The 139,288-nt window shown below is 45.6% G+C and overlaps 6 protein-coding genes across 10 annotated transcripts in view; 3 read left to right on the forward strand and 3 right to left on the reverse strand.

The window, feature by feature from the left end:
• Positions 1 to 8,057: 8,057 nt before the first annotated feature.
• Positions 8,058 to 17,130, reverse strand: HAUS1 (HAUS augmin like complex subunit 1). Its single transcript, XM_084225324.1, has 9 exons — positions 17,004 to 17,130; positions 15,745 to 15,919; positions 14,604 to 14,739; positions 13,443 to 13,577; positions 12,368 to 12,491; positions 11,793 to 11,858; positions 10,504 to 10,575; positions 9,356 to 9,403; positions 8,058 to 8,405 (listed from the first exon to the last, which is right to left on the reverse strand). The coding sequence occupies exons 1-9, from the start codon at positions 17,055 to 17,057 to the stop codon at positions 8,346 to 8,348; spliced, it is 870 nt and encodes a 289-aa protein (XP_084081450.1). The 5' UTR covers positions 17,058 to 17,130; the 3' UTR covers positions 8,058 to 8,345.
• A 3,110-nt stretch (positions 17,131 to 20,240) lies between these two features.
• Positions 20,241 to 27,824, forward strand: ATP5F1A (ATP synthase F1 subunit alpha). The gene is made up of 12 exons (XM_084224832.1): positions 20,241 to 20,398; positions 21,531 to 21,609; positions 22,619 to 22,788; positions 23,563 to 23,736; positions 23,814 to 23,980; positions 24,110 to 24,258; positions 25,169 to 25,320; positions 25,451 to 25,675; positions 25,780 to 25,887; positions 26,409 to 26,553; positions 26,768 to 26,918; positions 27,597 to 27,824. Exons 1-12 carry the CDS (start codon positions 20,339 to 20,341, stop codon positions 27,676 to 27,678), a joined length of 1,662 nt encoding a protein of 553 aa, XP_084080958.1. The 5' UTR covers positions 20,241 to 20,338; the 3' UTR covers positions 27,679 to 27,824.
• Positions 27,825 to 30,839: 3,015 nt separating this feature from the next.
• On the forward strand, positions 30,840 to 70,355 carry PSTPIP2 (proline-serine-threonine phosphatase interacting protein 2). Of its 3 annotated transcripts, none has more exons than XR_014616902.1 (15): positions 30,840 to 30,895; positions 38,579 to 38,679; positions 40,313 to 40,390; positions 41,249 to 41,283; positions 42,723 to 42,829; positions 43,517 to 43,579; positions 44,430 to 44,528; positions 45,400 to 45,445; positions 45,841 to 45,920; positions 47,650 to 47,748; positions 48,252 to 48,348; positions 48,652 to 48,733; positions 49,453 to 49,487; positions 49,775 to 51,489; positions 70,268 to 70,355. XR_014616902.1 is itself a non-coding variant. In XM_084224888.1 (15 exons), exons 1-14 carry the CDS (start codon positions 30,863 to 30,865, stop codon positions 49,822 to 49,824), a joined length of 1,005 nt encoding a protein of 334 aa, XP_084081014.1. In that variant the 5' UTR covers positions 30,840 to 30,862; the 3' UTR covers positions 49,825 to 49,832; positions 50,348 to 52,203. The 3 variants fall into 3 exon arrangements, 2 of the variants coding, with proteins under 2 accessions (XP_084081014.1, XP_084081013.1); XM_084224888.1 differs by lacking the exon at positions 70,268 to 70,355 and having other exon boundaries at positions 49,775 to 49,832; positions 50,348 to 52,203; XM_084224887.1 differs by lacking the exon at positions 70,268 to 70,355 and having other exon boundaries at positions 49,775 to 52,203.
• EPG5 (ectopic P-granules 5 autophagy tethering factor) lies at positions 53,743 to 109,079 on the forward strand. Of its 3 annotated transcripts, none has more exons than XM_084224875.1 (44): positions 53,743 to 53,847; positions 57,419 to 58,432; positions 60,481 to 60,724; positions 61,578 to 61,714; positions 62,274 to 62,381; positions 63,357 to 63,430; positions 65,548 to 65,656; positions 65,970 to 66,084; positions 66,569 to 66,719; positions 67,619 to 67,774; positions 68,127 to 68,284; positions 71,803 to 71,957; positions 72,511 to 72,651; positions 72,839 to 73,003; positions 74,248 to 74,370; positions 76,149 to 76,408; positions 78,261 to 78,401; positions 78,793 to 78,937; positions 79,757 to 79,954; positions 80,677 to 80,787; positions 81,546 to 81,665; positions 83,113 to 83,279; positions 83,471 to 83,695; positions 85,560 to 85,683; positions 86,585 to 86,726; positions 87,784 to 87,955; positions 89,147 to 89,309; positions 89,905 to 90,047; positions 91,331 to 91,487; positions 92,490 to 92,684; positions 93,617 to 93,830; positions 94,572 to 94,732; positions 94,849 to 95,056; positions 95,809 to 95,884; positions 96,722 to 96,825; positions 97,022 to 97,197; positions 97,685 to 97,870; positions 99,350 to 99,559; positions 99,721 to 99,865; positions 100,881 to 101,123; positions 102,856 to 103,075; positions 104,654 to 104,869; positions 105,961 to 106,075; positions 107,153 to 109,079. In XM_084224875.1, exons 1-44 carry the CDS (start codon positions 53,800 to 53,802, stop codon positions 107,333 to 107,335), a joined length of 7,818 nt encoding a protein of 2,605 aa, XP_084081001.1. In that variant the 5' UTR covers positions 53,743 to 53,799; the 3' UTR covers positions 107,336 to 109,079. The 3 variants fall into 3 exon arrangements, with proteins under 3 accessions (XP_084081001.1, XP_084081003.1, XP_084081002.1); XM_084224877.1 differs by having other exon boundaries at positions 96,725 to 96,825; XM_084224876.1 differs by having other exon boundaries at positions 74,251 to 74,370.
• A 5,044-nt stretch (positions 109,080 to 114,123) lies between these two features.
• On the reverse strand, positions 114,124 to 120,723 carry SIGLEC15 (sialic acid binding Ig like lectin 15; the record flags this gene model as incomplete). Its single annotated transcript, XM_084225644.1, has 4 exons — positions 114,124 to 114,524; positions 117,461 to 117,844; positions 119,720 to 119,789; positions 120,628 to 120,723. 4 exons carry the CDS (start codon positions 120,721 to 120,723, stop codon positions 114,124 to 114,126), a joined length of 951 nt encoding a protein of 316 aa, XP_084081770.1.
• A 15,201-nt stretch (positions 120,724 to 135,924) lies between these two features.
• Positions 135,925 to 139,288, reverse strand: part of SLC14A1 (solute carrier family 14 member 1 (Kidd blood group)) — a gene marked incomplete at its 5' end in the record, with an annotated part of 7,730 nt that continues 4,366 nt past the window's right edge. The window contains 4 exons of the mRNA XM_084224852.1: positions 135,925 to 136,304; positions 137,275 to 137,324; positions 138,271 to 138,405; positions 138,990 to 139,137. Of these exons, the coding sequence (XP_084080978.1) occupies positions 136,128 to 136,304; positions 137,275 to 137,324; positions 138,271 to 138,405; positions 138,990 to 139,137 (510 nt within the window). The 3' untranslated portion in view covers positions 135,925 to 136,127. The remainder of the gene's footprint in view (positions 136,305 to 137,274; positions 137,325 to 138,270; positions 138,406 to 138,989; positions 139,138 to 139,288) is intronic.

The raw sequence follows: 139,288 nt of genomic DNA on the forward strand, positions 1-139,288 counted from the left end.
TCCGTGTGTCTATGTGCTTGTGTGCCCGTGTGCCTGTGGGCCCGTGTGCCTGTGTGTCTGTATGCCTGCGTGCCTGTGTGCCTGTGTGTCTGTGTGCCTGTGTGTCTGTGTGTCTATGTGTCCGTGTGTCCGTGTGTCTATGTGTCCGTGTGTCCGTATGCCTGTGTGTTCGTATGTCCGTGTGTCTGTCTGCCTGTGTGCCTGTGTGTCCCTGTGTCCGTGTGTCCATGTGCCCGTGTGTCCGTGTGCGTGTGTGCGTGTGTCTGTGTGCCTGTGTGCCTGTGTGTCTGTGTGTCTATGTGTCCGTATGTCTGTGTGTCCGTGTGCCTGTGTGTTCGTGTGTCCATGTGTCTATGTGCCTGTGTGCCCGTGTGTCTGTGTGCCTGTGTATCTGTGTGTCTATGTGTCCGTATGTCTGTGTGTCCGTGTGCCTGTGTGTCCCTGTGTCCGTGTGTCTATGTGCCTGTGTGTCCCTGTGTCCGTGTGTCCGTGTCCCTGTGTCCGTGTGCATCTGTGCCCCTGTGCCTATGTGTCTGTGTGCGTCTGTGTCCGTGTGTCTCTGTGTCCATGTGTCCGTGTGCCTGTGTGTCCATGTGTCTGTGTGTCTGTGTGCGTCTGTGTCCATGTGTCCGTGTGTCCATGTGCCTGTGTGTCCGTGTGTCTGTGTGTGTGTCTGTGTGTCTATGTATCCGTGTCTCTGTGTCCATGTGTCCGTGTGTCTGTGTGCGTCTGTGTCCATGTTTCTGTGTGTCCATGTGTCCGTGTGTCCGTGTCTGTGTGTCCATGTGTCTGTGTGTCCGTGTGTGTGTGTCCATGTCTGTGTGTCCATGTGTCTGTGTGTTCGTGTGTCCATGTCCCTGTGTCTGTGTGTCCATGTGTCCGTGTGTCTGTGTCCGTGTGTCCATGTGCCTGTGTCTCTGTGTCCCTGTATCCCTGTCCCGTGTCCCTATCCCCATGTCCCCATGTCGCTGTCCCTATCCCCATGCCCCTGCTCCCATATCCATGTCCCTGTCCCACTGTATCTCTCTGTCCCTGTGTCCCGGTACCCTTGTCCCTGGGTTCCTGTCCCCATGTGCCTGTATTCCTGTGTCTCTGTGTCCAAGTATCCCTATGTCCCTGTGTCCCCATGTGCCCGTTTCCCCATTTCCCTGTGTCCCTGTGCCCCTGCCCCCAGGTGTCCCTGTCCCTGTGTGCCTGTGTCCCTGTCCCTGTGTCCCTCTGTCCCTGTGTGTCTCTGTCCCTGTATCTATGTCCTGTGTCCCTGTCCCCATGTGCCTGTGTCTCTGTCCCTGTCTATGTCCCTGTATCCATGTCCCGTGTCCCTGTCCCCGTGTGCCTGTGTCCCTGTATCCCCATGTCACTGTATCCCTGTCCCCGTGTGTATCCCTGCCCCCATATCCATGTCCCTGTGTGCCAGTGTCCCTGTGTCTCCATGTCCCTGGGTCCCTGTCCCCGTGTCCCTGTTCCCATGTCCCTGTGTCCCTCTGTCCCTGTGTTCCCAGATCCCCATTTCTCTGTTTCCCTGTGTCCCTGCCCCCATGACTGTGTCCCTGTCCCTCTGTCCTTGTCTCCCTGTCCCTTGTCCCCATGTCCCTGGGTCCCTGTCCCCATGTGCCTGTATCTCCGTGTCCTTGTGTCTCTATGTTCCTGTGTTCCTGTGTCCCTATCCCCTTGTCCCCATGTATCTGTATCCCTGTATCCCTGTGTCCCTCTGTCTCTATGTCCCTGTATCCCTGTTCCCATGTCCCCATCCCCATGTGCCTGTATCCCTGTGTCCCTGTGTCTCTATATCCCTATGTCTCCATGTCCCTGAATGCCCCCGTATGCCTGTATCCCTGCATCCCTGTGTCCATGTCCCTGTGTCCCTGAGTCCCCGTGTACCTGTATCCCTGTGTCCCTGTGTCTCTATATCCCTACGTCTCCATGTCCCTGTTCCTATGTCCCTGTCCCTGTGTGACTGTCTCTGCATCCCTGTGTCCTTGTGTCCCTATGTCCCCTTCCCTGTGTACCTGTGTTTCTGTGTTTCTGCATTTCCATGTCCCTGCGTCCCTATGCCATGTCCCTGTGTCCCATGTCCCTGTGTGCCTGTATCCCCTTGCTACAGTGTCTCCATGTCCCTGTCTATATCTGTGTCACTGTGTCCCTCTTTGCCTGTGTCCCTGTGTTCCTGAGTCACTGTCACTGCGTGTCTGTGTCCTGCCCCTGTGTCAGTGTCCCTGTGTCCCTGTCCACCTGTGTCCTGCATCCCTAGTCACTGTCCCTGTGTCACCAGCCTTGTGTCACCGTGTCACTCTCAGTGTCCCTGTCACTCTGTCACTGTCGCTGTGTCCCTGTCCCTATCACTGTCCCTTGTCACTGACTCTGTCCCTGTCACACACATCCCCCAGCATCCTTCACACACTCCGAGCACGTTCTCCCTTCGACACCGCTCCTGGCGATCCAGCGCTCCCTGCGACCGCAGAATCCCGGGATCTTTGGGTTTGGGAAGCGCCTCCGGAGACTCGAGCCCCGGGGGCTGCGTGGGGGGAAGCGTTCGGTGCAATCAGAGCGACATTGTAATGCCCTCTTTAAACACTGTAATGCACATTTCAATCATTATAATGCACACTTTAATCGCTGTAATGCGCACTTTAAACCTTGTAATGCCCTCGTTAAACACCGTCCGGGTGTTTCTGCACCCCGCGGGTTGTCCTGCACAGCTGCAGGTGTTTCCTGAGACTCGAAAACGTGGAAGGAAATAATTTCAGCACAGTCCGTAAGTCCTGATCAGGGCTAGGAGCACCGGGGAAATTCAAGAGTTAAGCATTCACCGTAGAGCTGCTTGTGGCACGGACTCAGTGCCAGGGCTGGTAGCACGGAAATGTGTGGGAAATCTATCCGCACCACCACCCAAATCGTGGGCATGGACTCGGGAAAAACAGACATCATGCCACCCCCGAAGCATTTATCGTATTAGGAGAGATGGAGAGATTCAGCTAGAAGCAGAACCACGCATTCAGGCTTCCACAATTATTTTCTAAACCGGTACTTTGCGAGGTACTTCTCACCAAAAGTGTAAAAAAATTGTCTCGTCAAGGAAGGTGAATGCATCATCTGTGGTGTCAGCACGAAGGAAAGCATTAACAAAACCTGTACTTGAGCAAAGACAAAACTTTCCCGGTGCTGGGCTGCAGGCAGAACTCGGAGCCCGCTCCGATTTCCTGCGCGGCTCAAACCATCAACCTTGACCACCCAGCTGGCTGCTTCTGGAGGGGAAAAACATCCAGAACCTGCATTTCCAGAGGGGAAATAACATCCAGACCCTGCATTTCCAAGGGGGCAATAAGATGCGTTGGGACACGGCAGTCGGGAAGGGGCAGAGCAGTTTTGGATGGAGTACAGGAAAGCATACGGACGCGGGCGGGGGTGGATAGCATCTGCCTTGGATTTGCAGGAAGAGTGATACACGGGAAGGAGCTCCAAGACTCCGCGGCTGAAGGAATCGGCAGGCTTTACAAAAAGAGAGGAAAAGGAATTCCGACTGCCTTAAGTACCGCGGAATTAGTAAACTGAGCAGGGAGACACCAGCCGTGTGTAAATGTCTGGATGAAGCAAGTGGCATCAAGGGAGGAGGCTGGGGATACATTAATTATTTTAATGGAGTGAAATTACAGAAGGGCATGTCTAAGCTGAGAATCCGTGTGGAAAGCTTTTGAATGGAGAAGCACAGGCTGGAAAAATCGTCTCCCTAAGGGAAGTGGTGAAAGCTTTATTGCCTGAGATTTTAAATGACAGATTAGGGGAAATACCAAGGGACTCATTCTGAAACATCAGGGAGATTGCACTGAAAGATTAGGAAGGGAAGAGGAAAGGCTGGAGGTGGTGCTGGCTTCAGGAATTTTGGGAGTACAGCCCAGCACATCTTCTAGGCTCCTCTGGCTCCATGTTATCATTCTTTGACTGTGTCTGCCAAGAGTGCAATGAATTCAGCGTTAGTTACCCCGCAAGGACGTGATAAGAACTCCCCCGCCAGGAAGAAACATGGCTGAGCAAAGGGAATCTCTGCGTTTCCCCAAGGACAATGGGAGGAAATCATCTCAGTGCTGGAGCACAACCTTAAGCCACATTCTCTCTTCAAAGTAAAAGTTGGCTGTGAGAGCATTTTGGCGCATTAGGGCTCCCAGGCTGGCTTCTCTCAGCCAGTTCCTGGCAGGGCGACACTCCTCTGTCCCTGCTCCCTTCTCTTTCCCAGTCCCAGGCCAAAAGTTTCCCTCCAGCTCCAGCCTGAAGAATGATTTTTTAAGAGCTCATCTCGGAGGCATCCATAGGCACATTACTAAGCATCCTCTGCAAAGGATGCTTCACCTTCCGAGCCATATTTAAACAACACCCATTTTTCAAGTCTGTGAAATCACAAATGTGCTGCTGCGACCCAGTCAAGCCATCCCCCTGCTGCTCTTGAGGTCACCCAAACTCTCCTGCAACCACAGCAGTGGCCAAACAGGGACCATGGAAAAGGGTATCCAGAACACCGCAGTGTTCATCCACCCCCGAGGTACAGCCAGACTCTCCCTGGGAAGGAAAGAAATAAAACATTCCCTTGCTGCTAGGTTTTATCAGCCAAAATAATCTAATTAACCAGCAAGCTGCTTCGTTAGCATTAGAGGCATATTTATCAAAGGGCTAGAGGAAGCATTTATTAGATTAGCTTGTAATTTTGGAGTTGCTGGATGTTTTTTTTGCCAGAGTTTACACGGGTCAGGACGGCGCAATGCTAAAAGACTTCAAGGCAGAGGGAGGCAGCTCCGTGTCCTCCTCCCATGTAGGAGGGACCTGGCAAAGACAGAAGGAATCACAAGTCTTACTTTAAACACACTCCCATTGATAAAACCCTCTGCTTACTTACATGTGGTGTTGTTCTGTAGGAAAAATATTTGTGATTTGGAGAAGCAGAAATACAGCCCAGTGCTGAAATTCTTTAGGGAAGTGAGCATTTAACAGAATAAGAAATGTTTCTAAAGTTGCTTGAAGTTACTAACAGTGACCGCCTGCTTGCAGGCAAAGTGAAGGATTTCCTGCAAGGTCACAGAGACCAGGATCACTATTGTTTCACTGCTGACCCTGTACTTTAAAAATCCAAAGAACAGCTTGGAAATACAAAACATTTCCCAGACCTCTACAACCCATTCAGTTCTAAATGTAATTTGAAAGATCTTTTACACGTTACCATTTGACACATAAAATTTTGCTTATAAGTACCCAAAGCAGCATCAAGTATAAAGATATTTGGAGTGTTTTACTGGAGGTGGTACCAAATGCAACCAACTTACTTTTAAAATAAATCTTGAAACTTTTAATATTTTTAGTTATTTTTAATTAAAGTTCCATCTTAATATCCTACATCTACCTGAGGATTTACATAAATGAAAGGACATTTTTGAATAGTTTCAGTCAAAGGAAGACTGGAAAGGAACCACAATGAAATTTTTGCAACAGATGGACTATTTCGATAGTACTAGCCAAAAGATACAGCCAAAAGAGATTCCAGCCCCACCTTCTGATTCAAAGCACTTTAAGTAAAAAGATACATATGTCATCTTAGCAGCCTTAAGTTTGCCTGATGAATTCTGCATTTCTCTAGCATTTTACTTTATTTATTCTGGGCATAGTATCTGAATGTTTTCTTTTAAATAGATTCACAATACTATGCTAGTCTGCAGATGTTTTTTTTTTTTCTAATGGAGTTATTATTTTGCATATTGGCCTGATAAGAACAGTATGTCAATTTGTGATAAAATGTGAATGAGTTTTTACTTGAGGCTGATCCCCATTTTTCACATCTAGTTCATCATTTTAATGACTCCTTTTTTGTGTGTGTGTTTTTGTTGGTGTTGTTTGTTTTCTGGTGGAATTCCTCATGTTTTCCCGGAGGAGAAACTGAGCACACAGCAATAAAACACAAACACCTCTTGCACATTGTTGGGAAAATGGAATGTCTGCAGCTCAGCCTGGCCCTGCACCTGCCCTCATCTTGCAGGTGTTAACACAGGCGTCTCCAAAACTCAGTCTGGGAGCTCAGAGTAGAGCAGCTGATGTGCCCTGCAGGGACAGTGGAGCAGTGGAGGCCTCCCCAGCCTCATGTCCCTCTCAGTTGGGTGATTGTTCCATACCATCCAGCTGGGTCCAGCTGGCAGCCACCCGCTGTGACTCCTGTGGAAACACTCAACAGCTGCCAGGGCAGAGGGGGAAGCCCAGAATCAGAGGTTTTCTCAGCCAGCCCGGTGTGCTTCTGTCTCAGCACAACTTTAGCGAGCTGTTCCTCCTCCAGCATCCCACCCCCACGCAGGAAAAGCTGGTCTGTCCCAAAACACCAAAGGAAAGGGTTCCCTCAAGGCACTCTGCCCATGCAAAACCAAAGAGCTGAGACACCTTCCCAAAGGGCTCCACAAATCTCGTTTATTTGACTTTTCCTGATTTCCAACCAAGAGCTGAGCAGTCAGACCTGACAGCTGCCTGCTGACTTAGGCTTGCAAGCGCTGGGGACGGCTCAGCAGTGACACACGGCTTGGATGCAGCTGCTGGGGATTTTTTCTTTTCCTCCTTGAGTTTCCAGTGCTAGGAAGCAACACGTGGCAGTGTTTGGGCAGCTCTCCAGACAGTCTGGCCCTGCTGCTCTCTAGATTCAGGCTCTTCACGTGCTGTGAAACAGCAGCAGCTGGGGAGAGGTGCAGCTGCTCCGTGGGCGTGGGGTGTGGAGAACAGCCCCAGGCTTCACAACCAGTGCAGCACCTCATGATGAGGTGGAGCTATGGAAGTGCCACAGTCCCCAGGAAATCCTCCCAAGCCTGGAGTCATGGTTACACGTGTGAGATAAAAAATCTTCTCCTTATCTTAGCCAGCTAAGTCTGGAGGCTCTCATTAAAAAGCGGGGCTGGCAGCACCCTCAAGCCCTTATCTATCCCATCTTTGCATCCCAAAGAGTGATTAAAACACTGGAGCAAATAATTTCTAATTTGCTTTTAAGAGCTTCCAGTGATTAAGATTCCTTAACTGCCAGGCTATGACCTCCACTGCCTTACACTGGCTTTCTTGTTAGATCATTCTTTGATGTCTACCCAGCCATGTTCTGATGTCTTCCAAGACTACAACCTCTTTCCCCTACCACAACAGGAAAATCAGATTATATTCTTGTTCTTTCCAGGTTTAAACACCGTTCCCAGGGCTTTTGTGTGGATTTTGTTCGTAAGCAGTAGCTGTACCTGTAATCATCCCTGCACTATGCTGCCTGCTCCAAATTTCATGTCAGTTACCCCTGAGGTAATTTCTCTTCAGCCAGTTTAGCCCTTGAATTTTCCACTTGCTTTTGCCCTCATTTCCTACCCCAGAGGAGTGAAGATAAATAGCCCCAAAACTAAGGCAACTCACCCTTTCTTCACAGCTTGATTTAAACACCTAGAACTAAACAGCAACTCCTCCTCCTGTATTAAAGAGGCTGGAGATTGCCATGGGCAGTGGCTCTCGGGACACCCCTCCGTTCCTCCCCATCACAGCAAAAAAAAGGAGAGGACAGAGGTCACACCTGTGTTTTACTGACACCAGTCACCAGTGTAATTTTGCATCTCTCTTCCTGCAGAGCAGTGGAAAATTGACTTTTGCAGTGAAGCAACAGCTCTCATGGCCATAATCTCTTGCAACTCCAACTGCAAACAGGTTGTCACTGAGACCACCACTATTTGCCTGGATGCTTCCCACTATAAAAAGGCCCATGCTCAATGTCCTCAGGTGCTACCACTCTTTCTAGGTGTTGCTTTTTCCCCATCCACAGGAGATTTTCTGATTCTTGGCTTTGGAATCAAATGGTTTCTAAAAGCTGGCACATGCAAAACACTTCTGAAAGTGTGGAAGGCTGGTGTGGTGATGGCATGGAAATAACAGGGCTCATGGAACCCTTGTGGAAGATGACATTTGAGGTAGAATTGTTAAGGGCAATCTGACTTCAAAATCATCATGTCCCACAGGGGTTCTGCAAAAATACTGTTTTCAGACCTAGAAAGGTCTTACTGTGTGGTTTGTTTTTTTTTTTTTTGTGCTGTTTGAAAACTATGCCTGCCTGCACTATCCATAGAGCTGCTTGACAGGTGTGTATCAGAGGGAAAAATAACTCATAAAGACAACAGCAAGTTTGGATGCTATTTAATGAAAAATAGGTGAAGTTTATAAACACAAGGACAGAGAGAAGAACACAGCAGGAAGCTGCCAAGGTACAGGTAAGAGTTCTGAAGTGCATTGCTAGTGCAAGTAGGTAGGCAACAGAAAGAAAATTATCTTCCACATAGGCTCCTTCAGGTGAGCTGGGGTTTGCTGGGCTATGTCAGCTCGAAAGGCACAGCCTCAAGCTCCTTTGTAAGCTCTTCATCCAAGGCTTTCTGCCAGGAGAGAAAACCAAGAGGAATCAGGGACCACGAGACAGCTTCCACACACTGCTAGCAAACAAACGCATCTGCAGCGATCAAACCCTGGGAGGCTGTCAGCAGTGATGGATTAACCCTGGTGTTGAGCTGAATGGACTTGTCACTGCAAAGGGCAGACAGCCACAGAGAGCCCTCCAAACGGAGGGCTGGACAAGCTCAGCTGCCCTTACTCTGAGCCCCAATGTGATTTTGGACACGTCCCAGCTCACTGGTCCTCCCCAAAGGTGAGCATTCTGACCTCAGAACAGCCTCAGGCTAGTAAGGGGAGCTTGTACTCTTGAATCAAAAACAAGTGGTGTACCAACACAGGCAGTCTCACCTGAAAATGTGCAAAATGCTCTTACCTAGATGTGATTTTTGATCACAGGTTTAAGGCTTACTACTTGTGCTTTACAAGCAAGCAGGCAGCAGCCCAAAGGAACAAAAACATGTTTTATGGGGCTCAAACGTGGCTCAGCTCACTCAGGAAAGCTACATATGAACTTCCCAAACAGCTTTATAGTGTTTGGCTCAACAGCCACACCTGCAGATTACACAAGCATGGAGGAAATGGGCACTGTGTCTTACAGGGCAAGGTCCCCATTGCAGTCTACAAGGCAGGTGTTGACAAAAATAAGTCTGGAGCCCCCTGAGAGTTCAGGAGGAGCAAGGAAGCTTCTGAGACCTACAGTGGGTGGATAAACATTCCAAAAGGCAAAATTCATGGGGATACAGCTACCACTGATATCACTGTGCCCAACTGCCTTTGCAGCTCAGACATCACTCCACCAGTTCCCCTGATCAGTATCTACAACTTCTGCATCACCAAATTTCCCCATGAGAACCTGAAGATTACAGTCTAAGGTGGGTAAATCTCTAATCAATTAATACATGTAGCTCCTGGAAAGATAAAAAAAAACCCTTACAAGTTCGTTTTTCGCTTCTTCAACCTTCACTTGCGCCAGGGGAATGCTCTAATGAGAGAAAATGGCATAACAATCAGCATTTCATCAAGAAACAAGAGTCCCTGCACCTTTACAAGAGTCTAATGATGAGCCTCAGGTGAATTAATAGACAATTAATGAAGTTTTGTGTACACACTTCACATGCAGAGGCTATTGCCATTAAAAGTCTAGTATTAGTTTGGTTTGGGCAATCATGTATTTTTCAAAAGTCTGGTACGGCCTAAAGTCTAAAAAAACCCTTCATTTTAAGCAATTTTCCAAACCTACCAATCAAGGGACTTGATTTCAACAATACTTGTGCAAGAATTTTCCAAAGCACAATTAAGTTTGCAGGATAAACCTCCCTTCCCTCCTCCTGCCTGCACCAGGGGCTCTTCCCTGTCTCCACTGGCAGCAAGGCTGGAGGAGCGAATTGGAGAACTTAATCCCATTTGGATGTCCTGTTCCACTTGAGGGAAGGAGGGAGCTGCCTCTTAGAGGAAGATGATTAAACAGAGCAGCAGTCCCACCTTTCTAGCCACAGCCTTTCTTTTTTTTTTTTTTTTCCCTAGGAGCAAAACATCAGTGTTTGTATGAAGGAGAAGAGAAACTGCATTTTCACAGAGTACACAGCACCCTCAAGAGAAATCAAAGGAAATGATGGAGCAGCCAGTTTAGAGGACAAAAACTATATTTGGCTATTTCTTCAGGATCCTTAAAATCCTGTTCAGAGCTCCAAACTCTGCAACACATGCTGTGTCCACCACTATGGCCTGACGAGCATTACAGCTAAAATACTGGTAAATCTCAAGAGCTTGGTTATGTTAGGGGATTCCTTTTCTTCCATATTTCTTTGCCCAATTTCTACCTAATTCACCTGAATACTAATTTACCCAGCAAATTAGTATTCTGTCTACTTTGTTAGAACAAAGTTTGCCTGACAAGGAAACTTAATTTCTTGGTTTTGATTAATAAATACAGATCAAGTCTTTGTTTTGCATCATTAACAGACCTGTAGGACATCTACCTGTCCACCAAAGGCATCACAAAGATATATCCCTTACATTCTGAAGTCCACTAAATACAAATACTGATGGCAAATACAACATAACAGTGGAATAAATAGTTACAGGAGGTAAATCAAGATAGGATGACAGTTCTGTCTTCAATGGCTGTATTTCTTTATGCAGTGCAACCAGCTCCTGCAGAGAGAGAAACGCAGATCATATTCCAAGGAATTATTTGTAGAATTGATGGAAATGAGTGAGATAGATCCACAGTTACCTACAACATTTCAGAATTTGAGAGATTTCATCCTCTATAAAACACAAGGAAAACCAAAGTTTTGCACAGCAAAAAGACTCTCCCTTATACTTATCAAGTGGAAGTAACTTCTTTTTGGGGCTGCAAACTGAGTACCTTCCACAGTCCTGAACTCTTTTCAAACAATCAAAGTTAAATAAAAGTTAAATAAAAAAGATAAAGTAATTTGTGCTGCCCATTTCACTGATGTCTTGGCAAAGCAGCTCTATAAATGTCAAGGAGTCAAACCATACCTTATGCTTGGGCTCTAGAAGATGACAAGCCTAGAAAATTTGCCTGTGGCCTTTTGGATGCAAAATTCCAACAAAAATTAGTTCCGGTCAGTACCCTTGTGCAACACTGGGCAATGTGAGCACTGCCACCCAGTGCTGGTTGGAGAGAAGCACAACAGAGAAATCAGGAAACCTATTTTCACTGCTCCACTTGAAAACATAAAGGAAAAGATAACAAAGTAATAAGGAGAAAGACTTGAGTTCCCATTACAATAACAGCAAAAGATATGAAGCTGTGTTGAGTGCACAGGACAAAGATGTAAAATCTGTAGTTACTAACTCAAGAAATGTGCTTATTCTTTAAGATGTGCCACTAGGCTTACAATAAAACTGAAAAATGTTATGTTTAAAGACACAGCAAAAAAAAAAAAAGCACACATAGTGATTCTGAATTTGGGTTTCATTTGACCTTATACCCTTTTTTCTCAAGTGTTTGGAAGATATTTACTTCACACAAAATAGCAAGAACGCATGGGTCATGCAATCAAGAAACTGCAATACACAGGTAGCCATGTAATGGGATATAGTCCACAGAATATCCACTCTGTTTACAACACGGATCAGAAATAAAGGAGGCAGATCTGTTTTCAGTGGCAGGGAATTTATTCTGTGGAAATTCTCCAGTAGATGCCTCTAGGAGAGACAAACCCACCCAAAAGAGCCCAGTTAATGGGAATCCACCTACAGGATATTTATTTATGTTTCCTTTGGCCATTAAGATTTGTTCAGGCAACCAAAGAGCAAACTACAATTCCTGAAAGCACCCAACAAGCAAGCTGGCCTGTCCCACTGTAGCAACATCCCTCTTGTATCCAAAAACCTACCTCAGATGATTTCACAAGTGCCTCATGTGTTAGGGATTTGTCCAATCCCCTGGCAATAAGCTCGTCCTGCAAACGGGAGAGAGCACAAAATGCAACAAGGAGAAAGATTTCACCATTTCCTTCTGTTTAAATCTGAACAGGCAGAGAAGAACACAGGTTGTCCACAGCAGAAATGTGTGCTATTGGAGCCACAGCTATAGCTGGTGTACAAAATGAGGAGAAGGGCACGCAGAAAGGCTGAAGAAAGGCTTCTCAGGAAAATGTCAATTGTAATCAACACTCTCCATCTCGTGTTTGTCAAGGTATCAGGTATGGCTTTACTTTAGCCATAAAGTAACCTGCCAGAGTTTCTCAGGGAATGAGGAGACAGCCCTGTACTGATCACAGGATGGACTGAGGAGACATCAGCAGGGACAACTGAACTATATTCACATGTTGTCCTGTTAGCTCAAGAGTCCCCAGTACTGGAGTTTAGGAAGCTTATGGAATGTCTCTGTAACTACAAATTTGGGCTCAACCAACCATGGCTGTGTCATCCCGTCACAGTGTCATGTAAGAAAACTCCTTCCATCTACCTCAGCATTATGTATCCTTATGTTCATATCCTTAGATTTAGCTGTCAGGAACTCCGTGTTCTTGGCTCGAGTCTCAGCTTTGGCCACTAGTGGTTCCTGAGATTTCTTCAGATTTTCAATATCCCTTAAAAAATAACACAGAAAGAAAAAGCTGTTACATTCAAAGATGTATCAGTATACAAACACTGTTACTTACCTATGCTCGAGCTAAACTCTGCAATACAACAAACACAGGAAGGATGAAAACTGTATTTTCCCTGTGAGATTTTCCAATGGAAACATATACAGCTGTTACCTCCAGAACACCACAGACCAGGGAAAATAGAGGCAAAGAAGAAAGCCACATGCCTAAAAGCAAAGCGTAATAGTCTTATGCATACTTCCCTAACTTACTTAGAGACCTGTTACACGAGCTAAACCTCAGATCAAGAGGAGGCAAACCTGCAGAAAGCACATGGGAATCTCTTTTACAAGCCCAATTACCACTTTAAAAGACAAAAAAAAAAAAACCCACTAGAAATAATTAGACTGGAAGGGAGCTCTGGAGAGCATCTGGGCCAGCCCCCACTCAAGGCTGGGGTTGATCGTGCTGTGCTTGGCAAAGCCCTTCAGACTACATCCTCCAGGGAATGGACTTGACACTGATTTTTTTTGGTTTTTTGAGTTATCACTGTTATTATGTCTTCTACACACTGGTTAAGGGAACTTGTTACCTGAGAATGGCTTTTGTTTTGCCTCCCTTAGTCTGACTACAGAGGCCATGCTAAGAAAATCAGATTTGTCTTCAGCCTCAGACAAAAGTAACTGGTGGAAGATGGAAATTTGTATCTGAAAACAGCTTGTAGATCACTTTTGCTTTAAAATAATTGGTTTGATGTTTTCCCAGATCTCTTTTGACTACTGAAAGTATCCATAACACATGGGTTTCGATAGTTACTTCCAAATACTTTGAATTGGAGATGTGTCAAACCCCCAAAAATTCAGTTTTCCTTGTTAGTTACCATAACCAACATTGCCCAAGACAGAAATCACCAGTATTACTTTAACCTTTCCCTCTTCCTCATCCATTACTCACTTCTCTAACTGCTTTTCCACCATCAGTGCTGAAGTTAGTTTTTTCGTGAGGGTCCTCAATTTCTGTTCCATTTCTTCGTTTTTTGATTTTGTTTTATACATTTCCAAGGTCATGTCATTGATGGCACTGTAGAAGCTGGTGAAGAGAGAATCAGTGGGAATGCTTAGGAGCCAGATCTTCTGAAAGTCAGAGTTGTTATTCTTTTCTCCACACTTTAAACTAATTACTTAGTTTCCTCTTGATGTTATGGCAGGAGTAAATTTAAATAAGACACTAAGGGAATTTGCTTTCCATAACTAACACATATTTCCATGTGGAAGGGAAAACAGCCCAGCAACCTGAGTAAGAGTGAGTGAACAACACAACTGGCACTCTGGTGAATAAAACCACCATGAGCTCCACTCCTGGCTTGCCTCACTGCCTTTGAGAGAAACTGTATTCAGACCCTGAAAAAGGTCACAAGATGTGCCCAGCAGCATCTGAGTATCTTCCTCTTCCCAAGTGGCCCAAAGCTCTTCCTCCTCCAGCCCAGCATCTGAGTATCTTCCTCTTCCCAAGTGGCCCAAAGCTCTTCCTCCTCCAGCTCAGGAAGAGAGATGTAAGTGCCAAGATCCTAAACATCACATAAAAATTGGATTCCAAGGCAGACTTTGCCCCTTCTTTGCTGCAATGCTGCAGTGCCATGGGCCAAAGCCATGCTAGGAAGAGAGGCCCAAGGAGAACAGATGCCATTTCTCCATGGCAGAGGGAATCAATCTCCTCTCATGAACTGAGGCCAGATGAGACAGACAAGGATGAGGAGCTGAGGCTGGAAGACCAGTCACAATTCCCCAGTCTTTGCCTAAACAGTGTGAGCACTGCTGTAGCCTGGGATACCTGGCACAACAGTCACCAGCCTGCAGGCACTGGCCACAAAAGCATGAGGAAAAGGAGGGATTTAACTCCACCCCGGGCCCTTCTCAGGCTTGAGAGCCTTCCTGTGCTAGGATAACCTAGTGCTAGCATTTTGCGCTCACTTCCCATGCACTCCAAAGCTGCCCAAGGGGTGAAAAATAAGCCTGACAAATAAGATCCCTAGTGCCAAGTTTGGAGCTGCTGATACGGAAAAACAGAGGAAAACAGCACAGACCCTCACCACGAATGCAGAGTGTGAAGAATTACCTGGTAAGAGACGTGTCCTCCACTTCGAGCTCTATTGCACTTTGTACCAGATCAGTGAGGTCTTCGTTGGCCTCTTCGGACATTTCTCCTTCCAAAATACCCAGGGTTTCTCCAAGAATATCACGCCAGAAATCAGCTGGAAAATATATGCAACCCAATTTTTTTTTCATATTATTGTTCTTTTATGGAACTCTGCAAAGCTAGAACCCAATGCCACACTGGAAACTTGGCCACCTCCCTGCTGTTGGGGGAAAAAGACACTTTTAATAAAAGGCTTAAACATGCCAAAGTGCTGCCATATCTTTGTTTGTCAAAAAAATTCAGTGTATAAAGGGAGAAAGCACTGCTACACTCCCTCCCTGACCAGTTTGTCTCCCATCAGACAAACAAGAGCTCACCCTTGTGCTACAGCAACAATCACATACAGGTCACCTCCCACAAAGCTCAGCCTGAGCCTTGTTCCTGGCAGACCCAGGAAGTCTGTCTCCATCTTTTTTTTTTGGTGGCAAGGCACTTGAAGAAACAAAAACCAAACACGTTTTCTTACGAAAACATCTTCCTGCGTACCATGCTGGCCTTTGCACAGAAAAGTAAAATTCCTTCCTGAGAAAAGCCTGTGAAGTGACAGTCCTTTATTATGTGTGTTAAAAATATACTGTGGTCCCCTGAACCCCACACGTGCTCAAAAAAACCCAAACAAATGAAAAAATAGTCACTCTAGGCAGCTTCAGCCCAACTTAATCATCTCAATGTTGTTTCAGGCTCCTCCAGGGCTTTCCTTAACAGTGGCTTAGCACCAGCTCAGAGTCTTGAATGAGCTGCAGGGACACTTCCCTCTCTATCCTGGCAATATTTCCATGCTGTGCTATCCAGCCCAGCAGACTAGGAGGTTTTCGGAATTAACCTGCTTGTCTACATACATGGCCCACTCAAGATGGCTTAAAAAATTGTCCTTGAGCAATCTTATGTCACTGTAAATTGCAGTAAAAACTGCATTTAAAAAAAAAAAAAGCTGAGTCTGTTTCAATATATTTGGAACATATATTTACATATGTTCCAAAGTTTTCAACAAATACAATCTTCAAGATCACTCAGAACAGCCTGACTCACGCCGAACTGAGAAATGGAGCTTCAAACTCACCTTCTGCTTCATACTTGCTTGCCCTGTCCTTCATGTCCTCTATCAGCAACTTAACATCCTTGTCTCTCTCTTCATTGCACTCCATAATTTCATGCAAAATATCCACTGTCCTTTCATTCACCTCATATTGTGGAATAGGCACATCCCCATATAATTTCTTTAGCCATATAGTAACCTGCCAGAGTAGGGAGGTAAAAGAGCAAGCCATCATGTGATATTACAGAAAATAGCTGATAGACGAGAAGAATGTAAACCACTGCAAACTCTGCATTCCTGAAGAGCAACTCCTACATCAGTCCAGGAGGCATGGGAGTCCTACATCAGAGCAACTCCTACATCAGTCCAGGAGGAAAAGGGGAGAAAAATTCCTTTGTCTCTTCTTTAAACACCCTCTGTGGTCTAGAAGACTATATTATATCCTTTTTAATCTCCCTCATTTCTTGAAATACCTGCTTCTCTCCATGTGATAAATTTTTTTTCTTTTTATTCACGCTTGTTGGCTACAGACACAGTAACGATCCAAGAGATGTTAAATAGGCGTTTGGGAAAATGGTGAACACTGTGTTAAAGCGTGTGGGATAAAAGTTCCCAAGCCATCACTGGAAACAGTCTCTCTGCAGTAAAGGAGGAGAGCCACAAGCCCTGCAAAGCAGTTGTACGATCAGAAACAAGGCCAGAAATAAGAGATCAACACAGCACTCTCAGGTAGGCCTGTGATCGTGGAACCATGGAATTGTTTGGGCTGGAAAAGCCCTGCAGGATCATCAAGTCCAAGCATTCCCCCAGCACTGCCCAGACCAACACTGACCCACGTCCCCAGGTGCCACATCCACACGGCTTTGGAGACTCCACCACTGCCCTGGGCAGCTGTGCCAGGCCTGGACAACCCTTTGAGCGAAGAAATTTTCCCTAAGAGCCAACCTAATTAAATTAGAAAGGTTAGATTATGACCAGTAATAACTGAAGAACACGTAAGTTCTACAGCATGTAACGAACATAAACTCTTGCATAAGCCTGCCTAATTAACCTGACGGAGAATGGACGCAGCCGTATAACTTTTAAGACTTAAGCCGTATAACTTTTTTCTCCCTAGCACCTCCTCCCTCATCCTGCTGCCGTACGCGCACACAGAGCAGCAGCGGAGAAAACCACCGCACCATAAGGCGCAAACAGCACGAACGATGTGCCTGTCTGTGTGTGTGTGCGCGTACGGAAAGCTGTGAAGAAGAGAGAAAGCGAGCCCCGCCGGCCCCCGTTACCCGTGTGAGCTTCTCCTGGAAGGAATCGCCGCCCGGTGTTCCCGCCGCCGCCATCCTGCCCGGAGCCTGTCGGGAGTGGGCGGCTGAGGGGCGGCTGAGGGGCGGCGCCGCCGCGGCACGGCGCAGGCACCGGCTTACCCCGGGGCCGGGGAAGTAGGGATGGAAACGTGTTTAACAGTTAATCGGAGCGTTAAACGCTCTGAATCGAGCCGTCTGTCGGTTAAGGGAAGATGTTAAAGAACGCGAAACGAACCCCAGCAACAGAAAAACGAAACAGAAGAGATGCAAGGGGGGAGGGCATCAATAAGTATCGCAGAAAGATGTCTGGGGGTGCGGCTGGACATGAACCCAGGGTGCCCAGGTGGGTAATGGACCCTGTGACACAGCCTCAGTGTAAAAAAAATAGGTTCAAAACTGTTGTAAAATAGTTGATAGATCGTTAAGCATGAACTGTTGGTTTGGTTATTGTAGAAGGGGTTAAAAGGGTAGTTATAGGAAATACGGTACTCAACGTACCATATTACACCTAAATAAAGTGCAGCATCCCCCAAGCGAAACGAGCCAGCCTGGACAGACCTGTAATGGGCCAATCGAGCGCCTTAAACCCTCATGCAAACGAAGGATCCAAAAAGAAACCGATCCAAAGGGACCAAAAACAGGATAAAAAGGGGCTTCTGACCCACTGAATTTGTGCCGCTTCCTTTGGGACATCGCTGCGTCGCTGCCGAGCAGCCCCAGCGCCGGCGCTGCAGCACCCCCGACGGCAACGCTCCCGCTCGGCCCGCGGGCCCCCTGCTTTAGGCCTTTCTTTTATTATAATAAATGCTGAAATCACTCTAGTACCGGGAGTCTGCTCTCAGTTTTAACACCAGGGCAGTGCCCGTCCCTGTGCCGGCACTGCTGAGGCACCTCCAGCGCTGGGGACAGCTCTGGGCCCTCAGGACAAGAGAGACCCTGAGGGGCTGGAGCGTGTCCAGGGCAGGGAACGGAGCTGGGAAGGGGCTGGAGCCCCAGGAGAGGCTGAGGGAGCTGGGAAGGGGCTGAGCCTGGAGCAAAGGAGGCTCAGGGGGGCCCTTGTGGCTCTGCACAGCTCCTGACAGGAGGGGACAGCCGGGGGGTCGGGCTGTGCTCCAGGGAACAGGGACAGGAGCAGAGGGAACGGCCTCAGGATGGGACAGGGTAGGTTTAGATCAGATATTCAAAAAATTATCTTCACAAAAAGGGGTGTGAAGCCCTGGATGGGGGGAGTGGTGGTGTTAGTTCTTAACATCCATATGGGTTTTTTTCAGGCACTTTTACAGAAATTTGAGTGATTTCCAAAATAATCAGCATGGAAAGAATTGGTGAAGAATCACCTTTGGTACAACACATGCCAAGGTAGCTGAGGGTTTTTCACTTAACCTTTTCAATTTCCTGAAGGGGAATCCACCGGAATCTGTGGCTTTACCAACCTCTCTGGATTACCAGAGGGACTGATCACACTGCCTGAGTTTCAGCACTTTCTCACTGCAGACCAAAACCTGTCTCACATGTGAGACATAAAATCATCCTCAGCTGCAGACTGAGGGGTGGTGGGGGTGGGGGGCAACAAGATTTAATTCATGAAACAGATAGCAGCTAACAAGCAAGCTCTGAGTATAATGTCCATGTGTTAGAGAAAACAAATTACTTGTTGGTGGAATTGCCTTCTCAAGCTTGATATGCTTCAATGATCTCAGACCTAGGGGGAGGGTTAATAAAGCTTGGGAAGGAAGGATGTACCACCGATAGCGGGCACAGAGAATGCAGAGTTTACAGGCCACAAGGACATCTGCTTGAACTTCCAAGATGAGAAAGAAACTATTAGTGAACCCAGCATCTGTGCTGAAATCAGCTCTGACTGGGTAAACAGTAATTCTGGCAGGGGGAATCTGTGACAACTGACCCAAGAGAAGAGAAAGACTGGGCATGAGAAACAGTAGAATCATTAGCCAATAGAATACTAATTAATAAAAGAACCACGTAACACATAGCCAGTGAACACTAGTTCCTTTGTATGCTAAAATGTATAAATTGTGAAGCATTTTGATTGTTCTAGAATACCACTAAGCACCCAGTCTTGCACAACCCTGCAATAAATAATCAATGTCTCTCTTGTGCGTCTAATTATTGGCTTATTGCACAACAGGTAAGGAATCAAATTTTTGCAGACAGCATTGCACTGCCCCCACCCTTTTCCTACCTGTGACACTGAGCCCCACCAGCTTTGCACCCCTCAAGATTTAATCAGCAGCTGTAGCAGGACAGCTATGATTAAGCAGCTGCATATTGTGAGCATTGTGTGCTTGGCTTTTTTAAGGAAATCAACATGATTCCAAGAGGAATGGCTGTTTGGATGAGAGCCAAGAGGATTGAAGTCAGCAGGACTTAACAGTCAGTACCTGGGAGAAGAGTAATAATTCTGGCAGTGGGAGATTGTGGCCAGCATCTAATTGACCACCAACTCAAAACAAACTAACTAAAATGAAAAGTGAGAGATTTAACTAGCAAAGAAGGGTCTGAGTGGTAATTAATTGAAGTGGTAGTTAATGGAATGGTACTAACAGAGAAGTTATGTAACTTGAAAGCAATGAATGCTGACGCCTGCTGGTTGCTAGAATGTATAAACAGAGTAACGTTTTGATGATGGATAGCCTAGACACCTTCTTTGTGCTAACTAGACAAAGAGATAGAAATACCTCGCCTCGGTGTGTGAAATGGTGCTGCACACAGGGAAACAAGCCCGCGGGGTAACACTTCTGTCCCCGATTCTGTCCGTGTCCCTGCCCCTGTCCTTATCCTCGTTCTCTTCCGTGCCCTGTCCCTACCCTTGTCTCTGTCCCTTTCCGTGCTCCTGCCCTTGTCACTACCCGTGTACCCGGCCCCTGTCCCTGTCCCTGCCTCCTTCCTGTCCCTATTCCTTCCCGTGTCCCTGCCCTTGTCCCATCTCCGGTCGTCCCTCACTCCCCGCCCCTTCCGCCCGCTCAGGGCCACTTCAAGGACACATCCCGCAGCGGGCTTTTTTCCAAAACCGTCATTTAGGGATTTTTTTTGTTGTTGTTATTGTTTGGTTTTTTGTTTTGTTTTTAAAAATTATTTCTATTATTTTCATTGCCTATTCTACCTCGTGTGTAGACGGACAGACACGCATCCACATCAGGTGCACGGGAAGCAGTTCCCTTGCGCTCCCCGCCCCGTGGGCGCGGCCTCGGCGCCAAAAGGGGCGTGAGGCGCCGTCGCCATTTTGTGTGCAGAGCGCGCGGCCGGCAGCCCTCAGCGTTCTCCCGCCTCAGCCTCCCCCGGGACCCGCCGCCGCGATGCTCTCCGCCCGCGTGGCTGCCGCCCTCGCCCGCTCCCTGCCGCGGCAGGCCGGCCTGGTGAGCGCCATTCCCGCCCGGGAGTCGGCGGGGCCGGGGGGACGCGGCGCCGCCGCCATCTTGGGGGCCGCGGTGACATTGAGGGTGTGAGGGGGTGACTTCGGAGTGTGGGGAGGGAAGCTCGGGGTATGCTGTCAGCGCTGTGGGACAGACCCCGCTGAGGAACGGGGTGTCCTTGCGCGGGCTCCGGGTAGTGGTTTAAAGCTGTCAGGGCAAGGTCAAGGTTATGGGGGTGTGAGCGGGGTGAGAGGTTTATCCCGTGTTTGTGAGGAAACGGAGGTTGGGAAAAGCCGTGGGAAAAGCCTAACACCACTCTTGCCAGTGTTTCCAATGCATATGAACGGGGGAGAGGCCTGCTCGGGGTGCAGGATATTTTATGGCATCACCGTTGCTGCATGGTGCTGCACTGGGAGCCTTGCTTGAAGTGCAAAAGCATGATCTTATAATGCATTTATTATCACAGTTTTTTTCCTTCTTTAGTGTTCAGAGTTGGCCATGAGAAGAGTTTTTTCCTCAGCAAGGGTGATTAGGCATTGCGGGGGGCTGCCCAGGGAGGTGGTGGAGTTACCAGGCTCAGAGATGTTGAAGGGTGTAATGCACTTAGTGCCATGTTCTAGTTGGCAAGGTGGTGTTTGGTCATAGGTTGACCTCAGAGCTCTTTTCCAAACTAATTGTGATTCTGAGGTATTTTTGTTACAGTGGTTTGTGTTTTTTTTTTTTTTCCTATGTGTTTTAACAATACCAAAATCACTGCAGTTAGATTAGTGTTAGAAGACACAACCTTTTCTCTGCAGAGCCCTGAGTGGTGCAGTGATTTCTTTGTGCCCCAAGGTTCTCATGTTCAGCACAAAAATGACAAACGCAAGGAGGTTTCTCTTTGAGAGCTGCTGCAGCGATTGATGGTGACATCAGCGCACTGCAGAAAAATGCAGCGAGGGATTTGGAGCAATCTCCTTCATTATTTGTCCTTTCTTAGTGGTGCCGGACTTGGTTCCATAGCTGTGAATGGGGTGCTGTGGAGCTTAGCTCAAAGCTGAGACGCACATAAGCAACTCAAGATCAAAGATGTGTTAATCTCTCAGCAATTTTTGCATGATTAAAGCAATCTTACTGAAACTATGGCTTATTTTAGGTTTCCAGAAACACCCTCGGTGCAGCATTTGTTGCTACAAGAAACCTCCATGCCTCCAAAGCATGCTTTCAGAAAACTGGTGAGTCTGAGGAAGGTTTTGAACGTGGTTTAAGAATTTGGTCTGTCAGACAAAAAAGGAATTTGAATATGGTACATGTTAGTTGACAGACCTTCAGGACATTTATGTTCTGAGCATATTTAGGTGAACTGTTACTTGGTCACATCCAGCAAACCGCATTTTAATACCTTGACAATGCCCCCAGAGCAGGGAGTGGCCATGTGTCAACTGGCTTACATAGAGTACCTGCTTCACTAGCATTCCAGTCACCTGCAGCATTATTTGAAAATTATTTGAAAAAAAATGGCCCCAGATTGGAGTTGCCTGCAGCAGAATGAAGGACTGGCTGACTTCCCCAGGCCTTCCTGCGTTTGACCTTGTGTCCTTGAGCACAGCTTTATTATGCTGCCAGCAGTCTGGTGTTTAGAGAAGACAGCTGCACTGTGTAGCAGTGTGTTTGGCAGTGCCTCGCACAAAATTTTTTAAGTGGTTTAAGGTGATTAAGGACAATACTAATAAGTTTTACAGTGTTACTTACTGTTTCTTAGCTGAGGAGTTAACAAGCTGTTGGAAGTCAAATTGAAGTATGGAGAATATGTTTTTATATCTTACATCAAACTACTTGCTCCTGAAACATAATGAAATTTATTTATATCTGTTTGGGTTTTGGATCACAAATCATTTGGCAGGGTGTTCTGATGTATCCAAGGCTAAGTGACTGCTCTGCAAGCAGGCCTGTTCTGCCTGGGCTTGGACTGATTAACTAATCTAATTAGTTTCTGGGGATAGAAAGCATAGGACAGTGGATAGCTACCAGGCCTGTTTTGGTTGAAGCTAGCTGGTGATGATGAATTGAAGCTGTTTTTATTAGCTGGGAATACAGAGGTTGGTATTTATCTTACCTGAGTAGTGGTGTTGCTAGCTAAACTTTGGAGCACAGCTGAGAAAGGGCACCTTGTGAATTCGAGGCAAGCTTACTGAGTGCTTATTGTACCTTAAGATGCTAATCTGATTTCAAACATCTCCCCAGGTACTGCCGAGGTATCCTCCATTCTGGAGGAGCGCATCCTGGGAGCCGACACCTCGGCCGAGCTGGAGGAGACGGGCCGTGTGCTCTCGATCGGTGACGGTATTGCCCGCGTGTACGGCCTGAGGAATGTCCAGGCAGAAGAGATGGTTGAGTTCTCTTCTGGGCTGAAGGTAAGCTCCACTTAGCACAGGGTCTCTCTTTAGCACAGAGATACTAAAAACATAGATTTTTAAGGAGAACCGGAGACTATGCTTGGATCTACCGCTGTGGACATTGCATTAGCTTCATTGCGGCTTTACTATGTAGTAACTGGTGATTTTTTTTTTTTTTTTTAATTTATAACATTGCTTTTAGCGTCAGCATCTGATTCTTAGCCAGCATTTGAACATTTGAGCTTTGTCTTCATTTAGAAAATAAAAGGACTAACCTGGCACTGGATTTTTTTCCGTTTTCAGGGTGTCTTTTCTGTTTGCTGTTTAATAATGACCTCTCTGCTTCAATACATTATGCAGCTTGCTGGATTCTTGTAGTCCTATCAGTGGTTAGAGTTAAAACCTGTCTCAAGAGTACTGTAACAGCTCTTTGAGCATTTTAATGACCTATTTCACCTTGGGCAGAGAAGAAGCCAGTCCTTTTCTCTTGTCCAGCTTCTAAGCAAGGGAGTAATGTTGTACTTGAAGCATGCTTAGCCTTTCTGTTCTTTTTAGAGAAACAATTGACTTGAGTGCTAGGCTGCTGGGGTATAACTGCCTGGTACATTGAAAACTTAGGCAGGTTCTCTAGCCAGTGAGGAAGGAAATAGATACTTTAACCTTGACTAGTGTCACAAGCTTGAGGTAGATCATGTAGGATTTTCTACATAGTGAAGTAATCATGTCAATATGAAAGTTTTTATGTGTGTCAGTATGGATTTTCTCAGAGTAATGTGATCTCTGTCCTCCCAGGGTATGTCCTTGAATTTGGAGCCTGACAACGTTGGTGTTGTCGTGTTTGGTAATGACAGACTGATCAAGGAGGGGGATATTGTGAAGCGGACTGGGGCCATTGTGGATGTTCCCGTGGGGGAGGAGCTGCTGGGCCGTGTTGTGGATGCTCTGGGCAATCCAATTGATGGGAAGGTAAGAGTAGCTGGGTGCTGAGCATCTCTGCTGTTATCTGTGTGATACAGACCTCAGGAGTTTTTTCTCTCTTTTAGGGTGCTATTGCATCTAAGACACGTAGGAGAGTTGGCTTGAAGGCCCCTGGGATCATTCCCAGGATCTCTGTGCGTGAGCCCATGCAGACTGGGATTAAGGCTGTGGACAGCTTGGTGCCCATTGGTCGTGGCCAGCGTGAGCTGATCATTGGTGACAGGCAGACCGGGTAAGTTAAGTGCTCAAGCCTAAAATGTTCCTTAAACAGAGACTCAGGTACAGCAGAGCTGGACACAGGGTTGAGTAAGGGCTGGGAGAACCTTGGGCAGCTTAATTTACCAGCCTCTCTGTTCCACAGGAAAACTTCAATTGCTATTGACACCATAATCAACCAGAAGCGATTCAACGATGGCACGGATGAGAAGAAGAAGCTGTACTGTATCTATGTTGCAATTGGCCAGAAGAGATCTACTGTTGCTCAGCTGGTAAAGAGGCTCACTGATGCAGGTATGGATTTTGCGAGATGGTTGAGCCTGGCACCTAATGGCATCCTGTTCTCATTGTAATGATGAGTTCTTCTGTCACCTCTCCTGGCTGCAAGTGTAGACAAAATTCATACTACATGAGTGAATAACTCAGTTTTGTGAACCCCTGTCTGGGGGAAAGAATCTCATTTTTACTGTATCACAATTAGGAAGACTATTTTGAGGCCCCCAAACTGTTGAATTGCTTCTGGGAAAGTTGCCCTGTGGTTTTAGGTTTTTTTTCAGCAGAGTTGAAAGCTTCATCTTGGCAGTCAGGCAGCTTGGTGACAAGCTGTGGCCTTCAAATTGTCATTGACTTGGCATTTGTCCCGTGTGTTCCATGTGCCAGTCAGTGTGAATGGCAGTTGGAAATGCAGTGAAGAGTTTTCACTGCCCAAACATAAGGCATTAAATAATAGCATATCTTCAGAATCAATGATTTCCATGACCAAGGCTCCACATTTAACTGAGCTTGCAGGTGATCAGGCACTTGACCTCATGCCTGGTAGTCCTGGCAGCTGTTACATAAAACCCTACATTTTAGGGACAGTAATTTGTTACAGACTGTCACAGAGGAGTCTGCTGTCTTACAGCAGTTGGGAAACTGTGGGCTTTCAGTGTGACTTTTTTTTAGAAGACATACTTGCCTTAGTTTTCAGCTTTGTTTTAAAGGGGAAAGAAGTTACTAAGTGTTAGATGTTAGCTGCCGCAAAGTTGCTCTTGAGACTTCTGAGTCAGTTTTGCTAGCAGGTGTGTTCAGCTGGGCTTTCCTGTAGCAGCACAGGGACACTGTCTGGATGTGCTTCAGTACTGGTCCTTCACATGTTTGTTGTGTTTGCTGATTTTGGGCCTGGTGACACAAGGCACTCAGTGGTTTCTCCAATCCTTTCCAGATGCCATGAAGTACACTATTGTGGTGTCTGCCACAGCATCTGATGCAGCACCCCTGCAGTATCTGGCTCCCTATTCAGGCTGCTCCATGGGGGAGTACTTCAGAGACAATGGGAAGCACGCCCTCATCATCTATGATGACTTGTCCAAACAGGTCAGGAAACTTTGGTTTTAGGCCTTGTGGTGTGGCATTGGTGTTTGTAGCTGTAAGAACACCTCAGGTTTAGAAATGTAAAATGTTAAGTGGGGTGCAGAGCTCTGAAGGCTGTCTCTGCTCCACACAGGCCGTTGCCTACCGTCAGATGTCTCTGCTGCTGCGCCGCCCCCCTGGCCGCGAGGCCTACCCGGGTGATGTGTTCTACCTGCACTCTCGGCTGCTGGAGAGGGCAGCCAAAATGAACGACTCCTTCGGGGGTGGCTCTCTGACTGCCTTGCCTGTCATCGAGACTCAGGCTGGGGATGTGTCTGCTTACATTCCAACCAATGTCATCTCCATCACTGATGGACAGGTAGGGCTTCCTCACAGCACAGCATCTCCGTGGAGCTTAGCGGCTGGTCTCTGAGGAGACCTCCAGGCTTCTAAACAAGATAATGATACAATTCTATCCTGCAGATCTTCTTGGAAACTGAGTTGTTCTACAAAGGTATCCGTCCAGCCATCAATGTTGGTCTGTCTGTGTCCCGTGTGGGTTCTGCTGCTCAGACCAGGGCTATGAAGCAGGTAATTGGGAAATTGCTGTTCCTCCTCACGCTAGAGATGAGTGTGAATAGAGAAGGATTAAAGCTTTGGATCTCTTAGTGTTAGGAAATTATAAAAGAACAAACTTCAAATATCTCTTCAGTGCTTCTGTTGCCTGCTGAGAAAGGCATGTGAGAAAGGGAAATGGTGTCTGCATGAAGATGTGGGATTAAATTTTGATGTGTTGAGCTGGGTACTCATCACTTAGAAATAGAGAATGCTCTCTTAACTGCAGGTTTTTAGTCCAGACTAAATTATCTAGAATTAGACTAAACCTAGAATTAAAGAGATTTAATATCAACAGTTGCTGTTTCAGCGGAGAAATGGTGTGGTTATGTTAAAGTATGGGATTTTTGTAATGTTTATAATCATCTGTCAGTTTTTAGATTGATTTGTCTGGAGTGCAAGGCAGAGCTGACTTGTAACACCTGTCAGCTGCCAGCTAACCTTCACTCCTGGACACACTTAGAGGTAATGTCTGTGGCTGTGACTGTGCCCTGCAGGTGGCCGGTACCATGAAGCTGGAGCTGGCTCAGTACCGGGAGGTCGCTGCCTTCGCCCAGTTTGGCTCTGACCTGGACGCTGCCACGCAGCAGCTGCTGAACCGCGGCGTGCGCCTGACAGAGCTGCTCAAGCAGGGCCAGTACGGTGAGTGTCCTGGGCTTGGCAGGTCGGGGTGCTACTGGTGCGTTGTGCTAACAGGGTTGGGCTTGGTTAGCATTTGTGTCTGTTCTGTGCACATGGTACATGCTGATTTGCTTGAGCTGAGCTGTCCGTGTGCGCTTGGTGTTCCAAGGACTCTGTAGTCTGTTGTGTCCTGATGGAAGAGTTCCAGAGGTGTGAGTGCTGTCTTTTCCTGCAGTTCCCATGGCTATTGAGGAGCAGGTGGCAGTCATCTATGCTGGTGTAAGAGGTCACTTGGACAAGCTGGAGCCCAGCAAGATCACAAAATTTGAGAGTGCTTTCCTGGCTCATGTACTGAGCCAGCACCAGGACCTCCTCTCCACAATCAGGTATGATGGTTTACATTGTTTTATCCCAAGGGTGTTGATGTCTGGAGTGCAGGTAATGGTCACTGAGCTGTTGGTTTAGTGTATCCTAGAATATCAGGCGTTCAGTTGGCTGTATCAAAACTGGGGGTTAAATTAGCCTTCCTATCCCATCTGCCGTCCTCAGCTTCAGCTCTTAGGAAAAGCAGCTGATGCTTAAAGTGAACCTTCTTGCAATGTGTCTCCTCTAACCTGTTCCTGACATCTCTTGGTTGAGTCAGTTCCCATATTGTGGACAGCTTTGAGCTGTTGGAGTGCTGTGGGTTAAGTGCTGCCGAGTTAATTGTTGGGGACTGAGTATTTCCGTAGTCCTGTCTTGGAAACTGGTCCTGGCTTTTTTTGTGATAAAGACAATCGTATGCCTTCTGTCTCTGGGGACGCCTTTGTAGGTTGGGCCTTGTTGGAATTCATATAGCTGTTCTAAAAGAATTTGTGAACAAACTTGAGTTCTTAAACAGGACTGGCTCTTTTAGGAGAAGGGACATTCTATCAGTGGGATGGCTTCATGCATCAAACAAATGTGTTCATTTATCTACTGAGTTTGTTAGAAATGGGGAGGTTTGTTGTTAAGCTTCTGTGTTTGTCTCAGGGATGACCCTGTTTTGATTGCTATGTCAGAATTTAACTGAGCTCTTCCCACAGGACCGAAGGGAAGATCTCAGACCAGACAGAAGCAAAGTTGAAGGAAATAGTCACAAAATTCCTGTCGACTTTTGAGGCATAAACTCATAAAACTGTTCTAACAGACCAGGCTGTTATGATCAGTGTTCCAGCTCCGTCAAAGACGACAAAAGCATGTGCGACTTGAATGTACAGATCTCGGTGAGAATAAAGGTTCCCATGTAAAAAGGCTTTGTTCTGAATGTAAAAGTACCGTGTTCTGTGTGATTGCTTTTTGTCTGTACTTCTGGCTTGCTCTTGAGCCTGTAGAACCACACATCTGAACCCCCCTGGACCCAGCCCTGCTAGTGGAACTCTGGAAATCAGGGGTATCCTTAATGCTTGAGTGGGCAAGCTCCCCTTACACGAACCACAAGAGTGACAGAGGTGTGGGACCTTCTCAGTGTTCATCATTTGTGCCAGGCAGCTTATCCTGCAGAGGGGCAGGCAGTGCAGCTGGGGGTCACAGGGATAACCCACTGGACTTCATAGGAATCTCTTAACTGCCTGACACTGACAGATCATTTCTTGGAATTGTTGTCTGACCCACCCTGCGGCCTGGCCTTTGGAATACTGGTCTTTGTGTCTTGGGACTACTGCAGGTGTAGCTATCACAGCAGCAATAGCTAGAGATTTAAATCTGAGGATCCTAGAATGGTTTTGGAGAAGATTGTGTCGCTCCACCCTTCTGCCATGGGCAGGGACACCTTCCACTATCCCAGGTCACTTCAAGCCCTGTCCAGCCTGGCTGTGGACACTTAAGGGATGGGGCCGCCACAGCTGATCTGAGCAACCTGTGCCAGGGCTTCATCAAGCTCACAGCCAAGAATTTCTTTCCAATATCCCATCTAATCTTGGCCTCTGCCACTACTAAGCCATTACTCTTTGTCACTCCAGGCTCATGTAAATAATCTCTTCATCTTTCTTGTCAGCTCCTTCAGGGACTGGAAGGCTGCAATTAGGTCACCCCAAAGCTGCCTTTTCTGCAGGCTGAGCAGTCCTAATTCTCTCAGCAGAGCTGCTCCATCCCTCTGTTGCATTGTTGCCTCCTCTGCACTGGTTCCAGCAGCTCCAGGTCCTTGTGCTGTTGGAGCCAGGGCTTGGGCAGCTCTGCAGGTGGGGTCTCAGCTGAGCCCAGGGGCACAGGGGGCCAGAATCCCCCCTGCCCTGCTGCCCACGCTGGGGGATCAGCCCAGGGCAGGGGGGTCCAGGCTGGGGCAGGACTGATCTTGATGCGTGCGCTGTCCCCAGTTAACTTCCTGTACAGGAGTGTCCTGCCTCCCACTTCAGCTGTGGAGTTACAGGCAGCTGGAAACATTCTCAGGCAGTTCAGACTAACAGGCTTCTGTTGTTAATGGCCTGAGTGCTTTGAAAGAGTGGGCTCTGCAGTACTGAGCAAAAATAAACACACACTTGAAATCCAGAGATGGCAGATACCTTTCTGGGAATAGTTAGTGCTGTGCTCCAGGAGGAGGATCCTGTGGTCCTGTACTCCTTCATCATCTTGTTTCTTTTACTGCACAGTCCCAGAAGAGGTGGTTGGGGGGCCTCACAGGTGGGAGGGAATACTGATGTGGAACATTTCCACCCTGATCTGCCCAACATCCCATTCCTTCCAGGACAGCTTTTACAGCTTGTGACTCCGCCCAGTGACTAAACCCTGGTTGCTACTTGTTGCTGGTGTACCATGTTTCATGTGCTGCTCTAGTATGAAAATCCTGAGCTCAAAAGTATCTTAGTCCAAAACAGACCTATTTTTTTCTAGTAATGTAACTGTTCCTGAGTGGTGCTGTGGGCTGCCCTGGCCAAGGGCTGGGGCTGGCAAGCTGGGAAATGGCAGTGGATCACAGAATCACAGTGGTTTGGTGTGAAAGGGATCTTAAAGGTCATCTGTGTCCACCTGCTGCTGTGGGCAGGGCATCTCATCCCAGGCTGCTCCATCCAGCCTGGCCTTGGACACTGCCAGGGGTGGGGAGCCACAGCTGGTCTGGGAAACCTGTGCCCTGGCCTCACCATCCTCACAGGGAAGATATTCTTCCCAACATCCCATTTATCCTTGCCCTCTCTCAGTGGGAATACAATTCTCCCTTACTCTGTTGCTTTGTGCCCATGTCCGGAGTCCCTCTCCAGCTCTCTTAGAGCACATTTAGGTGCTTGGTGGTGTGGATTCGTGGTGAGTTTGTGCTCTCGTGTCTAGAGACTACACACAGGGTTAGTCTGCCTAAATCAGCCTCAGGTTACAATTGAGCAGACATTTCAGTAAGTTGAAAATGCTTTTTTTTTTACACAGCTGGAGATTTTAGCTGTCCCGTGTTCAAGCAAAAGCAGCAATTGAGCGCGGTGGGTGTGATTGAGGCATTTCAGTACATAGTGTCCGATCTTTGCTTTCATATTTTCCAAGCCTTGTTCAGAGGTCCCTCATGGAATGCCTTGCGTCAGGCAATGGCCCCTAATAAACTGTGTGAGGCACGGGATGTGTGTGGTGAAGGAGGGTTGTGTGTGTTCAGGAGCGGCTGGGAAGGGGCTGAGCCTGGAGAAAAGGTGGCTGGGGGGGGGGACGGGACGCTGTGGCTCTGCACAACTCCTGACAGGAGGGGACAGCCGGGAGGAGAGTCGGGCTGTGCTCCCAGGGAGCAGGGTCAGGACAGGCAACAGCCTGCAGCTGTGCCAGGATAGGTTTGGATTGGATATTAGGAAAGTTTCCTGACCTGGGGAGTTTTCCTGCCTAGCACAGGCTTCCCAGGGCAGTAGTGAACTCCTCATCCTTGGATTAATAAGTCCTGTGCATGTGGATGTGTGGGACATGGGTGGGCTTGGTAGTGCTGGGCGAATGGTTGGACTCGATGACCTTAGAGGGCTTTTGCAACCTAAGCAATTCTATGATTCCATGAAACCTTCCGAAAGTATTCCCGAAGCTCCGAGCCGGGCGGGCAGGGTGCTGCAGGCGGCGTGGGCACGACTGTGCAGCCGCCGCCCGAGCTGCTCCGGCTCCGCTCCCTCTGTCCTTGGGGCACCGCGCGGCTCAGCGGCATCGCCCGGCACGGGCGCGTTTGTCCCACGGCGCGCTGGTGCCGAGCCTGCCTTCCCCGCCAGTCCCGCCCGCCTGCCGCAGCACGTCCCGCTCCTCGGCCCGCGGGCATCCCGGGGCGGGAGCACTCGTGCGTGGGAGGAGACTCCGCGGGGCGGGCCGGGCCGGGCCGGGCCGCGCCGGGCAGGGAGCGGCCGAGCGCGGCGGCGGCGGCAGCAGGATGCGGGAGGCGCGGTTCAGGGACAACTTCTGGGTGAGTGGGAGCACGGCGGGACCGGGATAGCGGGGACAGAGCCAGCCGGAGCTGGGGGAAGCAGCTGGAGGTGGAAGGATCACTGCTCTCTGGTTAGAGTTGGCTCCAAAGCCAACGGTCGTGGTCGTGGGGTGACTTTGCTGAATGCTCTCGGTCGATAGAGCACTGGCACAGGTTGTCCAGAGAAGCTGTGGCTGCCCCTGGATCCCTGGAAGTGGCTAAGGCCAGGTTGGACGGGGTTTTAGGCACCCACGGATAGTGGAAGGTGTCCCTGCCCATGGCAGGGGATGGAATGAAATGTGCTTTAAGGTCCCTTTCCAACCCAAACCATTCTGAGATTCTGTGATCCCCAGCAGGCACTGCCCACCATGCATGTCTTGAGAGTTGTGGCTTTACAGTCTGCTCCATGTAGCCAAAAGAATCCCAGCAAGTGGCTGCTGCCTTGCTGGAGGAAGTCCGTGCCAGGCTGAAGGGTTTGATACCATTAATTTGCCATTGGTGAACTACTTGAAGACACCTTGGGAAAAAAATGTTCAACTCTTGTGGAGCTAATCCTGGACTGGGAGCAAGTCACTTGGTGTGGTGCTGCTGTCAGCTGTTGAGCCATGGAGGAAAACCTACAGTTCGGGGAAAACCACAATTTATTATTTTCAGTCTGAATTATGCTTTTATAAAAGGAGAAGTGCAGAAAACCCACATATCTGCTGCAAAGCTAAAACTCTGTGGCTACTTGGTTCCTCTTGTGGTGGACCTTCATTCTAGGTATTAGTGACCAGGAAGGAAACTACCAAATTTGGTCTTTTGGGGCTGAAAATCTTCATCTGTGAATGGTGCTGCTTGGGGTTTTCCAGATGTTCCCTGGAAACATTTCCCATCTTGTAGGATGTGGGAGAGAAGCACAGGCCCCAGGAAGAGCTGGCACCAGGATTGGGGTGTTAAGGAATCAGTGCAGAGCCTCGCCCAGCGTCACTGACGAGTTAACTGGTGTAGCGTTGTCAAACACATAAATCCCACACAGGTGTCAAACCTGTTGTGGAGAATAAAGCCAACTTTGCATCTGGCAGCTGCTTCCCAGCTATTTGTTACACAGAAGTTTTCCTCAGTGCCCCCCCTCTGCTTTGCAGACGTGCAGAGGGGAGGTTTTGAGGGTGCTGGAGGAACCACTGTGATGGCAGAAAGGCTGAGCAGGCAGGGTTTGTTGTGCCTCAGTGGCACATGGGATTGAAGAAGAGCTCCTCACCGCAGGGCTGACTTCGGCTGGTTCTGCCTGCTTTGTTCCTCTCCAGCAGTGCTGTGGTGCTTTTTGAAGAAGGATCTTGGAGGAGGGGGCTGAGAGGGAGAAAACACCAGGACAGGAGCAGCCTCCAGCTCCCAAGACAAGGAGGATCTGGGGTGTTGTGTGGGGCACTCACCCTTGCTTGACCACTTCTTCTCTGAACACGGCTATTTTCTGAATATTCCCTGGCTCTTGCTGAGCCCCAAACCACTGGTGCTGCCAGGGATTTTTCCTGGGTTTTGCCCTTTCTGAAGCCTGTGTGCTCCAAGCCCCCTGACTGAGGTTGGATGGGAGCGTGATGGATGTGACTCAGTGGAGAGACTGAGGCCCTTCTGCGGTTGTTGGGCCCATGGAAAAGGCAGGTACCACCCCAGGCAGCTGCCACACCACGTACTGGTGACTGTGCATCAGCCGTGAGGGCTGGGGAGGAGGGGTGAATAAGGATAGGAAGGGAAAAAAACCAAATGAAGATGAAGTGTGGAGGGCTGCACATCCAGCTTCCACCTGCTGCTGAGTGCTGTGAGTGGGCAAGCACTTCCTCCTGCAATTTTCCTCTTAGATTGCTTTGCGTAAGGCAAAAAATAGAAGAAGTCTTTGCTGAAGCAAGTGATTTCTTAGAATCATAGAAGCATTGAGCAGTTTGGGTTGGGAAAGATCTTACAAACCATCTAGTCCCCCACCCTGCTCTGGTCAGGGACACCTTCCATGAGACCAGGTTGCTCTATGCCCTCTCCATCCTGGTCTGGAATGCTTCCAGGGTGTGTAGGTAACCTCTGCCAGTGTTTTAATACTCTCAGTCATAAACAATCCAAACAATTCCTTCCCTGTATTTAATGTGAATCTCCCATCTTTTTGTTTAAAACCATATTTCCTTGTCCTATCATTACAAAGAGCTTGGTGAGGCACAACTTTTGTCTTCTGTAGGTTCTTCACTTGTCAGACAGGGTGAGACCAAGAGGGCCATTGCTGCACAATCCTGGGCAGGTGGCAGATGCTGCCACACACTGTTCTAGAGTGGTGATGATGGCTCAGCAGAATCCCTAAATATGGGAAAAATGTATGTTATTCTAGTGGGAGCAAGAATCTTGGTGATTAGGACAGCCTGATGAGAAGGAGGAGACTTTGGGAGTGCTCCAGGGAAAGTATGCTCCAACTGATGGGACAAGTCTAAAAAATGCACAAACTATTAAAACCTAGGCCAGTTTCGGTATTGGATCTTCCAGCTTTGAAATGTGACTGGTTGTGATTGATGACTCCAAATTTCTTTGTGGGGATAGGATGGTAAGGGTGAGGGTAGTGAGGCCCTGGCAAAGGTTGCCCAGAGCAGCTGTGGCTGCCCCTGGATCCCTGGCAGTGTCCCAGGCCAGGTTGGACAGGGCTTGGAGCAGCCTGGGACAGTGGAAGGTGTCCCTGCCCATGGCAGGGGGTGGAATGGAATGAGGTTTACAGTCCCTGCCAGCCTGAACCATTCCTGGATTCTGTGATTAGAGGCTAAGCTGCAGCCCACCCTTTGCTCTCTTGGAATAGCAGGGCTGTGCTTCCAGCCTCACCTGGGGACTGATTTAGTTTTAAACTTCAGCAGTTCTGGTTCCTTTGGTAGGGGCTATGTCTGCTTCTGCACTGGCTCCTGTTCCCTGCTGGAGCTGATGGTATGATATTCCTTTTGTGCTCTGTTGGGGAAACACAGGCCCACTTGGCTCTCTGCACTGAAGTTTGCTCAGGCTCCCGGGTCTCAATACAAGATGTTGAATTTCTTTGAATAAAGGTGTTTGCTCCCTGGCACCCCACTGCAGCTCCTGCTTGCTCAGGGACTGAAGTCCAGACATGCCTGAAGTTGAACAGTTTTTGCCCTGAATGCTCTGACTCCCATGTCACTCACTCCCACAGGCCTGTGAGTGAGCTGTGCAAAAACAAAAATACCCCAAAGCTCGTGTTTGTTTGCCCTTGTCCTGCCTGTAGTGATTGCCACGAGTTGGGCAAGCCTGACATTTTGTTTTCATTTGTTTTTGCAATCTCCTCTTCTTCTTTCACTATGTGAGGTCTTTTCTTTCACTTTTTTTTCACTTTCTTAGTACATGCCTTGTTTTCCACAAGTCTGTTCTTGCACATATTTTGGGTAACCCAACAGCTTTGGGTCTCCCCAGTGTGCTTTGGTGTTGTAAAGCCGTACGGTAAGAATAAAAATGACAATAATGCTAAGAACCACTCTAATTCTGATCTGTGGGCTAAACAGGTTAGAGCTTGGAGAATGAAATTTTGGTCACTTTGCCTTCAATGAGGCAGTGCTCTGCTCCCTGTTATCAGCAATGCTGCTAAAACAACCCATGGCTGGGGGGCTGCAGCCCTGGGCTCCTGGGTTTATTCCCTGGCTGCTGACTGATGGTGGCTGTTTCACTTCCCCTTCCCTTGTCCTTCTCTAAATGGGTACTGCCTTGGTGGAACTTAGCAGCAGCATTGTGAAACCCCCAGGTCATTGTTTCAAAGGAACAAGGTGGGATTTGTGGGAAGAAGACATTGCTTCAAGGTGAAACAGTCCATTGCTTTTGGTGTCTCTGGGACGAGCAGGGAAGGTGCTGGTGAAGGAAACTTCAAATGGGAAATTAATAATCAAAATACTGCTTTTTGCAAGTTGCTTGTCCCAGGCGGGTGGATTTGCAGCGAGGTCTTTTCCTCCCTGCAGTGAGCTTTGTCTGTCCTGTAGTACCCTGCTGGCTGTGGGGTGGGGAGGAGCTGCAGCCTTGTGCAGCCTCTCCTTGCCCTGCTCCCTGCAGGCACCAGCATGAAGCACTTCTCTTTGTCTCAGTAACTTCTGCAGGATGATGAGCGATTTTGAGGCTGCACTGACTGAGCAAGGACAGCACAGCCTTGTACAGTTGCACAGTGTTTCCAACTGCTAAAATAGTCACCAGCTTCTGGTGCGTTTCTCTAAACGCACAAGGCTGAGGAAACATACTGAGAGCTTGGAATAAATATAGATCTTTCAGGAGATGGCCCATGAACATGTGCAGTGCCCAAAGCCTTTCGGTTCGGGGAGGTTGGGACAGACAGATGGAGGGCAGGAAGGCTCTGCAGAGGGGTCTGGACAGGCTGGATCCAGGGACTGAGGCCAGTGGAGTGAGGGGCAACAAGAACAGGGGTGTGAGGGGCAGCAAGGGCCAGATCTTGCACTTGGGTCACCCAACCCCTGCAGGTTGGGCAGAGGGGCTGGAAAGGGCCCCTTGGGAAAGGCCCTGGGGTGCTGGTGCCAGGGAATGGACACGAGCCCAGGGTGCCCAGGTGGCCAATGGCCCTGGGCTGTCCCAGCCAGGCTGTGCCACAGCCCCAGGGCAGTGCCCGTCCCTGTGCCGGCACTGCTGAGGCACCTCCAGTGCTGGGGACAGCTCTGGGCCCTCAGGACAAGAGAGACCCTGAGGGGCTGGAGCGTGTCCAGGGCAGGGAGCGGAGCTGGGAAGGGGCTGGAGCCCCAGGAGAGGCTGAGGGAGCTGGGAAGGGGCTGAGCCTGGAGCAAAGGAGGCTCAGGGGGGCCCTTTTGGCTCTGCACAGCTCCTGACAGGAGGGGACAGCCGGGGGGTCGGGCTGTGCTCCAGGGAACAGGGACAGGAGCAGAGGGAGCAGCCTCAGATTGTGTAAAGTGATGTTTGGATTGGATATTAGGGAAAATTTCTTAATGGAAAGGGTTATTAATCATACAAACAGGCTGCCCAGTGCAGTGGGGAAGTCCCTATCCCCAGAGGGATTTAAAAGCTGTGTGGATGTGGCACCTGGGGAGATGGGTCAGTGGTGGGATGGGCAATGTTGGGGTTGGACTTAATGGTCTTAGAGAACTTTTCTAATTGAAACATTTCTCCACTGTCATTTACTTCACAGGGTGTGTGTCTGCAGGGGTTTTCCGTGTTAATTGGGGTAGGAGATGGAAGGTCAGGCTCAGCAGCTTGCTGTGACTCAGACAGGATCATGACATGCTTTCCCATCCCCAGCAGAGCACTTTAGCCCTGTTTTTGGCTGAAAGTGTACCCAAACCCCAAAACATCACAAGCAGCACACAAATTCTTTCTCCTTATTGAGTCCATTGGGTGCAAATCCAGGCAGCAGATCAGGAAGGTGGGGGGAGGGGGTTGCATGTCCTGTGAGCTTGGGAAACATCAGGTGCTGCTTTGTCACCTTGAAATAATTTGTATGCAGTTTCCATGGGCTGTCCTCTAAATAGCAGGTGGGCTCAGAGCTCTGCCCAGCAGGGAGGACCAGGAAGGATGTATGCAGGAGAATGGCAGCAGAGATCCTCATGCTCTGTTTGGGCAGGGCTTGGTGCAGCTCCCCATCTTTTGTACTTGCCTTTGGGATAGTTTATTATGGTTTTGAATCTGCTCTGTGCTTGCCATGCTGCACTTCCTCTTCCATTGCTGTTGCCAGCCCTGCCTTTGCAGTCACAGAATCCCAGAATGGTTTGGGTTGAAAAAGGCCCTCAAGACCGTCTAATTCCACCCCCTGCCATGGCAGGGACATCTTCCTCTGTCCCAGGCTGCTCCAAGCCCTGTCCAGCCTGGCCTTGGACACTGCCAGGGATCCAGGGGCAGCCACAGCTGCTCTGGGCACCCTGTGCCAGGACCTCACCATCTTCACATCCAGCAATTCCTTCCCAATATCCCATCTGTCCCTGCCCTCTGGCTATGGAAGCCATTCCCTGTGTCCCCCCATGCCTTGTGCCCAGTCCCTGTGCAGCTCTCCTGGAGCCTCTGGGGGCACTGGACAGGGCTCTGAGGTGTCCCTGGAGCCTTCTCCATGCTGAGCACCCCCAGTCATGCTGGTCCTTTTGAGTCTTTCTGTGCCAAACCTTATCAGGAGGTTTCTGCAAAGCCTGATTTGACCATTCAACCCTGCCCAGCTCCATCTGGGCTGGGAGTTCCTCCCATGGAAACCTCACCTGGAGGAATTTAAAAGCCACATAAATGTGGCACTCAGGGACACGGGTAGGTGAATGGTTTGGCAGTGCTGGGGAACGTTTAGACTCAGTGATCTCAGAGGGTTTTTCCAACTTAAACAATTGTGTGATTCTTTGTTTCATGTAACACCTTGCACCCTGAGGTCCGGTCCTGCCTTGCGTGCTTAGGAAACACACGTGTGCTGGAATTAAATCCTTCTACTGTAGGAGAAGATTGATAAAACAAGGAGCTTAGTGCAATTACTGATGCTACTCCCAGTTTTCCCCTTGACCCTTCTGCCTGGCACAGAAAACCCAAGAGTGCCAGGCAGCAGAGCAGGATGCAGGAGCCTCTGGGTGCCCCTGGAGTGCGGTGATGGGGCTCTGACCCTCCCTCCTGCCTGGGCTTGCAGTGGCCAGCAGCTGTGCTTTGCATCCCTTTTGTTTCCTTTGAAAGTGGGGACAGGAATTCACCATCTCCCCTTCACTTCTTGCTTTCTCGGTCACTGGCAGTCAAGTACTTGAACAGGGAATTCCACTTAATTAAACTGTTCCTTTATCACAGATACCAGCCCTGTTGCTTCTCCTTTATTGCACCAGGAATAAATTCTTGAGAAATTCCCTCTTCTGCTGCCCACCCCGTTTTGCCAGATCTCTGCATACTCTCGTTCTGGCTTTGAACCGTTTCCTGAATCTCTGCATCCTGCCACAATCCTCCTCAGGTTTCTTGATAACCTTTTGTGGCTTTTGTTTCCTGTTGCTGAATTTCATACCTGCTCCTACTATTGCACCCTTTTCTGCAGCCATGCGTAGTAGTGGGGAAAGAATGGGGTAGAGTAAGTCAGCCTACATCATTGCTGCATCTCCTTTTTCTTTTTCTTTTTCTTTTTCTTTTTCTTTTTCTTTTTCTTTTTCTTTTTCTTTTTCTTTTTCTTTTTCTTTTTCTTTTTCTTTTTCTTTTTCTTTTTCTTTTTCTTTTTCTTTTTCTTTTTCTTTTTCTTTTTCTTTTTTTTTCCTCTTTCTTTTTCTCTTTCCTTTTCCTTTTCCTTTTCCTTTTCCTTTTCCTTTTCCTTTTCCTTTTCCTTTTCCTTTTCCTTTTCCTTTTCCTTTTCCTTTTCCTTTTCCTTTTCCTTTTCCTTTTCCTTTTCCTTTTCCTTTTCCTTTTCCTTTTTTTCCTTTTCCTTTTCCTTCTTCTTCCTTTTTTTCTACATGCATCCATGCAATATATGTTTTTAAGGAATAATTTGGAAGACAATGACCCTTCAGAATGTATGGCAAATGTGGGTGGCATAGATGTACCTTGTCTCAAATTGCCACCATTGTTCTCATTCTGGAGTTTCTCCCACCCCTAAAATAAAATATTTTATTTCATAAAGAGGCACTTGCACGCTTGCTCCCACTGAGCCATGGCCTGTGCAAATGCCTCAGGAGGTGGCAGTGTCCATGGGTTGCAGTGGCAGGGACGTGACTCCTGTTCCTGTGTTTTCAGAGCACGGACCTGACCAGCACAGTTGGCTACGACAGCATCATTCAGCATCTGAATGATGGCAGGAAGAACTGCAAAGAGTTTGAAGACTTTCTGAAGGAAAGGTAGGGGGCTGCCTCTGACAGAGGGCTGGGTTGAGCCTGGCAGTGGTGCTGTGTCACCTGGTATTCCCAGTTTGATTTCTGCTTCTTCTCCTGGTATTCCCAGCTGGATTTCTGCCATGTTTGGCCGATGTTAAAAGGCTGTCCCATGAAGTTGGCCTTGCTGTTTGCCTTGCAGAAGATCAGGTTAGAAGATCTGAGCCCAGGAGAGCCATGGCTTTGTCCTGTCTTTGTCTCTGTGCATTAGGAACACCCCACAGATTCAGTGTTAAGAAGTGGTAGGGTTAGGCACTGCCATTATTAATCAGAGGAGATGACATAAGCAGAGGTTCTGTGGCTGGTGATGATCTGGCCATGTATTTTACCTTTATGGTCACCTGGTTAGCAGGGGCTAAATACGAAGAGCATTGTAGAACACTCTACATTGAATGAATGTCATTTTGGTAATGACAGCTGGGGAAAACCAACCTCTGACTGCACAACTTGGTTCAGAGCATCCTGGAACAAACAAAATGGGGATGAACAGGAGGAGAGCTGCACTTAAAAGTGTCTAATGCACCTACATCTGTTCAGGCTGTAATCCCATGTTCCAGGAAAATTTGGACCTTCCACATGGGGAAGTGGACCCTGAGAACCAAGTCTCACTCATCAGTGACAATGCAGAGTGCCAGAAGCCTCCTCTACACCCTGTGCCCTCTTTGGCCTTGAAGGAGGTGCAGGTTGCCACTGAAGTGTCTGGAGGAGATCAGAGGCTGGGCCTGGATTTGCCACTCTCTGGACTTGGCCCAGTTGTCCAGCATGGCTGTTACACAGTTCCAGATATGAAAATGTGCCTGCTGGATGTTTGCCTCAAACAAAGTTCATGGAATGTTGCTAGGTATATTAAAAAATCAATTTATAATACGTTTGGTTTTTTTTTTTTTCAATTTCCCTATTAGCTTCTGGAGTTTTTAGAGTTAAGGTAGGTGAATTTCATTGCCTAACTCCAGAAATCAACCACATAGGGGTCTCTATCTGTGTTAGTAGTTAAGGCATTTTAGAAAGTTATTTGTTTTATCCAGAAGATGTTCAAATGGCAGCCTCTAGCAGTTCTTGTTCCTTTCTGCTGGCCACATGGAGAGAACTACATTTGACCAAGCAATTCTACCCCTGATTGTCTGTAGGGATTTCAAAGCAGCTGCAAAGAGCTGGTTATTCTTACACTGCAACACAGGAGCTTTTTTCCTCCTTCCTTTCTTCCAAGGCGGGGAGATAATATGGTCTCTCAAAGATTTTATTTATGTCGCCTCATGAGATTTGGTCTCTTTTTCAGATGCTCTCCCTAAGGATAAGTGCCAGGTACAGACAGTACTTATTGCCACGCATTGAGGGCAGGACTGGATGAGATATTGGGAAGGAATTGCTGGCTGTGAGGGTGGTGGAACCCTCTCTGGCACAGGGTGCCCAGAGCAGCTGTGGCTGCCCCTGGATCTCTGGAAATGCTCAAGGCCAGGCTGGACAGGGCTTGGAGCAACCTGGGGTAGTGGAAAGTGTCCTTCCTTGTGGCAGAGAGTAGAGCTGGATGAGCTTTCAGTTTTCCTTTCCATCCTAAACCAATCGATGAGTTCTCTCTTTGATGTCTCTCTTTCCTCAACAGAGCAATTATAGAAGAAAAATATGGCAAGGAGCTCATTAACTTGTCGAAGAAGAAGCCCTGTGGGCAGACAGAGCTGAAGTAAGTTCACAGTTGTTTTTATGGGTGTCCCTGAAACAGTGAAGGACGAAGAGAAGGAAGGAAGCTGTGAGACAAAACAGAATTGAAACTTGATTGAAACATTCAGAAATGAGCTGAAATCATTCTCATGAATGAGCAGTGCTCAGCTGAGCTCTAATTGGCTTTGAGCTGGAGCCCACCAAGTTCCCCTTAGCCACAGATTAACCAAAGCACTGTTAGGTGCTCAGGGGGATGTGGGCTGGTGGGTCAGCAGAAGGCTGGGGATCACGAGACCTTGGGTTACCTCTGGACAGGTTTTGTAGCCAGAGGGAAGTACAGGTACTTCCTTGACTCAAACCATGCACATCTTTAGAGCCCAGCATGCTGTGGCCACCACGGCTTGCTCCATTTCCCAAGTGATCCTCAGTGCCTTCTGATTCCTCCTTTATTTCTGCACTTTATACATACCCTGGTCATTTACTTACAGTTTCATACTGAGGTGTCACTTAAAAGATGTTTCTGCCATCTTTACTGTGCAATATTAATAGGGAGAGAAGCTCCTTATTTTTCCAGCCAATGGCAAATGCACCATGTTGAAATTGTCCCAAATAATGGTTTTAGGAGGTTGCCAGAAGCATTTGTTGTGAAACTTTGAATTTTTAACAGCATCCAATGTTCAAAAAGATGTAAAGTAGGTGTCAAACCAAGTGAACTGTGTTGTACCTGCTGAGAGGGAAAAAGCTGGAGGTACTAAGAGGGTAAATAGATGTGCCTTGAGTTCTTTGGCCATTGTTGAGTGAGCTCTGTTTTGGAAGAGGTGATCTGCTGTGTCTGACTGTGATTCTCCACCCTTTTTAATGCCCTGCCTGTGTTTTTCAGCACGCTGAAGAGATCCCTTGATGTTTTCAAGCAACGTAAGTAATTATTTGTGTTTGCCAGGACACTAAAGCCTGAAGGCAACTGCTTGGGAAGAAATCTCTAAAGCTGTGCAGTGCTGAGGCCAGGCAAAGGCTGTACTGCTGGCCTGGTTCATCCCAGTGTGTGGGGCTTGGGACAAAGTGAGATAGGACATGTGTGCGACAGGAGACCCACAAGGCATCTTTTTGGGATCTCTTGAGCTTTCAGGTTTGGCTGCAGCTCAGAGGTCATGTTTGTGTTGTGCATAGGAAGCTGTGCATGGGAAGCTCAATCTGGAGTTTGTTGGACAGGTTTGTCCTCTTCACAAACACACTGTAACTCATACCCTGAACCTGGGGACAGCTCTGGGCCCTCAGGACAAGAGAGACCCTGAGGGGCTGGAGCGTGTCCAGGGCAGGGAATGGAGCTGGGGAGGGGCTGGAGCCCCAGGAGAGGCTGAGGGAGCTGGGAAGGGGCTGAGCCTGGAGCAAAGGAGGCTCAGGGGGGCCCTTGTGGCTCTGCACAGCTCCTGACAGGAGGGGACAGCCGGGGGGTCGGGCTGTGCTCCAGGGAACAGGGACAGGAGGAGAGGGAGCGGCCTCAGATTGTGTAAAGTGATGTTTGGATTGGATATTAGGGAAATCTTCTCATGGAAAAAGTTGTCCAGGCCTGGCACAGCCGCCCAGGGCAGTGGGGGAGTCCTCATCACTGGAGGGATTTAAAAACCATATGGATGTGGCACTTGGGTCAGTGGTGGCCTTGGCAGCGCTGGGGGAATGGTTGAACTTAGGGATCTTAAGAGGGCTTTTCCAACCTAAGTGATTGTGTTATTCTAACTGGAGCATCTGAAAGAGGGTGCTTTGGCCACCATACATTGTCATGTGTCACATCCTGCCATGGTACCATCAGACAGCACCTGGAGGGTGAGCACTCTGCTGTCCTGTGCCCAGTCCATCCTTTGCCTGATCCAGGTTTCTTTGCTGCCCATGTGGGCCTCCCTAACAGGGCTCTGTCCTCACCACTGCTACAATTCACAGCTGTGGGTTTGGAGCAGCTTTGGGGGTTGAATCAGGAGCTGCCATTTGGCTCTGCTCCCTTGGTGGATTCTGAGGGTGTTTCACAGTGTGGCCACTCACCTTCAGCTAGAGGAGCCTGAGATTGTTTTAGCCTTCATTTTTCTGTGCTCCAAATTTCTGCCTGCTGGCCTAGGGCAGTGCAGTGTGTTGAAACATGCCCAGATTTACCTCTGTGAGGGGGAGAGTTTTCTCAAACTGGGGAGCAGGTCCCAGCAGGACTGATCCTTACGTTGGTGAGCACTTCTTGGAGGCTGCTTCAAACAAGCTGGAGCTTTTTCACATTTCTGAAAGGGGACATGTGGTGTGCTCTAAGTTGACTTGAGAAACAGTCTCTTCAGGAATATATATATAGAAGTATTGAATTTGTTTTCTGTTTTCAGAGATAGACAATGTGGGACAAGGTCACATCCAGCTGGCGCAAACCCTTCGGGAGGAAGCAAAGAAGATGGAGGATTTCAGGGAAAAGCAAAAGCTGCATCGGAAGAAGGTCAGGCACGGCGGGAAGATGTGCCCTCCTGCAGGGTGTTGATCCTGCCCCAGCAAGGGGCTGATCCTGGTGCTGTCTCATGCTATGTCCCAGCCCCTGGCACGCCCCCACTGCCTGTGCTGCTGGGAAGTACTGAGCTCCTTCCTATGTGTTGTAACTGTGTTGAACAGTGTAGTAACCTCCAACTTCCTTCTTCTCACTTCCACATCTTCTTTGTGTGTGTTTTGGGGCCAGCCACAGCATTGGAATGTTCTTAAAACATTTGTTTATAGTGCTGTATGATCTCCATAGGGGCTGCTAAAATGGCCAAGCCATTTAACTTCTTCTGGCTTGAGATTGCTTCGTCTGGAAAACCAGGCAAAGCTTCTAGAACCAGGGACTGGTTTGGACCTATCAGAGGCGAGTGGGCTTCCCAGTTTTGCCAGAGTCTGTGGAGATGATACAGTACTATATATTGCTAGGATTTCGTATGTAGAGCTCCTTTGCATACACAAAGGCTACAATTGCCTACAATTCAAAGCTTGGGCAGAAGCACAAAGATGAGTCTTGTGAAGATGATTTGGGTGGATGAAGGTCTTTAAACACATCTCAGTGTGGTCTGTGGCTCTTCCTCTTGTAAGCCACACAGTGTGTCCTGGAGCTTTGATGGTTAGTGATCTGCTGACGCCAGGTCTGTTGTCTTCACAGATAGAGCTGATAATGGAGGCCATTCACAAAAACAGGAATCTTCAGTACAAGAAGACCATGGAGGTAAAGCAAATGTGCTGCTGTTCCTTGCCATGTGGGTTAATGCTGCTCCACACATACACACACACACACACACACACAGAGAGAGCATTGGGACAGGCTTAAATGAGGCATTTCCTCCTCTGCTCTGACTCTTACGCTGTGTCTGTGTGATTGGTGTGCAGGGTGCGTTCAGAAACAGTGAAGAGCATGCCAAAGACATGGCCAGTGGTAGCCTTGCAGGGTTGGATACAAATGGTTTAGAGTCAGGGAATTATTCAGGTTGGAAAAGCCTCTAATATGCTTGAATCCAACCATTTGCCCAGCACTGCCAAGCCCACCACTAACTCATCTCCCCAAGTGCCACATCCACACCTTTTTTGAGCACTTCCATGGATGGTGACTGCACCACTGCCCTGAGCAGCCTGTTCCAGGGCATGAAAACCCTTTCTGTGAAGAAGTTTCTCTGAATTTCTACTCTAAACCCCCTCTGATGCAACTTGAGGCTACTTCCTCTCCTCTTGTCTCTTGTTCCATGGGAGCAGAGCCCAACCCCCATCTGGCTGTCCTCTCCTGTCAGGAGATGTGCAGAGCCACAAGGTCCCCCCAGAGCCTCCTTTTTTCCAGGCTGAGCCCCCTTCCCAGCTCCCTCTCATCAAGCTTATGCTCCTGCCTGTTGCCCAGCCCTTCCCTGGACATGCCTTTGATTGCCAGAAGCTTTTCACCCCAATCCTTGCCTTGCAAGGCTTTTCCCAAGCTGCAGGGCACCTTTTGTGCCATTCCCTGCCCTGCAGGCAGCCTGTTCCCTCACAGGCTGAGCTTCTCCCCGAGGTGTGTCTGCATCAAGCACCTGTCTGTGTGCTGTCTGTCCTAGGCCAAGCGTCTGTATGAGCAGCGCTGCCGGGACAAGGATGAGGCGGAGCAGGCTGTGCACCGCAACGCCAACCTGGTCACGCAGAAGCAGCAGGAGAAGGTATGGGCAGGTATTCACCCAGGTATGGCCCCTGTAAGAGCCGAAATGAGGGATGTGGGACTCCAGGCAGCTCTCCAAAATGCAGTTTATTCCATCCACGAGGTTACAGCAGTCCAGGGTGGTGGGTGACAGAGCCTGTGCCCACAGCTGTCAGCTCCAGCTGCAGGCAGGCCTGGAGACCCTTTGGTTTTGGTTATAATGCATTAGAGACTTTTCTTTGCTTAGCATCTTAATACAGTAGAACCAATCTATGCCTTAACTATTGTCTATAGCCTATCATAACTACTGTAATTACCATATTCCTGTTACTGTTCTCCAATCACGAAAAGTTAGTACATTACAGTTTAAGCTGGAAGTTGTTTTTCAGTTTTCTTACAGTGAAAAATTCTGAGGCTTTTTTTCTACTTGTGACATTTGCTGACTTGTTGGCCTATGCTATCTTTCTGCTTGGCAAAAGCATTTTGTTTGAGGTGGGTTTATCCTTTGCTCTAAGTCAAAAAATCCCCTTCTAACTAACATACCCTTTGCCTCCTTGGTTATCCAGTAAGACTGGCTCATCAATTCTTTACTTCTCTATCAAAACTTGCTTCCATCTCTATTCCTCCTTCAGATTCTATTTTTAAAGGTCTTTCTGCTAAACATACATATCTGTGAGACTTTCTTGTCAAACTTTCATCCTTCCCAACAGGCCGTGGCGTAGTGGGGGAAAGGGATGTCTTTTCTTGCAGCTCTCATGCCCCACAGCTCTTGTTCCAGCTCTGGGTGTGGGGTGAGATGGGGAGGCTGGTGGTGTTCCCCAGTGGGGATGCAGTGCCATTGGTGATGCACACAGCCTCTTCCTCACCTTCCTTGTCTATCCTGTTTTTGGAAGCTGTTCCTGAAGCTGGCTCAGACAAAATCAGCACTGGAGGACACTGGTGAGTGTGGAAATGCCATGTTGGGAGGGTGAGGGGAGTGTTTCTAGCAGGATGCTGTGAAGCCGTGGTGTGGCTCATGAGTGAGCTCCAGCTCTTGGGTCAGGCATGACTCCTCAGAAACACATTCCCAAGATAGCAGCAGTGGGCAATGTCCCTGGAGAAACCTGCATGACCCCACCAAAGCTATATCCTTCTGCTTTATCTCTCATCTCCCACACTTTTCAGCCTTTTCCCCAGCCCTAGAATTACTTTCTAGAATTATTTTAATGAATGTTAATCATGGAATCACAGAACAATAAAATGATTTGGGTTGGAAGGGACCTTAAAGGTCATCTCATTCCAACCCCACTGCCATGGGCGAGGCGCCTTCAGACAAAATATGATTTGTCTCACAGACAGGAGTTACCAGCAGAGTGTGACCACAATGGAGAAGATCCGGGATGAGTGGCAGAACGAGCACATCAAAGCTTGTGAGGTAAATGCCCTAAACACCTCCACATGGCAGCGTGGTCCTCTGGGTCCGCAGTCCTGGCTGCCAGGCTCAGGGACAGTACAGATTTCCTGGTTTTGTATTCCCCTGGCAGTGAAGCAGCAGGATGTATTGCAGCTAACCCTGTGTGTGTGTCTCAAGCATGGCTTCTGGATTCAAGGCCCCACTGCTTCAAAGTTTCTGTTCTCATTTTATTATTTTTTCCACCAGCTTCTAAAATTAACAGAGTCAAGGTAGTGACATTTTTTCCCACTACCTGCTTGCAAGTGTGGCATGGCAGTCATCTTGAACAGCTGTGGTCACCTCTATATGCTCAGTAACCCCAGGCCAGTATGTCCTGGAGCCCCAACAACACCTTTGTTGCTCAGAAGACTGTCTGAAACTCTGGAAGACTTTGCATGACTTTTCAGCAGAGGCTGGTGGTGGCTGGGGATGCAGGTGAAGCCATCTCTACATGCAGACTGTGCCAAGAGCACTTCACCTGGTGTCTCACAGACCGTGCAGTAGTGTGGGAACCCCTCTGAGAGGGTGTATCAGCCTGAAGCAGACTGCCTCACAGGGAAGTGGTCCAGCAGGGATTTCCAGCACACGCTGGGGAATTCCAGACTGGTAGCAAGAGGGCTGAGCAGCTGCTCTGCTGCTGGCCTGTGATCTGTGACCGAGGGAGGAACAGGGATTACAAAGACAGATTGTATCCCAGATCTGCTTCAGGCTTGCATCCAGCTTTCCCATTCCCACCAGTGCTGATCCCTTCCAAGTCACCTCTCTTCAGGCTGCTATTCCAGTTTTCCCATTTGAACTGAATTTTCTGTCTGTTTTGTGTGGTGTGCATGGGTGTCTCTGTGCTGGTGTGCTTTTGGTGACTTCTCTGGAAGCCTCGAGGATGGGGACACAATTTAGTGGTGGCTTGGCAGTGCTGGCTTAGTGGTTGGACTCAATGCTCTTAGACAGCTTTTCCAACCCTGATGATTCTGTGGTGGGGAGTGGAAAGCAGCAGTTTCACTTTTGCAGATGGATGATGTGGAAGTTTTCCTCTCCATGTGTTGCAAAGGTCATAAGTGGTAGCAAGTGTGGGTGTTCATGGGAATGTGTAAAAACATGTGAAAATGAGGTGTACCAGACAGCAGATTTCAAAATGGTTTAAACCTGCTTGGAAAAGGGGCTGGGCAGGAAAGAAACAGAAACACCTCCTTTCTTTTATTGCTCCATATCTAGAACATGGAAATGTTAAAAAAACCCATGTACCTCTGGCACCTGGAGGAATGTATTAGTGGTGGCCTTGGCAGGGCAGGAGTGATGGTGGGATTTGATGATCTTAGAGGGCTTTTCCAATCTAAATTATTCTGGGATTTAAGGGTACCTCAGTAAGGGAAGTGGGCTGGGACCACAGGAGCACAGGATACTTTGGGAACCCGTACTGCCTTTAGGAAGCTGGCTTGGTGTCCCCAGAGGTAGAAATGTGCTGGGTGGTCCCCTCCACATTAGTCTTGCAGATTTTCCAAGCCTAGTACATCACCTGGATGCATAGAGGGATTATTTCTGCTCTGGACAAGCCAGAGGACTCACGGCTTCCTTGCCTCCTGCAGAAGACCAACATCAAAGGCTCCTGGCAGTTAGCTTTGTTGTGGCACGTGGGGGTGAGAAGCAACCAGGACAAAAGAGATTTGCTCTCATTTTGAAGGTGTTATGGACAGTTTTGTCTGTGTTGTTTCAGTTCTTTGAGACTCAGGAGTGCGAGCGGATCAACTATTTCCGTAATGCTCTCTGGCTCCACGTCAACCAGCTCTCCCTGGGCTGTGTCCAGAATGATGAGGTACCTCAACTCAAAACCTTCATTTTTCTGTGTAGAGAGCAAAGCCCAGTTTGTTTACCTGTGCACTAAGCTGTGTTAAATCCGAGTTGGCCCTTGATTGACCACAGACACCAGCGTGAGGGGGCGAGCAGAAGGATTGGCCAAAACTCCTGCAAATGAGGTTTTCTCTGGGATTTCCACATTTTTTGAGGGTGGTGAGGCCCTGGCACAGGTTGGCCAGAGAAACTGTGGTTGTCACTGGATCCCTGGAAATGTCCAAAGCCAGGCTGGACAGGGCTTGGAGCAATCTGATCTAGTGGAAGGTGTCCCTGCTGATGGCAGGGGGTGGAGTGGGATGGGCTTCAAATTTCCTTTCCAGTCCAAACTGTTCTGGGATTCTGTGATTCTCCTGACGCTGGAGCTTGTTGAGTGCTGGGCTTTTGCCCTGTGTGTGGTAAGCAAAGGGGAAAAACCTTGTTTTTTTGACCTGATGTATACAAATGCACTTTATTTCCCTTTTGCAGAAATACGAGGAAATCCGCAAGAGTTTAGAAATGTGCAGCATTGAGAAGGATGTTGATTTTTTCGTAAATTTACGTAAAACTGGAAGTTTGGCTCCAGGTAAGAGCTTAGTAGAATCTCAGAAAGTAGTGCTGACTGCTCTGTACTCCTCATGGAGCTGGCTGCTCTGGTCAGCATCATTTTGTGTGCAGAAAACACTCATTTTGCATTTCATTCACTGCCTTGAAACACTAGTCTCTGCCACTTTTGACAGCCTCTGGAGATCACAGTCTCAAATTTTTTTAGTTTCCTATCAGGCATTTTCTCAGAAAGGGAAAGACTTAGCAGCTGAATGCAAGTGTATATAGCAAGTATTTTATGTCTGTAAGAGGTTTGTATTTTACTACTGTCAACTTTTCCTAGCTCCTGTTGTTTATGAAAACTACTATAATGCCCAGAGAAATGTGACTCCTGCGAGAAGTCCAGCTCCTGTACCTATATCAAGGTAAGGTGTGTAACATGTACAACTGCAATTGTTATTGCAGGTGATGCTCACTCCCCCAAAACAGGCATATTTTGTTCCTATCAGTCCATTGGAAACTGGACTTAAGGGTATTAGAGTAAAATACTTGCTTGCATGGCTCATGATATGTCAGCAAGACAGATCACAGGAGGAGATCTGAGGAGAGTTAAAAGCATCTGTGGGTGAAGGGAGGAACAGCAGAGTTAGATTCACTCCTGTGGGACAGGAGCTGGGCAGGGAGGACACGGTGAAGGGTTTTTCTGTCAGGGGCAGGATGATGACTGGGGCCAAGACTCATGCTAAGGATGAATTGCCACTTTGGCTGCCACACTGAGAGAGGAGTCATGTCCAATTATGGCTTCCTTATGTCTTACTCTGGGCAAAGGCACGTACAAAGACATGCCCTGAGGCTCACTTGTCAATTTTTCCCTGAGTCAGTGCTTTCTGGTTATTTTTTCCTCTTCCCCACTGTGTCAGGTTCAATTCCCGTGTTTGCCCAGTGGGCTGTGGGTGGTGAGCCCACCATGACTTGCCTTGTCAGGTCTCCATAAAGCCCAGGCTGGTCAAACTCCTTCCCTCTCACCAGCTGGGTGAGCTGGGTGAGCTCACCTCTGGGGGGGAGCTGGGGGTGCAGAACCAGGGGAAAGGGAGTCCTTTAGCCATGCAGATCCTCAGCTTTGTGTTTGTTTCCTTGTGTGCAGGAGGGGACCTCTGCCCACCCCGACTAGTGCACCAGGTGAGTTACTGCTTCGTGGGCTTTCTGGCCATGGGAGCTATCACTTCAGCCCTTGCCCAAGGTCCTTTTCCAGCTCCCTTAAACCCCCCTTAGGCACTGGAAGGAACTCTAAGGTCTCCTTGGAGCCTTGTCTTCTCCAAGTGAACACTCCCAGCTCTCCCTGCCTAGCTTGAGCCGCATTCACTCTTGCATTCCATTAGCATGGATGGCCAGTGTGTGGTGCTTCTGCTCTGTTTAAACACTTCTCATGGGAAACCTGAGGGGATTTTTTGTGCTCTGTGTTTCAGGGGAGCCTGATTATGCCACAGTTGATGGCTACAGCTTGGTACATTTCTAACAGTCACAGTGAGTACCCACTTTTGATGAAGTGAGGCTTAAAAGAAAAAGGGGGAGGAATTTTTTACCTGGGCAGATAGTAATATGACAAGGGGGAATAGTTTATACTAAAAGAGGGTAGATTTAGATCAGCTAGAAGGGAGAAATTCTTCCCTGTGAGGGTAGTGACGCCCTGGCATAGACTACCCAGACAAGCAGACTGTCCTGTCCCTGGAAGTATTCCAGGCCAGGTTGGATGAGGCTTGGAGCAATCTGGGATAGTGGAAGGTGTCCCTGCCCATGGCAGGGGATTGGAATTAGCTGATCCTGATAGTCCATTCCGACCCAAACCATCCTGGCATTCTGTAAGAAAGGACTGAGATGAATATGAGAAGGTACACAGAGGAGGGACAGTGGAGAAAGAAGGCCATTGGTTAAGGAATGACATTTTGAGGTGACTCATTGGAAGTGATGCTCCTGTCAGCCCTCCCTTCATTTGTCTGAGCTGTAACTGTGGTTTAGACACTGCTGATCATGTTCTCTAGGTTTTTCAGAAGGCAGAAGACACTGTTGATCTCACCAGCATGGCAGAGATGGTGTTTTCAGTTATTCCCAGACACACGGAGCTGAAGTGCTTCTGCTTTTCAAGAGAATATTTGAGGACTCTGATAATTATTTGTACATTCAGAAAGCGCTTACTAAAAACCTATGCCTTTGATCAGCAAACTCCTTGGATGGATCTTCACACTCAGAGGAGGAAAAGGACCAGGCCCTGTGTTGGAAGAAGGTTTTGATTTGAAATTCTTCTAAAGTGTAGCCATCTAGAAAGTCTGGGGCCTCCCACTCTCTGTATAACTAAGAAGTTGTATGTGCTGAGAGGAGTGCTGCACAATGTTTTGGGCATGCTGGCTTGTGTCCAGGGTATGTGCATCCCCCTCGGATCTCAGGTTTTTCCTGTTCCTAAAGGCTCTTGCCTGTACCTAAAGTCTTTTCATTAGTGGGGATTAAACTTGTCATTTAGGTAAATTTTTACTCATTTCTCTCAGAAACCTTACTTAGAGGGGCACCAGCAGTTGCACCACGTATCTGGTGTAGCTGTAGCTGTGCTCCAGGCTTAAGTGGAAACTGCTTTGGATCTACCCAGGGAGGGGCAGTGTCACATCCAACCTGCTGGGAGGTCACAGGAAGGTTCTAAGGAATTTATTCAACTCTTCCAGCCACCTGTCTGATGAGGGTCTTGTGGGCTTTTAGGTTTATCTGGTTGCTCCTGGTAAGCTCTGGAGACCAGGCTGGATGGGGCTTGGAGCAACCTGGTCTAGTGGAAGGTGTCCCTGCCCATAGCAGGGAGTTGGAACTGATGCCTTTTTGGGACTACCTAAAAACAGAGACCAGACAAAATTAAGGGAATAAAAAGTTATATTTATTGAAGGGCCTTCAGGTACATTTTGGCCAGACAAAGCCCCCAAAAAATGGACAACGGGTCATGGTTTTTCACATTTTTGTAATTTGGGTTTGTTTGTATATTGGAGGTTACTCTTCCAATTACAGCTTCAGGTAATGAAGGCATTTACCCCAAATTTTCTGCCCTCAGCTCACTTTTGTTTATGTTTCTCAGGGTCTCAGACAGTAAGGGGTCCTTTATTCCCAGGCTTAGAGAGGAATTTTGTCTGACCAAAAGGGGAAAGCTGTAGCTAACACTGTATGTGGAGTTTAGGCTTATACACTAAAGAATTGCAGGATACATAAAAAATATAAAAGCTAAAATACTAAGGCATCAGAACTAGGTGGTCTTTAAGGTCCCTTCCAACCCAAACCATCCTGGGATTCTCTGAATTCTATGATTTAATTAACTTCTGTGATTCTCTAAACTCTGGACTTGTTCTGACTATGCACCACTGGAAACAAACCTATCTACTACTGGAGCCTGTTTTTCTGACCACTTCTCCTGAACGTTCCTGCCCTTGTTGTTACCACATATATAGATATGATTATGGCTTTCATTCAGAAGCTTACGTGCCTCGGGGCTGCTGGTCTCTCTGATGTCCCTGTGTGCAGTGCTGCTTCACTGCTCCTCGCTGCCTTATTTCACTGGATACAGGGACACAGGACATGGGGATAAACACACAGTTTACCTGTCTAAACCTGGTGCCAGGTCACTAACCTGGAGCAACAGGATTTGCTGTTTTTATGATGTTTTTCAAGTTGAATCTGCATGGCTTCAGCATGTGCCTCAGCCCACCAGTCCTTGGGGTTTTTACTGGATTTATTTGTGCGGGGAAGATGACAATGAGCTCCAACATCTGCCCTGCTGCCTCACAGTGAGCTGTGCAGAGTGCACATGGCAAGGAATCAGCTATCCTATTTATTTCTGAAAAACCAAGGATACAAATACTCTTCTCAAGGAGCCTGCTGTAATCTTAGTTCTATAAATATATATTTTAAAAAATACGTTTTGAGTCTCATGTTCTGGATATGCATTCTTTTTTAAAGTTGTCATGTTCACTTTATGCTGGGGGGGGTTTGGGATCCATGCAAATCATCTTAGTCTCTCCTGGATGGAAACCCACAAGATCACATCCTTGTTCAGCCTGTATTTCAGTCCTTGCTCAATACCAGCACAGCAGTGGGAGAAAAAACCCCAAAAGAGAATGGCATGAGAAGTGCTTATCATTAGCCATGAGCTGCAGACCATGCAGGGCTGTTTGCCCTGGAGGAGTGTTTGCTCTGCAAAAACTTGCATGGTTTTTTTTCTGGGATTTTTCCACTGATTGAGCACAATAGACGCTGTTTGGCTTTTCTGGATGTAGAGGTGCCCAGTAAGGCTAAAACTTGGCTTGCACATTTACAAAAAAGCACAGAAGTAATCCCAAAATCGGGGTGCTGGGGCAGGTTTCCCCTTACACCCACATCCAGTTTACCTTTCCCATAGATACTACCAATTCCAGGTTGCACTAGTAACATAAAGACTTCTCAAACCCTAGCTACAAGGTCCGCGGGAGGGAACAGTGCCTGTTCAAGGCCATTAACTGACTGTGATGTGTTCTGCACAGTGCCACTGAGCTCTGGGGGGGCTCGTCCTCCTGGGCATTGGGAGAAGTCACTCCAGCTTTTGCCTGTGGCTCCCTGGGGATGGCTGGGTGCCAGGACGGGGCTCTGGGGGACAGCAGTTCCTGGTCTGGGGCTGAGCCAGCATTCCTGCTGTGCTGGAGGTGTCTCACACCCTGGGGCAGACAGAAGTGACCTCACACTCCCCATCCGTGCTAGTGGGGGCTTGGCTTCTCATCCCACATTCCCTGTGGCAGAAGCTTGGGCTGGCCCTGTGGACAGTCTTGGAGTCCATATAGCAGTCTCTGGTTCACTGTGGACTCTGGGAGTCCCTCTGGGCAGTCTGTCCCTGTGGAAGGTCTGTTTGTCCCTATGTCAGTCCCTATGGATGGCCTGTATGTCCCTGTGGATGATCTCTGGGTCCCTGTAGTGGGCCGTGGTCTTCCATGGAGCATCTGTCAGTCCCTATGGATAATCTGTGTGTCCCTAGGGCTGGTTTCTGCATCCCTACAGCAGACCCCACTCCCCTAGGGCTGGTCTGTGGGGTCCTTGTGCCCATGGACAATTTGTGTGTCCCTGTGGATGGCCTGTGTGTCCCCATGAATGATCTAAGTGTCTCCATGGCGTGTCTGTCTGTCCCCATGAAGTGTCTGTCCGTCCCCATGGAGTGTCCGTCAGTCCCCATGGAGTGTCTGTGTGTCCCCATGACTGTCCGGCCCCACCGACGCTCTCCGGGCCCTCCGCCCCCCCCGCTCCCTCAGACTCCTCACCCCGCCCATCCCGCCCTCACGGCCGCAGCCCCGCCCCATCCCAGCCGCGCCCTGTGATTGGCCGGCGCTGCGGGGGCGTGTCCCACCGCCCATCGCGCTGTATGATTGGCTGGCGCGGAGGGGCGTGTCCCGCGGCCCGTCCCTGCGCGGCCCGGCGCCGCCTCACGCGGGGCAGCGGGGCCATGGCTGAGGCCGTGCGACCCCCGCGCCGCGCCCGCTCCCGCCCCAAGGTAACGGCACCGAGGGAGGCTCGGGGCGTCCTCCGCCGCCGCTGGGGCGACGGAGCGACCTGCGTGTGGGGGTGGCCGCTCCAGGCCGTGTTTACATCCTTGTTTGTGCGGCCTCTAATGGTGAAGGGTGGAGAGAGGGGGAGAGTGTGTGGGTGATGTTGTTGTGGGGTTTTTATTCTGTTCCGTAAAAAGATTCCTGCTGTCCTGCACTTTGTTTCATGGGTTTGTGGTGTTTGCGGGGCGTGTGAGGGTGGTGACAGGCCTTGTGCTGGAGCAGGATGTAAACAAGGCTTTTATTATGTTGTCCTGCGGCCTCCTCAGGGGTCCTGTGGGAGAGCCGGGGGAATGTGCAACGCTGGAGCTTACCCGCATTTACAGTGTTTTACTGTAGTGTGGGGAGACAGTCCTACAGACAGAGCTGGGGCTGCTCACCTGCACAAGAGAAGGCTCCAGGGACACCTCAGAGCCCCTGCCAGGGCCTCAAGGGGCTCCAGGAGAGCTGCACAGGGACTGGGCACAAGGCAGGGAGGGACAGCAGCCAGGGAATGGCTTCCCAGGGCCAGAGGGCAGGGACAGATGGGATATTGGGAATGAGGAATTGCTGGCTGGGAGGGTGGGCAGGCCCTGGCCCAGGGTGCCCAGAGCAGCTGTGGCTGCCCCTGGATCCCTGGCAGTGTCCAAGGCCAGGCTGGACAGGGCTTGGAGCAGCCTGGGACAGTGGAAGTTGTCCCTGCCCATGGCAGGGGGTGGGATGAGATGGTCTTTAAGTTCCCTTCTAACCCAAATTGTTCAGTGATTCTGTGGTACTCCATCTTGTCTACATTTGGCTTTGAAATGCTGAGAACATGATGCTGTGTGTTACACATGATAGTGCTGCTTCTCCATAAGTTGGTGCTGCAGTTTTTTAAGTATTACTCCTCCTTGGTTTTTATTCTGTTTTGAGTATGTTCTTTGTTCTTGTTATTAGTACTGACAGCTTTCTGAAGGGTTTATTTTCTTTGCACAGAGTGTTTGTGGGAATGATTTGAACTACCTGACAAACTGGAAATGTTTTCCTTGGTTTTTTGACCTCTTTCTTGTTGTCCCTGTGGACAACCATATAGAGGAAGGACATTGAAGTCACGGCTGTCAAAGCTCTTTGAAAACACAGAATTAATTGACCAGTGTTCTGTAAAACTAGGGTTAAATCTAAGTGTCAAGTGTGGGTATGCTTCCTGAATGGAAGGCAAGTAAAGATTGCAGGGAAAAGCAATCCCAGAAGAATTACTGCGTCGTTGTTTTGGTTTTGATTCAGCTCCCTGGCGTGTGCAAGGCAGTCAGACCTTGAAACTGCTGCCTAAGAGAATTAGTTCCCTGCAGGAAGGTGGTGAGTCATGGATGACACTGCTGTTTCATTAAGGACATGTGTGTGGTGACTCCAGTCTTCAGCCATCCCTTCCAGGTGAAATTCAGTGTGAAACAATTCACTGGAGGTGTCACATGTGAGAACCCTGAATTCTCCAGTGCTACACATGACCTATTTCTGGTATTTCTGTTGCTATTACTGTGCTTGCCTCTGTTAATACCCAGGCGTGCCTGAGGATGCAGTTTGCAGGTCAGTCACATTAAGGACTTTTCCATTCCCATGCCACAGGAAAAGCTGTAATGTAATCCTTTGAAAAGCTGGAATTCTTGTGAGCTGAGAGAAAGGCTGGCTCAGCTGCTGAGCTGCCAAGTGGTGGAATGGAGCCCAGGACTTTCTGACAATAGTAGCCCCAAAGTTAAACTTGTGCAGCACCAGCAGTATCAGGAATGGGGCAAGACTAATGAGCAGGTGCCATTTTCCCATCCCTGGGAGTGTTCCAGGCCAGGCTGGACGGGGCTTGGAGTGACCTGGTCTAGTGGAAGTGTCCCTGCCTATGGAAAGGGTTGGAATGAGATGGTCTTTAAGGTCCCTTAAAGCCAAACCATTCTGGGGTTCTTTCATATGTGGCTGAAGCAGAATTTTCCTCCATGTTAGTTCAGAACTTGATTTCTCTTATTCATTCTCAGATGAAATCTCCTTTAATGATTATGCCATTTTTTTGCCTAGGAAAGTGAGAACTGAAAGGCATATCATAAATTTTAAAAACAGCTGTGTCTGGGAGGGATGCAGGCTGACACTGAGAGATAAAGGGAGTTTATGAGGAGTGCAAGAGGAAGCTTTGAGATTGTAGAGGGGAGAGGACCAGCATGTGTTTGTGAAGTATGTGGATCAATACTCTGTATAAATATGATTTAGTGATACAGTATCCTGTGGACATTTTTGACTTTGAGGTAATTGTCAGGAGATGCTTATTATGACAAGTCCCAGCTTAAAGAATTGCACTGATGTATTTTTAGTCTCTCACCTGCAACTTTAGGTAGTGAGTCAGAGCTGGTTTGTGATCAGAAGTGTTTACGGGTTTTATTACACCAGAAAACAGTATGAAACCCAAACCAGAGTGATATTTTTTTTTTTGTAAAGGATCTGCAACCATACGTTCAGAATAAAATTAGCCTTGAGATTAAGGTGTACTAGTGCCTTGATTTGGGCTGTTTTCATTTATGCTTTCTCTTAAGGCAGAAGCATTCAGATGTTTAGTGAAATTATATGTGGAACTGCAAGCAAGTTTCCAAAACTGTTGTCTTTTTTTCCTATTATTATTTCCCCAAATTAAAAGCTTGTACTCATTTCACCTGTGTTCATTGTTGCATTATCTGGGTCATCCAAAACTGGAGCACTGTGACCTAACTCCTCAGTTTTGCTCCTAGTAAAGTGCTAGGTCTATACAGTTTACATATTGGATAATCACTGTGTCAGTTTTTTGTTTTGGCAAATGATTTACAAATTATCAAGATTTTAGTTCATTTCCTATGCTGTGTTTTTGGAAAGGAAGCTAATCTACACCTTAGATTAGATTTATGGGAATTATTTAGCCTCAAAGTAATTGTAATTTTAAATTGATTAACGGTTTTAATGGCACTGTTAAGTTTTTCTACGTCTCCAGTGTGTATTGCCTGCTGAAAATAAGTATTTCAGTAATTGTTCAGATGTTACCATGGTTTTAGGATGTAGCTAAGGGTTGCATTCCAGACTTGCTTGGTTCTGAAATTACTGTCTTGAAAACATTTTTCCAGTCACTAAAACATTCTGTAAAACTTAAGATAGATCTGGATCACAGAGTAACTTTGTTGTTTTTTTTTTTTTTTTCTGTCAGTAGGTGAAATTGAGTAACTCTTCTTAGGTGTCAGGGACCTGTTTTGTTGATTATTTTCTGTGTTGATGAAACAGTCTGTCCTGTGATATTTATAGATTTTTGCCTAGAAATGTTGAAGCCTTGTGCAAGAACACAAAACCACACACTGGTAGACAGTTTTCACAGGGCAGCTAAAGAACAAAGATTTGTTTGGTATATTTGTTTTAATCTTTAATATTGTGAAAATTAATATGTTTAAAAGGGCTTTTTGAGTCATAATGCTGACAAATACTACTTTTGGTGTTGGTGGAATTTGGGATGCAAGATGAAGAGATTCACTTGGCAGTGACACTGTTAATTTTTTGTTTTCTTAGGAGAAAAAGAAAAGAAGTAGTGAGGAGCCCCAAGTACAAGGGCCTGATGATGTTTTCCTGCCTCCTGTGGCAGAAGGGTCTTCTCAAGCCGGGAGAGCGCAAGTGGAACATCCTGGAGAATTCACAGAAATTCAGCTCAGAGATGAAGTAGACCATAGGAGAACTACAAATGATGTGTCTGACATCCCCCAAAGTGTAGACAATAGGAGAACTACAAATGATGTGTCTGACATCCCCCAAAGTGTAGACAATAGGAGAACTACAAATGATGTGTCTGACATCCCCCAAAGTTGTTTATCTTCAGCAAATGATGGGGCTCTGGCAGTGGCTCTGGAGCCTCCCAAAGATGCCGAAGAGATCAAAGCTGATCCTTCCCAGGAGGAATGTGTGGGGAATGTTGAGAAGAGCCAGTTGGACAAACCTCAGAGCCCTGTGGAGGCAGTTGCTAGTGGATCTAGAAATTCTGACTTATTGAGTAGTACCTTTCAGTCCAGTGCTGCTCCCCCTCTGTCAGTGATGGGCTTTGTACAGGGCAGAAGAGCTGAAAACCGACAAGACTTTAGAGATCCTCTCTCCTGCTCTTCAGAGAAGCTTCCTCTCAGCACCTCACAGCGCCCTGAGAAATCCAAGGTGCGTGTTCCGCGCCTGGTTTATCCAGACCTGTCCTTGGAGCTGTCCTACGAGAAGCCCACCATCATGGCAGTAAAGCCCCTGCTGCACCACGAGAGGCTGTACCCAGAGCTGCCCTCGGAGCCAGAGCTGGTGCCTTTCACCAGGGAGCAGCTGAAGATCTTTGAGCCCTGCTCCTGGCTGGAGAACGTCGACTCTTATGCTGAGGAATTCGAGAGCGTGGCTCACCAGGACAGGCACGAGTTCTATGAGCTGCTCCTGAACTACATGCGCTGCAGGAAGCAGCTGCTGTTGGCTGAGGCAGAGCTGCAGGCCATGACAACAGATTGCCAAAATGTGAAGGGGAGATTATGGACTTTCAAGGAACAACAGAAAACTGTGCAGGTGCTGTTGCTGAAGCTGCTTTGAACCCAAAGTATTTGGAAATTAACTATAATTGCCAGGTTTATCATAGTTAAGGTGTTTTGTTGTAAAAGAATTACAGAATGTTAAGGGTTGGAGGAGACTTTAATAATCATCTAATCCCAACCCTGCTTTCTGTGGGCAGGAACACCTCCCACTAGACCAGGTTGTTCAAGGCTTATCCTGAGCACTGCCAGGATTGGGGCAACCTTCCTGGGCAGCCTGTGCCAGTGTCTCACCACACTCACAATAAAGGTGTTTTTTTCCCAATATCTAACCTAAATTATCCCTTGTTTCAGTTTAATCCCTTTAGTCCTTGTCCTGTTACTACAGTTCCTGATGAAGAATCTCTGTCCAGCTTCCCTGTAGGCCCCTTCCAGATACTGGAATGTTCTGTGAGGGAAGGGGCTCCAGTCCTCTTACTGACTTCTTTGCTTCCTCTGGACTTCCTGTGGCTCTAAAGTTCCATGTCCAGAGATTATAGCCTTTGCTTTCTATCTCTCTATTGACCCCCCAGTACTTCAGAATGTCATCCTCTTGAGACTTAAGACAGTTTGTTTTTTTGATTTTTAACCTCTGACGTGTGCAGGGCAGTGGGTATATGTTGGTGTTTTCTTTTTGGGGTCAGAAGGGATGAGATGTGCACACCCAGTTGTGTCCGTGGGATCAGGTGAAGTTTCCCAGTATGCCAAGCAGAAGTAGGGGACGGTGGTGGAGTGACTGTAGCAGTGATGTCCCATCTGGCCTGCTGCCAACTGTAGGTACAGTTTCCCTTGATGTAATTCCTGCTTCAGGGAGCTGGAGTTGTGCTCAGGAACAGCCCCATAGCTCAAAGGGAGCATTAGGACCATCCACTTGCAGTAACTTGTTCCATAAGTGTAGCTGTGGTTTTCATACCACCAGAATTGGCATGGTACTCTGTAGCATTTTTGTCTGCAAACCAGAGGGGTTTATGGAGCTCTTTGGGGCACACATCAGAAGTTTTCCCCCAGACTCCTTCTGTGACACTTGCCTTTGGTGCTCAGCATCACAGTGGGAGTGACTGAAATTGTTCTGATGCTGTTTATAGCCCACACATCATCAAAATTGTCCAAAGATGCTGTACACTTATGCATAGGGTAGATTTTACCCTTTTTGTGAGTGCAGTTCATCAGTGTTGAGGAGCCAAACATATCTGGATACTTTCCTTTTTCTTGGGGAATAACACTGAGCCTTGCTGGATTCTAAGGTTTGCAGTGATCATTTTCTGTAGCAAAAGCAATTTTGGCTTCTAAGGCCATCATAGCAGTTGTGTAAGATTGCTACTTGCTTTATTTCATCCCAATTCACTATATATTTATTGTGTGTATAGAATAATTGTTATCTTTTTACCAATTTAAAATTTTTACTCTACTAATTTAGGAAACACAGGGATGCTTTCAGGGTAAGCTTTCACAGTGCTGGTTCTTAGGCATATTTCCTGGTTGCATAAAAGATTAACTGGAATGTTATTTATTGTAGGAGTAGCAAGAATGTTATTTATTGTATTTTTTTTGTGCTGAAGAAGTAGAGATGAGGCAGAGGCAAACATTTTAAACGTGCAGTAGAGAATTACTGCAAATTATTAGTCCTGGGAGTTTGGGACATATTTGTCTTGTTCCAGTGAATGTTTTAGCTTTAAAATAGCAGGTCCAAATATATATGGAAATCTGTAAACTAAGAAGCAGGTGCACTGTGAGTGAGACACCTGGTTTTGTTCACATCTCTCAGTGTTGCAGGGAAGTGACTTCTTGCTGTTTCCAAACCTGAGTTACTGAGGGTTTATAAAATATTTTTTCTTCAGAAGTCAAGGCTATGAATCTTCAGTGGTTGGTACCTCTGAAAAGCACATAGGATATTGCCAAATATTTGTCTTTTCCATTTATGAAATGTCCTGTTTTATGAAAGCCTTGATATCTGTTTAAGAGAGGTTTATATTGTGATTGATTTCATTTAGGGTGACCCAACAAAATGTCAGAGCTACTGACATAAAATATTTGCTCTCTTTTCAGGGTCTGTGTGCAGATCAATGCAAGGTGACAGGCCACCACCGCTACCAGACAGTGGAGCTGAACGAGAGCGTGCTGGGGGAGCTGAAGAAGCTGTTTGAGGCCAAAGCAGAGCACGTGCACCAGACCCTGGCTCTGCACTCCTACACCTCCGTGCTGTCCCGCTTGCAAGTGGAGTCCTATGTTTACAGGCTGCTCAGCAGCTCATCCCTGCTGAGATCTGTGGCCCTGCAGCAGCAAGAACAAGGTGAGTTTGCTGGTCTGGGCTGCTCCCAGTCCTGGTCAGGGTGCCAGCACCTTGTGTGGCTGCAGTTTCAGAATCTTGTGGTGGAATCTGTGTACTGGAGTGTTTCCCCTCTATTACAGAAACCTGTTCGTATTCTGTAGGAATCAGTGAAACTTTTTTCTCACAGGAAAATGTCCAATTGTCTTGACTTTATCACCTGGGCATTAAAGGCTGTTTGCAGAAGTGACTTCTGCTGTCTGAGCTGCAGACTGACACTGATTACTGTACTGAACCACTGTATTGAATTTGGGTGTGGATGGGACACCCAAATTCCCAGTATTTCGTTGACCAAGGCAGTATCTAATACAATTCTTTTTCCCGATTCTAAAATGAGCTGGAGATTTTTCCTTCTTTACTTCCTCTTGGAAGGCCATTTGAAATCTTAAGCTCTTAATATTTAGAACTATCTTTTTGGTTTTCATCCTGAATGTTTTGTTTGAGTTCATGCCAATATAATCTTTTGGCTAAAGTATTTCTCCTCCTCCTGCCCCAGATATTTTTCTTTCCTATTGCTCCTCCCTTTGCACTCCACCTCCCAGATAGTTTATGTGCATAGTGAATGGTGGCTTTTAAAAGCTGATGTTGAGGGAAGGCCTTTTGTGAGAGTAACCATAGTATATTCTTTTTATAATTAGTGTCCAGAGCTTAATTATAAGATTAAACAAAGCACTCCTAAGTATTCTCTTCTGACAGATTTAGTGTTGAAATGTTTTGGTGTCTGCACACAGAGAGCAGTTTTATGTCCAGCCCCAAACCCATTGTTCATGCTGCTACTTCTTGTCAAAGCTTCATTAATTCTGTTTTTAATTTACAGTTTCAAAGCAGTCAGAAAATCTCTCTTCAGACTTGAGCCACTTGAAGGAATGTATCAGTGTCCTTTTCAGCTTCACTCGCAGGGTTATTGAAGATCCTCAGTTTCACAGTGACCTTCTCATGTGGCTGCAAAGACTGGTAAGGGAGTAGACGCGGATATATCTGATCCAACACACAGGATGAATTTGGGAATCATTTCTGGAAGTGTTACTGTTTTGCTTCCTGTCTTGTAGGCAATGTTTTTCTGGTGGGGTCTGTTCTATTTGAGGAACAGAATCTCTTAGCAGATCTTTAGAATTGATTCCCTTGTCTGATAAACTCAAGCAGCATTAGTGAGGATTGGCACCTGAGCAGCCAATACTACTTACAGTGAAATTAATAATACTCATTGTGCTTTTACTTATTTTGAAATTAGAGCTGTTCAGACTTGCCATGTTGAAGAAACCTTTGTTCTTGCCAATTTCAAAATAAATTAGATTTTAATGCAGTTGTAGAAAAAATAGTTACTTTATGCCAAAAAAAGGGTTTGTGGCTCATAAAGAAAGCAAACAGATTTAAATATTGTTCTCCTGTAACATGCTCTGAAAATGCAGGTTTGTAAGAAAGGGTGAGAAATGAACATTATTACTCTAGTTAGCAAGACTGTAAGGAAATGAACTTAGAGTTATTTACTTGATTTCAATATACTTCCCTCTAGGTGTCTGTGCTGCAGAGAATTGGCTGTCCAGGTGACCATCTCTTCCTCTTCAACCACATCCTTCGGTGTCCAGCTGGCATCAGCGAGTGGGCTTGTCCATTCATTCAGGTGTGAATGTTTAATTCTTTACTGTCAGCAGGTTGGAGTGGGAGTGGCCTGGGTAGGAGGGGAGAGTGTCTTGTGCCTGCTTAATCCCTCATGACCCACACTGCCTTTCCAGATGTGTGGAATCGTGGTTGCAGTGAGGGGTTTGTCAGGGAATACGTTTTTCCATGTTAGGCCAACCATGTGCAGGTTGACAGGGGAACACACTTCACTCTTGACTGGAGAGATTCCATGAAAGGGAGTCAAGGCCTTATGTGCCAGGTTTTGGGAGTTTTCTCCAAAAAGTGGAAGGCATACTTAGACTCGAAGCAGCAGCTGTATATAAAAAGTGAGATTGGAGTCAGCTCTGTGCTGTGTAAGTGATCAGGAGGAACAGATTTTTTTTATATCCTATACATTGAAGTGGAACTGGTTTCCCTGGAAAGTTCAGGGACAAGGGGTTCACTTTGTCTATGTCAGAGGGAGTGTGGATATCCAAAGGCACCAGGGTGTTCTTTCAAAGAAGATATTTGCTCTTCTAAGAGGAGAAAACTTTGGAAATCTAGTCACAGGAAAATTACACTAACAGGAAGGGAAAACAATGCAGTAGAGGTATAGAATAGAATAAATTAGGGAAAGGCCCTTAACATCATTGACTCCAGTTAACCTAATGTGTTTTATCTTCCCCTGTGCTCAGTGTCTGAATTACCCCTGGTGCCCAGACCTACATGTGGCACAAAGAGAGAGGTTGTCTTTTTTTTTGTGGAGCTTTTGGTCTGGTTTTTTCCCCTCCCACCCCTCCTTTAATTTTTCTAATAATTCTTTTGGACAAATCACAATATTTTGCCACGGCAATACTTTGTCCAGGGTGTGGGTGCTGTCTTTTATGGATCCTTCTAAGTCTTAACTGAAAGCTAGTGAGAAATGTGAATTTCTCTGCTGAGAATAATTTGCCCTTTGCTTATTTGCATTTACTTAGATTTTTGCATTTACTTTCAGATCAAAGTCTTGGGTAACCCATCGGGTGTCTTTCATTTCATGCAATCCCTTGCCTTGCTTATGTCTCCTGTCAAGTAAGTATGAACATGATTTTATGAGTATGTTCTGATAATTTAAGAGTAAAAGACACAACACACAATCTACTTGTAAAACTCTGGAAGTTCATTGCAGGCAAAGTCATAAAAGTGGGCACAAATAGATTCACAGTTTAATTCAAGCTCTTTTTACTCATTCTGCTTAAATTCAGCCTTGGCAGTACCTCCTTGTGCTGTACCCAGTATGATGCAGCTTTCTTTGAGCTGTGAAATAGCTTGTGAAGACTGACAAGCCCACACATTTTGTTACTGTGGCTTCTGAAATATCTCTTGCATTGCACCATGGCCTGTTTTTTATGCTGTCTCTGCAATGGAATCCCTGGAGTAAAGGTGTTGAGATTGTGTACACACTGATTGGACGTCTTGATATATTTTTCATTCTTTTTAAAAAAAAATTAAAAAAAAAATCTAGTAGGAATGTGGTGCTTGGAGAAGGTAGTTAATGAAATCAGGCACAAGTGAAAGCAGTTATGTTCTCCAGATAAAATACGTAACTTGCTTCTTCCTCTGCCCAGATCTTGAGGTCAGAGAATCAAACTGCTGGTATTTAGGGTTGTCACTGTGATCTTGATAGCTTGGGTCTGAGTTAAGTGGGAGTCTTTTTATTGAAAGCTGTTCTTTTAAAGGGTATCATTTTTACATTTAATTTCTAGAACTGCCTGTGTCATCTTATCACGTTATAGCACAAGGGATTTTATATCTCCAGGGCCTCATACCTCCTTGAAGTTATTTCACAGCGCAGCTCCTATATGTGCTGCCTGTCCCTGGTCCTTGCAGCAGTTATCTGACTCCTCTTCCTCACAGCCAACATATCCATCTCTCTTCTCAGTACAGCCAACAAACACCATCTCTCGTCACAGTTAGCTAGCAAACTGCAGCTCTCTCCTCACAGCTAGATAGTAACTACCAAACTCTCTTCACTCAGCTCTCTCTTTTGTGGCACTTGCTCTTATCAGATACAGGTGTGGCTTGTTAAGAGCTGGGCCTGTTTCTAATCTCTAGTAATTGGCTCTGCAGCAACTCCTCAGCTGTGAGATTACCTGCTGCACTATTTTCTTACATTCCATCTCCCCACATGCCTGGGAAAACCAATGTGTCCTGAGGGAATGTGTGTTGCCAGTGTGTTTTGACACTTGTGTTTGGAACAAGGGCCAACTTAATGTGTCTGGGGTGCTGCTTTAAATGCTGAAACCAGAACTCAGAGCCTCCATAGGGTCTGCTCTTAATGGTAAAAGAGCTGAGGCTTGTATTTTACAGCTTCTGCATGTCAGGAACCAGGTTATTCTACAGTCATTTACAATCACAGGATTGTTTAGGTTGGGAAACAGCTTTAAGTTTGTTGAGTCTAACCCTTAACCCAGAACCTCTGTGTCCACTGCTGAACCATGTGTCCTCTGGCGCCACATCCACAAGCCTTCTGAACACTTCCAGAGATGTTGACTCTTCCACTGCCCTAAACAATCTGTTGCAGTTCCTGACCAAGTTTCCATGAAAAAAAATTTCACTAATATCTAATCCACACCTCCTTTAGTGCCACTTGAGGCTGTTTTTGGTCCTGTCACTTGTAACTTGGGAGCAGACTCCAACCCTCCCTGGCTGTCCCAGGGGGGACACTGCACTCTTGGCAGGGAGTTGTGCAGAGCCACAGGGTCCCCCCTGAGCCTCCTTTTCTCCAGGCTCAGCCCCTTCCCAGCTCCCTCAGCCTCTCCTGGGGCTCCAGCCCCTTCCCAGCTCCGTTCCCTGCCCTGGACACGCTCCAGCCCCTCAGGGTCTCTCTTGTCCTGAGGGCCCAGAGCTGTCCCCAGCACTGGAGGTGCCTCAGCAGTGCCGGCACAGGGACGGGCACTGCCCTGGGGCTGTGGCACAGCCTGGCTGGCACAGCCCAGGGCCACTGGCCACCTGGGCACCCTGGGCTTGTGTCCAGCCCCTGGCACCAGCACCCCCAGGACCTTCTCTGCCAGGCATCTTTCTGATTGCTTGCTAATTTCTTCCTCTTGCATCTGGATTTTTTGATGTCTTCCCTTAAATGAAAGATTACTGAGTTCAGAATTTTTAATTTTCTAATTTTTTACACTTGGTTTTTCACTTTAAACCAGAAATCGTGTGGACTTCATGTGCCATATGAAACCAAGTGAAAGGAAAAGTTCCTCTTCTTCTGGGAAGGAATCTGGGAACTGGACTCTGGTAGATGAAGGAGGAGAAGAGGTACAGCAGATGACTTCTTTTGTTTCTCTTTGTTTTGTACTTTATGCTTTCCGTAAGCTCATTGATCTTTGTGAAATGGGTGAAGAAAATCTGACTTATTAAGTTAAAAAGCATGATTTGAATTTGCTTCTCTTTTAGTCTCCCTTTATCTTTGTGGTATAACTCTAGAGTGGAGCTTCCAGCAGTGAGTATTAGCAGAGAGAATTCAAATATTTCAGTTACTCCTAACAAAACTGTAGTTAGTACAATAGTGAAGCCCTTCACTACTGGTTTTACTGTAGAGCTCCTGAAAATACCTGTATTTTATCTATAGGATGAGGATCCTGAAACAAGCTGGATTCTGCTGTTGGAAGATGACTTGATTGCTCTGTTGTCACAGTTCCCATTTCATGAGCTCTTTCAACAGTTCCTCGGGTTTACGTCTGAAGGTAAATCAGTTGCTAGAGAGTTATTCTTCATTTTGCTTATGCTAGTTATATTAATGACTGCCACTGCCAAGAGTGCTACTGTACTATGAAACTCTCTGAGAAAAAAAAATGAACCTGTGCAGCAGCTCATAGACTAAAGAGATGAGATGGAAATATATGCCATCTGTATGGGATAAATAAAAACCTCCTAGCAATATGCAAAACATTAGTGTCTTTTCCCTTAGTTTGGGTTTGGTTGTCAGTTAACTCCCAAAAGTGCTTTAAGAGCTATTTTTCCCCCTCACCTTTTAGTTGTAATTGCTTGCCGGAGTTCTTACTACCTGCATAGTTTATTTGCACTTTCGTACTTAGCAGGTGTTTATTGTTCATGTCATAAACAAAGCATACATTCCAGTTCAAAATATGGTGAATTGTTGCTTTGAGTGCTTGTTGAGTTACTTAAAAATCCACAATTCACACGCTTATTTTTGTGTCTCTGTCTTAGGTGCTTATTTTCCTGAAAAAACTTCTCCTCAGAAGATGATGAAGATTTTTGCCTTTGCAAACTCCTTAGTGGAACTTCTGTCTGTGGGATTAGAAACGTTTAACAGAGCACGGTACCGACAGTTTGTGAAGAGAATTGGTCAGCTCATCAAGTAAGAGATTTTTTTTTCCTCTGGGGTGTGAGTGAATGTGTTTTATATGTACAATAGATATTCAGGGCTGCTAAAAAATCCCCAGAAACAACCATCAAGCAACCAAAAAAATCCAAACCCCACCCAAACAGCTCTCAGGCAGGTTTTGCTCTGACATTTGGTCAGTTCAGTGTTAGCCAGTCTGGGAATCTGAAATGGGGAATTGCAAAATCTAAGTGCTGTGGGTGCAAAGGGGCCTGATGAGCTGTGGAGCACCAGGCTGACTTCCATTAGTCATGTTGTTAGGCTTGTCTTGGGCACTGACTGAAACCCAAGAAACAGGAATTCCTTGAATTTTCCCTGTCTATAACCTATGTTACTGCTTTATTTCTTTTGTTACCCAGAATTGTTTTGGGGTTTTTAGTTTGTTCCCTGAAAATTGTCCTGTTGTTGCAGTAAGTAAATGTAATTGAAGCCTAAATGCTGCTCTTAATTTTTAAATCTCTAGCATTCACTCTGTATGGCTTCTACAGGTGTATTCTCAAGGGGGAATACAGTCAAATCAGAAACAAAATCCATCTTTTTCTTCGTGTTATGGGGGCAGTAGCTTTCTCAGTGTAATAATTCCTGTATGAGCTTTGTGCCATTTCATCCTGTACAGTTACCTTAAGGCTCCAAAGGTCACACACAAACTAATTTGTTGTAACAGAATGTTTTGCCTTGTGAGCTTGCAAAACCAAGGAAAGAGAACACAGAAATTTGACTGATACAATTTATATAGAAACCTCTGGAACCCAGAAGGCAAAATGTTGGACATGTCTCTTGTGGCTAGACTCTAATCTGGTTGCCCTTGTCTGTGTTTTCCTCTGGTGGTGACATACTTAATGATCCTTCTTTGGCTTGTTTGCTCTGCTGTGTAGGATGACACTGTGTCATGTGAGTGACCACTGGGCCCAGTATGTTAGTGGCAATAAACAATATGGATCAGTAGAACACCCCTACTCTGTGGAAAAATTGCAACTGGAGTTTGATGAGCTGTTTTTTAGAGCTGTTCTACATGTTCTCAAGGCAAAAAGGTGGGTAATCTCTTCACTGGCTTAGTTTTGGAAGAGTTGAATACTTGAAACTGGGATTTGGAGTAACTTTAAATACTAAATGATTTAAACAAGACTGAAATAAGTAGGATTTTTCAGTGCATTGGTAGCATCAAGGTGGGGAGGAATTAGCCATGAATTGTAGCACCTGACAGAAGCTCTAAAATCTTGGTCAGTTCACAGTGAGGTTGGCTCAGAATCTGAAGTGCTAATACACATCCTCACATTCCTAATTCTGTTACATAGCAGAGGTGTGGGCCAGAGATGTCTCCTTTCCAAATGTTGGGACTTAGCCGGGTGGAACTGTTCCTAAGTGCCTCTTCAAATCCCACAGGCTGGGAGTCTGGCTGTTCATGTCTGAGATGCCTTATGGAACCTTGTCCAGCAGCATGCTTTGGAGGCTCTTCTATGTCATGCACTGTGCTGAGAACGAGCACCTGGAGCAGCTCTGCTCTAGTCTTCAGCCTGCTGACTACAAGCAAAGACTCAAAGGTAAAATTCCCACACACAGAACCAATCTAATCCATTCAGCTGCTGCTGCATCAGCTGTGGGTTTAATTCTTTGCAGGCTGCATTGGCAGCATGACTGATCCAGTCGGCTGCTGAAATGTCTTGGGCAGTTCATGGTTTTCTAGTACCTGGCTGCCCAAATTGTCATTTAACAGCAACTGATAGATTTACTGTCCTGGTTTTTCTCTGTGCCTACCTAAGAGCTGCAAGACTGACATGTAGGAGGTACCTTGTGTATTCTTGTATAACTTCCCATCTTGACCTTCAACAGTATTTGAAGAGTGAGGCTTAAATCCTAAAGTACAGACTTCTGTATCCCTTAGGGTTGGTGTAGCAATTTTTTGGCTGGGTTTGGTTATTGCTGTTGTTTTTTTTTTTTGGGGTTGTTTTTTTTTTGGTTTTTTTTTTTTGGTTTTTTTTTTTTTTTTTGTGACTGGTTGACTGTTGAGCTGCTGACAGTTCTGTAAGTAATATATTTTTAGAGTCCTCCTTTTTTTCCCCACTAAACTTGCTAATTTTGGCTTTAGCAGCTCACATTGTGGGAGACTGCTTATCATCCCCACCTATGTTTCCTTTATCTCAAGCCTTCTTTTCATGCATTTCTTGTCCTCAGTGGCACACTTTATTTTTATTTCCTCTTGACTTTTGTCCCGTGTTGATCTCCACAGTGAACGTGGTGCTTCAGCCATAGCAGAACTATTTAGAGGCCAGCTGGAATGCTAGTTTCCCTCTGCTGCTGCATTCATGGATAATATTTCAGGACTTGATTGTCAGGGAGCCAGGTAAACAAACAGTTTGCTGCTCCCTATTTTACAGCTTCTTTGCTGTCTTCAGGGAGAGCAGATCTTGTTTTTGTCAGTTTTATTTCTCAGCTGGCTGGTATCCCAGGTTGCCCTTACCTCTTATACCCAGTCTTGGTGGAGAAGCAGGAGAAAATGGTGATTCTGAGAGATTACTGAGTATCTTGACTCTGTGCAATCTCAGGTAACATTTCGGACAGAAAGGGGGAGAGATACCAAGTAGTTGCGTGCACTTGATGATGTGCTGAGCTGATAAACACTTGCCAGCCAAAACAATAACTGTTACATTGTGTCAGTAGAACATCTTTACTTTTGGTTTTGCTTGAAAATTTTTACTGCATGTATTATGGGTTGCAGTAACAAACACAGATTTTTTTTTTTTAATGTAGTTATCTTTTTCAGGCATTGTTTTGCTTCTAGCTAACTTATGTTTCTAAGTCCCTGGTATGCTGATTCAGGATTTTTTTATCCTCTTCATTCTCCTCAGTGAGTTCTGTCAGCATAATACTATTTTCCACCAGTGTCTAGACCTAGACAGGGAATATCAGCAGTTCTTCCAGTGAAATCCGTCTAATCTTCTGAAATATTTTCTTTCAACAGACACATAACAAATTAGTGCCTAATTTCCTGTAATTCATACCCTGGAAGACCATGACATTAACATTCTCTTGGTTTTTTAGTCATTTCCTCTCCCAAATTAAGCATGAGAAAAGGGTAATGAATCTGCAGGTGGAAGCAAACCTTTGTAATTGACGGAAGCTTTAGGCATGAAGTCCATAGGGCTGGGAGTAATGCATTTTTGGGATAACCTAAAAATAGAGGCCTGACAAAATTAAGGCAATAAAAAGCAGTTACATTTATTGAAAGGCCTTCAGGTACATTTTGAGCAGACAGAATGTACCTGAAGACCACCCCCCCAGGGGCTGCATCCAAAATATGGACAATGGGTGATGGGTTTTCATACTTGTATAAGTTTGGTCCATTTACATATTGGGGGTTAATCTTCCAATTGCAGCTTCAGGTAATGAAGGCATTTACCACAAGTTTGCTCTCCCCCAAATCACTGGTTTACATTTCTCAGGGTCTGAGGTAGTAAGGTTGATTCCCATAATCCCTTGATTACCAGGCCTAGAGAGGAATTGTTTCTGACCAAAATGGGAAAGAGGTAGCTAACACTGTATGTAGAGTTTAGGGTTATACACTAAAGAATTGCAGGATTACAAATATATGAAAAATATAAAAGCTAAAATCCTAAGGCATCAGGAGCATAGCTGCTATTCTAGTGAGTGGCATCTCTGCCTATGGTAGGGATTTTAAACTAGGTAATATTTGATATCCCTTTAATCCAAGGATACTATGATTTTATTTGTGGTCACAAGTTTCCTTGCTACCAGTAACAAGGTTTGAAAAGTCAGTGATTTTTAGGGCATCCTGAATTTGATTTGTAGTGTGATTAGAGGAAAGGAATAGGGTCAAGTACCAAGTTGATGGTGAAGATGTTATTTCTCCACTATGAGAGGACAGGATTTAGGTGGAGTCTCTCTGCTTCCCTTATTCCCTGTCCCTATCTTCAGTCCCAGGCTATGGTTTGGTGTGGGTTTGAGGTCAGCGTAGAGCCCACAGCTGAGCCCTTCTCCTCACTGTCACCCTGCTGTGCTTTTAGATACAATAATTATGTGGGCATTTTTGATGTCCTTCTGCATCATGTTAAAAAGAAACAACCCTGAAATACAAGGGGAAACAGAGTTGTCTTTAACTTCTGCTGGATAAGGATAAAAAATAGCATTAGGAAGTGGAAGGGATTAGATGAGGCACCCCCTGTTTGCCTGCTGGATCTATCAGCAGTGTGGTTTCTCTTACTGTTTGGAAGAAACTGTTTTCTTAAATTGCACAATCCTCTAGCATACTGTTCCATGAGCTGTTTTGCTTGTACAGGCCTGACCTTCTCACGTTGGAGTACAGCTGCAAAATTCTTGAAAGCCCTTAAAATAGAATGTAACCTAAGTGCAAGTGTTTGATCACAAGCACGCTGAGCACATGCGTGTCCAGGGTAGGTAGCTGAGGGCACAATGGATGCTTTTTTTGTATATTCAGCTGCTATGATAAAATCACTGTAAATGGTGTTTGTTGGCTTGTTGTGGTTCACAGAAGGCAGTTCACTCTCCAAAACTTTTTACAGCTCAAATGCTCTTCCAGGGCTTGTTTTGCTGCACAGGCTCTATTTAAAGTTGTTTGAAAGAAACAAAACAAAACAAAAATTTAAAACCCTGTATAGGTTCCTTTGTATAATTACCTTCCTGTTGTCCCACACCCTGAGGAATGGAATGTTTATTTGCTTTTAGCAATATCTCTTTTGGGTTTAAAGAGGAAACCTGCCTTGAATTTGAGTGGAAGCATATCTTAGCCTTCCTGCTTGGCAAGTTCAGTTCTCTATTTTCAGAGATGGATTCCAAAAAAGTGCATCCAGTGTCTTTTCTTGTATTGTATTTGGGAAGCTCAGACTGGCCCTTCTTTGTAGCTCTTGGGTGTAATCAAGACCTGGGGCTAGATGCTTGCAGAAATTTTATTTGTAACTGGCATGGAATGGTCTCCACAGATCACTTCTCTGGGCTTTTGAGTACATAACTATATAAATGCTGCTGATGTGTGTCCTATTGCACTTGTATAATGTTTCTTTCACTTGACTTTTTTTTTTCCTAGATCCAGAGCACCTTGCACAGTTTGAAAAGCATCTCCAGTCAATGAACTGCTCAGAAGAAATTTGTCTGCTCACCACATTTGCTCAGATGGCACAAACCAAACGAGCTGATGTTGATGAGGATTTTATCAAAATCGTTGTTTTGGAGATATATGAGGTGAGTAACGTTACTGGTTCATTCAGGAAAAGAATGAAAATGCTCTTTTTATTTGTAGCAGTGCAAGGTGTGAAGCTTTCATGGCTTCTGTAGTTTGTTCTTCTATGGAATTAAAAAAGTGCTACTTGTTAAAAAAGCAATAAATTAAAATTGCCTGAAGTACTTCATTTTTTCTGGGAAAAAGAACAGCTTTTCTGTAAGTGAAGCCAGAATAAAACAAATAAATAAAAATACATTTATTTTGCTCATGGAGGCCTAACTTGTAGCTCTGGAATTCCTTATGTGGTGTTTCTTCTGTAGTTTTTGGTGGGATTTTTTTTTTTTCATTAATGCCTGTGGCTGTGTTGTTCCTGTGTTTAGTTTTGGACGTTATTTTGGCTCTGTGGCACAGAACTTTCCTGGTCTTTTAGGGCAATCAGTTTCACTTTTCATATAGGCATTTATCAACTTTGTCTGTGGTGACCAAGAGCAACTTACTTTCCAAAAGACATTTTATTTCCATGTTAGTGGAGGTCAGCCAGAAGCAATAACTTCTCCCTGCTCATCTTCTCAGGTGTCCTATGTTAGTCTTTCCACAAGGGAGACGTTTTCCAAGGTTGGCCGTGAACTCTTAGGAGCCATTGCCAGCATCCACACACAGATTATTTCTGTACTGCTGGATCGGATTAGAGAGACCATTGAGAAGGTGGGGATGGTAAGTGCTGATGTCTGTAATTTAAATAATTTAAATCAGAGGCCATACCAGGTTGTTATGAATGGATGTGTTAAAGAGCTCTCTGTGGGGTTTTTGGTCATACCTCCCTTTCAGATAGCAGGGCACAGTGGTGATTATTGTTTTGTGCTGAGTACTGATTTGCACTTTTTGCTCTCTTTTCTCAAAGGTTTCTTTATATCTGTTTAAAGAACTGCCCCTGTACCTGTGGAAGCCTTCTTCCTCCGAGATAGCCCTGATCCGTGACTGGTTGTTAAATTACAGCCTGACTGCAGTGGAGAATAAACTGGCTTGCATTATCTTGGAAGGGCTGAACTGGGGGTTTGGTGAGCATGTAGGTATTGATAACAGGAGCCTTGAACCTTCTCACTTTTTCAGAGCAAAAGTTTAACTCAGCTTGAGAATAGAGCAGAATTTGAAAACAGTTAATTGCATGCTTTTTATTTTATGGCTGTACACCTAATGGCACAAAATGGGAATGTCATAATAATTTTACAACACTCTTCCTGAAGATTTGCTTGTGTTGCTTTCTTACAGTGCTGCAGATGATTTTAAAAGAGATACTTAAGCAGGGATTTTTTCCCTCTCTAAATGGGGAAATAGCTGACAGGACAATTTTTTATGAATTACATTATTAAAATGCTTTTAGCATTTTACAAAGCAATGCTTTTGAAAAGCAAATGCTTTTAGCAGAAATAGAGGAATCTTCCAAAAATGTCCAGGAGACTGGTGTGATTGTAGTTTGCATGTTGGTGTCTAGGTATGTTTTTCACTGTGCAAGGAAAGTAATGATTGAAATGAGACATTCCAAAACTTTGAGCATCATCTAAATGATGGGGAATTATTCCATAATATTGGGTTGCTCCAGGAGCTCCATGAGTTCAGGATATAATTGAGGGTGAATGCTGTTTCAGAGAAAAACAGAAATAGATTGGGGGAATAATGTTGCCTGTGTTCAGTGATTTAGTTCAGCATTGCATTCTGTGCATTTGGTCCTGCTGAGCTCTTCTCTTTGCTGTGCTGATGGTTGTCCATGACTATTGACTGTTCTTCCTCTTTCTTGTAGACATGTAAATAAAAACGAATGTTAGGAAAATTAACAGAATTCTTTGCTGTGCAATAGCAATGCCATGTCTGTACCCTTTAATGTGGGGAAAAATGGCTCTTTAATGTGGCAGTTGACACAGGAATTGCTGTGTTTTCATATAAAAAAACACGGTGATGGGATTTGGTTTTGTTTTTAAAGGCAAGAGTTCAAGTGTCTGTATTATCTAATTTAAAATAGCATCTACGGATTTTTGGATTAATTATCATATGTTCATAAAATGCATGTGGAAAGTGAATGTTGTGATGCTTTTTAAAAAAAGAATTTTGTTGTTGGGCTTTGTATTGCCCAGTGTGAGCCTGGTACTTTTTAACACAGAGCTGAAATTTTTTCACTGGGCAATATTTTTGCCTAGATATTAATTTGAACAGCCAGAAAAAGACTAGGATTTATTTCTCTGTGGTGCAGCTGAATGTACAGTTGTAGAGAACTCTTAAATGACTCAAGGTTTTGTGTTCTGACACTGTTTTTAGCAGAATACTCTTCACCTGGATCCAGCTGTCCATTCTGAAGTTGCATTGATGGTCCTGGAAGCATATCAGAAATATCTCTCCCAAAAACCATATGCTGGGCTGCTTTCTGAAAGCATTAAACAGGTATCCTTTCTTCTTACTTAAATGCAATAATTATGGATGGCTGTAAATGGGAAAAGCTGCAGGGCAAGACCTTGTTTTCACTTTTTTTTTTTTTTTCTTCTTTTTAAAGCTGTTCTTTATCCAAATACAATTTTGTAACATACCAACGCTCAAAGTTGTCTGCCCCCACAGAGCTGTTTGAAAATTCTGTTAGGCTTCTGTTGAGCATCTATGTGAGGATCACAGAATCATAGAATGGTTTGGATAGAGGGGACCTTAAGTGCCTCCCTCTGCCATGTGCAGGGACACCGTCCACTAGCCCAGGTTGCTCCAAACCGTGTCCAGCCTGGCCTTGGACTCTTCCAGGGCTGATCTGAGAAACCTATGCCAGGGTTTCCCCACGCCCACAGGGAAGAATTTTTTCCTAGTATCTGATCTAAATCTGCTCTCTCTCAGCTTGAAGCCATTCCCCCTTGTCCTGTCACTCCATGCTCTTAACAGTCTCTCTCCATCTTTCTTGAAATGGACATTTTAATTTTGACCCACTTGCAGGTTTGTGAATAGTGACAAACTGCTCCTGCTTTACTCATGCAGAGGTAGACAGTACTTACTATAAAATAGAAAGGCTATTTTTCATTGCAGGTGAGCATAAGAGAACTCACTCTGGAGTGTGTTCTCTTATCTTACTTGAAGACTCAAGTGTTAATCCCTTTTGGAGCTTTTCAGCAGTGCACAGTGTTATGTGACCTGAACACACCACAGACATTTGTTTTTACAGCACACTGGACTCAGGAGGGAATAGCTCCAAGTTACAGAGTACAAATGAAAGGATAGAAAGATCAAAGTTAAAAAATCCCCGTGTTGGATATTCAGTCCAAGAGGTTTTGGGCTGGGCTTTGTCTTCTCTGTATTTTTTGTATGGTGTTTTGTCCTGCTCTGTATTTTTCCCCCCAGCCTTTTCTTCCCACACTCTGAATGTTCCTTGTTGTCACTGCCCTGTTCTGATTTGCTCCTCTGCATTACTTACCCATGGTTTGTTGTCTTGTGCCAGTCAGATGAGTTCTCTTTTTTAAGCCAGTGTCAGCCCTAGTTGCCACTTGTGCTGGTGAATCTGTCCTGACTTGCATGAGCCTATAACTAGAATTTGAGAGAAAATAGTGCTTAGGTTCTTGTACCCCTACTGAGAGAACATGATATATCTGCATTGCCCTCCAGCTCTGCAATTTACACTGCTCTGTCAGAACATGAACATATTTTTTCTCCAGAGATTTATCATTCCTTGTGATCTAGACATGGTCTTTTTGACAGTGGACACATACACATGTGACTCTGCCTGTCCATATACAGTTTTTTATTTAAGGACAGCCTGCCAGGTTTTAGGCTTTTCGTTGACAGATAATATTTTTGCAGGGATTTTTCGGTTGCCTTTCACTAGCAGTCTTAAATGTTTTAAACATTATTGAAGGTTGTGCCTGTTTGTTTTGTTTTTTTTAGTATTAAAATTAAAATTTAATTCAAGGTCAGTATATAGCTTGGAGAAGTTTAAGCAGACAGTGTAAGTTGATAGCCTTTACTTAAAGGGATGGAGGAAGGAGAGGCCATAGGAAGAGAGTGGTTAGATAAACTACATGGTATGTCTAAAAAATAATTGCTGTTGGTCTAATCCTAGGAGGTTTGGGTTGGAAGGGACCCCAGAGATCATCCAGTTCCCCCTCCATGGACCAAATCCCAGTCCAGTGCCACACATGCTGTGCCATGGCTGTGCTTCCTCTCATTCCTGGTCTGCTGCTCTGTTCCAGGTCTCCTATCTGGCCAGCATAGTTCGCTACGGGGAAACCCCAGAGACTTCCTTCAATCAGTGGGCGTGGAGTTTGGTTCTGAGGCTGAAGCTGCACAGGAATGACCGTGGGGTGCAGCAGAGTGGGCTGGCTGTCCCCGTGAGCAGCAGCGCGCTGGACACGGCCGAGTCGGTCACGCTGCACCCCCTGCTCAAGGCTGTCAAGGCAAACGTCCCCATCGGCTGCTACCTGGCACTGGCAATGACCACCCTGGGACACAGGTGAGGGCTTCTTGGGTGTTTGCCTCGGCTGGATGGCCCCAGAGACTGAGCAGCCTCCCTAATGTTGAGCTGACGGCTGTTAACAACTTTGTGCCTCTTTAAAGAGTAAAGGGCTTGTGATGCAAGGGGTCGAGCAGCTTGTCATCTCTCTTAGGAGGAGCTGAGCCTGGGCAGTCTGGAGAAGACTGAGAGGGGGATCTCATTAGTGCAGATAAACATCTCAAAGGCAGGTGTCCAAAGGATGGTGCTGGACTCTTTTCAGCAAGCAATGGCCACAACTAAAACACAAGCAGTTTCACCTCAACACGGGGAAGAACTTCATTAGGCTGAGGATAGCAGAGCCCTGGAACAGCTGCACAGGGAGGTCATGGATTCTCCCTCTGGACACATTCCAAACCCACCTGCACTCGTTCCTTTGTCTCCTGCTCTGGGGTGACCCTGCCTTGGAGGGGTTTGGACTGGATAATCTCAAGGACTTTTCCAACCCTATCTTTCTGTGATTCTGTGATAGTAGTTTTCACAGAATCCCAGAATTATTTAGGTTGGGAAAGACCTCCAAGGTCACTGAGTCCAACCTGTGACCAATCCCCACCTTGTCACCCAACCCAGAGCACTCAGTGCCATGTCATTCCTTGGATGCCACCAGGGATGGGGAGTCCAAAACTCCCTGGACAGCCTGTTCCAATGCTTAATAATCCTTTTTGTGAAGAAATTATTCCTGAATTCTTTCAAACAACCTGCTATTTCCTTTAGTTTGCTAATAGTACTTTTTTGCCCTCTGCCCTTTAGGGTTCAGTGAGAAATAGTACTGAAGAAATAGTAAGAAAATATAAGAAATAGTACTGAAACTGGGGCTTAACAATAATTTCTCTGGACAGGAGTAACTTTGAACCTCACTTACTGAAATGGTTGCTCTAGAGGTAATTTCTTTTATCAGGGCAGAGCTGCATTCAGAAAATAGCGAGAAGAAAAAGCCCATTCACTCTGGGAATGGTGAATAAAGAGCATAATAAGAGCAGTGAACCTCTTAGGCATGACTGTGATCCAGCACAGTCTTTTCAGTGCTTCTAGCTGGTTTGTAGGTAAGGTGTTTGGAGGTAATCAAATGTTATTGTGTGACATACAGAGTCACACAAAATTTGATCAGTTCTCACCAGAACTCTTTTCCCTGAGTCTGTGATTCCTTTGGTTATGTGCCATGCTGTTCAAGATTTTCACTAACTTGTTTTGTATGTATAATATTATGTTACTCTTTTAAGGAAAAATTATCTGGCCTTTCTTTTCCTTCCCCAAGGAAGCCATTGCTTCATGATAAGATTATGCCATAGATACTTTTAAGCACTGGAGTAGTTTAAGAGTAATATTAAGGTATTTTGGGTTGAGAGTGGAAATTTTCCCATAACTTTGAGCATGAAATAGAAAACCAAAGAACCTCTTTAGTCTTTTTTCTTCCACCTTCTCTGTTTGGCCTTTGCTCTTTTCCCTGGAGAGGAGGCAAACTGTCCAAGTTAGGCAAGAATAGTGAGTTTAAAGTGATAGAAATTTGATGAAGACTTGCATCTAGTGATTTTTGGAAGATGGGACACTGATCCCCAGAAAGGGATTTGTGAAGGAAGGAGATACTTAGTAAATATTTGAGAAGGAAATACTTGGCAAATCTGTCAGCTATTGAGTGATTCCTACAGCTGAAGAAAAGAACTCTGTATTTATCTATTTTTGTTTTCAAAGATAAAGTGTGAAGTTATGAATGCATTTACATCTCAGTTAGTAAAAACTAAATCAACACTTTGTCTCCCTTTCTGCTGATAGTGAATGTGTTTTTCTTAAATGTTTTTGTTTTGTTTTCTGACAGCATCGAGAAATTCTGTGCTGAAGGGATCCCTCTTTTGGGTGTACTAGTCCAGTCTAGACATCTGAGAACAGTAGTCCATGTGCTGGATAAAATTTTACCCTTGTTTTACTCTTGCCAGTATTACCTCCTGAAGAATGAACAGTAAGCATTATATGTTCATATGTTAATTTTTAAATGTTATACATTTGTTTACCTAATTTATTCATAGTTGCAGTAAAAGTCAATAATAATCTTCTGGTTTAGACACCTAATAGTCTTCCTGAATAAGATTTGAGTGCTGAAATAGATCAAGGAATGGTATTTAGTTCTGATGAGCTGCCTTGAATTACAGGCTGGTGTGAAATGCTCATACTGTGCCCAGTGTATGGCTGAACTGGAGCAATTAAATCTGCATTGTGGTTGTGAATCAAAGCCTTTCTGTATGTGTCTCACTATGTGTCAGCTGTTGAGCTGATTTTAAATTCTCTAGAAGCAGGCTTTCTATTTAATATGCAGTAAGAGATATTTTAATTTCATTTGTTGACATCCCTAGGTTTTTATCTTATGTGGAACTGTTTCTTCATCTGGACAGTGGAGTCCCTCAAGGAGTGACCCAGCAGGTTACCCATAAAGTGACACAGCACTTGACAGGAGTGAACTATGGAGAAAATGTTAAGCTGCTCAGTAGTATGATACAGGTAAGAACATTATTTAAAAAAGAAAAGGGGGGAGAGAGCATTTTAAACCAAGCATATTTGACTGAGTTATTGTTAAAGGTTAGAAAGGATACTGAACTTAGCAGTTCAGTCACAGAGTACCCTGCATCAAGCATTGGTAGTTGGGTTTGGTTTCTTGAAATGCTTCTGCTTAAACTTGCCTAAATCTGGCAATGCATGTGACACTAAAAACAATATTTACCTTTCAGACTTCTTGGAAAATTCATTTTCCTATACCAGGTCAAAACTATTTAAAAAAGGAAATGTAAAATGCGGTACTCCTTTCTTGTCTGTGTTATTTGAGGAATGCAGCAGAGATATTAATGTTTGCAAGTTCTGCTTTTTACCATTAATTTAGAACCCTGGAATGGAAAAAATGTTCTTGAGTTAGGGAGCAGTAGTGTTTTTTTTAAATGCAGAGAGGTCAAAATCCAAGGCCCTCTAACATTAGAGAGGGATAGCGGAAACAGATCTATTCTGGGAAGGCCTTTTTGCAGGACCACCAGCCTGGACTTTGGAAATAGATGCTGTGTATGCCTGCAGGTGTTGTGCTTAAGGCTTCTGTGTCTGTTTTTGCTGATTGCACAAGATCCCCTGCTCTTCAGGCTTCAGAATTGGCAGAAGTTTGGAGGCTGAAGATCACAAAGCTGTCCCTACTTGGATATAGAGAGTGTTGTTGTAAATTATTTTAATTTTAGGATAGCTCTACAGCCTCAATCAAATCAAACAGTCCTCCGATAAATTCTAAAGCTTTACTCAAAGCTGTGATCTGTTGACCAACTTTTCCCTTTGATTTGTCAGACTCACATTTTCCTAAGTGACCATCCAAATGGAGTGGGGCCAGCCGCAGTCCTGGAGTTCTGGGTGCAGGTCCTCACCAGCCAGCAGCTGTGGCACAGGGACCGGGCCACGCTCTGCCTGCTGGATGACTTGTGCAAAGCTGCTTTTCAGTACAGCCAGGAGGACTGTGTGCAAAAGCTTCTTTACCAGCAGCACAAGGTAAATAAATAGCTGTGGTGTTTTGGTGTGGCTCTTGGGTAAATGGCCAGCTCATGTGTTGCACGGTTGGATTTTGATGGGAACGTATTTTCCTGAAATGCAACAAGAATGAGTGTAAGTACTAGGGTGGTTTGGGTTAGGAGAGACCTTTACAGCCCATCCAGTTCCACTGTCCAGGGACACCTTTCTCTATCCCAGGTTGCTCCAAGCCCTGTCCAAACTGTTCTTCAGCACTTCCAGGGATGTGAGAAGCCACAGACAGCTTCTTCAGACAGCCAGTCATGATGATGAGTGATGATGGAGTTATCTGATTTTTTTCTGAGTTGCTCAAGAAATGTTTTTTCTGAGTGGGTCAAGATTAATGAAATGTCTAATATTTTAATAATAATGATACTAGTTAGTACTAAAACCAGTTTGGAACACAGTTTTCATTTCATATGAGTTCTATTGTTGTTTGTCTTCTTCGCATTTCAAATCTTTGATGGAGTGCTTAGGACAAAAATGGAGCTCCCTCTCCTGAAAAAGCCAGGCACAGTTACTGCAACATTTTTTCACTGAAATAGAAAGTCCATGCAGGCATTTCAGTGGTGTCTGGCTGAGCTGAGGTTGGAAAGTAGCAACATGAAATGGAAAGGAACCTGGATAAAAATTGAGTGATCCATCTGTAGCTTCTAAATCACCTGGCCATGAAAGAACCCCAAATGTTTTCTGTTTCTGTGCAGAATGCTTTGGGCTATCACTGTGACAAGGGTATGCTGTCTTCACTGGTCAGCTGGATCGTGGCGGGCAATGTCACGCCATCCTTTGTGGAGGGCAATGCCAACTCCTCTCAGGTGAGTGTCATGATGGTGTTTTGTGTTGGGAAAAGCAGCATACTGGTTTAGGGTTTGTTGTAGGGTGGTTGTATTTTGGGGTTTTTTTTGGTTGGTTTTTTTTTTTTCAGTTTTCTTTCATGGTCACTTTTTCTTCCTGTCCCAGAGTTTTCATGTGATAAAATCCCAGTTTAGCCTAAGAAAATGCTGTGTGTTTATTGCACTAAAAGGAACATGGATATTTTGCACAGGGAGAGTTTGTCTAATCTCCATCCAATAATTCATATAATAGGATTTATTAGTTAAATTTTCTTCTAATCTACTATTGTTCTTGATCTGTTTAACAAGACAAAATCTGTAAAGCCTGACTTTTGTTTCATAAATATTTTGAATTCGAGTTACTTTCTCTCTGCTTAAGTGAGCTCCTTATTCAAGCAAAAAGGAAAGAAAAACCTCGCTGTACCTCAAACAGAGATGTGTAGTGCAGGTGGAAGAGGGGAGATCTTATTTTACTGAGTTTGAGAAGGTTGTTTCCTCCAGAGCTCCCTGAGTGATTCTGTCAGTTGTGTCTACTTTTCCCCTTCTTTCCCGAAATTATACAAAGGGGAAGTTTGAATTTAAGGGTAAAGAGGTTTTGTTGTTGAAATGTGATAGTGCCTTTTGCAACTCTGCAATGAGAATCCATCAAACACTTACTCCTCTTAAGAAATCATCAAGCTTCCTGATCCTACCCCCTGCCATTTTGTTATCAATATCTTTGTCATTTCTGTGTTGTCCAGGTCTGGTTTGCATGGACAGTGTTAAATATGGAATCAATATTTGAAGAAGATTCACAGCTTCGCAGAGTTGTGGAGGGGGAGCTGGTTATCAATGCTTTAACTCCTGATCAAGCTTTGAAGGTGGGAGAACTGCTCTTCTCTTTTCATTAAAATTAGAGAGAACTGCTGGAGAAAAGTGTTTCCCTGTATTATTTAGTTTTTCTCTTATGTACTACTTCCTTACCAGGATAAATGTATAAATGATGTATTATCCTTCCAGGATAAATGTATAAATAATGCTTTACTTGGCTGTGCTGGACCAAATACACTGCAAGGAAATTTTCCCTGACATTTTGAGTGTATTTGAGTTCTTTTACGTTTAAAAGCTACAATGGAAATACCTGATTTTACCATATCAGTATTTACAAAAAACTGATTTGTGCTTTTGCATAGTTTTCTGGGTTATCTAAATGCCTCACAACCTTCAGTGGGTTTATTCTATACCCCTGATATGGGGAGTGCTTATTTTTTAGGTGGGAAAATGTGTCTGTATTTCAAACAGATGATTTCTCAGATTACCCGAATTGTGCAAAAGACTGGCCTTTGCTTTTCTCTGCTTTCTGAATTATTTTCCAAGCCTTTCAAAACTTTAGAGCTCTCCTTTAACAAGGCACTTAATCAGCTGTACTTCAGGCTATATTGCAGCCTTTTGCAGCTTCTTTGCCCAAATTCAGTTAGAAATTCTGGAGAGAAGCAAGTGGAAACCAAAGCTGTCCATTCTCAAAGTGTAACTTTTGGCCCATCCTTTATCTCAGCTTTTTCAGTGTGTTTCAATAAAGGAGGTGGCCCTGTGAAAATAGGTTTGTTTGGCCTGTGACAAGTACATGTCTTGCATCCTTGGAGCTGGTCTGGAGAGCATTTGTTCTTTGGCTTGCATGTCTTGGTTTAGCTGGAAAACAAAAAGGGTGTGGGCAGTGTGTGGAAAAGAGGTTTGGTGTAGGGGATGAGGAAGTGCCAGGGTCTGCTCCCAGTCTTGGGAACTCAGAAAAGCCTTCCATTCCCCTGCTTCAGGTACAGTCCAGGGGAGCTTGGAGTGAGACTGTTTAATGGTTTAGTGGATCTGTGGTGTTGCTAAGATGGGATACTGCTACTCATAGTTTGCTTGATTTTGTTCTGCTTTTGCTTCTGTGTTCCTTCGTCATGTTAGTTATACTGTGTGTTTTGAATTTTCACTAAATCTGTATTAAATGTAATATGGAAAAAGCTAAAACTAGCATGCTGGAGAGCTAAACCAGGGACATCTACTTCTGTGAGGAAGAACAGTAATTAACTGTAATTAACACCAGGGCCCATATGTTTGCCTTGTGTCAGAGCCATCACGCTGGGGGTTTGTAAGCATCAGAGGTGTAGGTCTCCAGCATAACTGTGAGATGGGCAGCTCATCCTTCAAGGCCTGTAACAGATATGTGACTGCTTCCAGAGTTTTCTCCTCTGTAATTACCAAGTGTTCACACAGTGTTCATCTGCTCAGTTAACCTGTGACAGCCTGTTACAGCACCACACTTGTGTGGAAATGTTGTTTCTGCAGAAAGCTCAGACCCAGCTGAAGCTGCCCATCGTCCCTTCCCTCCAGAGGCTCATGATTTACCGCTGGGCTCACCAGGCCCTTGCTACCCCTGCAGATCACCCTCTCATGCCACTGGTCTGGCAGAAATTCTTCCTCTTGTACCTTCACCGACCAGGACCACAGTATGGGTGAGTCTGACCTGCTCCAGGAGATTATCAAGCACTAATTAAGTGCACAGCAAGTGAGAGTCAATGCATTACACTGACTGCTCCTGAAAGCAGTGGGTACCAGCAGCTTCACTGGTGAGCCAATTTGTCTGCAGAGATGCTGATTTGACATTTGCAACAAGACTTAGTAATGCTTTTTTGTTCATTTTTAGATTACCTGTAGATGGCTGTATTGGAAGACGCTTTTTTCAGAGTGCAGCTCATGTTAACTTGCTAAATGAGATGAAGCAGCGGCTGACAGAGGTGGCAGACTTCCACCATGCTGCCAGTAAAGCACTGAGAGTGGAGAGTCCTGAGGGCAGTGACAGGTCACCAGAGAAGGCCAGCTGCTCACCTGATTACCTGACTTCACCTGAGCTGCATAAGGAACTTGTCAGGTAAAAAAAAAATAAAAAAGCCTGCCCAGTTTCATGTTAATCAATGCAACTGCCTGAGTAACTGCTACAGCGCAGTTGTGGCTGTGTGAGGAATGAAGGGATGTGACCTTAGCTGTACTGCAGGCACTTACTAAAAGCATAGAATCATAAAACATTCAGATTCAAAAAAGCTTTTCAAGGTCATCAAGTCCAGCACTTAACCCAGCACTGTCAAGGCCACCACTAACCCATGTCCCCAAGTGCATAGTTGGGCTCAAATCCATTCCTTTGTTTGCATAACTTGTTTAGTTTGAGAGGGGGGTGGTTTTACTACTAAAAATAAAACATTGTTGATAGGTTTGTCACTCCCTTTAGGGAAGTAGCTTTGCTTTTTAATGAACGGTAGCCCCATGCTGGCAAAATATTTATTGTTTAGGCATATCTGCCACTCATATGTACATTACCAGCTATAAGTAAAAGGCTAGTTGGTGTGTATATATGTTTGTCACAGACCAGGGCCTGAATTTACGTCTGAGTAAGATTACTTCATCAGATAATTTACTGCTCTCTTCAACACATAGTTCAAGCAGTTTGCTTGGTTAGCAACCTAATGGTGAGCTCTGACAAGTTTGTTCTGTGCCACATGAAAAAAGGTAAATCTGCTTAGCAAAACCTTGCCACAGGTCTCACTTTTTGTCTTGGAGTAGGCTAAGGAGGGAGACACAGTCACTCACTGCTAGTCAGCTGGTGAATGCCCACTTTTGTGAGGGATAGTAGCTCCTAAGAGCTATCTATACCTCATGTACGCTGAACCTGAGGAAGTATGTGAATATTGCTAGGAAATAGTTGAAAGGATTATTTGAAATATTTGAAAAGAGTCCCTTGTTCAGGGACCCTGGACGTGTGGAATCTGAGCTCCTTGCTCAGTGCTCCCTTCAGCAGTCAGTAGGTACTGTACAAACAAACGAGGGAGATCATAAATCCCACTTGATTGTCTGTGAAAAATAATTCAGAGATAGTCACAGGGTGAACTTGATTAATATTTTCAGTCTTTGATTTCAAATAAGGTTCCTTCTGCTCCAGCAGAAAACCAGAGTACTCTATGCCCAAATAAATCTTACACCCAGGAAGTTTAATGACCTGTCTAGTTTCCTGGACAGGAGGGAAATTATTGGTAAGGTTTATAGGGACTGGTTCTTGGAGTTGGTCTGCTTCCATTTTTTCACCAGTGACACTGATGAAGGAAGCAGGAGTTTGCTAGTGATATTTAATACCACAGTGTGAAGATTTAATGGCATTCTAGTGCTTCCTTGTCAGGAAGGCTTGGATGGGTGTGACTGTGAAAATGGTAGCAGTTGGTGGAACGATGTCAGCTGAAAAAAAGGTGTATTTATGTTAAAGTTTTAACAAAGGAGGAAATGAGAATGAACTAGTCATGAATGAAACTCTGAAGAGAAATTAAAAGATGTGACTTAACTTAGGCATGACTTTTTTGAGCAGGCACTGCAGAGAGGTTCTGGGGTGAGAAGCCAAACTTGCTCACGAGTACTCTGTTTATTCCGTTGGTCTTCTGAATGGGATTGTGGTGATACTTTCTGACATAAGATACTATTCCAGTCCTGGGTCTTATGCTAGTTTGTATAAATGTTTTCCTTTTCAGAATTTGTCCTCTTACTCTTTGTTGCTGTCCTTCATATTTTTCTAGGTACCTTCTTTCCACTGTGGGCCTTTAACGTGGCAGTAAACAAGTGAAAATTCACCTGAAATATCTTTTTTTAACCATACCACCTTGTAGCATTATTTGTTGCCTTAATTCTAACTTCAAAACAATCAAATTCACTCTGATTTTTTTTCCTTTTTTTTTTGCCGTTCCCCCTCCCCTCAGGCTTTGTAATGTTTTAATTTTGTGGTTGGAAGAAGAGAGTTTCCAGAAAGGAGATACATACATTCCCTCTTTACCAAAGCAGTATGATGCACATAGACTTGCTAAAGTCATGCAGAATCAACAGGTGGGTTGCTAATAACACTGAAAATCTGAAATCTAAAGTCCACGTGCTAAAATGAGTCTTTGAAATCAGTGAGAGAGTTGTGTTACTGGTCTTTAATACACATACAGCATGTATGATACCTTCATAGCTTTAACCTTTTTTTCTAAAATCTTTGCTATCCCAAACTGCCTTCCTCTATATTTGAAAGAGGACTCAGATGTAGATTCTTTGCATATCTGGCATTTCTTGCAACACAATCCTTTTCCTGTACTGCTCTGTAATTCTTTTTATGTTCTCTGTTAGTGTTAGAGGATTATTTAAGTTGCAGCTTTAAATAACAAAAGACTGGAAGCCAAAACCTGCTTGTCTTGGTAGTCTGTAAAATGTCAGGTTCAACTATAAATTAGTGAGTGTGTATTATTCTATTCTTCAATTATTCTTCTATTATTCTATTCTTCAAGCCTAAAGACTTATTTTGGAAGAGCATTTCTTATATTTGCTTTGTTTTCACTCCTCCAGTGTATATGACTACTGGAAATGCAGCCTGCTTTAGGCTGGCTGCAGTTAATCATGCCATGATGTTTTAGACTATCTTGGTCTCTTGTATTCCCTTTTTAGGAGCAGATTTTTAATAATCTGTCTTTATCTTTGTCTCTTATGTATTAGAAATTATACCATGTGTCAGGTTTCATCTCTAAGTGTCACAAATGCTTTTCAGTAGATCTCTATATATGTAATAAAAATAGTTCAGTGTTTTTCTTCAGTTTAGTTTTTTTTCCCTTAATCATAAATTTCCTGTGACTTAAAGCTGCAGGGTATATATTTTATGTAGTTACTTAAGTTTCACAGCTACTAGAATGGGTGGACAGCACATGGTGCTGACCAAAACGGGGGATGATAATTTAATTATTTTGTGCTCCAGGATCTGTGGATGGAATATGTCAATGTGGAACTCATACACCATGAGTTTCAGGAAGCTCTGAACCTTTGGCTGCAGGTTCAGCTTGAATCACATCCAACCTGTGCTTCTGCAGGGGAAACAGATTTCACCAATCCTTTGTCAGGTAAGAGATAAAAATACTCTTAAGGCAACTGCGCCTTTAAGAATTATTGGGATGCCAAAGCCCTGGTTTCTTTAGGAGCTTGGTGATGCTTGTCAATAAAGATATTAATATGGTTTGTTTTATGTGGGTACAATATTTTCCATGAAGTTGTCATGGTTTTCTCACTAAGATTTTCACGATGACATGAAAATGATGACATTGATGCTTTTTGGCTTCAAGTTTGCCATGTCACATGGCAGAGCTAGGGCATCATGGGTGAGCTCCCCAAAAGTTCACACATTTTCCCTAAATTTGGAGAGAGACAAGTGAAAGCAAAGGTAAAACCAACTGTACTTGAAAACATATTGTCTCTGGGTTTTTTTTTTTAGTTTAGTTTAGTTTGTTTGTTTGTTTTTTTGTGTTGTTTTTTTCCCTGTGTGTTTCCCCTGGAATTTTGGCATAGTGAAAGGGTTGTTCTAGAACAGAAGAGGTGATAGTCACAGCTGATACATAAGAACGGGGAGAGATTGGGTTTGGGGCTGATTCAAAGAAGAGGAAGGAGTGAGGGAATAGAAGGGAACTGGAATACGTTCATAACTGTTTGAACAAGGAAACTGAATGGAAATCAGCAGGAGGAGAGGGCTGACCCAGAGGGAGGCTGTGCTCTGAGAAGGAATTGACACTGACAAGACTACTACTGAGGATCAGTTTAGGGAAAGGAAAACTAATTTTGCCTAGAATTTTGTCTGTGTGTATGTCAGATGTAAAATAAATGGAGCGAAAGGAAAACTGGAAGATAGGAGTGTTTGGGGAAAACAAGGAGACCAGTAGGTCTTTGGATCCTAATCTTTGTGTGATAGAATAGCTAGCTATCAAAACTAGCAGTGTGAAATAAAGTTTGACAAAAATAAGAATATTACTTGAGTGATTTTTTTTTTTTCAAAGGGGGAAACCTGAGAAATATTTGCCTGCAGTTAAAAATGCTTCATGCAAGGAAAATCAATGCTTTTGTTCAGTTTCTCCTAAACTTTTCTTATTGACCAAACTTGCTTCTGCTATTTTAAAAACTTTTTTGTAGCGAAAGTGAGGATCATGAATAATTTGAAGAAGCTTGATACTCCCAAGCCCCCTTTGCCTCTGCAGACGATGAAAGCTCCTGTGCCAGTGATTTCCTCTGCCACTCTGGTGAGCCAGAAAGACGCAGTCCAGCTCATGCGCAGGGACCTGAACATCTTGCAGCAGCACGCCAAGTGAGTCATGTCTGTGCTCTTTGTGTCTCTCCAGTGGGTCCAGCACTGCCTTAGAATTATTGTGGAGTCACAGAATGGCCTGGATTGGGAGGCACCTTAAAGCTCACCCCATCTTACCCCTGCCGTGTGCAGGGACACCTTCCACTGTCCCAGGCTGCTCCAAGCCCTGTCCAGCCTGGCCTTGGGCACTGCCAGGGATCCAGGGACAGCCACAGCTGCTCTGGGTACCCTGGGCCAGGGTTTCCCCACCTTCTCAGGGAACAATTTCTTCCTAAAGATGCCCTTCACAGGAGCCTCATTTATGGTATTAGCACAAGACTGTCGGTACTTGACTTCTGCTTCTTGTCCCATTTGTTTCCTCTTTCTTCTATTCTATCAGGTTATTACTCTACTTCTTCAACTGACATACGAGTGCACAAGTCTTACCTAATGACTGGAATTACATTAGATGGCATGGGCATGTAACTTACTTTTTCATTTGGTATATTGACTGATCTAAAGCCTCCTTTTAGGCTAGATTTGTTGACAATGAGTTATTTAACCCTTTTCCACCAAGGCAGTAGTTGCAATGTGAAGCACCCAGGAGAGAAATCTGATTTCTGGTTCTGGTAGCTTTGTTAATGAAAGAGACTTTCTGTTTCTAATATTCCAACTCAGATAATCCAGCTGAATTGTTTTCAGTCACAATTGGTCAATCTATACCTGTTCTTAACTAATGTATTAATTTAATAACAATATTATGAACCAGAACAAAAGCTACTAAGCCCATGAGAGGCTGTGTCTAAACAATTCCACTCTCAGTTTTAGGTGGATTCTCTTTTTTCTGTTTTCTGATTTGTTTGGTTTTGGTTTTTTTTTTTTTTTTGTTTTGGTCTGGTGAAAAATTGCACTTTCTGTAGAGATTATTCTGTTCATATCAAGGTTGTCATATGAAGTAATTCAAAACAACTCACACATACATGAGTAGTTTTGTTCTTATGAACCGTTGTGGTTTTTTTTTTTTTTTTTTACTTTGAAGTGGTATTACTTTGAAGTTTTAGCTCAATTTCATTTGATAACCTTTTATGTTTTCCAGGAAAGTGTCATGAGTCTTTGTACAGCACATTAAATTGAAGTCTCCTCTCTTAAAAATTCTCAGCATTGCCGTTTTCAGGAAAGATCTTGATAATTTTATTAATAAATGCCTTTCAGAACTGCAGCTCTCTGGGAGTCTCAGCATGTTGCTCTGAACAGTGAGATCCTGGACACAGTGCCTAAGCTGTATGTCAACAGGGAGGAGCAGATCACCCTCCACCTGGAGTGCCGGGGAACTTCAAATAAAAGCTGCCAGGGAGCAGCTCAGCTCACCATGCAGGTCAGAGGCATGGTATCACCTCTGTTTTGGGGCTGGTGAATATAGAGGATGAGTCTGAAATGGCTGAATTATTATAACAGTGGTAGCATTTGACTGAATAAATCCACACGCATATTAGTGATCTGAAATACCTCGTGTAATGCTCAAAAGAGAAGCAGATCAAGAACTGAAGAATGGGTTGTTGCATAATTTGGTTTGCTTGTGGCATCCATTCTAAACTGCTTTCCAGTGTATGGATGTGGGAATTTGCTTGGTGATAGGAATAGAAGCATGAAAATGTTTATGGCAATACTCCCATGTTGCTTAGTAAATTAATTTTTTGATCCCCTCTAAGTTTCAGTCCCTGTGGATTAAAAGCCTCAGATAAAAGACATGAATCCTATTAGCGTGTGTGATAATTAATTAGGAACATGACCAAGGATGTGTGCTTGGGCACGATGTACCAAATCTGATGAAAGCTCTCAGGGGGAAAGCCAGCCAAAATTAGAGTTCTCTGACTGGACTCTGCTTAGTTTTTGGAAATAGCTGCAACATGGAAGTGTTCTAGCAAAACCTTGTTAATTTTGCAATGAATGTGTGTCTTTTTGTCATTTAGTTTGAAGGGAAGCACAAAAATGAAGCAGTGAGCCAGCAGCTTCATGCTTTGCGTAAAGAAGTGAGACAGCTGCAGGCAGAAGCCATGAAGCCACCTTCCCTGGGTGTTGTGGAAGCAGCTGTGCACGTGGAGAATTTCATCACGTAGGTTGTTCAGATGCTGCTCTGGGTGGTGGTGTTTGTGATTCCATTTTGGTGTGTTAGAGTTAAAATGTGGAGCTTGTTTGTGTGTTTTTCCTCATGTTCATCAGCTTGGGCCAGCAACAGAGCTGGAGTCCTGAGACCTGTGTGTTTGTGACAAGTAATTCTTATTATCAGAGGGTCACTCAGGCTCAGCAGGGCACAGAGTATTGTACTTCTGTTTATTGTTTTCTGCTTCTTTTTATTGTTCTGTGCATTATAATAGCCCTCCTAATCCTGTAAAAGGACATTGAATGATGACAAGGATGCTGTGCTAAACTTTAGGAAGTTTAGCACAGCATCCTTGTACCACACAACTTGTACCACAGCTGTCTCAGCCATAGGCTAAATTGCATGATGTCAATATGACTCTCTATGGGTTTTTCTTCATTGTAGTGCAGGACATAAATCTTTACTAGAGTGCTAAAATTTGAAGTAGTTTTTAAATAGGTGAAACAAAATGGTGCAGTGAAAGCTGGCCAGATAATACCACTTTTTTTTGGGGGGTGGGGCAGGGTATGAATAAAATGGGGCCATCCAAGGCTCTCTTCCTCACTTTTACAGTTTATCCCAGAGGTCCAGTTCAGCAACTTTTTGTCCTCAATCTTCCAGATTTCTGCTGGGATTCTCTTAGCGTAACTGGTTTACTATAGAGTGTAATGACTGTACAAGAAGGTTTACATACTACTTGTTCATTCTTGATCACTAATCTCAAAAATTCTGTGTATAAGCTAGTTCTTGTGATTTACATCTGTGGAATTGCATCTTCTTCACCTGTATTAATTCAGATTTAGTGAAGACAGGGTTTTGGTCTCAATGAAACATTTACTTGGCAATGCACAAGAAAAGATTGATTCTGTTTTAATACTTTTATTGTTGAGCCTGTGAAATAAAATAGGGTAGGTTTTCTTGAAATACAAAGTCAGTTGAGATGCCATCAGGATATGAGGAATACATGTTTAAAGGGAGAAACAATCCACTGGAATTATGCTTTGGATATCTTTAAGTGTTCCCTTTCTGACTCTGATTATGGAGACTTTCTAAGGTTTGGAAGTATCCATTTCAGGCAGCAAAACTACATGAGCTAAATCTGTGGCTTTTCAGTCGGGATATGAGAAGAAGGGATACTCAGGGAATATCACAAATACTCATCTCAAGGCTATATATTGGCAAGAAACCTTTCTTTATTGTCACAGGTTATTCTCCGTATGTAAATTTAATTTGCCTCATTAACTTAATTTTTTTAGGGCCCTGATAAATATCTACAAGGTACAGCCTATGCCTGCAATCAAGAAAGTTGGAATTGGTTTGTTTTTTACATTGGTAGAATATGTGTGTGATGAAACTCAACGTAATCCTCCCACAAGGCAGTTCTTCACGTCCTGCATTGAGATTCTGGGCCAAGTGAGTTTATTTCTTGAATCTGAAAATATTTTCTAAATTTTTAAAATTTGATTTTTCACGCTTATTCCAATTTCACTGCTGTTAATGGGGGGAGGTGGTTCTAAACAAATTCTGAAGCCTTAACTTCTGAGCTTCTATCCCATTTTGTTTTCAGCGAATTGTAATGGGCACAATCTTTAGGAGAGATGAAGCTTTATTTTGCTTTAAGCAAGATAAAAACTTGTTCTGTGGTGCCTCTGCTTAGTGTTAATAAATTGTCATTGTGTTAGTTAATTTAAATGCTGGAGTTTTGGGCAGGTAACTAAGGTTTGGATACTTTTAGTTCATTAAAGTGTGTTTCAGCATAGGCTTTGCTTTTACCTGTCACTTTCTGGTTGATGCACATCCTGTCAATCTCTGTATTTAAACACCTTTCTTCTACAGCCTTGCAGTGTTCTCTGTCTAGTGAGTTATATCAGAAGTTTGCTGGTAGAGAAGGCATGTGCTTTATGGTGGTGGTAATATTTGCTGTGTTTGTGCTCTGAGAAAATCATTGGCCTCTGCTTTGGGTCCAGATACTTACTTTTATCTTAAATATCGCTTATTTAAGTCTGCAGCTGTCCTTGAGCACCTCTAACAGCTGAAGTACTGAGAAGTTCTTCACAACTGTAATTCTGTTAAATTTTTCCTATTATCAAGCAGGGCTGATGAAATCAGGATTAATTTTCTTATGCTATTCCATCAGAAAAAAATGGTATTTCTGGGTATTTTAGACAAGATATGTTATCACAAATCCTGGTCTAAAGTGAGCTAGGAAGACATGTTTGTTTTGTGCTATATCTTGTGCAATAGAGCTTTTGGATGATGTTAATCTTATCATCTCAGTCTCTTGTTTTTGAGAAAAACTTCCCTTTTTATAAAAGGACCAAAACTGTGGGTGTCTCAACAACAAGCTTAAGAGGTGTATTTTCCAGTTGACTGATATTTGGCTGTTATTTTTTCCACCATTCCCACTTCTCTCAGGTGTTCATCAGTGGGACCAAATCAGAGTGCAAGCGTCTGCTCCAGACCATCCTGCAGAACCGAAGGCTCTGTACTCTCCTTTCTCCTTACTTCACTCCTGTAGCCTCTCCCAGTGAATTTGTGACTTTGTACGAAAAAGTCGTGGCCTTTCTGAGTGAGGATAACAGCGACGTTGTCTTCATGCTGCTGACAAAGGTGGGTGTTCTTTGCCTAAAGATCATGTCCTGAAGCTAAAGAGGAAAGAGGTGCAAATCTGGTACCTTAAAATGGCATTGACAGGTTCTGTAGAGCTGTGTTGGTCATACTGATTGGTGTTACATTTAAGCTCAAGAGGGGCTGGAGTCAAAAAAGCAAATAGCTTAAGTAGCCTTTTCTAGTCTAGATAGTATCAGTATGTGCTTCCCAGGGCTTACTGATGAAATTAAAACCATCTCTTGATGACTTCTTCTGCCTGGTATCTCTGCAAAGACATTCATTACAATAGCCAGTGAATGCCAGGTACCTAAGAATCAAAACAAAATTTGGGACAGTGTCTGCATTTTCCAGCTCTCTTTGGCACCCATGTCCTTCTTGCCTGTCTTAAAACAGAGTAAGATAATAGCAAGATGTGATTTGCACATCTCATGATACTGCCAGTGGAGAAATTAGTGTAACATTTGACCTTTGATATTGCTCTAATTATCCTCTTCAGTTACGGGGACATATCTGGGAGCAGCAGGCAGTCTGTCCTGGGCAGGACTCTGAGCTGTCCATGGTGGCAGTATTTGCCCTGCTGACCAAGTCTGAGGAGGTGCTCAAGGGCTACAAAAGCTTTGCTCCTCTTCCTGAAAATGTATGGACTGTGGGCATCAGTCCAGTTTAATGCTTGTGTGGAAACTCAGACTCATCTTTATGAATCTGAGCTTCTCAGCCAAGGGCTGTTCCATAGATCTAGAGACTTCTGCAGTATGCTAAATCATAGCCTTTGGAGAGTGAGGTTTGGAGTTTGGGCTAACAAGATTCATGAGGTTTTTCTCAGATACATAAAAATGTCATGATTTAATGTCCCTGGTGACTTCTCCCTCCTCCCAAAGGTGGTGTGTCTGCTGAATCTCCTGCTCACAAATGCTCCCTGTGCTCTGTTGCAGTTCGACCTGCCGCAGTGGTTGAGCGTGGCCAAGCCGCCTCTCTCGGAGCGCACCCAGCTCCTGGAGTCCATTCACCTGGCTCTCAATGCATGTGGCTTGGAACCTGAAGAAGATATTTTGATGCCATTTAATATCTTCTGCAAGCATTGGACTAACCTTCTGCAGTATCAGTTCCCTGACCACTACAGTGATTTCTTAAGGTTGTTCGTGCAAAGTGAGTATCTGAGGTGATGCATCCAGAACCCTTCTCACTTCAAAATATGAACCCTGTGCAGTAGAGTTAAACTGCAGAATGATTTACACTTCCTTAGGTTTCTACCTTGGGTGTTTTTATGTGCCTTGCTATGTAATGTGGTTTTTTTAGACATATTGTAGCTCTTCTGTGGGTCAAGGCATGCACATCAGTAACAACAGATTTTCAGCCCATGTAACAGGAGAAGGATGGAGTAGAGTCTTCTGTTAATGGAGGCACCTATTAAGGATGGTTATGCTATGGTCTGTAATGCAGAACCCTTGTTTTTGATTACCCTTCAATGTCAGGTGGAGAGCTAGAATTATGAAGATGTTAAGTGGTGCTGAAATCTGCTGAAAATGTCCTGGTTGACATTTGATACCACACATATTCTGATGTGCCCCTCAAATGAGAACAAAAGTGCTTCTCTTTGTCAAACCATACCTGCTGAGGGAGCAGCTGTCTCTTAGTGGGTATTTGCAGCCAGGGATGTACAAAGTGCCTGGGAAGTTGTCTACGAAGAGAAACATGTAGATGCCAAAAGGAAACGTTGAGATGATTACATTTGCAAACTCTCACCGCTAAACTTGGGCTTTCAAACTCCCACTTCACCTAATTTTTCATGTAGCAGGGAGCTCTAATTTCAATCTTTTTTGACTTGTTTAGAGAAAGGGACTGACATCTTTCTGGTTTTCACAAATGCATTCCCTTCTTTATCCTAAGGCTCATCAGAGCAGCTTCTAAGCCCTGACTGTTGGAAGGCATCACTTCAGGCTTTGGGGTGTGATTCAGCAGTGGCTGAGCAGGGCAGTTTCAAGAAAAGTGATCCTGCTGAAGGTCCTGTGGTGAGGGATGCTGCAAAAAATCTCCTCTCCACAGAACAGGTGGGTGCCTCTTGTGTTGGTTAATGTTTTTCAGGTGATGCAGATGCACTCCAGTGACAGATAACACTGGTGTGCAGCCTTTCTGCAGCTGATTCATAGCTTCCTTCTTTTTACAGGTCAGAGAGACAATAGAATGGCTTTCTACATCCTTCTGCAAACTCCGACTGGCCTCGGTGGACTTCAGGACTTTTGGCCTGTTTTCAAAATGGACTCCTTATGTGGCTGAAGTGAGCACGTTCCTGGAGTATCTCATTAAACAGCTGATTGACACTGAAGTTGCTAATTTAGCCCAAGAGCCTGTTGGCAGTAGCAGAATTTTAGCAGGTAATGTGTCTTAAAAGGAAATTACTTAAGAACAGACACCTGATTTCTCCAATTCTCTCTGTTAAGGGCCATTTAAATATACAGCAAAATCTTACTTTGCATTTGTGCAATAATGATAATATTAAAATACGGATGGGAAATGTTGCTGCTGTTTTGTGGCCATGTAGGACTTTATGCTTTATAATCTGAAAGGAAGCTTTTTAATATTTTTACTTGCTTCAAAATTATTTCATGAGGTGACTGTACTTTCTTAAGAAAAACAGTCTTTTGCTCTGAGCAGAGGTTTGGAAGGAGACACTACTAAATTTCATCATGCATTATTTAAATCCGGAATAAGTTGGCTTTTACTTTTTTTTAATCTAATTTTAATTTAAATATTAATTAACACATTTTAATATGTGCAGGTTTAAAGTGTGAATTGTTATTGCCCCCCACAATCTCTGGTGTGTTATTAAAAGTGTATTAATAAAACATCTTTACAATGCAAAATGCTTCTGATGGTTGTTAAAACAGCCCTATTGTTAACTTAAGCTATTATTAAGCATATTGTATATTAAATTTTTATTTGACCAGAAAGAACTGATTGAATGGTTGGACTCAATGATCTTAGAGGTCTTTTCCAGTCTTGATTAGTCTATAATTCTGTGGCTGTTAGAATGAGAAATGGATATTATACGCAAATTTATAAAAGTGTAATATGTTCACTGTTTTGATTTGAAGGAAAAAAGCAACTTTCTTTTATTTCCTTTTAGCATTGCAGTCCTTGTACTCAGTCATTGCTGGACTCTTTAAACCATGGATACTGGTCCTGGAGAAAGAAGATGCAAGGTATATATTGAATTTTAAAATTAAATGAATTTTTGCTAAAGTAGAGACTTTAGTCCTGTAAGAATGGCTTTCATTATTACCTGGTTTTTAATAATTTGTAACTGTCTTGCCTTCCATTTAAATGGCTCTCACTTTGTCATTTCCTTAATAATTACAGAACTAATTCATGACCTACATCAAATTTTCCAAGGTTTAGATAGAATAATTATTTTAGATATGAGAAAGATCTTGTAATATTACGAGCAAGGCTTGATTATTTGAAGGGTTTCACTCAGTTTTAAAAACACTGAAACTTGAATTCTGGATTCCTGTTCTTTTAGCTTCCATAGTATCTATAATACCTGTTTAAAAGAAAATTAAAAAGCCAAAGAAATACAGCCCTAAATGCCAGTGGTATATATAAAGGAACGTTAGGCTAAATGAATGCTGTGATGATCTATTGCCCTGTGTACCTCTGTCTTCACATGAAAAGTTACTTATGCTACTATACATTCAAATTTTGCTTTCTTTCAAAATTTAAAGCTTTTGGAGTTGTGAGTGCAGCCTTCAGCACTGAAGGTAGAAAGTTGTTTGCAGTTGGTGAATAATGTTATTGAGAAACTGTTGTTTCAGCTCTGTGATGAAATATCAAACAAGTAATTTATGCTTACTCAGTGGATCTTCAGTGGGATAGTGGACTATGCAGCTCTTCTAAGGAAGAAGAGAAGAGAAGAGTCCTGAAAAACTGAAACTGGGAGAACTGCTGATACCTATACTTCACTGCTTTAGAGTATTTAAATTGCACATATTTATGCTCAGGTAACTGAACACTGAAATTTGCGTTGTGCTTCTTTTCAGTAGCCAGCCCTGTTACCCTTGGCTGGAGAGTGACACTCCTGTAGCCTCCACCATGGTCAGTCTGTTTGCAGATTGCATCAAACTTTTGCATGAGAGCTTCAAAGGTGAGCATGAAATCCTAAGCCTCCCCACTTGTTGATTTCGAGGAAAAAATACTAAAGTTTGGCATGCATTTTTTTCTTTGAGTGTATTTTAGTGTAACTTACAAGTTTTTTATCTTCAAAAATAGACTTTTTTCTGCAATCAAGTTTTATCTGAATTTTTTTCTGTTGTTAATTCAGTAATTTTCTTTGATTCTAGAAAAGCTGTTGCCAAGCCACCATGGGGCTCTCTGGTTACACCTAATGCATTACTGTGAGTCTTGCACAGCCCCCAAAATGCCAGAGTTTATTCTCTACGCTTTCCACACTGAGTTCAGAAGGCTTCCATGGAAGGAAATGCATCCAGACCAGATGCTTATGGAAGAGTTCTTCAAAGTGAGTTTGTGGCATCTGTTGAATTAAGTTCATAGTCACTGTTGCCCTTGAAAATATCTGGAGAACAGGAGACAATTCTATTAGCAACTAGGCTTTTAAAGTTTGTTTTTAGCATTCACAGCTGCTCAGTTTGTGATGGATTTTTGTGAAGGAGTGCTTTTGAGTCTTAGACAGAGTTGTGGGGAGCTGTACAGCTCCCTTTTTGTTGATCTGCTGGAATGTCTCATTTATTGCATATGTTTTGAATGTTCTTAGTTAGATTTAATATATTTTGCTATTGCCATGTTGCTCTTGCTTCCAAGTCATCTGAGACAAGGTAAAGCTGCAAGAGGGAGAACGAAATGATGGAGAAAAGACATTTGTGTATACTCCTCTGCTGACCTAAAATGCTGCTGTAGATTTACAGTTGGCTAAGGAACTGAAAAGTGTAAAAGTACTTATGTCTTACATCATTTTATGCACATCTTTTTCTCTTTCTCCTTCCTAGATCGAAAGAGGCAGCCCCAAGAGTTGTTTCTTGTTCTTGGGTTATGTTTTATGTGAAGTCAACTGGGTCAGTGTCCTCTCTGATGCTTGGAATCCCAACCCTCACCCTCAGACTCACAGCATGATTGTCTGTTTGCTGTATATGATGGTCCTGCTGGCAAAGGAGGAGCAGCTCATAGGCGAAGAGGTAATTTTTGTGATGGTTCATACGCATCTCTTAAAAGAAAAATAATCCTTTACTAGAAAGGACATGAGATCTTGTGACTAAATCCAGTTCATTGCTTCTGGAGGACTCTTCAGAGGGTCTTGATCATCTCAAAAAGTCCAATTTCACATCTGTCAGCTTTCTTCCACTTGCAGAATCTTCTGCTCTCCATTTCCTCTGAGGCATTACAAGATGCTGTCAAGATGTTACCAGCAGCCTTTGACCATCATTGTATTTCAGTTTAGGAAAATTACCAGCCTTCATATGCTTTGGCCTGAATGTGTTTGCTTATCAGAAGCTTCTCAAGCTGCAGAAGATAGCTGTTTGCACAAGGTGTGAGTCAGCCTCAGGAATTCCCTCCTTCCCTCCAGCAGTGTGTTAAACTGACCCACTGTCAGGAGGTTTTTGCCTCCTGGAGCACTCCTGTGACACACCTAAATCTCAAACTTTCTCAACCTTGTGTTCCAGGGCATGATCAACCTGAGGAGTACTTGTTGTACCAGTATCACATTCCTGTAGAAGTAGTGTAATTTGGGTTGGTTCTGGTTTGTCCGCAATTCCAGTATTTGTTCATTCTAAAACCTGTAGAAACATAGAATAGGATATAGAATATCCTTAGTTGGAAGTAATCATCGAGTCCAACTCCTACCCCTTCACAGACACTCCAACAATCACACCCTGGCCATCCCTGGCAGCACTGTCCAAGCACTCCTGGATCTTTGGCAGCCTCAGGGCTCTGCCCATTCCCTGAGGAGCCTAGGTAGTGCCAGCACCCTCTGCAGGAAGAACCCTTCCCTGGTATTCAGTCTAAACTTCTAACAAACATCAATACCAGTTGGTGTTTCTCTGTGTCCAGGGGGCTCTTTATCACAGCAGATGTTTAAGAAAAGATGGGAGCTGCTCACAGACAGAGAGACTTTTACATCTGCTGACTTGCACTTCCTGTGTGAGCTGTGGGGCTGCTGTGCTCTTCAGGGTGGTATTTATGAGAATAACATGAGGAGTCCCCCAGGTTGCTGGATGACTCACCAAATGGAAAATGAGGGACACAGTTTCTCCTGTGAACTTGCATTAATGTATTTTCAAAAATAATATTTTAGTGCCTCTTTTAAACATGTACTGAAGTGACTTTAACTTGAAGGGTCTCCCTATATTTCTAGCTGTCTTTACATGTTTGCATGTCAAATCTTAACGTTTTTCACAGACTTTTGTAAGAGCTGCTGTAGCAGTCTGAATACAGTTCTGCAAGTGCTGGAGATGAAGTACATGTGTTAGCTTACTGCTTGAATAAGGAATTGCTTTTCAGACAGACTCCCTAAGGTCATCTATTTCTGTGGGTTTTCAGCTCCATCTCCTTCAAATTCTCTGAAGCCAGAGCTTCCTTCCAATATTGAGTACTGTGGGTATGAATTGAAAACTGCAAAGAAGCTGCAGCTTAAACTGATGTCTTTAAATCTGCAGGAATCTCCACTCATAAATCTTCTCGGACAGACCAGCTCCCTTCCTTGGCAGCTTGTGGGCATTTCATCCTATGAAAGCATCATCAGCTACTGCAATAGTCACTACCCTCCCTCTGTTATCCTTGCTAAGGATGCTGGAGCTGAACTGATTGTGAAGCTCCTGAAAATCTCAGCAGGCTTTGGAGCATCTTCAGATGCTCACATCCACCTTGTGAGTTGAACTAGTTTTGAAGCATCTTATTGCTGTTCTTGGCTTTTGTGAAGTTCTGTTTGTGTATATTATATTATGTGGAAAGAGTTCTAGGTGTGATTTTTCTTTTTATTTTTTATTTTTTTTTTTTGTCTCTAATTGTTTTTAATTATGTTTGACAGGATGCAACACTGAAGTGCCGAGTATACATTCGCCAGGTGGTTCAGTTCCTCAGCACCTTAGAACAAAGTGGAAAGATAACCCTTGCAGTTTTGGAACAAGAAATGGCCAAGTTGCTAGATGATGTAGTCATCTTTAATCCCCCAGGTTTGTGTTGAGGGAATGGCAAATTACTTTAAAGCTTTCAAAATCCTTTATTCCACTGAGTGGACTGATGAACATCTTTGAGGTTTAATTATTTGCATTACTGTCACGTCTCCCTTATGGGCAGCAGGGCATGGTGCTTTGGTGATGTGTACATGGGTGGTATATTAGCAGAAAGCAAAAATATGAATCTTGCCCTACAGAGCTATCGAGAGTGACAGAGTCAACATTAAAAATGGGTCAAGTTTTTGAGTAAAACTAGCTGACATACAGGAGCTTGAGTGATTCATTTCTTTGTCATCTGGGGGTTTGGGGTTTTTTCTAATCTTTTCTTTACGTGTCATTTACCTCTGTTTTAAAGGGAAAAAGGGCATGAATCCATTCTCCTGGTCCTGAGGGATTAAGAGCAATGGGTACAAACTGAAACTGGGAAGATTATGTTAGGTATTAGGAAGAAATTCTTACTGTCAGGGTGGTGATATGCTGACACAGGCTGCCCAGGGAAGCTGGGGGTGCCTCAACCCTGGCAGTGCTCTGGGCCACAATGGGTAAGGCCTTGAGCAACCTGATCTAGTAGAAGTGTCCCTGCCTATGGCAGGGGATTTGGGACCTAGATGGCATTTAAGGTCCCGTCCAACCCTTAATATTCTATGATTCTGTGACTCAGAAATGGTTTCAAATCGTAAAACCAGGAAAACTTGACAGTGTTGAAGTAGAAGAGGTATACTGGTGTACTGTAGTGGTATAAGATGTCCAGACATCCAGGATTGTGTGGTGAGATCATCTAGGTCTCATTTTCTGTACTAGTACCATCTTGAGGTTCCTCTGTGAGTCTGTGAGTTCAGGTGAAATCCATGTCTCACTGTACTCCACAGAAATGGTTGTGAGGGGTCGTGTCTCTTCCTGCCCATGGGTGTGTGATGAGGAAGAGGCTTTTCCCAGATAGTGCCCACTGGTGAAGCCGAATCTGGGTTCCAGTGTCAGTCACTGAAAGGGTTCTGTGGTTTCTGCCTCCCAGACATGGATCTGCAGACGCGTCACCTGGCCCTCAGCAGCCTGTTCACGGAGACGCTGATGATGCTGAACAACTCCAGCATCACCACGGCCGAGTCGCTGCGGGGCAGCCTGCGCAGGTGGATCGAGGGCAGAGTGCAGGGGCTGCTGGCCATGCCCCTCCTGACGGCCGCCTGCCACAGCCTGGCCTCCGTGCGCCACATGGCCGAGACCACCGAGGCCTGCATCACCTCCTACTTCAGCCACGGTAGGAGCCTGTCTGTCCCACAGCCTCTGGGATTGTGGGAAATGGATTTCTAGAGAGTTCTCAGGGCTTGGCTTCTTACTGTCAGGGTGGTGATACGCTGGCACAGGGTGCCCAGGGCAGCTGGGAGTGCCTCAACCCTGGCAGTGCTCCGGGCCACATTGGGTAAGGCCTTGAGCAACCTGATCTAGTGGAAGTGTCCCTGCTTATGGCAGGGGGGTTGGAATCTAGATGGCATTTAAGGTCCTGTCCAACCCTTAATATTCTATGATTCTGTGACTCAGAAATGGTTCCAAATTGTAAAACCAAGAAAAGTTGACAGTTTTGAAGTAGAAGAGGTATACTGGTGTACCATAGATGGCCCACACAGTGTGCATCTGTATGCAAACCTTGTTGTACAAAATGCTGACTTAGAAATGCCATGGAATAGGAGAGACATTGTTGAGAGAGAAATGGAGCTAGAAACAAGTTTCAAAGGATGGCTTTGCCAATAAGACTAGATACCTTGGAGAAATAGAACTATGAAAGATGCATTGTAGTGGGACCCACAAGATGTACTTTTAGATGATTGGCTTTAAGGCATCTACAGCATGGTGTGGCAAAAACTGAGAGGCTGAGAAACAATTACAGTGTATTGTAATTAGGAAATAGTTTGCTTCTGATTGTGATGGCATGAATTACAATATCTGTATTGTCTCACCCTTCACATGAGACTGAAATGGAATAAAAGTTTTTTAAATGCCTCTCAGTTGCCCCATCTCTGGGTCAGAAAAGGACTTAATCTGACATGGGATGCTGCTGAGCACAAATTGTCTGGAATTATGGACTGGTTTGGCTTGGAAGAGTCATTAAAGGTTACCTTGTTCCAGCCCCTCTGCCACGGGGAAATGGGCTCACACTGTCACAAGGGTGGATGGGGTATCAGAGAGAAATTCTTCCCTTTCAGGGTGGGGAGGCCCTGGCACAGGTTTCCCAGAGAAGCTGTGGCTTCTCCATTCCTGGAAGTATCCTTGGCTAGGTTAGATGGGGCTTGTAGCAACCTGGGATGGTGGAAAGTGTCCATGCTCATGGCAGGGGATGGTGTAGTATGGTCTTCTATGTCCCTTCCACCCCAAACCATTCTGGGATTCTGTGACTGTGGTTTGGGTCTTAGAGCTGCCCTAATTGTGTGCTTTCTTAATATCCATATCCATCTCTGTGGAAACTGATTTGCTCTGTGTAGTGTTGCCATATTTCCAGATGAAGTGTTTTTATAAAAAAATCACCCCAAGAGAACTGAAGCCATTTTCCCTCTTCTATAGTGTTCTGTAAGCTAATTTAACAAAAAAACCACTCCGGTTTGGTAAAACTCTGAAAGTGTGCTATGCATGATTTTATTTTTTTTTTCTTTTCTTCTTCTTTCTGTTTATGTAATCCTTGTGGAACTACATTTTTATTTCTTTCACTGTGTGGAAGATTTCAGTGCACCTGAGGGAAATACTTCTAATTCCATTGCTAAAATGTTCAAATTTTAGTCCTTGCTGAATGCTGGGAAAATATCTCACCTTGACCTCAAGGAGGTGCCCTATGATAGTGGAATTTTCTGTTCTCTCCATCAGAGTTGCATGACATGCTGATTAGCTAAAAAACAGCTTAACCAGCCCAGATTCTCTTAACTAGAAGTCCTGATTTTTAGGTTTTATCAAATGCTGCTTTCTCACATGCTTTCTGTTCTTTCCTTCTTCTTGCTTCAAAGATTCCCCTCACCACCAGGAGTTAGGCTGGGGCCCTATACTTGCTTCCCTCCAAGTTCCTGAGCTAACCATGGAAGAATTCCTGCAGGAGTGCCTGTCTTTAGGAAGTTACTTGACACTCTATGTCTACCTGCTGCAATGCCTGAACACTGACCAAACCCTTACCAATGAAATGAAGATCCTGCTGACCATCAGCAAATGGCTGGAGCAAGTGTACCCCAGGTATGAAACTTTAAGCTCCTGAATGTGCCTGGACTTTTGGACTATTATTATTATTATTATTATTATTATTATTATTATTATTATTATTATTATTATTATTATTATTATTATTATTATTATTATTATTATTATTATTATTATTATTATTATTATAGATTATTTAGGGTTGTATAGCTGGTATAATTAGGTAACCCTGATTAATTAAGTTAATTTCAACAGTGTGCTGGATGAAATTGCTTGTCCTTCTTTATCTACTAATACAGGGTCTTTCCATCTTTAGTGGTTAAATGGAAGAAGGAATTTAATCTGCTAGAAAATTAGTGAGTTTCAGTCATTTTTCAGTCAGACGAGCTTGGTTTCAATGACAGCCTGGATTTGGGCTCTGTTAAAATGACTCAGAGCAAACCCTGAATGATTCTGGGTTACACTTCCCAGTGTGTCCACAAGGTGGGATGAGTTATGTGCTGAATATTCAGTCTGGCACTCTGAGAGACCTGGTGTTGAAAGCTGCTGGATGGGGACTGTGCAGCAGCTCTGAGCCAAACCTGGAGCCAGTGCATCTGATGGGATTCCCAGGGTTAGCAGCCTGTGCTGCTGTAAAACATCTTGGATAACTGGGTTCTGAGGGGAAAGGATGCATAGCTTTGGGGTCAAAATAAAAATATTTGCATAAAATAAAAAATGCAGGTAGCAATGGTAGTTAGAGTTGCTCCTGATATTGCCAGGATTTAACAAACCTGATTATTATTTTTCCATGTTAATGTTGATAATGTTCATATTTTCTGTAAAAGAACAATTTGGAAAAATGTATGTTCCCACTCTTTCTTGGAATACAAAAAATACTTCAACTGTGGTAGGTACGATAGTAATTTCATTGCCAAGGTATGAAGGAGACAGCAAAGCCACCATATAAAGCAGATTAAACCTTGCTGTAAACATCAGATCTGAGGTTGCCTGCGATGAGAAACGACTGGGAAGAGTAATGTGAGGATAGTTTGATGCAGGAAACTCGTGATGGTGCTTTGTGTGGAAAATCTGAGCTTGTTAACTTAAACTGCCAACTGTTTGGGGAAAGATTAAAAATAGCATACGGGGAACTTCACTTTGGGCTTTACTCAACAAAAAGCTTCAATGTTTTCTTTTCTCAAGGATCATATTAAACATTTAAGTTGTTGTGGTAACCATATCCAGTGCTTCCTAAAGTGTTTTATTGGTAAGTAAAGAAAAGAACAAAGGAGTAGAGATACAGCTTCATTTCTTTTGTGCCAAGTCTTAGGCAAGTTTAAATCCACTTATGACTGCAGTATCATTTAAAGCTTAAAAGGAAGCACTGCTCTTTGTCCAGTTACAGGCCCTTAAAAGCTGCTGGCTGGTGGATCAAATCCATAACAGTAGCAGTCACAGCAGGATAATAACTGGTGAGGTAGTATAATTATGCTATCCTCATGTGATAAAATTAGCTGCTATTAATTAACAAGCTTCATGGACCTAATAGGGTGGGGAATAAACTTCTTAACCTATGCTCTGACTCTTAAATTTTTATTTTCCCTTACATTTTTCTTTAAATTTTACCTAAAGCTCAGCAAAGGAAGAGGCAAAGCTGTTTCTCTGGTGGCATAAAGCCATGCAGTTATCCTTGGTGCAGCTGGAGCAAGATGACCCTGTTCTGATTGAATCTGTCATCCGGACCCTGCTGTCCATCCAGGCCCGGCAGAGCCAGCTGGCTGAAGAGAGACTCACTTCTGGAATACTTGGTGCTATTGGGTTGGGCAGGAGGTCTCCTTTGTCACCCAGGTGAGGGCTGGAGCTGCAGGGAATTAATTGGTTTGAGTCATGGTATTTAAAAATCTGCAGCCCGGGTCCAATGTGCCCGGTCTGGGTCCAGTGCAGTGTTAAAAGGGGATCAGAACCCACACTGCCCCCAGATCTATAATGTTCTGTGGGCCTGTCACAGAAATAGCACAGTGAGTGTGTTAATCAGCTTAAGAAGCAAGTATGAACCTCTGCAAAGGTTGTGGTGGAAAAGGAAAGAAAATGCAGTTCTGAATCTGACTTAATGTCCCCCTCAAGCAAAGTTTGTAGGCAGTGTTGGTTAGAGAAAGGTACTTCCACCTGGTCTATAGAAAGCTATTTCACTTGACTTCCCAAAATTTTGTGTAAAAACAGACACATTAGAATTTCTGTCCTAATCTTGAGGTATTGGAAATGTTAAGTGATGCACAAAGGAGCATTGTGATTCACTCTGAGACATCAAGTTTGATTGTTATGTGCCAAAATCAAGTTCACTCTGGAAAGAATGCTGAGGAAAAAAACCCCATAAATGTTTGTGGAACAACACTTCAACCCTGCACCTAATCATAACTTCATGTTTTTAAAGACATTCTGGGATGCATTGGTGTTCCAATTGCCCTGAATTCTTGGTATTATTCAACTCATCCCTTGATTTGGGTAATAGTAATGTTTTACATTCTGTACTTGAGGAGTATTTCGGCTAGGCTTGAAACAGATGCAGGATTCCCTATAAAGGTATTACATTATCTTCTAGTATGTGTTGTGTCCTATTGTGTATATAACCAGAGAACACCTAGGATCCCCTTCCACCCCTGGAAGCTTCGCAGGCCAGGCTGGATGGGGCTTGGTCTTGTGGAAGATGTCCCTGCCATGGTGGGGGGTTGGAACAAGATGAGCTTTAAGGTCCCTTCCAACCCAAACCATTCTGGGGTTTTGTGATACTGAAGTGGTTTCTGATGCATTGGAATAGATCCTCTCAAGCCTTTACTTTCTTCCTCATACAAGAGATGCCTCATGGGTAGCTCTTACAATTTGTCTGCGGTTGAGACTTGCAGATCTGGTGTCACCCTGTCCCTCGGTGCTCTCCCGTGCAGGTTCCGGGTGGTTGCCCGCAGTTTGTCTGCCTTCCTCCTGGTGCAGATCCCTGCAGAGAGCCAGGTGCGCCTCAAGGCCGGCTCGGAGCCCAGGCTGTCTCAGAAGGCTCAGCAGGTGAGGTGTGCCCATCTCTGGCTGCTTGACATGCTCTCTGCATGCTCCTTTAGCTTTTGGGGTGAACTTTGTGAGAGTTACTGCAAGCATTTCTTCAAGGTAAATCCTGTTCTCACTTTGTTGCTAAACTTTGGCAGCAGGACTGTGAGTTTGACTCTGTCCTAAAGGTGATCCTGGGTACAACTTTTTACAGTGTTCTGTGTTAATATGAAGTATTCATTCTTTTTCAAAAATTCATTTTTGAATCTTACACATTTAAAAGGGGCAGATAAACATATGTCTGTAAAGTCCAACTCAGAAAGTTTGGAGAGTAGCAGGTAGAAAGAATTTAAAACAAACAGGAAAAAACAGTGCTGCTGTGGTTTGCACTGCTTTTCAGTGATAAAGCAGGGCTACACTCACGCTGACATTTGTTTATGTGAGGTCAGGGCTTAAAAGGCCTGTGACAAATAAACATTCCCCCTTTAGCATGTGCACTGACCATGGTGTTCTTTCAGTAAGCTCTTGAGAAGAGGAAGGAGAAATTGGTTAGAAACCAAAGTAAAGTAGCTTGGTACACCTTGTTTCTCTAAGAAAAGAACAAAACTTGTTCAGAAATACTTTCTACATTTGTTCTTGTGAGTCCTGCCAACAGACTTCTCTACATATAATTCTTAACATGACAGTTAATATTTAACTTTAATACTATTAATGGGAGCAAAACAATGCTTCCATGAAAGTCAATATATTCATAAGAACAACCTAAAGTGAAGATTAAAGTGTGTTGCAGCCTGTAGTTTGACATAATTTCTGTGAAACCATGTCTTGAGTTCATGAAGTAGATATTTGACAATATTTGGGTTACAGAATCCTAGGAAGCAATAATGGGACAGTTTTTGTGTTGATCTTGGGGAGAGAACAGCTTGAAAAATGCAAGTTGACTTGAAACGCTGTTAGGAGATGACAGTTTACAACTGTTTTGTTCTGAGTACTCTGTGTTCTGTAGTAGGTGAGGATCCTTTAGGGGAATTGTGCAGATGGTGTTGTGTTATGGACCAAAATACACAAAACTAACAGAATTTTCCCTTTTCCCCGTAGGCACTGAGTGCTCTCGAAGCCATGTCATCCAACAAACAATATATGGATTACCAGGAGCAGCTCTCCCAGGCCTCTCTGTTCATCAAACACCCTGAGCACTGCCTTCAGGATGGCAATAACCTCCTGTCCCTCCTGGTGAACACGCTGTACCCAGAAGTGCATTTTTTGGACAGCATTCGGTAGCGGTGCCGGGCGGGCGGTGGGGCCGGCGGTGGCTCTGGTATACAAACAGTGTCCTTATTGCACAAATGATTTTTACCTGCAGAGTTCCACTTTAATTAAGTCAGACCTGTGAATAAGAACAACTGCACACTGTCAAGTTTTCTCCACTTCAAGGTTTTCTTGCTTTTCGTTTGATTTTTAGGCCTGTGGAATTGCTTAATGGTTTGCATTTGGGGGTTTTTTGGTTTTGGTTTTTTTTTTTTTTTTGACTGAAAGCACTTGAATATCTTCTGTGTGTGGTGCCCTTTGGAGAGAAGGGTACCTGGGGATAGGTGTACAAATCACTAGTCAGCACAGCTCACTGTAGTGTCTGAAGATTTTGCTTGATGCCTTTTTTTTATTTTCTAGTGTGTCATCATTCAGGCCAGTTCAAAAGTGAGTGGAGGATTGTGTGTAAAAGAGGTTTGACTTTCTTAACCAGGATACCTCTGAGTCTTACCTAATGAGTGTGTGTCTAGCAATTTTTTGTGAAATCCCTGTATTTGAAAGGATGGTATTTTAAATCTTCATCTTTTTTGCTATCCCACAGAAGTCCGTAGTTAAGAGGCATGCCTACAATCTTTACCCACTTCTGTAAATATCAACACAAATAGGAACTAAGAACATTGTTTTTTCCTGTTTTCTAAACATAGTGTGTCTGCATCTATATTGCTTGATTAAATGCAAGTAACTTCTTGCCAAGTTCAAGGGGATTTAAATCCAGAGACATATTTTCTGGATCTTCAGTGTCTGAGAGGGGAACAGTCAGCTACGATCATGTTAAATAGGATTCCTTAATTCCTAAGTCTGGTTGTTTAGGAAATGTTTAACAACCACCACTTAAGCTTTTTTTCTTCTGCCTGGCTGGACATGACATAATAGGATTTAATATGACACTGTGAAGAGGTATTTTTGTTGTATTAAATTTGGTGATCACTTGTTAAAGTTCTGTTGCCAAAGCATGAACCATGAGCCTGTAAATCTGTTGTTTCAGCTGAATGATCACTGTTTTTGTTGCCTTGTCTGATCATAGGATGCACTTTTGTTTAGGAAAAGCAGAAGGCAAATTTTTCCTGGTGCTTGTTTGATGTCCCTTTAATCACTGATGTGTTTGAGCTGGCCCAAGGTCCTGCAGTCCCAGTCCCTAGAGCTCTGTGAAGGAACTGATCACTTTTTCTCTTCCTCCATTAATTGTGCCTTTATGTTTCTGACATGGTTGCACGTTAAAACGTGAGTTCTGGTCAATAGGGGATAGAAATGTGCTACCTACTGGTCAATGATGCTTTGAGCTGTTGCTCTTAAACCATGGTTCTGGTGCTAGAGGACAGATCACCTTTTCCTTCTTGGCAGGTTCTGCTAATTATGCCAGCTGGGTCATTAGATCACCATCATTTTAATGTGGTCTTAGAGTTCTTTGCTCTATCTGCGAGCCTATAAATAAATATATATATATGTACATCCCTCTGTATAGTAACCAGATACCAATGCAGCATGGTTTTTAACAGACTCTTTTGGAAAATTCATGTGTGGAGGAATACATTCTGCTGCTTTTCCCCCCAAAGACTTAAAAGCACTGGGTTTATTAGGTTAAATGTTATTGATCAGTTGCATATAAATGTGAAGAAGTCAGAAATATGTGTTTGACATGCACTTTCGAAATGAGGAATTGTTTCAGCTGTTGAGTTTTTACAAATGTTGTATTTATAACATGCTCTGTCTGCAAAGACCATGCAAAATAAAAATGGAAAATCAAGCCGTTGGTGACAGACACTGTGATGTTTTCAGCTTGGTAGAAGGATCCACATCAGACAACACATCATTGCTGGATGTGCCCTCTGCAGATCAGTCTTCTGGCAGTGGCTGAAGCATGAACCTGTATTGCATTCTCTGTGCACATGTGAACTCCAGAGCTTGGGGCCTTATTTTCCAAGTGGTGCCCAACAGATTGACTTTTTATTCCTTCTTGCTTTACTGGAAGGGCTTTGGCATTCCCTGCACCTCCCACATGAGTTCAATACCAGAAGCATCCTGGTGGGTGCACTATTGTGTTTTGTGCCTCCAGTTTAAACTGGTTTGAGTGGGTGTTTGTCTCTCCCATGAGAACTAGGGGGATCCAGTTGGTTTTGGGACATGAGGTCTGATGCTTCTATTTGGACCCAAACTACCTGAGTTTAAAGAAGTAATTTTTTAGAGAAAAATTCAGAAAGCCAAGCCTAAATCCCATGCACAGGTAGAAGTGAGTTCTCATTACTATATATATATCTGTAAATCATAAGGGCTCAGAAATCCAATTCCGTTTGTCCAACTGATATCTCTGAGATATCTTTCTTCTGTGACACCTGTGAAACTGAGCTTACAGGTCTGTGACTACACTGTCTGCTGTAACTTCCCTTTTCTCTTTGCATCTCTTCTTATTTTTTATTAAATCTGGCTTTGTCACTGCTGGAATTTTAAGTAGGGATTTAAAAGATCAGGTTCAAATATATCCTCCCATTTATTTTTTCTTTCCCCCTTATCGTTCTAGCCAAGTAATTTAAAATTCTGCTTTGCCCTCCCAGTGCAGATCTTATGAAGAGGTGAACTTTAAAATAATGATTCCTAGCCCGGGGTTGAGCTTGCCAGCTTGATGGTATTTTAGTAGAAGTTTGGTGGTTGTTACCAGGAGCAGGATTGTTTGGGGAACAGTTTTGGAGCTGCTGCCCTGGGATAGTTGTACAGTGCATCAAATCCAGCAGTATAAATGTGAAAGTAAGTTCAAGCCCCCTGCTCTTTCTTAATTCTTTCTCCTCCTCCTCCTCATCTAAGCCAGCCTGTTGCTGTCTCCAGCCCTGTCTTAGGCCTCTGCCTGCCTCTCCAGGACTCCAGGTTGACCCACATTGCCCTATACCATAAGCTGGATCTGTTCACCTGATTTTGGAGGATGTTCACAGTTGGGTAAGAGATTTGTCTGTGGTTGGCCTTTGTGACTTCGTGGCCTTTGTGATTTTGCAGTAGTGACTCCATCTCAGATGAGAGAGATTTAACAAATGAGTAGTCAGACCTTAAAGAAACTCCTTTGTGCAACACAGGGATGGAAATGGTTGAGAAATATTCTTTTAGCTATAAAAAAACCAACCACCCAACAATTTTTGTGTATTGGAACATTTATCACAAAGCTCTGAGTTTCTGGGCACTAGGAGCTGAAGCAGAGGTAGAACACAGACTAGTGTTTAGACTTCTCTAAACACTAGTTTAGAAAAGTCTAAACTCTAGACTTCTGGAGTTTAGACTTCTCATGGTCCTGCTTTCAGCTCTACCAGTTTTTGGAAAACATCTTTTTGCTTGGAGTCCTCTTTAAAGTTAAGGTTTGCTTAAAATAAACTCTTCTGGGTGTTTAGAAATAATAATAATAATAATTTTAAAAAAGGAACAAGTCCCATCAGAAATTCCAGTAGTGTTTTGCCACAGCAAGGATTTCTGTCATGTCAGTAGCCCACTTGGATGCAGTTGGAGAAGCGGAGTGGTGAAAATGCTTTTCAAAGCAAAGTTTGAAAAATACCAAAGCAAAAAGCTCTGAGGCAATTTTATACTATTGTATGCTATTGCCTGCTTGCTTAAATATTTGATAGGGGCTAAAAACGCAGATAAGTTACAATTGACCATGTTTTGCCCTTCCAGCTCCATCACTCTTCTCTTCTCCATATAAAGGCTGCTGTCACTCGTGAGGAGAAGCAGGGAGCTCATAGTGTCGTGGAAGGGACCTTAGAGATGATGCAGTTCCAGCCTCCCCGAGGCTGGTGTGAGCCCTGTGCCTCAGCCAAGGCCAGCTCTGTGCTCCCTGGGGAAGGAGGGGCGTGGGTCGGGTCCTGCTCAGCTGCGCCGGGGCGCTGCCCCTGCCCTGGGCCGGCTCTGGCTGTGCCCGCGGTCACAGTTCTCGTAGGTGCACTCCGGCTGCTGGGGCCTGCCAGGAGGAGATGTGGGAAAGGTGAGGGCCTTCCAGGCTGCTCTGGGATTTGCCAGTGGCTCCAGTGGATGTCAGGGGGAGCATCTGTGACACTCCGAGACAGAGCCTCTTCTACTTCACAGTAGATTTTAAGGGTCCCAGGCACAACTGCTCTTTTACACCTTAAAGCTTTTACATCTTAAAGCATGCAGAGCAATCTCCTGCACCTTTAGCACGCACTGTGGTACTGTCGTGCCAAGAACCTTGTGAGGTTGTGACAAACCAAGCTGTGCCAAGGGAAATGTAGGTTGGATATTAGGAAAAAGTTTTTTACAGAAAGGGTGATAAAGTTCTGGAATGGTCTGCCTGGGGGTGGTGGAGTCACCATCCCTGGATGTGTTTAAAAAAAGACTGGATGTGGCACTCAGTGCCTGGGTTTAGTTGAAGTGTTGGAGCTGGGCTGGTGTCGATGATCTTTAAGGTCTCTTCCAACCCAGTCATTCTGTGAATTCTGTGAAACCTCTCCTGAGCAGAATCTTCTCATGTGTTTGACTTTAAGCCGTCCTATCTGTGTAGGTGTCTATGCAAATATAACCAAGGGTACAATGTGGTTTAGACCCTGGTAAATCAGCAAAACTGTGGGGTTTTTTAATAAGAAATTACAGATTTGAATATAGGATTAAATTCCTTGTTTCTTTAGCTGTGCCCTGTACACTTGACTGTCCTGCCGGAATGGCTGTTCTTGGGAATGGTCAGGGAAGGAGACATGTGGGGTAACACAGGAAGGAAGTATCACAAAGAAATTACTCAGATTGAAAGGGAGTTGCCCCATGCAGATGTAATTAGCCTTGACCTCAGATAAGTCTTCTTTACCATTAGATCAAGGATTGGTTTGGGTGGGATTTGGGCTTTTTTTTTTGTTGTTGTTGTTGATGTTGTTTCTTTGTTTGGTTTTTTGTAGTTTTGTCTTTTTTTTTTTTTTTGGTTAATTCTTTTGTGGGGTTTTTTTTTTTAATTTTTTTTTTTTAATTAAAAAAAAAAAAATTCCATCCTGGAAGTTTGGCCACCCCAGCTGTCAGGAGTGTCCAAGATCAGTGTTGTGTTGGGTCATGGGGAATGACCCACAGGGGCTTGTGGGAGCATGATGTGGATGCCAGCCCAAGAATCAGGCCCTGTCACACCTGAGCTGGGATATTTGCTATCTCTCCATAACTTCCCTGCACACTTGGCTGAGCTTTGGTGTGGCAACTTTTTCTACTCCATTACAAACTGGGGTGAAGAGAGAGGGGAAGATTTCTGTTTCACAGTGTCAGCACAGACCCCATCCCTTTCCCTTGGGTGGATGATCCATTGTTGGTTTAATGTGGCATCACAGAACCATGGAATGGTTTGGATTGGGAAGAACCTTAAACCTCATCCACTGCCACCCCCTGCCATGGGGTAGAATGCCACTTTCCACTATCCCAGGCTGCTCCAAGCCCTGTCCAGCCTGGCCTTGGACACTGCCAGGGATCCAGGGGCAGCCACAGCTGCTCTGGGCACCCTGGGCCAGGGCCTGCCCACCCTCCCAGCCAGCAATTCCTCATTCCCAATATCCCATCTGTCCCTGCCCTCTGGCCCTGGGAAGCCATTCCCTGGCTGCTGTCCCTCCCTGCCTTGTGCCCAGTCCCTGTGCAGCTCTCCTGGAGCCCCTTGAGGCCCTGCCAGGGGCTCTGAGGTGTCCCTGGAGCCTTCTCCAGGTGAACAGCCCCAGCTCTCCCAGCCTGCCTGCAGCCTTCCAGCCATGCTCTGGGCCTATGGCACATCTAAACTTCTGTCAGCCCTTTGCTGGTGCAGCAGCTATGTGCTCTAGTCTCTCAAAAGCTGGTGTCCAGTCTCTTCTACTCACTCCACTGGGGTCTCCTCTCATCTGTGCCCAAGCCAGAACCTCCTCCCAGCAGTGTCCAGCCCTTGTTCCCTCACACTGGCTCACCTGGCCATCAGCTCAACCCTCTCCTTGCCCCAGCAGCCTGCTCTGAGGCCAGAAAATTATTACCAAGACCAAGGACACGCTGCATTTCTCACCCTGGCCATCCTCACTCTCCTGCAGGATAACACGAGTAGAAGGCAAGACATCCTTACCTGGCCAGGCTGGGTGGGGCAGAGGGGGGACCTGTGAAGTGGAAATGATGATGTGGGTTAGCCATGAGGTCAGAGTGAGCTGGGGAGCCAGGAGTGACCTAGAGCTGCTGGGAAGCTGCACTGGCAGTGATGTGACATCTCATTCTTCTCAGTCCCCTCCTGCCCGTGCCACCACTCAGCAGCCCTGGAGGGCTGGGGACCAGTCGCCTCCTGGCTGCTTGGGATGTAGTGTCCCTCAGCCCATGGGCTGATTCCCATCTCCTGTGAGCTGGGCATCCCTGATCTCACAGCCTTGACCTGGCTGGAAGGTGGGATTTCACAAATTCTGGGGAAGTACTGGGTAGTGAGGTCCCGGGGGACTGACAGGGTGGTCTGTGAAATGAGGATGCCCATCGCAGGAGATTAAACTTGTGTGGGATGCAGCAAAGGTAAATCCTGGCTGTGGGGGGAAGAGAACCTGCTGGTTATGTAGGCAGTGGTCTCTCCACTGATTTCCCCTCTATTGGTTTATTAACATTTCTTCTTGGTACACGGGAAACTCCTGCTCCCTCAGAATTTCCATAGGAAATTTCCAAATTTCCCTTCTCAGCAGGCTGTGATCAGCCAGCCAAGAGCTTTTGGCACTTCTTAGGTTTCCTTCTCCTAGGGCAGAAAATCACAAAATCATTAACACTCCCTCCCCCCAAACAAACCCAGTCCCCTCCTGCCTGGTTTGTATGCACATCCATCATGGTTGCCAGTCGGATGGAGGCCCGTCAGGACACTGACCTTCTCTGGAGAAAGCAGCGAAGCTCAGGATCACCAGCAGAATGACCACCTTGGCTGCCAGCGGGACGAAGATCAGGATTATGAAGGAGGAGCTGTCGGAGGCTCTGAATTTGTAGAAGTAGACAGCCCCCTCTGCCCGGCCGTGGCTGTTGACGGCGGTGCAGGTGTATTTCCCGTCGTGGGTCAGGGAGCGCAGCTCCTTGGTGACGCGGTGGCTGGAGCTGCTGCTGGAGCTCAGGTTGCTGTAGGGGGGTCCTGTCCAGGTCAGGGCAGGTGCTGGCTCCCCCTCGGCCGTGCAGCGGGCCTGGAAGGTGTGATCCCTGCTGGAGCTGACCGTGATGTTAATGATCCTGGGGGCGGCTGTGGGGATGGCAACGGGGGAGGGAAAACGGGTCAGGCTGTAAAGGTGCGAAACAGCTGGAATGAAGATTTGGTCTTGGTGGACCCTCAGTGTTGTTCTGTCAGGGTAAAGTTGGGTAATGGTGGGTGAGAGCTGGACCTGCCCCAGCCTGAACCCCCCTGCCCTGGGCTGGTCCCAGCATGGGCAGCAGGGCAGGGGGGATTCTGCCCCTGTGCCCCTGGGCTCAGGTGAGACCCACCTGCAGAGCTGCCCCAGCCCTGGCTCCAACAGCACAAGGACCTGGAGCTGCTGGAGCCAGTGCAGAGGAGGGCACGGAGATGCTGCCAGGGCTGGAGCCCCTGTGCTCTGGAGCCAGCCTGGCACAGCTGGCTCACCTGCTGGGGCTGCTCACCTGCACAAGAGAAGGCTCCAGGGACACCTCAGAGCCCCTGCCAGGGCCTCAAGGGGCTCCAAGCAAAATGGGGATAAATTTTTTAGCAGGACTTTTTGTGACAGACAAGGGTTGATGCTTTGAAGCTAAAAGATTAGAGATTTAGATTTGATGTAAGGAGGAATTTTTTTTTTAAAAGAGGGCTGCCCAGAGAAGCTGTGGCTGCCCCTGGGTCCCTGGAAGTCTCCAAGGCCGGGCTGGACAGGCTTTGGAGCAACATCATCTAGTGGAAGCTGTCCCTGCCCATGGCAGGGGTGTTGGACAAGATGAGCTTTAAAGGTTCTCTTCAACAGAAACTATGTAATGGCCCTATGGATGTTGGCATCAGGCCTCTCCTTCCTTGTTTTTCTTGGCACTTTCTTCTAGATTTCCCCACCCAGCCTGTGTTGGATAGAGGGGCAAAATGGTTCATCCAGCAAAGCCTGGATGCAAGGATGTGTACTCTCTTTGTTCTATCCCAGTAATGGCTCACACATTTTTCTGAACTTTGCCCAACTTCAGCTGTTGTGCCTTTCCTCGTTGGCAGAAAGCAGAGAAGTGCCACCCACCATTGTAGGCACAGGTGCACTGGTGACCTTTCTGGACTTGGCTGCATCTCCACAAGGTCCAGGACATGTCACCCACAGTGTTCTGCACAAGCATTTTGTGGCTGTTCCATTGATCTCTGACCTCCAGAGTGCACGTGGATGGACCCGCTTGTGTGAGCCCTTTGCTCAGTGCCTGAGACTTGCCAGATTTGGCAGGTTAGTTATAGGAGAAATATCTGCTTCTTGCCACAACCTATTTTTGATTACGTTTTTTTTCCAGCACCAGAGTTACCAGGTCACTTTCAGGCTGGACATTAGGAGAAATTTCTTCACAGAAAGGATGACTGGATATTGAAAGGAGCTGCTCAGGGAAATGGTAGAGCCCTCATCCCTGGAAGGGTTCAAAAAGGTGTGGTGGAAAGTGAAGGGCACTAAATGAGTGTCCTCACAGAGGAAGAGCAGAAATTAATTTTTTTTCAGACTAGAAAACAGAGTTTTCAACCACCTACTACAAGTTGTCCTCTTTGTCCACATAGTGCAAGAGGAATCTGAGGCTGCGTGTCATGGGTCTGTGTGTTTTGGTGTTTAAATTAACCTTTCAAGCACTAATTAACCCCTCCCAATCATACTGTCAGGGCCCATTCCCAAGCAGAATACTGTATCTGTCTGTGCTATCATTCCTCTGGTGTTAAAATCCAGACAGCCTCTTAGAGACAGGTCTTGCTGCCATTCTGCCCTGGTCCTGCTGTGTGTGGGTGTCAGGAGCTGGTGCAACTGAAGGAGAGCCTCAGCTGTGCAGAACTTCTTAGGAAACAGCCAAGCTCATCCTCAGGTCCCATCTGGACACCCACACTGCTCAGCAGGCATAAGGAGCTTCCCTCTCAAACGCAAAATCATCCAACCTCATGGCCTGGGTAAGGTCTGAGTCTGCTTCTGAGGCCTCCTGTGTCTCCTTGCTCTCCCTTGATCTGTGAGCTTGTGCTCGGAAGAGAGATTAGCATTTGACATTTGTTGCTCTGAGCTGGTGTTCCAGGAATAAAAAAGGTTTCCAGGTTTGTGTTTCATGCTCCAGAGGATTCTGGATTTGTGGCACCTGGGTACCAGGTATCTTGTCTTTCCAATCCCCTGTTACCACTTGAGCCCTGTAGTGTTAATATCTGTGAACTTTTGCTCAGCATCTGGGCTGTCCAGTTCAGGTTCTGATGGAGTTTTAACAGATGTCTTTGACCCCATCTTAGCTAACCCCAGCTTCCCTCTGCTGCCTGCTCTGATCCTGTGCTGCAGGGAAAAAGTGGGATGCACAGCTTTTGGTGGGCTCTCACTCCAGCTGCCAGAGCCTCGCCATTTCCTAACCAGTTTTGTTTCTATTCCCTTCCCTGCCTTGTGCTCACTGTCTCATGTTGGAAGACTCAGGAGGACAATGAATTTTCCCTGTTATCATGGAGAAAGAAAGCCCAGCCCTTTGGAAAACCAACACTGAGGAGCACAATGGATTTTCCCTGTTATCATGGAGGAAGAAAACCCAGTCCTTTGGGAAACCAAGACTGAGGAGCACAATGAATTTTCCCTGTTATAATGGAGAAAGAAAACCCAGTCCTTTGGGAAACCAAGACTGAGGAGCACAATGAATTTTCCCTGTTATAATGGAGAAAGAAAACCCAGTCCTTTGGGAAACCAAGACTGAGGAGCACAATGAATTTTCCCTGTTATAATGGAGGAAGAAAACCCAGTCCTTTGGGAAACCAAGACTGAGGAGCACAATGAATTTTCCCTGTTATAATGGAGAAAGAAAACCCAGTCCTTTGGGAAACTAAGACTGAGGGGGACAATGAATTTTCCCTTTTATAATGGAGAAAGAAAACCCAACCCTTTGGAAAACCATCTCAGGTAAACTTCTGCTGCCTTGTGTCATTTCCCACACCCTGTGGCTCTTCCCCCGAGGGTGTCTTTGCCTCCTTTGCCTCTCAGGCCCTCTTACCAACCACGTGCAGCCTGATGCCATTCCTGCTCTCGTACTTGTCCTGGCTGTCTCCAGCCAGCTCCACCCGACAGAAGTACCTCTCGCTGTCGCTCCAGGTCAGGTTGTCCACCCTGAGGGACAGGTCCTTGTGCCGGGGGTTGCCCAGCAGCTTGTACTTGTTCTTGTGGCTGATGGCAGTCCTGCAGAGCTCGCTGCTGCTCTGGCTCACACACTTGAAGATCACCGTGCCGTTGTAAGGCTCCTTGATCCTCCAGATGGCCGTGAGGGCCCGGTCAAATGTTTTGTAGGGGTGTGTGAAGGTGCAGGGCAGGATGACCGTCTTCCCAAGCTCTCCAGTAACGTCAGATGGGACGTGGACAGACCAGCCATTGCACTGCACACCTGCGAGCAAGAAGGGATCATGGAATTGCAGGATGGTTGGCTGGAAGGGGCCTTATAGTTAATTTCATTCCACCACCCCTGCCGTGGGCAGGGATAACTTCCACTAGCCCAGTTTGCTCCAATCCCCATCCAACCTGGCCTTGGACACCTCCAAAAATCCAGACACAGCCACAGCTTCTTTGGGCAACCTGTGCCAGGGCTTCACCACCCTCACAGCCAAAAATTTCTTCCTAATATCTAATCTAAAGCTCCCCTCTTTCAGTTTAATATATAGACATGTCTGTCTACCCACTGTTCTGCTGCTGTCAACAGCTGGAGCAGCAGATTGTGGCTTCAGAAGCACATCTGTGCCTACATTCCTGTCTGATGAAACTCCATTAGATCAGGGGCTCTCAGTAGCTGAGAATACCTGTAAAATGTAAATCTAAGTATTTCCACCCATCCCTGGTCTTGTTGGCTTCACCATATGGGCATTCAGCTGTCGGATTACTCCTGCAGGCTCAAAGATCAGATTTGGGTTTTGTTCCTGTATCTGTGGCCCATAACACTTGACAAACAGCTGCGTGGCAGTGCAGCTTGTCTTAACCTATTGTGTGTTACACAATGGACAAAGGCCACCCTAGGGCCAGGTCTCTGTTCAGATATTTACATGGAGTCAGCTCCAAGCCAGTATTTTGGTTACTGAGATCTGGAGTCGTGCTGCCCTGTCATACACAATAATGGTACGGGTACCTTTTCCAGCCCAGGTGATCTAATAAACAATGCTGCAGCACTGCAGGAGCTTCATGAAGCTCATGGGCTTTGAGCACAAAGATCTGGCACTGAAAACAGTAATTGCTATTGCTTTCTAGCTTATTTGCTCTTGTTTTAGTTATTTTGCAGCGTGTCACTGTGACCTTTACTTTAGGAGAACTGTAGATGGTGTGCTTTTGAGTATGACTTGCTTCTCTCTGCCACCCCTTTGATTAGCTTTTCTTTTTTTTGGTCTTCAATCTTAAGCAAAGAACACATTTTTTCTTTTTTTTTTTTTTAAAGCACATAAGCCCCCCCCGCCTTCCAGATGAAAAATAATGTTAAAAATAAGTGCTTTTAATGTTAGCATCTCCGCCCATTTCCATGGAAACACAGTTTGCCTAGTTATGAGTGGAGGGAGCTGTCAACTTTCTCTGTGTAATTTACCCTTAACTCTAAAGCCTCAGCGTGGCAGGGCTTTCACATTCCTTTTGTTAATATCCTGCCTCCATTTGCTAATGGAACCGAAGCTCTCACAAGGAAGAGAGAGGTAAATAGCCTGCACACTTTGCAGAGGGTAACTCCCAAAAGGCGTTGTCAGGTCAGTCTTGCTGCTGGTGGCCAGTGGGGAAAGGTCATGAGGACAGCAGCAAGAGCTGGGGACCAGCTCACAGCTACCCTTGCTCTGGTAAATGCTGTTTGGCAGTGAAGCCAAGCAAATCCTATGGAGTTTAATGGAATTTAAACACATATTTGAAGTAATGTGGGCTTAAGTGCCCAGTGGAACTGGAAAATATTGTGTCTGTTGCATAATAACTCCTAAGGAGTATGAAGCAGGGCGCTGATGAAAACTCTGCATCCACCCGACAAAGCTGGGGAAAAGTCAGATGGACTTCCTGCTCAAGTTAGGGAAACAGAAAAATACAAAAAAACCCCAGAAACCGGCGGCCTCTCTGACAACTGCTAAGCCTGAGTCTTCCTTGTTGTCACATGCGCTTGGAATTTCAGGAGACTTTTAAGCAACGTGATGGAGAGTGCAATTCCTGTAGAGTTTGCCCGCAGCAGGCGGTTCCCTGGCACTTGGACTGGGGTGAGAGGAGAAGCTGTGCCCAGACAGGGGCTGAGAGCAAGCTCAGGACTCACCCTTCCTGGAGATGCGGAGGAGGCACAGGAGAACCAAGCCGAGCTCTCTCATGCTGCTCAGTGTTCTCCCCTGAGGGGCATCAGCAAAGCAGACCCATCTCCTTACATCTGAGCTGCAGGCCCTGCAGGAACAAAAGGTTTTTCCAGGGGTAGGAGAAGTTGTGGTTTTCTTCTCCCTGGAGGGAATGAGTTGTTTTGCTGAACCAGCTCTGGGGTCAGGTATTAATAGTTCTGTGGTCAGTCATGTGAAAATTACACCAGAAGGAATCACAGCGTTAACCAATTTCCAGCTAAAGGGAGGGAATTGCAGCCTGGAGCTGCAAACATCCATGCCATGTGTGTGATGGGGCAAGAGGGCATGGCTTTTGCTACCCACTTACCAGCCTAGAGCAAATCCTGCAATCTGCCTGAGGCTGGGACAAGCAAGACTCTTACTGACCTGTCTTCCTTCTCCTGTATCTGGAGCCTTCAAACCAAGTGTGCTTTACCCCGTGTCATCCCTAGGTATAGAGAAAACCCCCAAACCACTCTTCCTTTGAAGGCACTTGTGCCGAGGTTCACTGGTGGGTGAGTGGTTTGGTGTCCCCTGGCGCCCTGCTCTGTCCACGCTCACATGACCCCGATGAGGGATGACTCATTATCTCCTGAGAAATAAGATGAATTCCAGCTTTTTGCCCAGCATCTTTGTGCAAATGTTTGCTGCTTTCCTGCTGGATTCAGTTTCAGCAAGTTGACTCTGCTCATCTGCAGAGCCTGTGGGGAGCTGATCGTGTTTTCCCCTCGCCATCTCCCCGACGGCGATCTCCTGCTCAGTTTAACAACCCTGGGGTGTGAATTCCCTGCCTGGGTTCACCTTGAGGTTTGCTGCCTTTGCTTCAGGCCACAGGCGTGTGCCTGAACGATCTCACTTTGTCCGGGCTGCTGCTGTAGGGCTCCCTCCTGGATGGTGACAGGGACAGAGCACCCACAGGACTCACGGACAGCTTGGGCAGGGCTTGCAGCATCCTGGTCCGGTGGAAGGTGTCCCTGCCCGTGGTGGGATGGGATGATGCTCCAGGCGCCTCCCATCCAAGGCACTCCGTGACTCCCGCTGCAGCAGCCGCTGGAGGGCTCCCAGAGCCCGGATAAGATGCTGCTGGGTCACTGCTGCCGCCTTCCCTGAGCCCGCAGCCAGAGCCCACCCGCAGGAGCCATGGCAGGGCTCCCCTTGGCCCTTCACCCCTGCTCCTGTGCCTCTGCTCCCTTCTGAGCTTGAGGAAAATCTCCTGGAGGGGAACCCTGAGGTGTGGTAGTGTGCAGTGTGTTCACTGCTCCCTGATCCCTTGCTTCCTCCTCTTTACAGTGTTTGTGAAGGGAGATCTCTGTCTTCCCCAAGCTTTTTGGAGGAGGCTCTGAGAGTACCCGGCTCTTATTTAGGGCTGTTTGGACCTGTTGCCGCACAGCCAAGGGTGTTAATTTTTCAAATACCCACTTAGATCCCTGCCCTGTCCCTTCTGCACGTCATCCTTGAGCAGGAGCATCAGGACCAGTGGTCTGATTACTTTGCAAACTGACCTTACTAGCTGTTAAACATAATTAATGCCACCAGCAGCTGAGAAACCTGAGGGTGAAGGTGGTGGAAGCAGCAAGTGAGACCTGTAATCCCTATCACATCTGTGATATGTGCCTTTTCTGTGAACCTCCCCCTTCCTCCCCTATGTGCAGTTTGATTTTATCTATTTGTGATGTAAAGTTTTTGGTGGCGTGACTCTTTTTAAGCCTTTCACCACTCATGGCACAGTGGGACTCAGTGGATTGAAGTAAAAGATTAAAGTGAAATCCATGTTAAAAACATCTTGTTACAGTGAAGCATAAATGATTCATGTAAAGAATGGCTGCAGTTAACACCAGTATGATCCTCTTCCTCTTTAATGTTTTACTGCAGCATCTCCTAGAAAAATATCTGGTAAATCAGAGCAGAACTACAAATCCTTTGAGTTTTATCTGTGGACTGATTTTCCTCTTGGACCATGGCCGTTGGAATGAAGCGTTTTAGTGTTTAAAATACAGAGTTGGTAACGTATAGCTGAAAAGATTTACAGTTATTTGAATCAGCCAAAAAATTTTGTAAACAAAATAATCCGTGGCTGTGATGATCCACAGACTCTGTGACCTTTTTTCCCTGGTCTGGGATTAAATAGTATGTAAGATTTCAGTATGGAAGCCTACTTCTGGTCCAATACCAAAACCAGGATGCTGTCCATATTTATCAAATACTTGTTTTAGTACTAGTAAATTTAAAGGCTGCAAATAATGACATTCCTCCTGCCTCCCTAAGAAATTCCTGCAGTGTTTTGTGATGAACTGGATGGTTTCAGAGGGCTTTTCAACCTAAATGGTTCCGTGGCTCTGTGGTTGGGTGGCGATGATCCGCACCCAAATTGCAGCGTGTGGCTGGAGATGAGCATGGCAGAGCTCATCCCTCCTGCTCCCAGGTTTGTCACTGAGGACCAAAGCAAAGAGTTATTCGTGTAGCTGTACCTGTGCTGACAATTTACCCACTTATTCAGGGGGCAGAGTGAAGACAGGTGTTCCCCTCCCTCCCTTTAGGTCTTAGTTTCAGCTCCAAGGTTTTCCACCTCAATTATTTCAGCATCATGTGTGTTCATAGTCCTCTGAGAGTGCCAGCCTGCACACATTCAAAGCAAATCCTCGTGTTTTGTCACATCTGGTTCTCTTCCCTGAAGGGATTGGCTCTGTGAAGTACTGGGGAGTGGAGCTGGGAGGGCAGAGGGGTTTTCCCTCTTGTCTGGTCCTTGTCAGCAGCAGAAAATGGAGCCATGCTCCCCTTTTTGTGAAGCTGCTGTGGGCTGCCCATCTTCCCTCTGTGTCCACTTCATCCTCACTAAGCAAGAGGCAGAAAAAAAAAATTATGGGTGAACCTACAGAGCAGGGAAAGTAGAAAAGGATGGAGGGTGTAAAATGCAGGGACCATTATTGCTGGTGACACTGACGCTGTTTCCTGACTTTGAGTGTTGCTGCAGAACACTGTCACCACTGCCTCAAGCTCCTGCTGATCTGGTCTGAAAGTCTACAGGTTCAGTCTCTTGCCTGTGCTGTCTGCTCAGTTCCTCACCAATGCTCCTGACCTGGGGAGTTCTCCTGCCTGCCATCCCATTGCTCCAAATGTGGGGCTGTTCCATCACCAAAGCTGTGTTGGCAGGCTGATGGAGCTGGAACACGGGTGCTGGTGAACTCTTCTTGCCTCTGGTGAGCATCAACCAAAGCAAATTAAGTGTATAATTGGGTAATTTGCACCTAGTGGGCAATTACAGCGTGAACAGCTGGTGTTATGGGCAGTGCGTGGCAGTGGAAAAAGGCAAAGGAAGTGTCTCTCTCCAAGCTGTTAGTTCATGTAGCTGGATGTAGTCACATCCATTGAAGTGGATGAACTGCTCTGATCTCCCAAACCTCTGCATTTCTGCCCCTGCTGCTGCCTGTGCTCATCCTGTGCCCTGCTCTGAGCGTGGCACACCTGCAGACAGGCACTGCTGTGCTGCTCTCTGCTCTGCCCACACCAAGGCAGCTCAAAGCCATCGAGGGGACAATCCTGGGGCCACAACAGGGCTGCTGCTCACCCCTGCAGACTGGTCCTGGTCCCAAGCCCAGCCATCAAACACAGCTTTGTGCTGATGTGGCCACTCATTGCAGGAACCCCAAAAGACCTCTGACTCACCAGGCATCTGTATTGACTGGCTAAATGACAGCTGTGGAATGTTTAAGGACTGCCAGCCCTCCTTGGGGGGCTGTCCCATGTCAGCTCTCCAGGACGGAGTGTCCTCTCCTGGCCTGGCCATTCTGCCACCCAAACAAGCACTGAGGGTCTGGCTTGTCTCTGCATGAGGCTGGGATTAGCCTGAGCCAGCTGGCAGGGCAGAGGCACCACACATCCCTGTAGACTAATCCAAATGATGTGTCTGGTCAAAGGCACTTGAAATGCCACCAGAACAGAGGTCCCTGCCTACCCTTCCTACTGAAAGTGAGCCTTTGGGGATTTATGTGCTCTGTCTCTCCCTGCTGAATGGGCACAGCTGGTGATTTAAGAGATTTATGCTCCTCCAGTTGTAGATTTCATAGCCCTTCTCTGGGGTGAGAGCTGCTCTCCTTTGGGAAGCAGTGTGGGCTGTTTATTCCCACCAGGCCACACAATATCTGAAGCACATCCTGAACCTTCCCTTGCCAGAACACTCTTGGCCAGTGAAGGGGTGGGTCTGAGCCATGATCTGAGCCTTGCTGCCTCACTTCACAGGCTCCAAACAGATTCAAAAGCACTCAGAATGAGATCTGTGGTAATGAACATGGCACCTCTCTAGGATGTGCCTCTGGAGGATAATCTACACCTCTTGTCACTCACCCACCCACATCCTGCCTTGCCTGAGATCCTGTGCCCTTTAGAGTGGCACTTATTGTGGCATCTTCTCTGGGAAATGTTCCATCCTGTTGTCCTTTGCCCCTCCTAAGCTCTGATAGCCTGTAGTGTTTTCACTGATTTAAATGCAAAGTTTAACCAGAATGCTGTCATGCCTTTTGCTTGTTTGGTTTTTGTTTGTTTGTGGGATTTTTTGTTGGGTTTGGTGTTTGGGGTTTTATTTTTTATTTTGTTTTTATTTTTTGGAACCTTGGTGGTTAAACCTGGACTGTTTAGCCATTTCCCCTTGCTGGTGAACTTCAGCTGAATTTTTCCACTTGGCATTACCTGTTGTTGTGTGGCTCCAGAAGTGCTTTGACTGCTCCTCAGCATCTGTAAGCATCATCCACAGGTTTCTCACCTTGCAAGGGTACCCCACTATCACCTCTACTCTTAAATATGGCCCAGCATGAATTTGAAACTAATAAAGGCCAGAGGATACCACTGTGTCTGCTAATCTGTTCTGCTATGTAATTTCTAGCATGGCACAGAGGGTTTTCATCAATTTTCTCCTGAACTGAATTGCAAATCTTGGATTTGGCCTGGGTGCTGGTTTTCCCCGTGGGGGGAGGCAGAGCTCCCACTGCCCCTGTCCTGGGCCAGTGTGGGGGGAGAGCTGCAGGTCTGAAGCCAAGCTGTTGAGATAATAAATGAGGCAGGGCTGAGTGATCACTCTTCCCCACCAACTGTGTCCAGAGGCAATATTCACTGGCAGCCTTGACCTGATTGTCCCTGGATTGTCTATGCTGCAGTTAAATCTGCAGCTGAGTTATAGGCAAGAGGGTTTTAATGGCATTGTACATACTTGTGCCTTTAAGGAGACCACAACAAATAATTTCTGTAGGTAGCACATGACCTGGGTGAGGAGCAAGCAGTGTTTGAACTGCTGTTGGAACAGGAGACCTTGACTTGAATTCTTGGCAGAGCCTGTCAGTGCAAGATCAGCTCCTTTCTAGCTGGGACAGGAATTAGATGAGAGAGATGAAGGCAGCAACTTCCCTTGCCCTGATGGAGCGATCTGCCTCTGGCAGAGCCAAGAGAAGGAGTAATTTTTGCCCTGTGGCAGGGGTTCCCCAGAAAGCAGTTTGGTGGTGGGCTTTTCTTGCAGTTTAACTTTCACTGGGGTTGTTGTTAGAGTTTTGTTTTCTCAGTGGGTGTGGTTTTCTGACTGATGCGGGCAGCAGGGCTACAGAGGACTTACTAAATCAAAATAATATAAATGAAGAATCACAGATTCAGGGTTGCTGCCTGTGTGTTTACTCTTTACCTTAACCTCCACAGAAAACATTTCTGGTAGAGAATGGAACATTTAGTAGCAATAGGTGGCAAAATATGTGAAAGTGTCCAAAACCTGCTGTTTCTGTGCCGTTGGTCTGCTGGATCTGAAAGTACCAAAAATGGAAGTAACAAGTGAATTGTAGCATGTAAAGGAATGTGTAGAATCATTGAGTGGGCTGGGCTAGAAGGGACCCTAAAGATCACCTAGTTTCAACCTCCCTGACATGGACAGGGGCACCTTTCACTGTCCCAGGCTGCTCCAAGCCCTGTCCAGCCTGGCCTTGCACAGGAATCCAGGGGCAGCCACAGCTGCTCTGGGCAGCCTGTGTCAGTCAGTACCTCACCACCCTCACAGGGAAGAATTTTTTCCTAGCATCTAACCTAAACCTACTCTCTTTCAGTTTGAAGACAACTTTCCTTTTTTACTCTTGCTTCCTCTGATCTCTGATAGCACAGAAGTGTTCCCAAAAAAGCCGGTGCTAACCCTTTCAGGCCAGTGTAACCTTTACTTAATTGCAAGACTGACATAACCTCATGTGGCTCTGGAGATAGAGAGTGAGATAAGGCCCCTGCCTAGGGGAGCTGGCTCTCATTAACAGTGATTGATGGTGGCATTGACTCCTGGGATTAAGATCAGGGGCTGATAAGGCGGAGGAGAGGTGCTATGGGGAGTGCATTGTTCATATCAGCTCTCGCCTCATGTGGGTTGGAGCAAACAATAGATAATTTACATTCCTCAGTGCTCCCTGCCCTCAGCCCTGTGTGCACGTTGCTGCTGGCTCACTGGCAGCGCCTTGCTGGAAGCCCAGCGTTCCTGTCCAGGCAGGATTGGAAAGGGAAACTTCCCCGGAGCAGGGAAGATGCTTGGCGCAGAGGTGGCAGGGTGAGAGAAGCTGAGGAAGCGTGGTGGCAGTGGGGCTGGAGGAGAGGTGCAGCCTGGCATTGGGCAGAGGTGATGCTGCAGTGCCAGGGAACAGCAGAGCCACGGGGCTGAGGGCAGGAGGGACCCCTGCATGAGGATATTTTATAGAATATCCTGTGCTGGGAGGGACCCACAGGATGATGGAGCCCAGCTCACAGCCCTGCACAGACACACTGACAATCCCACCCTGTGTTTGAGAGCATTGTCCAAGCACTCCTGGAGCTCTGGCAGCCTCGGGGCTGTGCCCATCCCTGGGGAGCCTGGGCAGTGCCAGCACCCTCTGGGGAAGAGCCTTTCCCTGATATCCAACCTAGCCCTCCCTGGCACAACTCCAGCCATTCCCTGGGTCCTGTCCCAGCAGAACTTGCTGCCTGCCATTTCCATGCAGTCATTTCTCTGCTCTCCAGTCCTGAGCCCCCTTTACAGATCATGACCTTTGTGGAGAGACTGCCTTAAAGCACAGAGGGATGGGATGGAGCCAGGGCATCAGCACAATGGCATTTGGTCAGGGTAGGTGAAACACAGGTGGACTAAAGCTGGGATCAGGTAGAGCAGGTGGGGAAGGGACTGTGCTGGTTAGGAGTGGACATGATGGATGGAGAGAGCATTAATGGCACTTCTTGGCAGACAGGGCAGGCAGGCTTTGCTCTCACAAAGCTCTGCTTCTCATGTGACATCCTCAGAGACCTCGGGCAGTTAACCTGAGAGGCTCTGCAGTCCCTGGAGGCACGCTCTTCCTGGGCTTTCCACAAGCCCCTGCGCTGGCTCTGGGCCGACCTTGGGGTGTTTGAAATTCACTCTGCCGTGTTTGTAGCTGTCCTTAAGCATGCAAAGGGTTAAAAACATGTGGCCCTGGACAGCCCATGTTGTAGTTCCCAGCACTCTGTTGGGGTGACTAAGGCCATCCACAGGCAGGCTTGGAAGGAGTGGAATGCAGGTCATAGCATCATAAAATAGTTTGGGTTAGAAAGGACCTTTAAAGCTCATCCCATCCCACCCCCTGCCATGGACACCTTCCACTGTCCCAGGCTGCTCCAAGCCCTGTCCAGCCTGGCCTTGGACACTGCCAGGGATCCAGGGGCAGCCACAGCTGCTCTGGGCACCCTGGGCCAGTATTGTCATAGAGAGAATTTCTGATTAAGCCCATGTTGATGAAACAGAGCCAATTTCTTGTAGACAAAGAGCATTGTTTTGTTACAGATGTTCACACTGTGGAAAGATTAGCCCATGATTCAGCAATGAGAGGAAGAGCAGACATGTACATCCTCTGAGGTACAATCACTCATTTGTCTGTCAGGTTTGGTTATTTTGAATAGTCAGGGTTTTGCCCGTTTTCTCTGAGTATATAAACAATTCTGAGTAATCTTCTGAATGCTTTTGGATAAGTTCCCAGGAGAACTTAAATCTTGTAACATGCCTGTAGGCAGCTGTCTTCTCCAGTCCTGGTTTGTGGTTAGCCCTCCTGAGACCAGTGGAAAATCTGGTTATGTGTACATGAGGAGCACTGGAGCAGCCCCATGTGTCTAAGTCAGGCTGTTTGGGTGCCTTCCTCCTGTTGCTTTCTCATCTAAAATCACATACTTCTGCAAGTCCTACAAACAGCCATCATTCTTTGGAAGGAAAATGGAACAAAGGAATGCGCAAAAACTGCTGGCATGATTATCAGTCACATCGCAAATGGGGCTTCTGTTGCCTCCTTAGATTTATTACCTAAACCTGCAGCACACAAGTTATCAGGCTCCTCTGGGAGAAGCATTGTTGTATGGACAATGTGACTTTCCTGCGTGGCATTCTTGTGGACATTCCTCCTCAGCTGTTTGGGCTTCCAAATGCCCTGGCCTGCCACGTGCTCCAGCTTGAAGGGTGGCACTGGTTTTGCCTGGATGGTGTGTGTAAGCCTGGTGGGTTCCCTGCAGGATTCCCACCCTGGGAGGCAGTGATGTGCTTACAGCTGAGATTTCCAGCTCTGGGAAGGACCCCGTGGATGGTTTGATGTGCTGTGAAGGTCCAGCCCATAAAGTCTCAGCAGAGTTTAGGCTGGAGCTGTGCAGAGTGCATCCCTTGTGTGTAATTCCTCTTTTGGCACCTGCTGGTGCTGAGGATCAGAGACAAGTTCTGCTTTCAGCAGGTTCGAGTCAGAGGGAAAATGTTCCTCTGGAATTTCCATTGCAGGCAAAAAATGAAAAAATGAACTCCTCTGTGATAATGAAAAAAGCCTTTGATATTCAGTGGGTGAAGCCTGGATGCCTCAGTCTCACTCAGCCTGTGTCTGAAGCAGGACATTAGATGTTAGATGTCCCAAATTTCCATGACACCCTTTTGCTGCCCCTCAGCACATCTGCAAACCCCTCAGGGATAAGCACACATCTCCTGTTCTGCTCTGCTCCTGCTACTCTGCTCTTGCTCCCCAGCAGGACTTGCAGCTCACAACATAAAATCATGGGCTCATTAAGGATGGAAAAGAACTCTGAGATCGTGGAGTTCAGCCCTTCACCTGAAGTAGCACGGAATTCACCCCTCAGCCATGTCCCCAGGTGCCACATGCCTTTTGAACACTTCCAGATTCCCCCACTGCCCTGAGTAGCCTGTTCCAGTGCCTGGCCATCCTTTCTGTGAAGAAAATTTTCACAATATCCAGGCTAAACCTCCCCTGCCACCATGCGAGGCCGTGTCAAACATCTCTCATTTTGTTTTTTAGGGGAATTTGCCCTTTCAAAGCTATTCTATCTCCCCTCTCTGCCTTGAATCAGCATTCACCCTTGTCTTAGTAAAATAAAAAACTATAACATGGCAAATTAATCCCAAAGCTGTATCACTCATGTTTGTCATCTTGTGCTCTCTTATTTAAAATGTTATTATGTTTTGGTCTTTTGTTGCACTGCTGTGTGCATCCTTTCTTTCTTGAATATGGTTTTTTTTTTGTATTTTCCAGTTAATTTTTTTTGCATTTTCCAGTTAAATGTAATCTAAAAGTGTCTTCTCTATCATGAGATTGAAAGGTGGTCAAATTACACATAATCTGCCCTCTCTGAATGCCTCAGTGATGGTTTTGTTGGTTTCCCAGATCTTTGTTTTTGATCCTGCACCTGGATGGAGTAAGTTGCTGGAGCTGTGGAGCCTTCTGTCAGGTTACATGTTTATTATATTATTATAAATAATAATAATAATAATAATAATAATAATAATAATAATAATAATAATAATAATAATAATAATAATAATAATAATAATAATAATATTGGATGGCTGCAGGTGGACACTGAAGGAACGTGGGTGCAAGGAGACACTGAATAAGCTCTGGTAGAAACTGGAGGTGTTGTGGGTGAAGAATATAAAGGATTAGTGGATTTGTAATGTTTAGAGGTGTGGAAAATCAGAATTCTTTCCCAGAGGGGTTGGTGACCGTGCACCAACGTGCTGTGAGTAAACCAGGGCTGGGGAAATGGAAAAGGCAGTGATGGCTCAAAGAACCATTCACGATGGGACAGCCAAAAACAGGAGGTGTATCTTGGGGCAAAGAACAGAAATTCAGAGCCCCTCAGGGGATTTGTTTGTTCTGTGGACAGAACTGTTTAGTTTGTGCAGCAAGCTTGCTCACTGCTCATGGTGCCTGGCAGAAAAGCTGCACAGGGGCACCCCTGGTTGCTGAGCCACCACCACAGGACAGCTGCTGTTGAGTGGTATTTCTCTCTCTGGGGAGGGAGAGTTTGTGTTTTAGGGTGTTTTGTGTGTGGGCAGGGCTGAGTCACCCACACAGTTTGGATAAAGGGGAGTTGGAGATAAGTGATGTGTTGGGTTCTGCTGGAGCACATCTGGCAGGAGATATCCTGGATCCTCTTCCAAGGCTGGGGCATCCACAGCTGCTCTGGGCACCCTGGGCCAGGGCCTGCCCACCCTCCCAGCCAGCAATTCCTCATTCCCAATATCCCATCTGTCCCTGCCCTCTGGCCCTGGGAAGCCATTCCCTGGCTGCTGTCCCTCCCTGCTTTGTGCCCAGTCCCTGTGCAGCTCTCCTGGAGCCCCTTGAGGCCCTGGCAGGGGCTCTGAGGTGTCCCTGGAGCCTTCTCTTGTGCAGGTGAGCAGCCCCAGCTGTGCCAGGCTGGCTCCAGAGCACAGGGGCTCCAGCCCTGGCAGCATCTCCGTGCCCTCCTCTGCACTGGCTCTTTCCTACAGTGTCACACGCTGCCCCACCAAAACTACACACTGCAATGAGTTTTGTAGCTGCTTCGTGACTGAGGCACCAGGACTGTTTGCTGGAAAATTCCACTTGAAAAAGTTCTTTCTTTTCCTTCCCAGTGCACCATTCCAGGGGCACGCTTTTCCTAGAATTATTTCTCTAAGTGTTCTCTTTAGCAAATCTGATCCTTAACCTCCCACTGATCCCAGCCTTATCCGATTAAACTGATGACCAATCCAAGAATGTTTAATCTAAAATGAAGGGATTTGTAGTTAGTCAGTTTCCTAAGACCATGGCTTCTGTCCATTTTCTTCTAATCTATATATTTTCATGAGTAAAAGGAAAAAAACATACAGACTTTCTAAAAAAATGTTTGCGTTTGAACTTCCATTTTTGCAACAGCACATATGTAGTTTTAATTTACTAAAAAAATTACTGTTGATGACATCACTGGTCCTAAAAATAAAAGCAATTGCTCCAGTGTTCCAAGTACAACTGGGCTGTATTTCCCTCTCAGGTGCTTCTGTCTGTCCACAGGATTGATTTTGTTGCTCCCTTCTAAGAGCTTGAATTTGTTGTGGGAAATGCTCATGCCAGTGATCTTAGAGGCATATTCCCACCTAAATGGTGAACAGCATGAGGTTTTCTTTTTAAGTTTTGCTTCGAGGAAACAGCCTCAAGATGTACCAGGGGAGGTTTGGGTTGAATAGTAGGGAAAAATTTCTTCCCTGAAAGGATTGTCCAGCCCTGGCTGGTCCTGCCCAGGGCAGTGGTGAAGACCCCATCTCTGCAGGGATTTAAAAGCTGTGTGGATGTGGAACGTGGGGACATGGGCCAGTGGTGGCCTTGTCAATGCTGGGGGGAGCTTGATGATATTTTCCAACCTCAACTATTCTGTGAATCTTTTCTCTGTCTCTGCTATGCACTGGAGTGTCATAGCCAGTCAGGGGGACTCAGCCTCAAGGTAAGAAATTCAACCTTCACAGCCCCTTTGCAAGTAAAGCCCCTCTGGGGTCTAAAATGATCCTTCTGACCCACATCCCTGAAACATTAAGGCCTCCAACTCCTGTTTAAACAGTTTCTGTTTCAATAGATGTGGAATTAATTGCCATGGTCTATCTGTGCCTCTGGGAACAGGGAGAGCGAGGGCCCTAAGTCATGGAGGTGTATTTGCATTGAGAGTGGTTCAGTTTCCTCATCCCATTCCAAACCTGGAAAAAGCTCAGCTGCTGGTACCAAAGTAGGCCTGACTACCTGAAGGCAGTTTTCCATGGCAAGACAAAGAGAAACTTCAGAAAGGTGTTACTTTGTGCCTAACAATTCACCTGTCATGCAGTGAATGAGGGAGAGGGAAACAATCAAGAAATAATCAAGAATAATCTTTTCAATGCACAGTCCTGCTTCCTCGTGAGTAGCATCTTTCTTAGCAGGTGAATTATGCCCAGCTATGGCCAAATTCTGTGTCAATTCCTTCTCACTTAGTGTCAAGATTCAAAAGATTACATAATTATCAACACCAGCATTCTTTATACTGCTTATATTTCATGTTCAGCCCAGTAAAACCAAACAGAACCTGCAGCAGTCCTGGAGGATCAGATAAAGGACATTATATTGTTGCATTTCCTCAGGTCTGAGCCCTTGACATGAAACTGGGAGTCTTGGGGAGAATTATGCACATCAGACATCAGCAATGAGAGCAGCTTAGGAAGTGGCAGTCAGGCAGTTCCTTTGAGTTAGACTTTTGGATAAAATGTGACTCCCAGCAGATGTTTCACAGTAGTTTGTTTTTTTTTTTTAAACTTTGTTTTTTTATTTATGCTTTTGTTTGTTTATTTGTTTTTATTAATTTATCCCCCATGAATTACTTTTAATAGTTTTTGCTTGTTTTATTTGTATATGTATTTCTTTTCAGAACTGTAAACACAATGACATCTCTTTGCTGGCACTGGGAGGGAGGTAGTCCAGGAAAATACCCCAAAATTTTTGCCCAGTGTTTCTTATGTGTCTGGCATCACCTGTGTATCAGAAACAGCACTGAAAAAAGAATGCTTGAAAAAGAGGGGTGATCTGAATAGTATTTATTTGGTGTAAAGATAAAAAACCCCCAAAAAACTAAACAGCCAAACAACCCAGTTTTAGTAATAAGATAAATTAGGTCTGTTAGCAAAGACAGTGTTTTGAATGATAATGGGAAAAAGCATAATATGCATGTTCTGACTGACTTATATGTCAAATTTTCAAATAGCTGTTATTTCCTGAGAGGTGATGGGAAGAATAAATTCGCTGGATAGTGTAAAATGCAGAATTAATTCTGAATGATGTGTGAAATCTTTCTAAATGGCTGGGACATAGCCTTCATCTTTTGTTGTTTTTCTGTTCTGTGTGTATGATTTCCTTATGGTACTGCCAAAATGTCCCTGTTGCTCAGCAACAGCAGGCTGGAATAGCACCAGGCAGAGGAAATCTGCTCATTTGCACTGGACATAAATTGTGTTCTCTTGCTCAAGTGCATATTTTGACAGAAGGGCGAAAGCAGCCTCTGTTGGTTTGCCTCTCTGGGGCACTCATGGTCCTGGGTGGGGAGATCTCAGTTCAGGCATTAAAATACCCTTTTGCCCTACAGTTTGATCAATCACAGAACCAGAGCATGGTTTGGGTTGTGTTGGACCCCTGAATGCCATCAGCCCAGCCCCCTGCAATGGGCAGGGACACCTTCCACTGCACCAGGTGGCTCAGAGACCTGCCCAACTGGACCTTGACTTTCTGCAGGGATGGGGCATCTAGCATATCTCTGCACAGTGAGCCAGAACCTCACCTCCCTACCCATGAAAAATTTATTCCTTTTATCTGGTCAGAATCAATCCTCTTTTAGTTTAAAACCATCAACCCTTTTCCCATTTCAACGGGCCCTGATAAAAAGTTTGTCCACATTTTTCTTAAAGACATCTGCAAGTGATGAGAGGCCACAAGAAGATCTCCTCAGAGCCTTCTCTTCTCCAGGTGAGCACCTCCAGCTCTCCCAGCCTGGCTCCAAAGCAGAGGAACTCCAAACCCCAGGGCAGCTCCACAGCCCTCTGTGCCTGCTCCAGGAATATTCTAGACAGAACCTGACCTCATCTAGCCCGAGCCTGGTCAGCCTCTCCCCTAGGAATGAATCCCTGCCTGCTCTTGAGGAGGTTTCTGTGGCTCTGCTGACCCAGGGCTGTGCTCTGGGCTGGTTGTGCCTCCTGTATGGAGCCAGACCTGGCACTTGCAGGTTTAAGGAGGTTTGGTGCCAAAGGACTGCAGAATGCCCAAGGGCTGAGAGAGCTGGGGCTGTTCATCCTGCAGAAGGCTCTGGGGAGGACTTAGAGCTCCTCTGAGTGCCTGACCTGGCTCCAGGAGAGCTGGAGGAGGATTTTGGCTGTCTTGGGTGGCAGGACGGGGAAAATGGCTTCCCAGGGCCAGAGGGCAGGGACAGATGGGATATTGGGAATGAGGAATTGCTGGCTGGGAGGGTGGGCAGGCCCTGGCCCAGGGTGCCCAGAGCAGCTGTGGCTGTCCCTGGATCCCTGGCAGTGTCCAAGGCCAGGCTGGACAGGGCTTGGAGCAGCCTGGGACAGTGGAAGGGGTCCCTGCCCATGGCAGGGGGTGGAACAGGGACCCTTTAACCCAAACAATTTTGTGATTCTATGATTCTGTGATAAGCCCAAAGGGCAGAATTTAAAAGTTTCCTATGTGTGCCACACATACTGGTTTAAAAATTTTATTTTCCAGTGTCTTCTACACTACTTGTTTTAGAGATAACCTATCTTTGGAAGAACTTAATGACGATAAAAAGAGAGGAACTTGTAGCAAAGTCAAAAAAGTATGAATGTTTGTTTTAGAAATTAACTCCACAGAACATTATGTATATATTTATACGTATATTTATTAAGTAAATCATGGAAATGCTACATTTTACAAGTGAGCGTCAGTCATACAGAAATACTGTTGAACATCTGAAAACCTAAAACTTCACCAGTAGATACTGCCAACAGGTCACCACAAATATTTTACACTCAGGCCTTTGTGATGTTTGCAAAAATACATGGTTTGGTTTTTTTTTTCCCCTTCCCAAACTCAGAAATCATGCTAGATTTTATTTCATCTGCTACAAGGAAAACAGGTTTTGGTTTGTTTTTCCTGGTGTGACGTTAATGCATGTAGGCTCCTGTCAGCTGAAGGACCTGAGCACATGGAATATTTTTGGTGAAGAGATGAGCTTCAGCATGAGACAGAGTATGTCAGTGAGCCAGGCAGAAAGGTTGATGCCTGTTGAGGTGATCCCCACTGCTGGGTGCAGGGACAGCTCCCCTCTTCTCTCCCTGCCCACCCTGGGAGCCTGGGCACTGGTGGCTCTGCTGTCCTGCAGAGCCCTGCTGGACTGACCTCAAATGTCAGTGGGTCAGTGCCCCACTGTGGGGCAGAGAGAAGTGGCAGAGCAGAAGCTTCACAGAATCACAGCCATTGCCAAGGCCACCCCTGACCCATGTCCCCAAGTGCCACCCCCACAAGGCCTGAAAACCCTCCAGGGATAGGGATGCCCCCCCTGCCCCAAACAGCCTCTTCCTAGGCTTGATATCCATTTCTACAAAGACATTATCCCCAATAATCCAATCCAATTTAAACATCTCCTGAGACAATTTGAGGCCATTTCCTCTCCTCCTGTCCCTGTTCCCTTGGAGCTGTCCCTGGCTGTCCCCTCCTGTCACGGAGCTGTGCAGAGCCACAAGGTCCCCCTGAGCCTCCTGAGCTTCAGCAGCAGGCTGGGACAGTGCCACATTTTGGTGTTTGATGTTGAGTGGGACACTGAGTGGGACAGTGTAGGGAGAGGAGTTCAGAAGAGAGCTCAAATTAGTTCTATTTGTGCACTGACTGAACAGAGCCCTTTTATTGCATAGGAAAGGGACAGCAATGACTTTTTTGCTGTCTTCCCCTCCTTTGCTAACCCATCACCAAGTTCAAGTATTAAAAGAAATCATGGGATTAACGCAAAAATCACAAAAATCATGTCTATTTTATGTTTGTTGATTGCTAATGAACATCTCTCTCCATGGGGTTTGAGAGGTCCTCCAGGTAGAATTCTTCACAACCTATTTACAACCTATTTTCTACTTGGCAAGGAGTGCTCTTTATTCCGTTTCTCTGCTACAATGAAACTCTCTAGGATGCCTCCTGTTGCTGTCATAAGATGTTTAGCCATTAATTTGAAGTCCCCTCATATGCTGAAAGATGCTCTTTATTTCTTTACGTCTGATTTTGGCGTCTTCAAATTCACAGAGAGATTTTTCTTTTCAGCTTACAAGTAATTTTCCCATTGCTTATAGTTCAAGTGTCTTTTCAGACATGTGTGCTTTAAAATCATAACAGGTTGATATTGGAGAATGGTCCTTCCAGCCCAGTCCTACCTAATAGAAATCTTCTCAATAGAACAAATAGATGTGGTGGAAAAAGTCTCTCCTCGCAGAAGTGGTGTTGGACATTGCAGCACACAAATCATCTGTTGGGCAAACACCTCGTGCTCTTGCCTTGAGGCGAGCTGAGTTTCTCTCTTCCTGGGTCTCTATGCCTCACAGCAGGACTCCTCGTGTTTCTTCACCATCAGGTAATAAGCTCTGTTGGCTTCTGGGTAGGTGACTTTGGAGAGTGGCAGCCTGCAGATCGCAGAGTGGTTCGTGCTCACCAGCAGGAAGGTCAGCGCAGACAGGCAGAAGGGCCACGTTCCAGGGGGCAACCCAAACTGCAAAGAAAAACGACAAACCACCCATTCACCACGTGTCTCTCTTTTATCAGAGTAACACCCAGAGCCAGCTGCCTTGGAGCAAGGCTTCTGGAGGAAGTCCAGACTCAGCTTTGAGTCTTTCCTCAGGGAGGCTGGGTTTCTGGTCATGGTGCATCAGCCTGGAACATCTGCCAGCTCTGGTGAGAGGGCTGCCTTGTCTGCCATGGGGAAGGTACTTGGGTGCACATGAGAAGGAGAGGGTGACAGAGAGACAGGAGAGCAGATACCAGAAACGTTCAGCTCTTGCCTGGGCTGTGGTACTGACTGACTTTTGGCGACTGAGAAAAGAAGTTAACCCAAATTTAATGTTTCTTTAACATGTGCAGGGCCTTTTTTCCAATTGCTCAGGCATGAGGTAAATATCTGAAAGAGGGGAGATATTCTAGCAGCCTGCTAGTGCCTAAAGCAGGTCCAGGAGAGCTGGAGAGGCACTTTGGGGAAGGACCTAGACAGGATAAGGGGGCATTTCCTCTGACAGAGGGCAGGGTTATGTTGGATATGGGGAAGAAATTCTTCCCTGTGACCGTGGTGAGGCCCTGGCAGAGGGTGTCCAGAGAAGCTGTGGCTGCCCCATTCCTGGAAGTGTCCAAGGATAGATGGGTCTTGGAGCACCCTGAGACAGTGGAAGGTGTCCCTGCCCATGGCAGGGGGTGGAACTTGATGAGTTTTAAGGTGCCTTGCAACCCAAACCATTCCATGATTCTGTGCTCTCATACGTGTCTAGAGCTGAGCTGTGGAAGTTCATGCAAACTCTAAGGATGGAAAGTGGCAAGTGATAATTCCAAGTCACCTTTTCCAGTGGGAACCACACCACCCCCTGGGCAGAAACCGCTCTTCCAGTTTCTGCCTTTGACTGAATTCTTCTCCACATCTTGGTGTTTTGTCTGACAAGCCAGGGAGATCAGCCCTTAGCTGATACACTACTTACCACAGACAACATGTGGGTTACTGCTGCTCCCAGGTAGGCACTGAAGAGTGCTGTGGAGAAGAAGGGCAGTTCCTGGTGAGTTCAGTTGCTCATGGAGTAGAACAGCAATGACAAACATCTCTCCTTCTGCCTTGGGTAGCTCAGCCAGTGATTATGACCCTCTCTGGACAGTACCCTGCTAAACCCCTTCCTCTGTCCCCTCCAGCCTGAAGCTTATGGGAGGGGCAAAACAAACAAACAAATAAACAAACAAACAAACAAAACTGGAGTGATCAAAAATGTGCAATTTTATAATGGGCTTTTGAAAAATGCACTGACGTTGAAAGCATGTAGCCTGATGGATGGGGGTAAATAGGAAAATAACCCTTCTACTCTCATCTGTCCTGCCTCCAGGGCTTGAAGGTGAGTCAATGACATACAGAGCTAAATCTCTCTTATATGAGAACTGAATGAGCAATAGTTTCTCTCCCAGCTCACTCTGATATTGAAATTTCATATGAAATTGCCTTATAAATAATTCTTCCATCCTGCTGTGTTGCCCAGCTCATGCCTTTGATCCATTTCAAGAGAATGGGGAGTGTGTACTGTCTAACTAGAGCAGAGCCCCACTCTTCTCAAAGATTAGGCATGTCCTTCTTCAAAGAAGGAATTTGAGCTGGTATCTATGGCTGGAAAAAACCCCCACCCATGATTCATCCAGCAATGAGCGAACAAACACAATTAATGACTCAAAACAAAGCATCTGATTTCAAAGGCCTCAGTTAACACGTGCCCACCCATCACAGCTCCTTATTTAAGCACAACTCTTGGCCAAAAATGAAAGCAAAGAGTGCATGAAAGTGCATGAAAACACCCAGCCCCACCACTCATCAGCCTCACCTACATCCATCTGCCTGCCTGGAGTGCCTGCCTGGCTCCAGCCCCCTCTGCCACCAACAGGGGCTCTTCTCCTCCTGCCTCACTTCAAGGGGAGGTGAGAACCCACCAGGTACCTACCACAGGCCATGGCCAGGAGGTGTGTCTGCCAGGTGAGAGCCAGGAACATGCCCCCGATGGCAGCGCAGGACAGGGAGCTGTTGTAGCCCCACAGCCCCGAGTAGATTTGGTTAAACGGCGTTGCTAAGCTCAGCCCTGGAAAATAAAGTCAGAGAAATGTGTCATTCCTCCACCAAAGAGATGAAAGCGGTGGAGAAGCGGCATCAGTGCAGATTTTCAAAGGTTCTGGCCAGCATTTGTACATGGGGCTGTTTGTAGTCGTGTTGCTAGGGTCTGAGAGGGAATCGTGGCAGAATTTTCCTGTTGCTGCTGAGGTGGCTTTGGTGATTTGATTTCAGCTGAACACGCATGAGTGAATGAGCCTACATGTGAACCTTAAATGAATCCCTGAGGCCTGCACGTTCAGGCTGATGGCCTTCATTGATCTGTCCCTAAACCCACCAGGATACACCCAGAAATTAAGTATTTTGTGGCAAAAATTTATCTCAGCACAACAGACAATTTTTTCTTCTGGAGGTTTCCACTGTCATAAAACAAGGTAAGAGAATGGGGAAGTGAATCAAAGGAATTCTTAAAGCAGAAGTTTGAGCATGTTTTGTTTCCAAGCAGACATTCTCCATTGGGTGAAATTCTTGTGGCTCTAATTGCTCCACTTATTGTAGTTCCTGTTTTACTCTCTGTGCTTTTATATAAATCTGTGGCACAAGACAAACCATTACCTGCCAGCATCCCCACTGCCGAGCCGATCATTGTGTGGACACAAATGAGTGGAGAGGAGATAAATAAACCAATCAGGAAAATTCCCCCAGTCCAGGGGTTGTCACAACCATAAACCTGGCCCACACCGACTGGGATGGATTGCAGGAGCTGAAAAAATTAACAAACCAAAAAAGACAATTTGTTATCAGCTTTGTAACTTTTTTTTTTTGTTGTTTTTTTAAAACCTATTTTCCTTGGCCAGGCTCACGTTTGGCATTTGTTGGATTCAGTCTTTAATTGGAATATTTGGACAGGTCTC

This window comes from Fringilla coelebs, assembly GCF_963513975.1.
Source record: "Fringilla coelebs genome assembly, chromosome: Z".
NCBI classification, from domain to species: domain Eukaryota; kingdom Metazoa; phylum Chordata; class Aves; order Passeriformes; family Fringillidae; genus Fringilla; species Fringilla coelebs.

Coding starts and splice junctions, on each gene's coding strand:
- EPG5 (XM_084224875.1), top strand. CDS start 53,800: ATGGCTGAGGCCGTGCGACCCCCGCGCCGCGCCCGCTCCCGCCCCAAG. Junction 89,310..89,904: donor CAGCTCAGCTCACCATGCAG/GTCAGAGGCATG, acceptor TTTGTCATTTAG/TTTGAAGGGAAGCACAAAAA. Junction 96,826..97,021: donor TTTGCATGAGAGCTTCAAAG/GTGAGCATGAAA, acceptor CTTTGATTCTAG/AAAAGCTGTTGCCAAGCCAC.
- HAUS1 (XM_084225324.1), bottom strand. CDS start 17,057: ATGGCGGCGGCGGGAACACCGGGCGGCGATTCCTTCCAGGAGAAGCTC. Junction 12,492..13,442: donor GTGGAAAAGCAGTTAGAGAA/GTGAGTAATGGA, acceptor TTATTTTTTAAG/GGATATTGAAAATCTGAAGA. Junction 9,404..10,503: donor CCTATCTTGATTTACCTCCT/GTAACTATTTAT, acceptor TTCTCTCATTAG/AGCATTCCCCTGGCGCAAGT.
- ATP5F1A (XM_084224832.1), top strand. CDS start 20,339: ATGCTCTCCGCCCGCGTGGCTGCCGCCCTCGCCCGCTCCCTGCCGCGG. Junction 23,981..24,109: donor ATTGGTGACAGGCAGACCGG/GTAAGTTAAGTG, acceptor TCTGTTCCACAG/GAAAACTTCAATTGCTATTG. Junction 25,321..25,450: donor ATGATGACTTGTCCAAACAG/GTCAGGAAACTT, acceptor TGCTCCACACAG/GCCGTTGCCTACCGTCAGAT.
- PSTPIP2 (XM_084224887.1), top strand. CDS start 30,863: ATGCGGGAGGCGCGGTTCAGGGACAACTTCTGG. Junction 30,896..38,578: donor GGTTCAGGGACAACTTCTGG/GTGAGTGGGAGC, acceptor CTGTGTTTTCAG/AGCACGGACCTGACCAGCAC. Junction 43,580..44,429: donor AGTACAAGAAGACCATGGAG/GTAAAGCAAATG, acceptor TGTCTGTCCTAG/GCCAAGCGTCTGTATGAGCA.